Below are 144,179 nucleotides of genomic sequence, written 5' to 3'. Positions count from 1 at the left end.
AATGTGTTAGACTTATTTTCACCCTTGCCTGGTCTGAGTTCAGTCCTTGTCCACTTTTCTGGCTCCTGGATCTTCAGCCTTTTTCTTATTAGATGTAGGCATGGCTGGAATTTATTGTCCCCCTAATTGCCCTTAAACTCTGCCTTGCTATGGAACTGGAGTGATGGCAGATTTCCTTCCCAAAAAGCAGATGGGTTTTTACGACAATTGACAATAGTTTCATGGTCATCTTTCCAGACTTTTATTGAATTCAAATTTAGAACCCCAATCCCGAGAGCATTTCCTGGATTGCTGGATTACCAGTGACAATACCATGAGCCGCTGCCTCCGCAGTGAGCCTGAAATATGTAGGTTATGATTTGGTGTCTCTGGTTCATTATATTTTCGCAACTTTTAAAAAGATTAGAGAGGATGCAGAAACATTTGTGACAATATTTCCAAGGATGGGGAACTTGAGTTATGAAGATACATTTGAAAACTGGTGAAAAGAAGGCTAAGAGAAGATTTGGTAGAGATAAACACCATCCATTCTTCTCATTTGGATTGATAACGTTGGTAATAATCACACTTTAATCTTGGAAAGATGAGAGATCTTTATGTTTAATCTGCCTTGTACTAAAGAAGGGTGCGGTTTTACTTTGTTCTGTTACACATCACATCAGTTTCTGTACAATCATGAAAAGTGACCCTGGAACATTCACACATAACAATTGGTTCCTAGCTCTTTATAGATATTCCAGATAGTACAATGATATATAACAGTACACAAAATCATGAGGGGCCTAGATAGAGAAGATAGGGAGAAACTGTCCCCGCTTGTCAAAGAGTTGAGAATGAAAGAGCACAGATTTAAAATAACTGGCAAAAGAAGCAAAAGTGATATAACCAATGAGTGGTTAAGAACTGGGACGCACAGCCTCAGTGTGTGGTGGAGGCAGGTTCCATCAAAGTATTCAAAACAGAATTGGACTGTTATCTGAAAAGGAAGAATGCGCAGAGTTACAGAGAGAAGGTGGCGGAATGATACCAGATGAATTGCTCATTCGGAGAGCTGGTGCAGACATGATGGACCAAATGACCTCCTACTGCGCTGTAACAATTCTGTGATTATAGAGCCATAGAGTCTTACAGCACAAAAAGAAGCCAATCATGTCTGTGCCATCTATCAAGTACCTATCTATTATAATCCCAGTCTCCAATACTTGATCCATAGCCTTGTATGCTAAAGCGTTTCAAGCGCTTCTTCAATATTGTGAGAGTTTCCATCTCTATCACCCATTCTGGAAGTGAGTTCCAGATTTCCATCACCCTCTGGGAGAAAAAGCTTTTCCTCAAATCCCCTCTAAATCTCCTGCCCCTTACCTTAAATCTATGCCCCATGGTTAGTGACTCTTCTACTCAGGGACAGGTTCTTTCCTATTTACTCTATGACCCTCATAATTTTGTGCACCTTGATCAGGTCCTCTCTCAGACTTCTGTGCTCTATGGAAAACAACCCCACCCTGTGGAAAACAATTCCAGCCTAGGATCAGAAGTGGGATCTGAATATCCAAGGATATGTGTCTTATCAAAAGGACAGGCAGATGGGTAGAGGATGAGATTGCCTTGTTTATAAGAAACAAAATTAAATCATTCGGGTCAGACGGCGTAGAATCTGTGTGGGTGGAGTTGAGGAATTGCAACGGGAAAAAGACCCTGATGGGAGTTATGTACAGGTCCCCAAGCAATAGTCAAAATGTCGGACAGAAAATAAATCAGGAGATAGAAAAGGCATGTAAGAAAGGCAATATTACAGTAAATTTGGGGGATTTCAATATGCAGGTGAACTGGGAAAATCATGTTGGTAGCGGATTCCAAGATAAAGAATTTGTGGAATGTCTACGGGATGGTTTTTTGGAGCTGCTTGTGCTAGAGTCCACTAGCGAACGGGCATTTCTGGATCTGGTGATGTGTAATGAGGCAGACTTGATCCGGGAACGTAAGGTGAAGGAACCCCTAGGGGGCAATGACCACAATATGATAGAATTCACCTTGCAGTTTGAGAGGGAGATGCAGGAATCGGATATAACAATTGAGTAAAGGAAACTACAAGGCAATGAGGGAGGAGCTGGCCAGATTTGGATTGGAAAGGGTGCCGAGCAGGAAAGACTGTGGAACAACAGTGGCAGGAGTTCTTGGGGATAATTCAGAAGGCACAACATAAATTAATTCCAAGGAAGAGGAAATATGTTACGGGGAGGACAAGGCAATGATGGCTGACAAGGGAAGTCAGAGATAGCATCAGAGCAAAGGAAAGAGCATACTGTGAGGCGAGGAATAGTGGGAAGCCAGAGGATTGAGAAGCCTTTAAAAGCAAGCAGAGGACAACTAAAAAAAAAAGGATGGAGTAGATGAGCAGTAGGTCACCAGAAGAAATAACTGAGGGAGAGCTACAGACTAAGGCCAGTAAGATTAAGAGGAAGAGCAGGAGTGGAATAGTTGTTGAACACAGCAGGACTGGTGGTCTGAAGTGCATTTGTTTCAATGCGAGGAGTATGACAGGTAAGAGAGATGAACTTAGAGCTTGGATCAGCACTTGGAACTATGATGTTGTTGCTATTACAGAGACTTGGTAGAAAGAGGGACAGGATTGGCAGCTAAACATTCTAGGATTTAGATGCTTCAGGCAGGATAGAGGGGGATGTAAAAGGGATAAGAACATAAGAACTAGGAGCAGGAGTAGGCCATCTGGCCCCTCGAGCCTGCTCCGCCATTCAATAAGATCATGGCTGATCTTTTTGTGGACTCAGGTCCACTTACCCGCCCGCTCACCATAGCCCTTAATTCCTTTCCTGTTCAAAAATCTATCTATCCTTGCCTTAAAAACATTCAATGAGGTAGCCTCAACTGCTTCACTGGGCAGGAAATTACACAGATTTCCAACCCTTTGTGTGAAGAAGTTCCTCCTCAACTCAGTCTTAAATCTGCTTCCCCTCATTTTGAGGCTGTGCCCCCTAGTTCTAGTTTCACCCGCCAGTGGAAACAACTTTCCTGCTTATATTTTATCTATTCCCTTCATAATCTTATGTTTCTATAAGATCTCCCCTCATTCTTCTGAATTCCAGTGAGTATAGCCCCAGTCTACTCAGTCTCTCCTCATAAGCCAACCCTCTCAACTCCAGAATCAACCGAGTGAATCTCGTCTGCACCCCCTCCAGTGCCAGTATATCCTTTCTCAAATAAGGAGACCAAAACTGTACACAGTACTCCAGGTGTGGCCTCACCAGCACCTTATACAGCTGCAACATAATCTCGCTGTTTTTAAACTCCATCCCTCTAGCAATGAAGGACAAAATTCCATTTGCCTTCTTAATTACCTGCTGCACCTGCAAACCAACTCCTTGAGATTCCTGCACAAGGACACCCAGGTCCCCTTGCACAGCAGCATGCTGCAATTTTTTACCATTTCGCTGTTATTCCTACCAAAATGGATGACCTCACATTTACCAACATTGTACTCCATCTGCCAGACCCTCGCCCACTCACTTAGACTATCTATATCCCTTTGTCGACTTTCAGCGTCCTCTGCACACTTTGCTCTGCCATCCATCTTAGTGTCATCTGCAAATTTTGACACACGACACTTGGTCCCCAACTCCAAATCATCTATGTAAATCGTAAACAATTGAGGTCCCAACACTGATCCCTGAGGCATACCACTAGTCACTGATTGCCAACCAGGAAAACACCCATTTACCCCCACTCTTTACTTTATGTTAGTTAACCAATCCTCTATCCATGCTAATACGTTACCCGCAACACCGTGCACCTTTATCTTATGTAGCAGTCTTTGGTGCGGCACCTTGTCAAATGCCTTCTGGAAATCAAGATACACCACATCCACAGGTTCCCCATTGTCCACTGCACATGTAATGTTCTCAAAGAATTCTACCAAATTAGTTGGGAAGATGCTAGGGTCCATTATTAAAGAGGAAATAACAGAGCACCTGAATAAGAATGGTTCGATCAAGCAGACGCAGCATGGATTCATGAAGGGAAAGTCATGTTTGACGAATCTACTGGACTTTTATGAAGATGTCACTAGTGCGGTTGACAGAGGGGAACCGGTGGATGTGGTGTTTTTAGATTTCCAGAAGGCATTCGATAAGATGCCTCACAAAAGGTTGCTGCAGAAGATTGGGGTACACGGAGTTAGGGGTAAGGTGTTGGCGTGGATTGGGGATTGGCTATCTAACAGGAAGCAGAGAGTTGGGATAAATGGGTGCTTTTCTGGTTGGCAGTTGGTGACCAGTGGCGTGCCGCAGGGATCGGTGCTGGGGCCTCAATTGTTTACCATTTACATAGATGATCTGGAGGAGGGGACTGAATCTAGGGTATTCAAGTTTGCTGATGACACGAAGGTGAGTGGGAAAGCGAATTGCGTGGAGGACGCGGAAAGTCTGCAGAGAGATTTGGATAGGCTGAGCGAGTGGGCGAGGATCTGGCAGATGGAATATAACGTTAGCAAATGTGAGGTTATCCACTTTGGAAGAAATAATAGTAAATTGGAATATTATTTAAATGGAGAAAAATTACATCGTGCGACTGTGCAGAGGGACCTGGGGGTCCTTGTGCACGAATCGCAAAAACTCAGTCTGCAGGTGCAGCAGGTGATCAAGAAGGCGAATGGAATGTTGGCCTTTATCGCGAGGGGGATAGAATATAAAAGCAGGGAGGTCTTGCTGCAACTGTACAAGGCACTGGTGAGGCTGAAACTGGAGTACTGTGTGCAGTTTTGGTCCCCTTATTTGCGAAAGGATATATTGGCCTTGGAGGGAGTGCAGAGAAGATTCACCAGGTTGATACCGGAGATGAGGGGTGTAGCTTATGAGGAGAGATTAAACAGATTGGGTCTGTACTCGTTGGAGTTTAGAAGGATGAGGGGTGATCTTATAGAGACATATAAGATAATGAAGGGGCTGGATAGGGTAGAGGTGGAGAGATTCTTTCCACTTAGAAGGGAAACCAGAACTAGAGGGCACAGCCTCAAAATAAGGGGGGGCCGGTTCAGAACAGAGTTGAGGGGGAACTTCTTCTCTCAGAGGGTAGTGAATCTCTGGAATTCTCTGCCCATTGAAGTGGTGGAGGCTTCCTCGTTGAATATGTTTAAATCACGGGTAGATAGTTTTCTGATCGATAAGGGAATGAGGGGATATGGGGAGCAGGCGGGTAAGTGGAACTGATTCGCTTCAGATCAGCCATGATCTTGTTGAATGGCGGGGCAGGCTCAAAGGGCGAGATGGCCTACTCCTGCTCCTATTTCTTATGTTCTTATGTTCTTAAATTAGTCAATGGGGAGTTGCATTACTTGTTAAGGAGAATATCACAGCTGGATTGCGGGAGGATACCTAGGAGGGTTCAAGCAGCAAGGCAATATGGGTAGAGCTCAGGAATAGGAAGGGTGCAGTCACAATGTTGGGGGTTTATTACAGGCCTCCCAACAGCCAGTGGGAGATAGAGGAGCAGATATGCAGACAGATTTTGGAAAGACGCAAAAACAGCAGTGCTTTTGTGGTGGGTGATTTTAACTTTCCCTATATTGACTGGGACTCACTGCTAAGGGCTTGGATGGGGTAGAATTTGTAAGGAGCGTCCAGAAGGGTTTCTTGAAAGAGTGTGTAAATAGCCAACTCAGGAAGGACCCATATTAGACCTGGTATTGGGGAATGAGCCCGGCCAGGTGATTGATGTTTCAGTAGGAGAGCATTTCGGGAGCAGTGATCATAATTCCGTAAGTTTTAAGATGCTTAAGGCTAAGGACAAGAGTGGTCCTCGGGCAAAAATTGGGAGAAGACTAACTACAACAACATTAGTCAGGATCTAGAGAGTGTAGATTGGGGGAGGCTGTTTGAGGGTAAATCAACATCTGACATGTGGGAGTCAGTTGATTGGAATTCAGGACTGGCATGTACCTGTGAGGATGAAGGATAAGTGTGGCAAGTATCGGGAACCCTGGATAACGAGGGATATTATGAGCCTTGTCAAAAAGAAAAAGGAAGCATTCATAAGGTCTCAAAGGCTTAGGACAGATGAAGCCCTTGAAGAATATAAAGAACGTAGGAAGGAACTTAAGGAAGGAGTTAGGAGGGCTAAAAGGGGCCATGAAAAGTCCTTGGCAAACAGAATTAAGGAAAATCCTAAGGACTTTTATTCGTATGTAAAGAGCAAGAGGGTAGCCAGGGAAAGGGTTGGTCCAATGCCAGGGAAAGGTTGGTCCACTCAAGGATTGTGGATGGAATCTATGCATGGAACCAAAGGAAATGGGTCAGATACTAAATGAATACTTTGCCTCAGTATTCACCAAAGAGAGGGACTTGATGGATGAGGAGCCTAGGGTAGGATGTGTAGATATTCTGGGTCATGCCGATATCAAAAAGGAGGAGATATTGAGCATCTTAAAAAGCATTAAAGTAGATGAGTCCCCAGGGCTTGATGGGATCTACCCCAGAACACTGAGGGAGGCAAGGGCGGAAATTGCTGGGGCCTTGACAGAAATTCATTGGCTCCAGGTGAAGTTCCAGAGGACAGGAGAATAGCCAGCGCAGTTCCATTGTTTAAGAAGGGCAGCAGGGATAATCCAGGAAATTATAGGCCGGTGAGCCTGAATGTCAGTGGTAGGGAAATTATTGGAAAAGATTCTTAGGGACAGGATTTACTCACATTTGGAAACAAATGAACTTATTAATAATAGACAGCATGGTTTTGTGAAGGGGAGGTTGTGCCTCACTAACTTGATCGAGTTTTTCGAGGAAGTGACGAAGATGATAGATGAAGGAAAGGCAGTGGGTGTTGTCTACATGGATTTCAGTAAAGCCTTTGACAAGGTACCTCATGGTAGACTGTACGAAAGGTGAAGTCATACGGGATCAGAGGAGAGCTGGCAAGATTGATACAGAACTGGCTTGGCCATAGAACAGTAAGAAGTCTCACAACACCAGGTTAAAGTCCAACAGATTTATTTGGTAGCAAATACCATAAGCTTTCGGAGTGCTGCCCCTTCGAAGGGGCAGCGGTCCGAAAGCTTATGGTATTTGCTACCAAATAAACCTGTTGGACTTTAACCTGGTGTTAGAACAAAGAACAATACAGCACAGGAACAGGCCCTTCGGCCCTCCAAGCCCGCGCCGCTCCCTAGTCCAAACTAGACCATTCTTTTGTATCCCTCCATTCCCACTCCATTCATATGGCTGTCTAGATAAGTCTTAAACGTTCCCAGTGTGTCCGCCTCCACCACCTTGCCTGGCAGCGCATTCCAGGCCCCCACCACCCTCTGTGTAAAATATGTCCGTCTGATATCTGTGTTAAACCTCCCCCCCTTCACCTTGAACCTATGACCCCTCGTGAACGTCACCACCGACCTGGGGAAAAGCTTCCCACCGTTCACCCTATCTATGCCTTTCATAATTTTATTCACCTCTATTAAGTCTCCCCTCATCCTCCGTCTTTCCAGGGAGAACAACCCCAGTTTACCCAATCTCTCCTCATAACTAAGCCCCTCCATACCAGGTAACATCCTGGTAAACCTCCTCTGTACTCTCTCCAAAGCCTCCACGTCCTTCTGGTAGTGTGGCGACCAGAACTGGACGCAGTATTCCAGATGCGGCCGAACCAACGTTCTATACATCTGCAACATCAGGCCCCAACTTTTATACTCTATGCCCCGTCCTATAAAGGCAAGCATGCCATATGCCTTCTTCACCACCTTCTCCACCTGTGACGTCACCTTCAAGGATCTGTGGACTTGCACACCCAGGTCCCTCTGCGTATCTACACCCTTTATGGTTCTGCCATTTATCATATAGCTCCTCCCTACATTATTTCTAGAAAGGGAATAGAAATAACCCTGGTAATTATAGACCGGTTAGTCTTACTTCGGTGGTAGGTAAATTGATGGAAAGGGTCCTTAGGGATGGGATTTACGACCATTTAGAAAGATGCGGATTAATCCGAGATAGTCAGCACGGATTCGTGAAGGGCAAGTCGTGCCTCACAAATTTGATAGAATTTTTTGAGGAGGTAACTAAGTGTGTTGATGAAGGTAGGGCAGTTGATGTCATATACATGGATTTTAGTAAGGCGTTTGATAAGGTCCCCCATGGTCGGCTTATGATGAAAGTGAGGAGGTGTGGGATAGAAGGAAAGTTGGCCGATTGGATAGGTAACTGGCTGTCTGACCGAAGACAGAGGGTGGTGGTCGATGGAAAATTTTCGGATTGGAGGCAGGTTGCTAGCGGTGTGCCGCAGGGATCAGTGCTTGGTCCTCTGCTCTTTGTGATTTTTATTAATGACTTAGAGGAGGGGGCTGAAGGGTGGATCAGTAAATTTGCTGATGACACCAAGATTGGTGGAGTAGTGGATGAGGTGGAGGGCTGTTGTAGGCTGCAAAGAGACATAGATAGGATGCAAAGCTGGTCTGAAAAATGGCAAATGGAGTTTAACCCTGATAAATGTGAGGTGATTCATTTTGGTAGGACAAATTTAAATGTGGATTACAGGGTCAAAGGTAGGGTTCTGAAGACTGTGGAGGAACAGAGAGATCTTGGGGTCCATATCCACAGATCTCTAAAGGTTGCCACTCAAGTGGATAGAGCTGTGAAGAAGGCCTATAGTGTGTTAGCTTTTATTAACAGGGGGTTGGAGTTTAAGAGCCGTGGGGTTATGCTGCAACTGTACAGGACCTTGGTGAGACCACATTTGGAATATTGTGTGCAGTTCTGGTCACCTCACTATAAGAAGGATGTGGAAGCGCTGGAAAGAGTGCAGAGGAGATTTACCAGGATGCTGCCTGGTTTGGAGGGTAGGTCATATGAGGAAAGGTTGAGGGAGCTAGGGCTGTTCTCTCTGGAGCGGAGGAGGCTGAGGGGAGACTTAATAGAGGTGTATAAAATGATGAAGGGGATAGATAGAGTGAACGTTCAAAGACTATTTCCTCGGGTGGATGGAGCTATTACAAGGGGGCATAACTATAGGGTTCGTGGTGGGAGATACAGGACGGATATCAGAGGTAGGTTCTTTACGCAGAGAGTGGTTGGGGTGTGGAATGGACTACCTGCAGTGATAGTGGAGTCAGACACTTTAGAAACATTTAAGCGGTTATTGGATAGGCACATGGAGCACACCAGGATGATAGGGAGTGGGATAGCTTGATCTTGGTTTCAGATAAAGCTCGGCACAACATCGTGGGCCGAAGGGCCTGTTCTGTGCTGTACTGTTCTATGTTCTATGTTCAAAATGCAGCACTTCGCATTTATCAGGATTGAACTCCATCTGCCATTTCTTTGCCCAAATTTCCAGCCTACCTATATCCTTCTTTAGCTTCTGACAATGCTCCTCACTATCTGCAAGTCCTGCCAATTTTGTGTCGTCCGCAAACTTACTGATCACCCCAGTTACACCTTCTTCCAGATCATTTATATAAATCACAAACAGCAGAGGTCCCAATACAGAGCCCTGCGAAACACCACTAGTCACAGGCCTCCAGCCGGAAAAAGACCCTTCCACTACCACCCTCTGTCTTCTGTGACCAAGCCAGTTCTCCACCCATCTAGCCACCTCCCCCTTTATCCCATGAGATCCAACCTTTTTCACCAGCCTACCATGAGGGACTTTGTCAAACGCTTTACTAAAGTCCATATAGACGACATCCACGGCCCTTCCCTCGTCAACCATTTTGGTCACTTCTTCAAAAAACTCCACCAGGTTAGTGAGGCATGACCTCCCTCTCACAAAACCATGCTGACTATCATTAATGAGTTTATTCCTTTCTAAATGCGCATACATCCTATCTCTAAGAATCTTCTCCAACAACTTCCCCACCACGGACGTCAAGCTCACCGGCCTATAGTTTCCCGGGTTATCCTTCCTACCCTTCTTAAATAACGTGACCACATTAGCTATCCTCCAATCCTCTGGGACCTCACCTGTGTCCAGTGACGAGATAAAGATTTGCGTCAGAGGCCCAGCGATTTCATCTCTCGTCTCCCTGAGCAGCCTTGGATAGATTCCATCAGGCCCTGGGGATTTGTCAGTCTTTAAATTCTCTAACAAACCTAACACTTCCTCCCTTGTAATGGAGATTTTCTCCAACGGTTCAACACTCCCCTCCGAGACACACCGAGTCAACACATCCCTCTCCTCTGTGAATACCGACGCAAAGTATTCATTTAGGATCTCCCCTACTTCTTTGGGCCCAAACATAATTCCCCACTTTTGTCCCTGAGAGGTCCGATTTTTTCCCTGACAACCCTTTTGTTCCTAACGTATGAATAAAATGCCTTGGGATTCTCCTTAATCCTGTCTGCCAAGAACATTTCGTGACCCCTTTTTGCTCTTCTAATTCCCCGTTTGAGTTCTTTCCTACTTTCTTTGTACTCCTCCCGAGCTCCCTCCGTTTTTAGCTGCCTGGACCTACCATATGCCTCTCTTTTCTTTTTGACCAGTCCCTCAATTTCCCTGGTTATCCACGGTTCTCGAATCCTACCCTTCCTATCCTTCTTTTTAACAGGCACATGCTTGTCCTGTAGCCCTAACAACTGTTCCTTAAAAGACTCCCACATGCCAGATGTGGATTTACCCTCAAACAGCCTCTCCCAATCAAGAGCTGCCAATTTCTGCCTAATCCCACTAAAGTTAGCCTTCCCCCAATCCAAGTGTTGTGAGACTTCTTACTGTGCCCACCCCAGTCCAACGCCGGCATCTCCACATCTTGGCCATAGAAGACAGAGGGTAGCAATAAAGGGGTGCTTCTCTGAATGGAAGGCTGTGACTAGCAGTGTTCCACAGGGATCAGTTCTGGCACCTTTGTTGTTTGTAGTATATATAAATGATTAGGAGGAAAATGTAGCTGGTCTGATTTGTAAGTTCACAGATGACACAAAAATTGGTGGAGTTGCGGACCGTGATGAGGATTGTCAGAGGATACAGCACGATATAGACCGGTTGGAGAATTGGGCGGAGAAATGGCAGATGGAGTTTAATCCAGACAAGTGTGAGATAATGCATTTTGGAGCGTCCAATGCATGTAGGAATTATATAGTAAATGGCAGAACCCTAAACACAGGCAGAGAGATCTGGGCGTACATGTCCACCAATCACTGAAAGTGGCCACACAGGTGGATAATGTAGTCAAGAAGGCACACAGCATACTTGCCTTCATCGGTCGGGGCACTGAGTATAAAAATTGGCAGGCATGCTGCAGCTGTACAGAACCTTAGTCATAGAGTCATAGAGGTTTACAGCATAGAAACAGGCTCTTCGGCCCAACTTGTCCATGCTGCCCTTTTTTTTAAACCCCTAAGGTAGTCCCAATTGCCAGCATTTGGCCCATATCCCACTCTATTCCCATCTTATCCATGTAACTGTCTAAACGCTTTTTAAAAGACAAAATTGTACCCGCCTCTACTACAACCTCGAGCAGCTTGTTCCAGACACTCACCACCCTCTGAGTGACAAAATTGCCCCTCTGGACCCTTTTGTATCTCTCCCCTCTCACCTTAAACCTATGCCCTCTAGTTTTAGACTCCCCGACCTTTGGGAAAAGATATTGACTATCTAGCTGATCTATGTCACTCATTATTTTTCCGGATTCTTAAGTGGGAGGGGGAACAGTCACAAGTCGTGGTACATATTGGTACCAACGACATAGTTAAGAGAAGGGACGGTGATTTAAAACAGGAACTTAGGGAACTGGGCTGGAAGCTGAGAGCCAAGACAAAAGATGTGGTGATTGCTGTACGTTGCCAGTGCCACGTGATAGCGAGTTGAGGAACAGGGGGAGAGTGCATTTAAACATGTGGTTGCAGGGATTTGAATCATAGAAACCACAGAAACCCTACAGTGCAGAAAGAGGCCATTCGGCCCATCGAGTCTGCACCAACAACAATCCCACCCGGGCCCTATCCCCATATCCCTACATATTTACCTGCTAATCCCTCTAACCCTCATATTTTACCCACTAATCCACGCATCCCGGGACACTAAGGGGCAATTTAGCTTGACCAATCAACCTAATCCGCACATCTTTGGACTGTGGGAGGAAACCGGAGCACCCGGAGGAAACCCACGCAGACACGGGGAGAATGTGCAAACTCCGCACAGACAGTGACCTGAGCCGGGAATTGAACCCAGGTCCCTGGAGCTGTGAAGCAGCAGTGCTAACCACTGTGCTACCGTGCCGCCCCATGGTGTAGGAGGGAGGGTTTCAGCTACATGGATAATTGGAACACATTCTGGGGAAGGTGGGACCTGTACAAAAAGGACGGGGTGCACCTGAACCAGAGGGGCACCAAAATCCTGGGAGGAAAATTTGCTATGGCTCTTCAGGAGGGTTTAAACTAATTTGTCAGGGGGGTGGGAAAAGGAGTTGTAGGCCGGAAGTCAGTGTTGAGAGTAGTGAGGTATTGGGGAAGGTATCAAGGTCAAGGGTGGGTACCAGTCGACAGGAAGGTGGGTTGAAGTGTGTCTACTTCAATGCAAGGAGCATCCGGAACAAGGTAGATGAACTTGGGGCGTGGATTGGTACTTGGGACTACGATGTTGTGGCCATTACGGAGACATGGGTAGAACAAGGACAGGAGTGGTTGTTGGACGTTCCGGGGTATAGATGTTTCAGTAAGTGCAGGGAAGCGAGTAAAAAAGGTGGAGGAGTAGCATTGTTAATCAAGGATAGTTTAACGGTTGCGGAAAGGCACTTCGAGGGGGATCTGCATACTGAGGTAATATGGGCTGACGTTAGAAATAGGAAAGGAGCGGTCACGTTGTTAGGAGTTTACTATAGGCCCCCAAATAGTAATAGAGATGTGGAGGAAGAAATTTCTAAGCAGATTATGGATAGGTGTGGGGGTCACAGGGTAGTTGTCATGGGGGACTTGAACTTTCCAAATATTGATTGGAACCTTTGTAGGTCGAATAGTTCGGATGGGGCAGTTTTTGTGCAGTGTGTGCAGGAGAGTTTCCTGACACAATATGTGGATAGGCCGACAAGAGGTGGGGCCACATTGGATTTGCTCCTGGGAAATGAACCGGGCCAAGTGTTAAATTTGGTTGTGGGAGAGCACTTTGGAGATAGTGACCACAATTCGGTGTCTTTTGTTATTGCAATGGAGAGGGATAGGATCATATGGCAGGGCAAGGTTTATAATTGGGGGAGAGGTAATTATGATGCGATTAGGCAAGAATTAGGGGGCATAAGTTGGGAACAGAAACTGTCAGGGAAAGGCACGAATGAAAAGTGGAACTTTTTCAAGGAACAAATACTGTGTGTCCTCGATAGGTATGTCCCTGTCAGGCAGGGAGGAAATGGCCCAGTGAGGGAACCATGGTTCACAAAAGAGGTGGAATGTCTTGCAAAAAGGAAGAGGGAAGCTTATGTAGGGATGAAGAAACAAGGTTCAGATGGCTCGATTGAGGGTTACAAGTTAGCAAGGAATGAGCTGAAAAAGGGGCTTAGGAGAGCTAGGAGGGGACACGAGAAGTCCTTGGCGCGTCGGATTAAGGAAAACCCCAAGGCATTTTACTCTTATGTGAGGAATAAAAGAATGACCAGGGTGAGGTTAGGGCCGGTCAAGGACAGTAGTGGGAACTTGTGTATGGAGCAGCAGAGATAGAGGTGATAAATGAATACTTTTCTTCAGTGTTCACCAAGGAGAGGGGCCATGTTTTTGAGGAAGAGAAGGGGTTACAGGCTAATAGGCTGGAGGAAGTAGATATTCGGAGGGAGGATGTACTAGCAGTTTTGAATAAACTGAAGGTCGATAAGTCCCCTGGGCCTGATGAAATATATCCTAGTATTCTTTGGGAGGCAAGGGATGAGATTGCAGAGCCTTTGGCTTTGACCTTTGGGTCCTCACTGTCGACGGGGATAGTGCCAGAGGACTGGAGAGTGGCGAATGTTGTTCCTCTGTTTAAGAAAGGGAATAGAAATGACCCTGGTAATTATAGGCCGGTTAGTCTTACTTCGGTGGTTGGTAAGTTGATGGAAAAGGTCCTTAGGGATGGGATTTACGACCATTTAGAAAGATGCGGATTAATCCGGGATAGTCAGCATGGATTCGTGAAGGGCAAGTCGTGCCTCACAAATTTGATTGAATTTTTTGAGGAGATAACTAAGTGTGTTGATGAAGGTAGGGCAGTTGATGTCATATACATGGATTTTAGTAAGGCGTTTGATAAGGTCCCCCATGGTCGGCTTATGATGAAAGTGAGGAGGTGTGGGATAGAGGGAAAGTTGGCCGATTGGATAGGTAACTGGTTATCTGATCGAAGACAGAGGGTGGTGGTGGATGGAAAATTTTCGGACTGGAGGCAGGTTGATAGCAGAGTGCCACAGGGATCAGTGCTTGGTCCTCTGCTATTTGTGATTTTTATTAATGACCTAGAGGAGGGGGCTGAATGGTGGATCAGTAAATTTGCTGATGTCACCAAGATTGGTGGAGTAGTGGATGAGGTGGAGGGCTGTTGTAGGCTGCAAAGAGACATAGATAGGATGCAAAGCTGGGCTGAAAAATGGCAAATGGAGTTTAACCCTGATAAATGTGAGGTGATCCATTTTGGTAGGACAAATTTAAATGTGGATTACAGGATCAAAGGTAGGGTTCTGAAGACTGTGGAGGAACAGAGAGATCTTGGGGTCCATATCCACAGATCTCTGAAGGTTGCCACTCAAGTGGCTAGAGCTGTGAAGAAGGCCTATAGTGTGTTAGCTTTTATTAACAGGGGGTTGGAGTTTAAGAGCCGTGGGGTTATGCTGCAACTGTACAGGACCTTGGTGAGACCACATTTGGAATCTTGTGTGCAGTTCTGGTCACCTCACTATAAGAAGGATGTGGAAGCACTGAAAAGAGTGCAAAGGAGATTTACCAGGATACTGCCTGGTTTGGAGGGTAGGTCTTATGAGGAAAGGTTGAGGGAGCTAGGGCTGTTCTCTCTGGAGCGGAGGAGGTTCAGGGGAGACTTAATAGAGGTTTATAAAATGATGAAGGGGATAGATAGAGTGAATGTTCAAAGACTATTTCCTCGAGTGGATGGAGCTATTACAAGGGGGCATAACAATAGGGTTCATGGTGGGAGATATAGGAACGATGTCCGAGGTAGGTTCTTTACTCAGAGAGTGGTTGGGGTGTGGAATGGACTGCCTGCAGTGATTGTGGAGTCAGACACTTTCGGAACATTTAAGCGGCTATTGGAAAGGCACATGGAGCACACCAGGATGATAGGGAGTGGGATAGCTTGATCTTGGCTTCAGATAAAGCTCGGCACAACATCGTGGGCCGAAGAGCCTCTTCTGTGCTGTACTGTTCTATGTTCTATGTTCTATTATTTTATAGACCCCTATAAAATCACCCCTCAGCCTTCTACGCTCCAGAGAAAGAAGTCCCAGTCTATCCAGTCTCTCCTTATAACTGAAACCATTAAGTCCCGGTAGCATCCTAATACATCTCTTCTGCACTCTTTCTAGTTTAACAATATCCTTTCTTTCATAGGGCGACCAGAACTGTACACAGTATTCTAAGTGTGGCCTTGCCAATGTCTTGTACAACTTCAACAAGACGTCCCAACTCCTGTACTCAAATTTCTGACCTATGAAACCATGCATGCTGAATGCCTTCTTCACCACTCTGTCCATCTGTGACTCCACTTTCAAGCAGTTATGAACCTGTACCCCTCGATCTCTTTGTTCTATAACTCTCCCCAATACCCTACCATTAACTGAGTAAGTTCTGCTCTGGTTCAATCTACTGAAATGCATCACCTCGTGCTTACCTAAATTAAACTCCATCTGCCATTCGTCAACCCATTGGGGCAATTGATCAAGATCCCGTTGCAATCCTAGATAACCTTCACTGTCCACTATGCCACCAATCTTAGTGTCATCTGCAAACTTACTAAACATGCCTCCTATATTCTCATCCAAATCATTAATATAAATGACAAATAACAGTGAACCCAGCACCGATCCCTTAGGCACACTGCTGGTCATAGGTCTCCAGTTTGAAAAACAACCCTCTGCAACCACCCTCTGTCTTACGTCATCAAGCCAATTTTGTATCAATGTAGCTACCTCACCTTGGATCCCGTGAGATTTTACCTGATGCAACAACCTACCATGTGGTACCATGTCTAAAGCCTTGCTGAAGTCCATGTAGACAACATCAACTGCACTGCTCTCATCTACCTTCTTGGTTACCCCTTCAAAAAATGCAATCAAATTTGTGAGACATGATTTTTCTACTCACAAAGCCATGCTGACTGTCTCGAATCAGCCCTTGTGTCTCTAAATGCCTGTAGATCCTGCCTCTCAAAATACCTTCTAACAACTTACCCACTACAGATGTGAGGCTCACCGGCCTGTAGTTCCTTGCAGCCCTTTTTAAACAAAGGCACAACATTTTCCAATCTCCAATCTTCAGGCACCCCACCTGTGACTCTAGCTGATTCAAATATCTCTGCTAGGGGACCCACAATTTCCTCCCTAGCCTCCCACAATGTCCTGGGATACACTTCATCAGGTCCCGGGGATTTATCTACCTTGATGCGTTTTAAGATTTCCAGCACTTCCTTCTCTGTAGTATGTACACTCCTCAAGACATCACTATTTATTTCCCCAAGTTCCCTAAATCCATGTTTTTCTCAACAGTAAATACTGATGAGAAATACTCATTTAGGATCTTACCCATCTCTTGTGGATCCGCAAGATGACCTCGTTGATCCTTAATTGGCCCTACTCTCTCCCTAGTTACTCTTTTGCCCTTTATGTATTTGTAGAAGTTCTTTGGATTCTCCTTTGCTTTATCTGCCAAAACAATCTCATGTCCCCTTTTTGCCCTCCTGATTTCTCTTTTAACTCTACTCCTACACCCCCTATACTCTTCAAGGGATTCACTTAGTCCCTGCTGCCTATGCATTTCATGTGCCTCCTTCTTCTTGACCAGGGCCTCAATATCCCGAGTCATCCAGGGTTCCCTACTTCTGCCAGCCTTGCCCTTCACTCTAAGAGGAATGTGTTTACCCTGAACCCTGGTTAACACACTTTTGAAAGCCTCCCACTTACCAGACGTCCCTTTGCCTTCCCACAGATTCCCCCAATTAACTTTTGAAAGTTCCTGCCTGATACCATCAAAGTTGACCTTGTCCCAATTTAGAATTTGAACTTTTGGGCCCGACCTATCATTCTCCATAGCTATCTTAAAACTAATAGAATTATGGTCACTGGGCCCAAAGCGATCCCTCACTAGCACTTCTGTCACCTGCCCTTCCTTATTTCCCAAGAGGAGGTCAAGTTTTGCCCCGCTCTAGTCAGGCCATCCACATACTGAAGGAGAAATTCCTCCTGAATAAACTCAACAAATTTCTCTCCATCCAACTTTCTAATACTATGGCTGTCCCAGTCAATGTTGGGAAAGTTAAAGTCTCCGACTATCACCGCCCTTGGAGCTGTCTGTCATCTTCTTACATATTTGCTCCTCATTTCCTGCTAAGTATTTGGGGGCCTATAGTACAACTCTATCAAAGTGACTTCCCCCTTTTTTCTCGGTTCTACTCAGTTAGTTAGGCCTCATTTAGAATATTGTGTACAATTCTGGTCGCCACACTACCAAAAGGATGCTTTGGAAAGGGCACAGAAGAGGTTTACCAGGACATTGCCTGGTCTGGAGGGTATTAGCTATGAGGAGAGGTTGGATAAACTTGGTTTGTTCTCACTGGAACAATGGAGGTTGAGGGGTGACCCGATAGAGGTTTACAAGATTATGAGTGACATGGACAGAGTGGATAGTCAGATGCTCTTTCCTAGGGCAGAAAAGTCAATTACAAGGGGGAATAGGTTTAAGGTGCGTGGGGAAAAGTTTAGAGGAGATGTGCGAGGCAAGGTTTTTACACAGAGGGTGATGAATGTCTGGAACGCGCTGCCCGGGGAAGTGGTGGGAGCAGGTACGATAGCAGCATTTAAGGGGCAACTAGACAAATACATGAATAGGCTGGGAATGGAAGGATACGGACTCCGTAAGAGCATACAGTTTTAGTTTAGGCAGCCATCATGATCGGGCAGGCTTAGAGGACCAAAAGCCTGTTCCTATGCTGTACTTTTAAAGTTTATTTATTAGTCACAAGTAAGGCTTACATTAACACTGCAATGAAGTTACTGTGAAATTCCCCTTGTCGCCACACTCCGGCGCCTGTTCGGGTCAATGCACCCTAAGCAGCACGTCTTTCAGACTGTGGGAGGAAACCAGAGCACCCGGAGGAAACCCATGCAGACACGTGCAAACTCCACACAGGCAATGACCCAAGCCGGGAATCGAACCCGGGTCCCTGGCGCTGTGAGGCAGCAGTGCTAACCACTGTGCCGCCCTGCTTTTTATCTACTGCTGCCGTACTTTTCTTTGTTCTTTGTAAAATAGGGCTGAGTCAGCATGGTTTCGTCAAAGGGAGGGTCATGTCTGAGAAATCTGTTAGAATTCTTTGATGAGGTAACAAAGAAATTAGACAAAGGAGAGCCAGTGGAGTAATTTATTTGGATTTCCAGGAAGCCTTTGACAAGTTGCCTTGCAGGAGGCTGCTAAATAAGCTAAGAGCCAATGGTGTTAGAGGCAAGTTACTGGCATGGATAGAAGATTAGCTGACAAACAGAAGGCAGAGAGTGGGGATAAGGGGTTCCTTTTCAGGATGGCAACCGGTGACTAGTGGTGTTCCACAGGGGTCAGTGTTGGGACCACAGCTTTCCACTTTGTACATTGATGATCTGGAAGATGGAACTGAGGGCATGGTTGCTAAATTTGTGAATGATACAAAGATATGTAGAGGGACAGGTAGTGTTGAGGAAGTGGGGAGGCTGCAGAATGACCTGGACAGGCTCGGAGAGTGGGCAAAGAAGTGGCAGATGGAATACAATGTGGGAAAGTGTGAGGTTCTGCACTTTGGTAGGAAGAATAGAGGCGTAGACTATTTTCTAAATGGGGAAAGGCTCTGGAAATCTGAAGCACAAAGGGACTTGGGAGTCCTAGTTCTGGACTCTTTTAAGGTTAATGTGCAGGTTCAGTTGGCAGTTAGGAAGTAAAATTCAATGTTAGCATTCATTTCTAGAGGGCTAGAATACAAAAGTAGGGATGTACTGCTGAGGCTGTATAAGGCTCTGGTCAGACTCCATTTGGAATATTCTGAGCAGTTTTGGGCCCCATACCTAAGGAAGGATGTGCTGACCTTGGAGAGGGACCAGAGGAGGGTCACAAGAATGATCCCAGGAATGAAGGGTTTGCCATATGAGGAGTGGTTGAGGAGTCTGGGTCTGTACTCGTTGGAGTTTAGAAGGATGAGGGGGATCTAATTGAAACTTACAGAATACTGAGATGCCTAGATAGAGTGGATGGGGAGAGGATGTTTACACCGGTGGGAGAGACTACCTCAGAGGGTACAACCTCAAAGTGATGGGATGCCCCTTTAAAACTGAGGAGGAATTTCTTCAGCCAGAGGGTGGTGAATCGGTGGAACTCATTGCCACAGAGGGCAGTAGAGGCCAGGTCACTGAGTGTCTTTAAGACAGAGATAGATAGGCTCTTGATCAATAAGGGAATCAAAGGTTATGGGGAGAAGGCAGGAGAACAGGGATGAAAATCATATCAACCATGGTTGAATGGCGAAGCAGACTCGATGGGTTAAATGGCCTAATTTTGCTCCCATATTTTATGATCTTATGGTCTAACCAGCCTCTCTTCATAACTGAAATGCTCCAGCCCAGGCAACATTCTGGTGAATCACTAATGCATCCTCTCTTGTGTAATCACATCCTTCCTATAGTGTGGTGACCAGAACTGCACACAGTACTCCAACCAAGGCCTAACTAGCATTTTATACAGCTCTACCATAACCTCCGTGCTCTTATATTCTATGCCTTGGCTAATAAAGGCAAGTATCCCATAAGCCTTCCTAACCAACTTACCTACGTGTCCTGCTGCCTTCATAGATCTGTGGACATACACCCCAATCCTCTGATCCTCTGTGCTTTCTAGCATCCTACTATACATTGTGTATTCCCTTGCCTTTTTAGTCTTCCCAAAATAAATCATCTCACACTTTTCAGACTTGAATTTCATTCTGCCCATTTGACTAGCCCAACTATATCATCCTGTAGTCTAAGATCTTCCTCCTCACTGTTTATCACGCCATCAATTTTTGTGTTATCTGCAAACTTACTGATTATACCACCCACACTGATGTCTAGATCATTAATGTACATTACAAACAGCAAGAATCCTGTGGTGCACAGACTTCCAGTCACAAAAACAACATTCAACAATCACCCTCTGCCTACTGCCACTAAGCCAGTTATGGATCCAATTTGCCCAACTGCCGTGGATTCCTTTAGCTCTTAACTTCTTTATCAATTTCCCATGCAGAACCTTGTCAAGAACCTCACTAAATCTTTTGCACTGACCTCATGTACACACCTAGTCACCTCCTCGAAAGACACAATCTCCCACTGACAAAGCAATGCTGACTATCCTGGAGAAATCCTTTCCTTTTCAAGTGAAGATTGATTCTGTCCCTCGGATTTTTTAATCAATAATTTACCTACCACTGAGTTAATGGCCTGTAATTATTCCCTTCCTGAATAATGGTACCACATTAGCTGTCCACCACATCTCGCCTGTGACCAGAGAGGATTTGAAAATTAGCATCAGATTATTCTTCTCTCTTGCCTCCCACAGCAGCCTGGGATATGTCTTGTCTGGACCTGGGGATTTATCCACTTTTCGGCTCACTAAAACTGCTAATACCTCCTCCCTCCCTATGCTAGTTTGTTCAATTATATCACACTCCTCCTACCTGATTTCTGTACCTACATTATCCATTTTTAATATTCGTTTACAGGATACGGGCATTACTGGCTGGGCCAGCATTTATTATCAATCCCCAACTGCCCTCCATTTCAGAGGACATTTGAGAATCAACCACATTGCTGTGGATCTGGAGTCACATTTCGGCCAGACCAGATAAGGATGGCAGATTTCCTTCCCAAAAGGGCATTCGTAAACCAGTTGTTTTTTTTATGATAATCGGCAATGGTTTCATGGTCATCATTTTAATTCCAGATTATTTTTATCAATTTCAAATTTAACCATCTGCCATGGTGGGACTTGAACACAGATCTCCAGATATTTCCCTGGGTCACTGGATTACTCGTCCAGTGACAATACCACAATACCACCACCTTGATGCGCGTTATCAAACACGAGGCTAGATGCTCGGGAAATAAAAGGCTTTTATTTACTGTAATGAAGCAGCCAATAATTATATACACAATCCCAGATTGAGGGGTCCCAGCCAGAGCAGGGACCTTTATACCTCTCCCAGGAGGCGGAGCCCGACTGGGATGTACCACAACACTACAGTACAAAGGTGTAACAACCCCACCCTAACCCCAACAGCAACAAGTAGCACAACCCAACAGTAACATATGTACATCCTTGTAGTACTGGCCAGACCCTGGCTCAGTACTATCCAGTGCGAACCAACGATGGTTCACCACATTCACCCCTCCTTTGAGAACAAAGGCCGGCGGGGTACAAAAAAACAGAATACAGTGTCATCAGTCTATAAGTTCAGACGGTCAGGGGGACCGCACCGTCGTTCTGACCTCCTCAATACCGGCGGTGACACCGGAGTAGGCACTTGCGGTGGCGTTCTCCCCAAGGCGGCGTCCAGCTGTTCTTCCACGGACTCACAGGCCGGTTGACCCTGAGGTGACGGCAGTCCATGGGGTCCTGACACGCCCTGCAGTGGCGACCATCCTCTGGACTCAGGCAAGCTGTACACGGGAGTAAAAGGGTTAAGCAATGGTCCCGATGCTGCCCGCGCCGTGTCCGGGGTAGAAACAAGAGTTAAGGGGTTTGTAACAGGGGGTATGGGAGCGACAGGGATTGCTACGTCCCCTGCTGGCGCCAGGTCTCGGATCGAGACCGTGTCCTCTTGCCCGTCAGGGTATGCCACATAGGCATACTGAGGGTTGGCGTGGAGGAGATGGACCTGTTCGACGAACGGGTCGGACTTGCGGGCCCTTACATGTGGCTGCAGGAGAACGGGTCCTGAGTACGTCAACCAAGACGGTAATGAGGTCCCCGAGGAAGACTTCCGAGGGAATGAAAACATCCTCTCATGGGGAGTAGCATTGGTTGCCGTACACAGGAGGGAGCGAATAGAATGGAGCGCATCAGGGAGCACCTCTTGCCAACGGGAGACTGGAAGACTTTTTGACTTCAACGCCAGTAAGACAGCCTTCCAGACTGTAGCATTCTCACGTTCCACCTGTCCGTTACCCCGAGGGCTGTAGCTCGTGGTCCTACTAGAGGCAATCCCGTATGAGAGCAGGAATTGCCTCAAGTCATCGCTCATGAACGACGAGCCCCTGTCGCTGTGAATATAGCCGGGGTACCCGAACAGGGTAAAGAGATCACGGAATGCCTTGATAACCGTAGCAGCGGATGTATCAGAGCAGGGAAGAACAAAAGGGAACCTAGAGTACTCGTCAACAGCGTGCATCGTAGCTTTCGCGATGTCGGCTTTTAATTTATCGAAGACCAATCGGGCCTCTGGCGTTAGGGGAAAAGTCGTGGACTTAATGAGCGGATGGGCTTTGTCCACATAATTGGGCACCCACTGCGCATAATAAGAGAAGAAGCCTAAGCATCTTCTCAGTGCTTCTGCACTAGCAGGCAAGGGAAGTTCAGAAAGGGGGCGCATACGGTCTGGATCAGGGCCAATGACCCCGTTTTCCACCACGTATCCTAGGATGGCTAAACGGCGCGTACGAAACACACACTTCTCCCTGTTGTAGGTCAAGTTCAGGCGAGATGCAGTGCGTAGGAAATTCAGGAGATTCGTGTCGTGGTCCTGCTGGTCATGGTCGCAGATGGTGACATTATCCAGGTACGGGAAGGTAGCCCGCAGCCCGTTCTGGTCCACCATTCGGTCCATAGCACGCTGGAAGACCGAGACCCCATTGGTGACACCAAAGGGAACCCTGAGAAAATGATACAAGCGACCATCCGCCTCAAAAGCCGTGTATTGTCGGTCCTCTGGGCGAATGGGGAGTTGGTGGTAGGCAGACTTGAGGTCTATGGTGGAGAATACCCGGTACTGCGCAATCTGATTGACCATATCAGATATGCGCGGGAGAGGATACGCATCCAGCTGCGTGTATCGATTAATGGTCTGACTATAGTCAATGACCATCCGGGGTTTGTTCCCGCTCTTGACCACCACGACCTGCGCCCTCCACGGACTAGCGCTGGGTTGTATGATCCTTTCTTTGAGGAGCCGCTGAAACTCAGATCTAATGAAGATCCAATCCTCAGCGCTGTAACGCCTACTTTTAGTCGCGATGGGCTTGCAGCCTGGCACAAGATTCTGGAACAGGGAGGGTGTGGTGATCTTCAGCGTCGAGAGGCTACAGGCGGGGCGCGTTGGGCAATTTGGAGGCTGCTGCTGTTCTCCCACTGCCAGTGAAGGGAGTGGCCTACCGTACTGTAGGGTTACACTCCTCAAGTGGACCATGAAGTTTAGTCCGAGAAGTATTGGCACGCAAAGGTACGGCAACACTAGGAGCTTGAAACGCTCGTAAACTGTGCCTTGCACCGTCAAAGTTACCACGCAACTCCCTAGCACGGTGACAGACCGGGACCTCGATGCCATAGAGATTGTCTGTTTGGCAGGTTGAATCTGGAGTCCACACCGCTTCACAGTGTCTGGGTGGATAAAGCTCTCAGTGCTCCCGCTGTCAAACAGACAATAAATCACGTGGTCATTTACCTGGATGTTCATCATAGATTTGTCAAGTCTATGAGGCTTGGCCTGGTCCAGGATGATCGACGCCACCGTCGGTTCATGAGCGCCACTGCAGGCAGCTGAAATCGACGAGGAGGACCCCTGCTGGTCGTTCGCGGTCGGTGCCGACCAACATGGCCGCTCCCATAGGTCGCACGTGGGTGATGGCGCCAAACTCCGCGACCCCTGGTGGTCACACACCTCCGACTCCGTCGACCGTAATGGCATCGTCCTGGCCTCGCACGTGGACGAACCCCTCGATGATTTTGACGACGAAGAGCCGAGCTCTGAAGAATCGCAGGCCGCACTGCCGTTCCTAGATTTAGATCGGCACACTTTCGAATAGTGCCCTTTCTTACCGCAGGCGGAGCACAACACAGCCTTAGCGGGACACCGTTGCCGAGTATGCTTCGCTCCCCCACAGAAGTAACACCGCGGGCCGCCCGGAGCTGCTGCCGTCGTCTGGCCCGAGTGTGAGCACACCATTACGCAGCATTTCGAACCCGAGGGACGAGGAGGGATAGGCGACTGCTCCTGCCACGTTGTCTCCACGTGGTCCTCCGGGTACAATACTAAGCTTTTGGAGGCCGTCTCCAGCATCTCCGCTAGCTCGATTGCCTGGGTAAGGTCAAGGTTACCTTTCTCCAATAATTTAAGTCGAATGTACGACGATCCGACTCCCGCCACAAACGCATCTCGGGCGAGGTCGTTCATGCTCTGCTCAGCCGACACAGCTTTGCGGTTACAGCCCCTGGCTAGCTGTAGGAGCTCGTTCGCATATTCCTCCATCGTTTCGCCAGACTGCCGTCGTCGGGTGGCTAAGAGGTAACGAGCGTGTATTTCATTGGGCGGTTTGATATAACGCTTCTTCAGAAGCTCGAGGGCCTTTGTGTAATCGGTGGCCGCATGGATCGCGAGGTAGACAGTGTCGCTTACCCTCGCATGGAGGACCCGGAGTCTGTCATCATCTGTGGTGACTGCTGCGGAGGCTGCCAGGTAGTCTTCGAAGCACTTCAGCCAGTGGTCGAAGGTGTTAGAGGCGCCCACCGCACGTGGATCTAGTGTAAGGCGTTCCGGCTTCAGGATCAGCTCCATACTCTCTTTTTTTTTCCTCGACGAGAGTTTAACAACAGTAAATAAAATTGATGCGCGTTATCAAACACGAGGCTAGATGCTCGGGAAATAAAAGGCTTTTATTTACTGTAATGAAGCAGCCAATAATTATATACACGATCCCAGACTGAGGGGTCCCAGCCAGAGCAGGGACAAAGAACAAAGAACAAAGAACAGTACAGCACAGGAAACAGACCCTTCGGCCCTCCAAGCCTGTGCCGCTCCTTGGTCCAACTAGACCAATCGTTTGTATCCCTCCATTCCCAGGCTGCTCATGTGACTATCCAGGTAAGTCTTAAATGATGTCAGCGTGCCTGCCTCCACCACCCTACTTGGCAGCGCATTCCAGGCCCCCACCACCCTCTGTGTAAAAAACGTCCCTCTGATGTCTGAGTTATACTTCGCCCCTCTCAGCTTGAGCCCGTGACCCCTCGTGATCGTCACCTCCGACCTGGGAAAAAGCTTCCCACTGTTCACCCTATCTATACCCTTCATAATCTTGTATACCTCTATTAGATCTCCCCTCATTCTCCGTCTTTCCAAGGAGAACAACCCCAGTCTACCCAATCTCTCCTCATAGCTAAGACCCTCCATACCAGGCAACATCCTGGTAAACCTTCTCTGCACTCTCTCCAATGCCTCCACGTCCTTCTGGTAGTGCGGCGACCAGAACTGGACGCAGTACTCCAAATGTGGCCTAACCAGCGTTCTATACAGCTGCATCATCAGACTCCAGCTTTTATACTCTATACCCCGTCCTATAAAGGCAAGCATACCATATGCCTTCTTCACCACCTTCTCCACCTGTGTTGCCACCTTCAAGGATTTGTGGACTTGCACACCTAGGTCCCTCTGTGTTTCTATACTCCTGATGACTCTGCCATTTATTGTATAACTCCTCCCTACATTATTTCTTCCAAAATGCATCACTTCGCATTTATCCGGATTAAATTCCATCTGCCACCTCTCCGCCCAATTTTCCAGCCTATCTATATCCTGCTGTATTGCCCGACAATGCTCTTCGCTATCCGCAATTCCAGCCATCTTCGTGTCATCCGCAAACTTGCTGATTACACCAGTTACACCTTCTTCCAAATCATTTATATATATCACAAATAGCAGAGGTCCCAGTACAGAGCCCTGCGGAACACCACTGGTCACAGACCTCCAGCCGGAAAAAGACCCTTCGACCACTACCCTCTGTCTCCTATGGCCAAGCCAGTTCTCCACCCATCGAGCCACTTCTCCTTGTATCCCATGAGCCTTAACCTTCTTAACCTCTCCCAGGAGGCAGAGCCCGACTGGGATTTACCACAACACTACAGTACAAAGGTGTAACAACCCCACCCTAACCCCAACATCAACAAGTAGCACAACCCAACAGTAACATATGTACACCCTTGTAGTACTGGCCAGACCCTGGCTCAGTACTATCCAGTGGGAACCAACGATGGTTCACCACACACCTACCCCTTTCTCCATAGTGAAAACATGCAAAGAAATAATTTAAATCCTCACCTGAAAAATGGTGTAATCCATGATTGTTTTTTCAGTAGGAGTTCAGACTCGAATCTCCCACATTCTCTGCAATGCAGAGATCACAATCGTGAATATCATTAAAAGCTCGGAGGAGGGGCCGATTCATGCCAGAGTCTGACGCAATGGCCCCGAACTGTTAGCTTGCACTTTGCTGGCCAGCCTGGGACTCCCGCAGTGCTGCCCCTCCACCCTCCCCACCATGGCCCAATCGCGGCCCGCACAAGCATTCCCGGACCAGCCCCGACACCCCCGCCCCCCGTCCCAGAGTGCCCAGATCTCCAGCACCCCACCCCCCCACAGTGACAAAGGCCCCCACTCCCCCCACCCCAGCAGACCCCCCCCACCCCCCCACCTTGGCTGACCCTTACCCCCATGGGAGGCATTACCCCTCGGCAGATCACCCCCCCCCCCCAACCCCAGCCCGCCCCGATTACTAGCCTCCCTCCAGCCCCGACCAATCCCCATGCAGAGTGGCAGCAGGACCCCCCAACAATCGCCCCTATACTCTGCCCATGATAGGCCCCACCCTCTTGGCACTGCCTGATGCCTGCTGGGCAGTGCCAAGGTGCCCTCTGGGCATGGGCACTTTGCCCTTTGGGCAGTGCTAGGGGGCACAGGCTGGCACTGCCAGTATCCCCATGCTCAGAGGATACCACCCCCCTGCTGCCTGACCCCTGGGAGGGCCCTGATTGCCTCCCCTTCACTCCAGCAGAGTCTCCTGCTAGTTCTCCGAAAAGGGGGAGCTACTCTAAACCCGGCCAGAGTGAAATTGCACTGGCGGGGGTGAGAGATGCTATTGGGCCTGGAGAATTCAGACCCGGCCCCGATAATCACATTTAAATTACATTAAAAGTAGATTTAAAATACTTACCTGGACTTCCCGCCGGTTTCCATTGTAGTTCTGACCGCGCCTGCTCTCCGGCGATGGGAGACGTGCATGCATTGGGAACACATGCATGAATCGCGCGAATCGGCGCATGCACGCGTCTCCCAACCTGACCCACCAAAACATTAGCAGGTTGGAATGGGAGAATTGCCCCCTATATGTGGGAAGAATGTTCCCAATGTTGGGGAAGTCCAGAACTCGGTAGTCACAGTCTAAGAATAAAGGGTAAGCCATTCAGGACTGAGATGAGGAAAAGGCTCTTCACTAGAGAGTTGTGAACCTGTGGAATTCTCTACCACAGAAAGCTGTTGGGGCCAGTTCATTGGATATGTTCAAGAGGGAACTAGACTTGACCCTTGTGGCTAAAGGAATCAAGGGGAATGGAGCAAAAGTGAGAGTGGGATACTGAAAGTGCATGATCAACCATGATCATATTGAATGGTGGTGCAGGCTCGAAGGGCCAAATACAAAAACAAAACAAAGAACAAAGAAAATTACAGCACAGGAACAGGCCCTTCGGCCCTCCAAGCCTGCACCAACCATGCTGCCCGACTTAACTAAAACCCCTACCCTTTCGGAGACCATATCCCTCTATTCCCATCCTATTCATGTATTTGTCAAGACACCCCTTAAAACTCACTACTGTATCCGCTTCCACTACCTCCCCCGGCAATGAGTTCCAGGCACCCATTACCCTCTGTGTAAAAAATCTGCCTCGGACATCTCCTTTAAACCTTGCCCCTCGCACCTTAAACCTGTGCCCCCTAGTAATTGACTCTTCCACCCTGGGAAAAAGCTTCTGACTATCCACTCTGTCCATGCCTCTCATAATCTTGTAGACTTCTATCAGGTTGCCCCTCAACCTCCGTCGTTCCAGTGAGAACAAACCAAATTTCTCCAACCTCTCCTCGTAGCTAATGCCCTCCATACCAGGCAACATCCTGGTAAATCTTTTCTGTACCCTCTCCAAAGCCTCCACATCCTTCTAGTAGCGTGGCGACCAGAATTGAACACTATATTCCAAGCACGGCCTAACTAAGGTTCTATAAAGCTGCAGCATGACTTGCCAATTTTTAAACACAATGCCCTGGCCGATGAAGGAAAGCATGCCGTATGCCTTCTTGACTCCCTTCTCCACCTGCATTGCCACTTTCAGTGACCTGTATACCTGTACACCCAGATCCCTTTGCCTATTAATACTCTTCAGGGTTCTGCCATTTACTGTGGCCTATTCGTGCTCCTATTTTCTATGTCATATTGAATGGTGGTGCAGGCTCAAAGGCCAAATGGCTTATTCCTGCTCCTATATTCTATGGTTCTATATAAAAGCAAGTTATTGTAATTCTGGGCTGTTAGAATTTAATTCTATCAACATTCATTTTAGTGATTCAGAAGTATCTGCTTGTACCCTTTTTAACACGTTTTTGCTTGACTCTAGGATCATCTGAAGCATGAAAATGTCTGAATTGTGAGTGTCAATGACAGTTAGTGCTGATGTTTATTTTAACTTTGGAGGTTATTGCCTATATCCACAGGTTATTCCAATAGAAATTAACTATTTTGTCATTGTTGCTATCTATTGAATGTAACATTTTCCTATTGCCTCCACTTTTGGGTCAAATAAAATGTAATAACCTTTCCTTGTTTACTTATGAAATCTTTGTAGGTTGTAAAAGTTCCTTAAAACCTCTTTGAAATTTAATAGCTGAAAAACCAAGTCCCTACCCATCTCCCAAACAATTTTTAAAAATCCAACCGATTCACCTGTAAATCCAACCTCACCATAGCCCCTCATTACAAATGCATGCATCTAGCATCTTTATCCTTTTATCTCTCAACTTTCACAGACAAGCTGTCTGTATTAACCTTCTCCAGTTTAATTAATCATGGACGCACACACACACACGCACTCAGACCGCCTTCTTCACAGAATACTATCATATTCCCAAAAATGTTTTTTTTAAAGCTCCATCATCACAGTGTGTCACATTGTGCAGCCATGCTAAGCATATATCTCTGCTGTGTTTCAGCATTTTGGCAGGAATTCTATCTGCTTCAGATGCTTTGTTGTTTTTCAACTTCACTATGGACTAGGTGACACCACTAGTGAGCCAGATGGAGTTTAGTGCGTTTACGTTAAAGAGAGTCTTGGTCGAGGAGGTTTTTAAAATGTTTTCTCCAACAAACACTGATTGCCTCCCCATCCTTGTACCACCATTCTATACCACCAGTTGCACCTTTGTAAGATCCTCCAAATCCAGTGGCAAGAAAAGCAGCCCAACAGCAGTGTCCTCTCCCATGCAACAATGCCCAGCAATCATTCAAAATTATCTCCACTGAGCAGGACATGTTGTTTGTATGTCTGTGTAATATCCTAACTGTTTTAGGGGTTGTGGATTTTAAACAAAATGAAAAAGATGTGGTTTGCACACTTAGATTGCAACTGACAACAGATTTATTGTTGGAGCTGTTGCTTGTACAGAGCAGAAAATGAAAGTAAAAGCAGGAGACTCAATCCCCCCATTCCATCACCATCAAATCATATGACTGGCTCTTAAAGCAGTCATGCAATCACTTGAAGATATAACATCACTCCCCTTTTACTTCTGTGGTTATGACAATAGATTGCTATGATGTAAAACATAGGATCAATCATACTCTGGACACAGTACTATGCACCATTATAATTATAAACATTTAGTTAGAAAGTCGATTAGGAGGACATTTATTCCTCTTGGTTGAAATTTGGCTGTCCTTGAACATAGAAGTATGAATAGGAACCTTAGTAGACACACCTTCCCTTGGAACTAATTTTGCATCATTCTCACGTGGTTCTGTAGCAAAGACACAATCATCAGGCAACTCAGAGTCAACTACGTCTTCTGTAGTAGTATGCACAACACCAAGGGCTAAAGAATTTGGTACTTCTGGAGATGATTCTGAGGAGTTGTTTCAAGATGACAACAATGGCTTTGCCAAACTAGTTCATCTTTGTTTGAATAATGTAAGAAATTGAACCTGTTTTTGCTAAAACACTGGCTGGTACACATTTCTCATTGGTGGCCTAATTATGCACTAACACTTGACCTCCTTGTTGAAATGAGAGTTGTTTTGTCCTCATTTCTCGTCGAGCAACTTAAGATTGTTGTTGGTGCTTTACTATCTCTGAAGTATTTGAAGGTAATAACAAATCAAATGTAGTCCTTAACTTTCTCTTTAAGAGTAGTCATGCAGGTGAACTTTGGGTAGTCGCATGAGTAATGTTTCTATAAGATGCTAAAAAGCTATTCACACAACGTGATAAGGAACTTGCCCTCTTGAAGCTTTTAAAGAATGTTTCAAGGGTTGTACAAATCTTTCAGCTAACCCATTGGTTGTTGGATGGTGAGATGTGGATTCTGTATGCTGAATACCATTTACTTTGAGATAATCCTCAAATTATTGTGAAGTAATCGCTAATAATCTATTCCAGTTTACCAAATCTTGCAAAAATCTTGTCAGGTTTTTCAATGGTTTGTTCAGTTGTAATAGATCTCATGATAATAACTTCTGGGCACTTTGGATGCGCATCAATAATGACAAAGAACATGTATCCCTCAAATGGACCAGCAAAATCATTACCATTGAAATAACTGCCCCGAGGCCGGTGTCCCTTCACCAAACGTAGAGTTATTTACATAGTAAGCAACACTCAGACAGGTACTTCCTTGTACATCATATTAACCTGGAGTTCAAATAACCCTGACACTCCATATTATGTACACTTTCAGGCATCCCTGATTGGACAAGCTCTTACTGCCTTAATCATGGAGCACATATTCCAAGAGGTCCACATTGTGGGCCTTGTTAAAGTCATTACATCCTTCCCCCTCTAGGTCCAAGGAACCTCAGTGACTCGTTTGCCTCAAGGGCCTCTTGAAGCTTTTCAGCACTGGATCCGGTTTCTCAAGATCAGTGTCTGACGTAGGCAGGGTGTAGCGAACCGGTGCTTGTCTCTTTCGCCTAGACTGCTGAGGCACGGGTTCACTCCCTTCTTTGCATGATAAAGGAGTAGACACACTAGGCCCGCACTGTCAATTTTGGACCCAGAGGTTCTGATGACTGGAGATGGAAAGCGGGAGCTGGTGGGTCCTGGAAGTATTTCCGAGGCCCCCGACGTGCTGGACATTGTTTGTTCCTGAACAGCCGGAGAAATTAAGGCTTTCAAATGGTGGAGATGTTTTCTCAGGATGGTATCTCCCACACGGACTTCGTATGAAACCAGTCCTGTCCTCAAGTCAACCATACCTTGTAATCATGTTGGGACATCGCCATGATTCCTTAGCAATACTTCATAGCCCACCTTTAAGTGCCTCTGGTGTTCTTATGGGCTCTGCAGTAGGTTTATTGATGCCTCTCATTCCTCTCACCCCACCCCCATCCCCGACTTCCCCCCCACCCCCCGACACCCTGCACCAGTTTCGGGAAGATCGGGCTCAACCTGGTGCGGAGCCATTTGTTCTTGAGCAACTAGTTTCATGGAGGGTTGTTCTGTAATCGAACAGTAATCTGGAAAGTTTTGTGTCCAAAGAGGCTGCAGGCTTTTTCTTTAAGTCTGCTTTTAAGGTCTGGACCATTCTTTCCAGAAGACTGTTAGACGATGGGTAATATGGCGAATTCCATTCGACTTTAAAAAGTAGGTGAATTCCTAGTTGATTTTGATTTGATTAGATTAATTATTGTCACATGTATTAGTATACACTGAAAAGTATTGTTTCTTGCGCGCTATACAGTCATAGCATACCGTTCATAGAGAAGGGCCTGTTCCTGTCCTGTAATTTTCTTTATTCTTTATTCTTTGTTCTTTGACTCAGGTTGAATGAATCTGGTCAGTGGCCACTCTTGGCCATGGCTCCATCTGCTGGCAGACTTGATTTGTAAAGAGGTTGAAGGCTCTGCCCTTCTCAAAGCAGTTAAGAGAATTCTGGAAAGGACAGAGAGATAGTTGAATCTGCCAGGGTTTCCCAGGAATGCCAATGAATTATCATGGCAGCAGTAGTTGTGAGTTTTTGGTGGAATTTAAATTCAATTAATGAATAAAAATCTGGAATATAAAGCTAATTTCCATAATGATGACCATGGAACTTTCACCAGTTGTTGTAAGAACCCACCTGTTCACGAATGTCCTTTAGGAAAGGAAATCTGCTGGATAGTCAGTAGATTTTTCCCAGGGTGGAAGAGTTAATTACTAGGGGGCACAGGTTTAAGGTACGAGGGACAAGGTTTAAAGGAGATGCACGAGGCAGGTTTTTTACACAGAGGATGTTGGGTGCCTGGAAGTTGCTGCCGGGGGAGATAGTGGAAGCAGATATGATAGTGAGTTTTAAGGGGTGTCTGGACAAATACATGAATAGGATGGGAATAGAGGGATATGGTCCCCGGAAGGGTAGGGGGTTTTAGTTAAGTCGGGCAGCATGGTCAGTGCAGGCTTGGAGGGCTGAAGGGCCTGTTCCTGTGCTGTAATTTTCTTTGTTCTTTGTTCTTTATTTGATCTGGCCTAATCTGTGACTCCAAATGCACAGCAATGTTGTTAACTATTAATTGCTGCCTGAAATGGCCTAGCAAGCCACTCAGTTCACAGTCAATTATGGACGAGCAATGAATGTTGACCTTGTCTGAAATGCTCACAGCCAATGAAAGCATAAGAAAATGCTGTGCTGGTTCCTTTGGGTGGAATTTTAGGCAATTGCCTATCACCACGGGAACCCATATTCCACGAGTCCCACTGGGAGGTCAATTAGGGATTCCCCATGTAAGTTCTGAACAAAGCATTGAAAAACTTGACACAATTTTTGCAAGATTTGGTAAACCAGTTAGTGATAATGGTTCACAGTTTACTTCACAAGATTTTCATATCTCTCATTATGGAAAGACATCCCCCTTTAGTGCGCCAGGTTGTGTAAGGTGCAGCAAGCCACAATGATGCATGAGACCCTCAGAGAAGAAAATTAGAGACCGACTGACCAGTCCCAACATTGAAAACATACCCTCAAGATGCCAAATGTCTGCTCAATCAATGAGCGTATTTAAGAATAAACAGTTTGGTATCACAGAGTCAGAGAGGTTTATAGCATGGAAACAGGCCCTTCGGCCCAACTTGTCCATGCCGCCTCTTTTTTTCAACCCCTAAGCTAGTCCCAATTGCACGCATTTCGCCCATATCCCTCTATACCCATCTTATCCATGTAACTGTCTAAATGCTTTTTAAAAAACAAAATTGTACCCGCCTCTACTACTACCTCTGGCAGCTTGTTCCAGACACTCACCACCCTCTGTGTGAAAAACTTGCCTCTCTGGACCCTTTTGTATCTCTCCCCTCTCACCTTAAACCTATGCCCTCTAGTTTTAGACTCCCCTACCTTTGGGAAAAGATATTGACTATCTAGCTGATCTATGCCCCTCATTATTTTATAGACCTCTACAAGAACACCTCTAAGCCTCCTACGCTCCAGGGAAAAAGTCTCAGTCTATCCAGCCTCTCCTTATAATTCAAACCACAAGTCCCGGTAGCATCCTAGTAAGGTCTGCATTCTCAGCAAGGATCACTGGGAAGGCAGACAGGCCAAGGCCTGAAACAATACAGGTCAGGGCAAGTCACAACAGCAGAGATCAGAAGGACTTCAATCCATATTTGGCAGATAGTTTGTGTATTCCTTTGTTTTGCCCGGACTCTCTGGTGCCTAGATTTCCCACCCCGACCTTATTTGGAGGGGGCTGTGTGGAAAATGCATACCTGGCGATGGCACCTAGGGTGCATCTAGCTTCCTCCAAATATGGAATTTGCAACATCATTGGGTGCTGCGACCCCCATCCAGTAACCTCATTGGCCGGAAGCCGGAGAATCCTCTGGAAGGGCATGAAGAGGGGGATAAGAAGGGACATCTGGATGCCACCCCGAGCAAAGCCGCAACTCAACTAGCAGTGAAGAAGACCTTAGATAAGACTCGGTGACAACCCAGAGATGGATGGAAGAGGGTGTACGAGAATCACCTTCGCAGACAAGAACCCTGAGATGGCAGAGGCTCAGAGAATCGGACCCATGGCTCAGTCAAGTTCATTGGCACGGGTCGTGTCAGAATCTGAGGAAAATAGTGTTAAGATAGTTTGGGAAAAGTAACTGTGTGCTAATATTTATTGAACCTATTAATAAAACTGGGTGGAACCGCAAACTGAGTCTTGGCCTTCTGTTCATCTCATAAATAAGGGTAACTGGATGTAGTGTTTGAGATATCCAAAATGGTCGAAGTGCCTAATTTTTCTCGGCAACAGTATTGCACCAAATAGTTTGTGGAATAATTTGCACCGTTTGTCTGTAGGTTTAACAACACAGCCCAGTTTACAATTTAGTCATAGAGGTTTACAGCATGGAAACGGGCCTTTCGGCCCAACTTGTCCATGCCGCGCTTTTTTAAAAACCCCTAAGCTAGTCCCAAATGCCCGCATTTGGCCCATATCCTTCTATACCCATCTTAGCCATGTAACTGTCTAAATGCTTTTTAAAAGACAAAATTGTACCCGCCTCTACTACTACCTCGGACAGCTTGTTCCACTCACCACCCTCTGCGTGAAAAAATTGCCCCTCTGGACACTTTTGCATCTCTCCCCTCTCACCTCAAACCTATGCCCTCTAGTTTTAGACTCTCCTACTTTTGGGAAAAAATATTGACTATCTACCTTGTCTATGCCCCTCATTATTTTATAGACCTCTATAACATCACCCCTCAGCCTCCTACGATCCAGTGAAAAAAGTCCCAGTCTATCCAGCCTCTCCTTATAACTCAAACCATCAAGTCCCGTTAACATCCTAGTAAATCTCTTCTGCACTCATTCTAGTTTAATAATATCCTTTCTATAATAGGGTGACCAGAACTGTACACAGTATTCCAGGTGTGGCCTTATCAATTTCTTGTACAACTTCAACAAGACGTCCCAACTGCTGTATTCAATGTTCTGACCAATGAAATCAAGCATGCCAAATGCCTTCTTCACCACTCTGTCCACCTGTGACTCCACGTTCAAGGAGCTATGAACCTGTACCCCTATATGTCTTTGTTCTATAACTCTCCCCAACGCCCTACCATTAACTGCGTAAGTTCTGCTCTGGTTCGATCTACCAAAATGCATCACCTCGCATTTATCTAAATTAAACTCCATCTGCCATTCGTCAGCCCACTGGCCCAATTGATCAAGATCCTGTTGCACTTCAAGATAACCTTCTTCACTGTCCACTATGCCACCAATCTTGGTGTTATCTGCAAACATATTAACCATGCCTTCTAAATTCTCATCCAAATCATTCATATAAATGACAAATAACAGTTGACCAGCACTGACTGAGGCACACCACTGGTCACAGGCCTCCAGTTTGAAAAACAACCCTCTACAACCAGCCTCTGTCTTCTGTCATCAAGCCAATTTTGTGTCCATTTGGCTACCTCATCCTGGATCCCCGTGAGATTTAACCTGATGCAACAACCTACCATGCGGTACCTTGACATCTTTCCTCTGAAGCACTTTGTGGCTGCTGAATGGGTGTTATCAACCATGTCTTTTGCAGGTAGCCTTTGTCACTGATGAGCCAACCCTGGATACACTGAGGACCCTTGAAGAATTGCGACACCTGTGAGTGCCGTAAGATGTATGAGTTGTGGGAGCTTCCAGGGTATCTTGCACTTACTTGCAGTATTTGCTTCTGGTAGTTACAGACCATTGAGAGAGTGGAACTCTTTCCTGTTAATAACTTTCACTGGCTGTTCTCGGAGAGTGCAGTTGATGGCATCTTGCGCCTGTGGTAATAGTTAAAGTTTAATGTCATAAGTAAACTTATATTAACACTGCAATGAAGTTACTGTGAAAATTCCCTGGTCACCACCGTCTGGCATCTCTACAGGTACACTGAGGGAGAATTGTGCATTGTCCAATTCCAGAGCCCCCCACTCCCATAGTGTAAAGCTTGTCTGATTTTGTTTGCTTTCAGCTCTGACGAAGGGTCATTCAGACTCAAAACGTTGGCTCTATTCTCCCTCCACAGATGCTGTCAGACCTGCTTAGTTTCTCCTGAATTTTCTGTTTTTGTTTCAGATTCCAGCATCTGCAGTATTTTGCATTTGTAAGTCTGCAATGGTCACTTTCCAGTTACTAATTAGAGTGTTATTGTGGAGCCAATAGGTTACTTCCATCCCTTTGTAACTTATGCTATCATCTATGCTGTCCACAATGCCACCTAACTTTGTGTTATCAGCAAATTTAGATATATGACATAGGAACATAGGAATTAGGAGCAGAAGCAGGGGACGGCACGGTAGCACAGTGGTTAGCACTGCTGCTTCGCAGCACCAGGGTCCCGGGTTCGATTCCCAGCTTGGGTCACTGTCTGTGTGGAGTTTGTACATTCTCCTTGTGTCTGCGTGGGTTTCCTCCGGGTGCTCCGGTTTCCTCCCACAATCCAAAGATGTGTGGGTTAGGTTGATTGGCCAGGTTAAAAATTGCCCCTTAGAGTCCTGAGATGCGTAGGTTAGAGGGATTAGCGGGTAAATATGTGGGGGTAGGGCCTGGGTGGGATTGTGGTCGGTGCGGACTCGATGGGCCGAATGGCCTCCTTCTGCACTGTAGGGATTCTATGAAGAAGGCAAAATCAGCCCTACGAGCTCCGCCATTTAATTAGATCATGGTTGATCTCTCCTTGGTCTCCATATCCCCTTAACCTTTTTTTATTAGAAATGACTTTTTATGCTATTTTTCCAAGTCGTTAACAAATGAGGCCATAATACAGATTCAAGTTGGAGCAGCTGTGAGTGCAGCACAGTGAGAGGTAAGTGAACTTACCTCGCGGTCACATTGAGATGGTGCTTACCAAGTGCACATCCGGTTGTGAATCATGCCAGTCCAAAGAACAAAAAAAGAACATAGAACAATACAGCACAGGAACAGGCCCTTCGGCCCTCCCAGCCCGCGCCGCTCCCTGGTCCAAACTAGACCATTCTTTTGTATCCCTCCATTCCCACTCCGTTCATATGGCTGTCTAGATAAGTCTTAAACGTTCCCAGTGTGTCCGCCTCCACCACCTTGCCTGGCAGCGCATTCCAGGCCCCCACCACCCTCTGTGTAAAATATGTCCTTCTGATATCTGTGTTAAACTTCCCCCCCTTCACCTTGAACCTATGACCCCTCGTGAACGTCACCACCGACCTGGGGAAAAGCTTCCCACCGTTCACCCTATCTATGTCTTTCATAATTTTATACACCTCTATTAAGTTTCCCCTCATCCTCCGTCTTTCCAGGGAGAACAACCCCAGTTTACCCAATCTCTCCTCATAACTAAGCCCCTCCATGCCAGGCAACATCCTGGTAAACCTCCTCTGTACTCTCTCCAAAGCCTCCACGTCCTTCTGGTAGTGTGGCGACCAGAACTGGACGCAGTATTCCAAATGCGGCCGAACCAACGTTCTATACATCTGCAACATCAGACCCCAACTTTTATACTCTATGCCCCATCCTATAAAGGCAAGCATGGCATTAGCCTTCTTCACCACCTTCTCCACCCGTGACGTCACCTTCAAGGATCTGTGGACTTGCACACCCAGGTCCCTCTGCGTATCTACACCCTTTATGGTTCTGCCATTTATCGTATAGCTCCTCCCTACATTATTTCTACCAAAATGCATCACTTCGCATTTATCAGGATTGAACTCCATCTGCCATTTCTTTGCCATTTCTTTGTCCAGTTACCTATTGCTGTGGCCATTTGGCCTGGAATGGAGATGTGAGTCTGCCTTCTTAATGAATATTCATGATGTTCAGAGCAATGCAAATATGATACCTGACATTGTGTAGCGGGCTACCCACATCACCATGAAAGCCATGAGTGGATTATTGCAAATTTGAGTTGATTTGATTTATTATTATCACATGTATTAGTATACAGTGAAAAGTATTGTTTCTTGCGCGCTATACAGCCAAAGCATACCGTACATAAAGAGGAAATGAAAGAGTGCAGAATGTAGTGTTACAGTCATAGCTAGGGTGCAGAGAAAGATCAACTTAACACGAGATAGGTCCACTCAAAAGTCTGATGGCAGCAGGGAAGAAGCTGTTTTTGAGTCGGTTGGCCCGTGACCTCAGACCTTTGTATCTTTTTCCCGATTGAAGAAGGTGGAAGAGAGAATGTCCGGGGTGCATGGGATCCTTGATGATGCTAGCTGCTTTTCCGAGGCAGCAGGAAGTGTAGACAGAGTCAATGGTAGTCATTTTATTTTGTATTCTTATGGATTCGAAGAAGAACTGTGTGTCTAAGGTTTGCTAAAATTTCCAAAAGATAAATGAAGATCAGCATATTTCACAACCAGCTAACATTACGATCAGAAAGTGTTGATCTCCCACATTGTGTCGGAAACAGAGATGAGGGGATGAATTGCACAAGAATTGCACTTCCTCAAACACACAGACGACGTCAATTCCCATGATCTCTAAAGCAATCGCCCAACAGAACTGTGGGTGTGCCTATGCGACAGGGATTGTAGCTTCACAAGGGCAATTAAGGAAGGACAATAAAGGATGGCCTAGCCAGCGATAACCTCACGCCATAAATGAATTAAAAAATTGGTTCATTCTGTTTGTATTGCTGCTATTCAGTTGATAATACAAATCTGAATAATTTAATGTTATTCATGACGGCCCTGCCCTCTCAACCTTGCCACTCACCTGAGGTATGGTAATCCTCAGGTTAAATCACCATCATTCAGCTCTCCCCCTCAAAGTGGTCTTATGGTCTTATGGTTTATAGACCTCCCAACAGCCCGCAGGAGACAGAGGAGCAGATGTATAGTCAGATACTGAAAAGGTGTGAAAAAAGCAGGGTAGTTATGGTGGGTGATTTTAACTTTCCCCATATTGACTGGGAATCCCTTACAACTAGGGGCTTGGATTTGTCAGATGTATCTAGGGGGCTTTTTGATACACAATGTTGACAACCCAACCAGGGAGGGGACCATTGGGGAATGAGCCTGGCCAGGTGATTGATGTTTCAGTGGAGGGGCCTTTTGGGTTAACGACCATAACTCCATAAGATTTCGGATAGTCATGAATAAGGACAAGAGTTGCCCTCGGCTGAGGGTGCTTAATTGGGAGAGGGCCAAATACACCAAATTAGACAGGAACTGGGGAATGTGGCTTGGGAATGGCTATTTGAGGGCAAATCTACATCTGGCATGTGGGAGGCTTATAAAGGCCACTTGATTGAAGTGCAGGACATGCATGTGCCTGAGAAAATGAAGGAAAGAAATGGCAGGATTTAGAAATCATGGATGACACTGTCAACACCCTTGGGGTTACCAGTGACCAGAAACTCAGCTGGACTCACCACATAAACACAGTGGCTACAAGAGCAGGTCAGAGGCTATGAATACTGCGACGAGTAACTCACCTCCTGACTCCCCAAAGCCTATCCACCATCTACAAGGCAAAAGTCAAGAGTGTGATGGAATACTCCCCACTTGCTTTGATGGTTGCAGCTCCAACAACACTCAAGAAGCTTGACACCATCCAGGACAAAGCAGCCCCGCTTGATTAGCATCACATCTACAAACATTCAATCCCTCCACTACTGTCGCTCAGTAGCAGCAATGTGAACTATCTACAAGATGCACTGCAGCAATTCACCAAAGATCCTTAGACAGCACCTTCTAAACCCATGCCCATTTCCAACCAGAAGAACAAGGGCAGCAGATACATGGGAACACCACCACCTGTAGGTTCCCCTCCAAGTCACTCACTATCCTGACTTGGAAATATATCGTTGTTCCTTCACAGTTGCTGGGTCAAAATCCTGGAATCCCCTCCCTGACGGCTTTGTGGGTCAACCCACAGAACATGGACTGCAGCGATTCAAGAAGACAGCTCACCGCCACCTTCTCAAGGGCAACTAGGGATGGTCAATAAATGCTGGCCAGCCAGCAATGCCCATGTCTACAAAAAAAGCCAGGGCATTGAGTACATGTTCATGAATCCCTGCAGTGCAGAATGAGGCCATTCGGCCCATCAGGTCTGCACCACAACAATCTCACCCAGGCCCTATCCTTGCAACCCCTGTCCTGTTCCCTGTAACCCCAAGTATTTACCCCACCAATCCCCCTAACCTACACATCTTGGGACACTAAGGGGCAACTTAGCATGGCTAATCCACCTAACCTACACATCTTTGGACGATGGGAACAAACTGGAGCACTCGGAGGAAACCCACGTAGACACGGGAGAATGTGCAAACTCCACACAGAGTCACCCGAGGCCTGAATTGAACCTGGGTCGAACCTGGGTCCCTGGCGCTGTGAAGCAGCAATGCTAACCACTGTGCCACTGTGCTGACCGCTGTTTCAGCTATATAATACGTTGGTTAGGCCGCATTTGGAGTATTGCATACAGTTCTGGTCACGACACTACCAGACGAGGGTGGAAGCTTTGGAGAGAGTGCAAAGAAGGTTCACCAGGATGTTGCCTGGTCTCGAGGGTGTTGACTATGAGGAGAGGTTGAATAAATTAGGATTGTTTTCACTGGAAAGTCTGAGGCTGAGGGGAGACCTGATAGAGGTCTACAAAATTATGAGAGGCATAAACAGTGTAGATATTCAGAGGTTTTTTTGCCAAGGGTGAAAGTATTAATTACAAGGGGGCACACGTTCAAAGTGAGAAAAGGAACGTTTAAGGGAGATGTGCAAGGGATGTTTTTCATGCAGAGAGTGGTGGTGCCTGGAATGCACTGCCAGAGGAGATAGTGGAAGCAGGCACATTAGCAACATCCAAGCTGCATCTAGGTAGGTACATGAATGGGGAGGAATAGCGAGGGACACGGACCGACTAAGGGCAGAAGGTTTTCTTTTGTTCAGTTAGGGCATCATGATCGGGTGGGCTTGGAGGGCTGAAAGGCCTGTTCCTGTGCTGTACTTTCTTTTGTTCTTTCTTCTGGGGTCATCCTAGTGAACCTTCTCTGAACTGCCTCCAATGAAATAATAGCTTTCCTTAAATCAGGGAACCAAAACTGCTCTCAGCGCTCCAGATTTGGGGTTGGGGGGGGGGGGGGGGGGAGGGGTGTTGGGGGAGTGCAGGGGGCATTCTCACCTTGTACAGTTGCAGCAAGACTTGCCTACTTTTATACTCCAAAATAGAAATATGGGCCAAGATTCCATTCGCCTTTCTGATTACCTGCTGCACCTGCGTGCTAGCTTTCTGTGTTTCGTGCACAAGTTCCTCCAAGCTGTCTTTGTGTTGTAGATTTCTGCACTTTTTCTCTGTTTAAATAATATTTTGTTATTTTGTTCTGCATTCCTTGCAGAACAGATTCCATGAACACAAGATGACTTTAAATCATCCTACAATTGAAATTCTACAAAACAATCTCTCAACCCTTGAGCCAACAAATTAGATGTCATAGAGTCATAGAGGTTTACAGCATGGAAACAGGCCCTTCGGCCCAATTTCTCCACGCCGCCCTTTTTTTTAAAACCCTAAAGCTAATCCCAATTGCCCGCATTTGGCCCATATCCCTCTATACCCATCATACCCATGTAATTATCTAAATGCTTTTTAAAAGCTAAAATTGTACCCGCCTCTACTACTACCTCTGGCAGCTTGTTCCAGACACTCACCACCCTCTGTGTGAACAAGTTGCCCCTCTGGACACTTTTGTATCTCACCCCTCTCACCTTAAACCTATGCCCTCTAGTTTTAGACTCCCCTACCTTTGGGAAAAGATATTGACTATCTACCTTGTCTATGCTTCTCATTATTTTATAGACCTCTATAAGATCACCCCTCAGCCTCCTACGCTCCAGAGAAAAAAGTCCCAGTCTATTCAGCCTCTCCTTATAACTCAATCCATCAAGTCCCGGTAGCATCCTAGTCAATCTTTTCTGCACTCTTTCTAGTTTAATAATATCCTTTCTATAATAGGGTGACCAGAATTGCACACACAGTATTCCAAGTGTGGCCTTACCAATGTCTTGTACAACTTCAACAGGACGTCCCAACTCCTGTATTCAATGTTCTGACCGATGAAACCAAGCATGCCGAATGCCTTCTTCACCACTCTGTCCACCTGTGACTCCACTTTCAAGGAGCTATGAACATGTACCCCTCGATCTCTTTGTTTTATAACTCTCCCCAACGCCCTACCATTAACTGAGTAAGTCCTACCCTGGTTCAATCTGCCAAAATGCATCACCTCGCATTTGTCTAAATTAAACTCCATCTGCCATTCGTCAGCCCACTGGCCCAATTGTTCAAGATCCCGTTGTAATTGGAGATAACTTTCTTCACTGTCCACTATGCCACCAATCTTGGTGTCATCTGCAAACTTACTAACCATGCCCCCTATAGTCTCATTCAAATCATTAATATAAATGACAAATAACAATGGGTCCAGCACTGATCCCTGAGGCACACCGCTGGTCACAGGCCTCCAGTTTGAAAAACAATTCTCTGCAACCACCTTCTGGCTTCTGTCATCAAGCCAATTTTGTATCCATTTAGATACCTCACCCTGGATCCCGTGAGATTTAACTTTATGCAACAATCTACTATGCGGTGCCTTGTCAAAGGCCTTGCTAAAGTCCATGTAGACAACATCAACTGCACTGCCCTCATCTACCTTCTTGGTTACTCTCTGGGAAATGGCAGAAGAGCGGGACCAATTGAACATTATTTTCAAATAGCTGACAACATTTCTGCATTCAATCTTGTGCCTGGGAGTGTTTGATGGAGGACAGTATAGAGGGAGCTTTACTCTGTATCTGACCCTGTACTGTACCTGTCCTGGGAGTGTTTGATGGGGACAGTGTAGAGGGACCATTACTCTGTAACCCCATTCTGTACCTGTTCTGGAAGTGTTTGATGGGGACAGGGTGGAGGGAGCTTTACTCTGTATCTAACCTCATGCTGTACCTGTCCTGGGAGTGTTGATGGGATAGTGGAGAGAGAGCTTTACAAAGGAAGTCCATTGCGAGATCACATGTTTGTGTAATAGTGAGGTTTACTGGAGAGATATGTAAACAGAACAGGGTGATGATACAATAGCTTGTGCAATGCTTTGCAATGCTAACATTGATTTTCAGGACTGTGGTCAGTGTTGGGCAAAATTTACAGACCTACAGGATTGTTAATGCATTGCAACTTTTGAAACAGATTAAGCAGATGGGCCTTCCCATTCCAGCGAATTACTACAGTCAAAGCAAATATGTGTGGTTTTTGCTTTTTCCATTTGCTGCCATTCCCCTCTTCTTTACTATGGAAGGCTTTATGTTTTACTGGAAATGGAGCCACAGGCACAGCTAGAGATGTGAAATCACTGGTACTGGCAGTTGCTTGAGTATGGCTTCACAGACACTGAATCACAAATTTGTTAGGGCACAGAAGGAGGCCATTTGGACTATTTTGTCTGCGCTGGGTCTCCACAAGAGCATCGTGGCTTCATGCCATTCCCCTGGCTTTTCCCCGTATCCCTGTACATTGTTTTTATTTAAATAATCATCTAATGCCCTCTTGAAATCCGCTATTGAACTTGCCTTCACCACACTTCCAGGCAGTGCATTCTAGACCCAAACCACTCATTTTGTGGAAACAGTTTTCTCACGTTTGCTTTATTGCAGAGTTGGGTAGAGTAATTGTAGATTGGGAAGTAGGAAGTTAGAATTTGGTGTTTGTAAAATTGTAAAATGCTAGGAGAAAGCATTGCGTGGTCCCATTAAAAGGTGATGCTTTTTCTGTGCTTAGAAATTTAAAATGCAAGTACATAAAGAACCCAAACTGAAGCATTTATATCAAAAGGCCAAGCAGTAGTTTTACGAAGACAGCAGGCTTTTGAATCTTTTGAATTTAGCCAATCAATTTGAATAAGGCACTTAGATACCAAAAACCTATTAAATTTAAATCTGATGGTTTTGACAACCTAGAACCAATCCTATTGTGGGAAATATTGATATGTCATCACTGGTATAAAAGAAGGGGACAGTGGGACAAAGAGGTAGAGTAACTGCCACCTGCTAGAGCTGACAGCTCACAGCTCTCAGCTTTCAACTCTTGGGAGAGAGAGAATCCATTAGTTTCATCTGTGTCTTAGAGAGGGCACTATCTAGCTCGCAAAGGTACCAAAGAAGAAAGAAGTTCCAGGCAAAAGAATCAACAGAGAAGGCCCAGAATATCCCGGAAGATATGAAACCTGGTTGTAATTTAGAGAGTGACTAAATTCTATTTTGTTAATGAGTGGGAATTGTATTTATTTGAACAGCATATCATTAGAATCTTGTTTTATTTGGGAATAGTTAATAGTTAGAAGGGATTTATTCGGTTTGTGAATAATTTAATTAATTTACTCACTGTTAGTTAGATAAATTAATTGTTACGTGTTGATTTTAGAGAGTGAGCGGGATTTATTTTTATTTAACCACTAGAAGTTGCTGCAGAGCAGGTCGCACCACTTCACACACACGTTTTACAGACTTTCGGGTGAGGTACTCCTCTTTGGGTCTTTCAGTGTTAGTTCTCAGAGGGGAGATACGATGTGGAACCTGCCTTCTTTTTTCAAAGTCCTGCACTATATGGCAGAAAAAAGTCGCTATTGGGGACCTCAACGTTGCTTTTCCTGTCAGACATTAGCCTTTGCCAATATAGAGTGAATGTCCTCTAACGTCGCAATAGTCAGGATGGACTCCTTTGTAGAATCCTCCCATGATGAGGATTTTGAGAGCAGAAATTTTTGTATTGTATCCACTTTCATCTTGTGCCAGTCTACAGTGCCAACCATTTGCTCACCATAAAGGTTGATGGCTGCCTTCCACAACCCAACCAGCCAATATACCTACAATGAGGGCTGTGCTGTAATAATGAACATCATGGAGCAGACCACTGGCTTCCTGAAGCAACAGTTCCACTGGCCGGACCGCTCAGGAGGAGCATTCCAGTAACAGTCAAAGTCTGTATTCTGATTTGAGATGGTATGCTGTGTACTCCGCGACCTCATGAGGATGCAACCTTCACTGCTGGGGTTTCTATTGACTGAAAATGTTGTTGACTCAAAATGCTGTTGTTTAATATGAAATGATTCTGATGTTAAAGACATCCATGAAAATGGGTGGTCTATAGGGAGATGCTTGTTTAAAGATCACCTTGTAAAATGCAGGCACTACTCTGTCACACTCTTAACTTGTGACACAGACTAACCATCCATAACTTCAATTTTATTAAGGATGAATAAATCTCAAATGATTCTGTTTAAATTGCACCAAATTGTTCATTTTGATGTCAATTTGACAGATGGAAATCAAAAATGAAATAAGTCAGCAGAGGCCGGTATCCCTTCACCAGATTCCCTTTTAGTTACAAACTCTATTAAAGTTCATAGAGTGTTATAAGTTCTGCGTCAGCATCCAGAGTGCCAGACCTGACACTCCCAGTTATATATGGAACAGGCTCCTTGATTGGACGAGCAATAAAGATTTCAATCAGGGAATTCATATTCTAAGCGGCCAACCTCAATGGCCTTATTGAAATCATTACAAAAAGTTTTTTAAAGTTTATTTTTCTTGCTGAAAAACACATCAAAATAATTGAATAAAAAAGTTATATTACTATGGATGAATAATCCTAGCGCTAACACGTATATTTTACAAGTCTCTGCGTGCATGTGATCTCTAGAATTTTCAAGTGCTGCTGAGAGATGGGAATACCACCACCTGGAAGTTCCCATCCAAGTCATGTACCATCCTGACTTGGAAATATATCACTGTTCCTTTGGAACCCCCTCCCTAACAGCACTCTGGGTGTACCTACACCACATGGGCAGCAACATTTCAAGAAGGCAGCTCACTACCACCTTTTCAAGGGCAATTAGGGATGGACAATGAATGCTAGCTTAATCGACATTACCCCCATCCCATGAATAAATAAAGGAAAGGATCCCAACAGGGAAAGAGATTGATTTCACTGATATGGTTTCAGGTGAAACAGCCTGAAACAAACCCAACAAGTCAATGACACTGGACAAGCGCGCAGTAAAATGCTCGTCTATTGGTTGCTCCCAATCTGCGTGTAAAAACACTCAGTCCTTAAAGGCCTCGTTAACCTGGTTGAAGTCTGAATAATTCATGGTTGACTCGGGTGGATGGAGCTATTACAAGGGGGCATAGCTATAGGGTTCATGGTGGGAGATATAGGAAGGATATCAGAGGTAGGTTCTTCACGCAGAGAGTGGTTGGGGTGTGGAATGGACTGCCTGCAGTGATAGTGGAGTCAGACACTTTAGGAACATTTAAGCGGTTATTGGATAGGCACATGGAGCACACCAGGATGGTAGGGAGTGGGATAGCTTGATCTTGGTTTCAGATGAAGGTCGGCACAACATCGTGGGCCGAAGGGCCTGTTCTGTGCTGTACTGTTCTATGTTCTATGTTCTATGTAGATCTGGATTTTTCTGGGATCTCCAGAAATCCATCACCTAGACATTGCTTTGAACAACTGAGGAGAAAAATCAAAGGAGCATTCAAAACATTGTGCATATTTTTTTCATTTACTTGTTTATTAATTATAAAGAATATTGGTGATACTGAAAAGGCCGTTTCATTGACAGTTACAAATCTTCTCATTGGAAGAAAGATCCCAAGGTTTCATTCAAAGTCCTGCATCAATATTTACCCTTCAACTAACAATACTAAAAAAACAGGTTATCTGATCATTGTCTCTTTGCTATTTGTGGGATCTCGCTGTGCACAAATTACCGGCCACATTTCCCAGTATAATCGTCAGAAAATATAATGCAAATTTGCTCAGCAGCAGTGACACTGAGACACCAAGTCAAGATTCAAGTGAGAACTATTTTTTCCGTTAATGCTAATCTTCCAGTTAGCGAGTGAAACATCTGAAGCAGTGAAGAATAGCTCACTGTAAGTTCAGGATTTCTACACTATTGTGTTTGTGCACATTTTTGAAATGTTGACAATTTCATTGGCATAATGATCATAATTACTGGCAGCTATGTCGTTATTGTAAATGCAAAATCTGACCCAATTCTGGCAAAATAAAACAAAGGAAAACCACTCCAGAGATTTTGCTCGAGTACATTAAAACATAAGAACTTGCTATTTTTAAGAAGAACTAGATGAAGGGAAATAAAAACAGAAAGTGCTGGAAATACTCAGTAAGTCTGGTAACATCTGTGAACAGAGAAATAAAATTAATTTTCAAGTGCCAATATGATTCTTCTTTTGAAGAAGGTGCGGTACTGAAGGAGTGCTGCACTGTCACAGGGTCAGAGTGCCGCACTGTCAAAGGGTCAGTACTGAAGGAGCGCTGCACTGTCAGAGGGTCAGTACTGAGGGAGTGCCGCACTGTCAGAGGGTCAGTACTGAAGGAGCGCTGCACTGTCAGAGGGTCAGTACTGAGGGAATGCCGCACTGTCAGAGGGTCAGTACTGAAGGAGCGCTGCACTATCAGAGGGTCAGTACTGAGGGAGCGCCGCACTGTCAGAGGGTCAGTACTGAAGGAGCGCTGCACTGTCAGAGGGTCAGTACTGAGGGAGTGCTGCACTGTCAGAGGGTCAGGGTGCCGCACTGTCAGAGGGTCAGTACTGAGGGAGCGCCGCACTGTCAGAGGGTCAGTACACTGTTGGACGTGACATTAAATTGAGAATCTGTCTGTCCTCTCAGGTGTTCATATCCGATGGGTACGATTACAATAGGAGAACAGCAGTTTTCCAAGGGTCCATGGATAATTATCCTTGAACTAATATCAAGAAACAGATGCTCTGGCCAATGATTATTTCATTGTTGTTTTTGGTGATCCTCTTTTGTGCAAATTAGCTGCCGTAAGAGTGCTGAAAAGTGCTTTGGGTCATTGTGTGGTCACTTATGTCAAACATTCAGGTTCGATTATTTTGCATGAATTCACTCTCCACTGACAGACTGGAAATCGCTGCTGTAAAATTTGATGCCAAAATGGATGAGATCAGAATCTCTGGCCATGCACCTGAGTGTTTCTTCAGAAATCTGATAGTTTCATATCTAAAATGGAAAGTGCTTCTCATCCCAATAACATGCCGCATACCAAAAACGATCAGAATTGCACCCATTCCAGACACTAAAAAAACACATATCCACCTTGCTGAGTAAAATCACTTTTTGCTTCCAAGCCGATCTTTTCTTGACAAACGTTTTTGATCTGACTGTCGCTGATTAAATTCCAATTTATCTGATTTCTGCCAGAGGGCATCCTTCTCCCTGAAAAGCACAGAGAATCAGTTCAGTCACACTCACTAATCACGGCATTGCACAGTCTGTCTACACAAACTGGCACACTCACTACACACACTGTCACACTAACTGCGCACCGTCACACTCAGTACACAACATCACATTCACTACACACCCTGTCACACTCACTGCACACCCCATCACACTCACTACACCCCGTCACACTCACTACACACTCTGTCACACTCAATACACACTGTTACACTCATTACACACCGACACACTCACTACACATCCCGTCACACTCACTACACACCCCGTCACACTCACTACACACCCCATCACTCTCATTACACACCCTGTCACACTCACAATGCAGCTTTCAACACTTACTACACACTGTCACACTCACTACACACCACATGACACTCACTACATACCCTGTCACACTCACTACACACTGTCACACTCACTACATACACCGTCACACTGACTACACCCCATCACACTCACTACACACCCTGTTACACTCACTACACACCCTGTCACACTCACTACACACCCTGTCACGCTCACTACACACCCCGTCACACTCACTACACCCTGTCACACTCATTACACACCCTGTCATACTCACAACGCAGCTTGTCACACTCAATGCACATCCTGTCACACTCACTACAAGCCCCTGTCACACTCACTACACCCCATCACACTCACTAGACACCCTGTCACATTCACTACACCCCATCACACTCATTAAACACCCTGTCACACTCACAATGCAGCTTTTCACACTCACTACACACTGTCACACTCACTACACATCCTCACACTCACTACACGCCCCATCACACTTACTACACACCCCGTCACACTCACTACACCCCATCACACTCATTACACCCTGTCACACTCACTACAGCCCATCACGCTCACTACATACTCCATCACACTCATTACATCCCGTCACACTCACTGCACCCCATCACACTCACTACACACCCCATCACACTCATTACATCCTGTCACACTCATTACATCCTGTCACACTCAGTACACACCCTGGCACACTCATTACATCCTGTCACATTCACTACACACCCCATCACACTCATTATACCCCGTCACGCTCACTATACACCTCGTCACGCTCACTATACACCCTGTCACACTCACAATGCAGCTTGTCGCACTCACTACACACCCCGTCACACTCACTACACACCCCGTCACACTCATTAAACACCGTGTCACACTCATAATGCAGCTTGTCACACTCACTATACACCTTGTCACACTCACTACACACCCTGTCACACTCAATTCACACCCTGTCACACTCACTATACTCCCCATCACACTCACTACACACCATCACACTCAATACATACTCCATGACATTAATTACGCACCCCGTCACATTCACTAAACACCCCCGTCACACTCATTACACCCCATCACACTCACTACACACCCCGCCACGCTCATTGCACACCGCATCACACTCACTACACCCCATCACACTCATTAAACACCCTGTCACACTCACAATGTAGCTTGTCACACTCACTATACACCTTGTCACACTCACTACACACCCCGTCACACTCACTACACACCCCGTCACACTCATTAAACACCGTGTCACACTCATTATACACCTTGTCACACTCACTACATACCCTGTCACACTCAATTCACACCCTGTCACACTCACTATACTCCCAATCACACTCACTACACACCATCACACTCAATACATACTCCATGACATTAATTACGCACCCCGTCACATTCACTAAACACCCCCGTCACACTCATTACACCCCATCACACTCACTACACACCCCGCCACGCTCATTGCACACCGCATCACACTCACTACACCCCATCACACTCATTAAACACCCTGTCACACTCACAATGTAGCTTGTCACACTGACTATACACCTTGTCACACTCACTACACACCCCGTCACACTCACTACACACCCCGTCACACTCATTAAACACCGTGTCACACTCACTATACACCTTGTCACACTCACTACATACCCTGTCACACTCAATTCACACCCTGTCACACTCACTATACTCCCAATCACACTCACTACACACCATCACACTCAATACATACTCCATGACATTAATTACGCACCCCGTCACATTCACTAAACACCGCCGTCACACTCATTACACCCCATCACACTCACTACACACCCCGTCACGCTCATTGCACACCCTGTCACACTCACTACACACACCGTCACACTCACTAAACAGCTGCATCACACTCATTAGACCCCGTCACACTCACTACACACCCTGTCACACTCACTATACTCCCCATCACACTCATTAAACACCCTGTCATACTCACAATGCAGCTTTTCACACTCACTACACACCGTCACACTCACTTCACACCCTGTCACACTCACTACACACCCGTCACTCTCACTACACACCCTGTCACACTCACAGCACACCCCATCACACTCACTACACACCCCGTCACACTCACTTCACCCCATCACACTCATTAAACACCCTGTCACACTCACAATGCAGCTTTTCACACTCACTATACACTGTCACACTCACTACACACCCCAAAACACTCACTACACACCGTCACATTCACTATACTCACCATCACACTCACTACACACCCTGTCACACTCACTACACCTCATCACATTCACTACACACCCCGTCACGCTCATTGCACACCCCGTCACATTCACTACACACCCTGTCACACTCACTACACACCCCATCACATTCACTACACTCCATCACACTCATTACACACCCTGTCACACTCACAATGCAGCTTTTCACACTCACTATACACCCCGTCGCACTCATTACACACCCCGTCCCATTCACAACACATCCTGTCACACTCACTGCACACCCTGTCACACTCACTACACCCCTGTCACACTCACTATACTCCCCATCACACCCACTACACACCATCACACTCAATACATACCCCATTACATTAATTACGCACCCCGTCACATTAACTAAACACCCCCGTCACACTCATTACACCCCATCACACTCACTACACACCCCATCACGCTCATTGCACACTCCGTCACACTCACTACACACTGTCACACTCACTACACACCGTCACACTCACTACACACCCCATCACGCTCATTGCACACTCCGTCACACTCACTACACACTGTCACACTCACTACACACCGTCACACTCACTACATGCCCCATTACACTCACTACACACCCCATCACACTCACTACTCCCCGTCACACTCACTAAAGAGCCGCATCACACTCATTACACCCTGTCACACTCACTTCACACCCTGTCACACTCACTATACACCCCATCACACTCATTGAATACCCTGCCACACTCACAATGCAGCTTTTCACACTCACTACACACTGTCGCACTCACTACACACCCTCACACTCACTACACGCCCCATCACACTCACTACACATGTTGCCACACTCACTACATACGCTGTCACACTCATTACACACCCCGTCGCACTCACTACACACCCCATCACACTCACTACACATGTTGCCACACTCACTACATACGTTGTCACACTCATTACACACCCCGTCACACTCATTACATACCCCGTCACACACACTACACACCCCATCACACTCATTAAACACCCTGTCATACTCACAATGCAGCTTTTCACACTCACTACACACTTCACACTCACTATACTCCCCATCACACTCACTACACACCCTGTCACACTCACCATACTCCCCATCACACTCACTACACACCCTGTCACACTCACTATACTCCCCATCACACTCACTACGCACCCTGTCACACTCACTACACCCCATCACATTCGCTACACACCCCGTCACACTCATTGCACACCCCGTCACACTCACTACACATCCTGTCACTCATTACACACACTTCACACTTACTACACATACTGCCCTGTCACACTCATTACACACCCTGTCACACTCACAATGCAGCTTTTCACAGTCACTACACACCCCGTCACACTCATTGCACACCCCGTCACACTCACTACACATCCTGTCACTCATTACACACACTTCACACTTACTACACATACTGCCCTGTCACACTCATTACACACCCTGTCACACTCACAATGCAGCTTTTCACAGTCACTACACACCCCGTCACACTCACTACACACCCCGTCACACTCATTACACACCCCGTCACATTCGCAACACATCCCGTCACACTCACTACACACCTTGTCACACTCATTACACACCCCGTCACATTCGCAACACATCCCGTCACACTCACTACACACCTTGTCACACTCACTACACACCCCGTCACACTTATTACAATCCCCATCACATTCACAACACATCCTGTCACACTCATTATGCACCCCATGACACTCACTACACACCCTGTCACACTCACTATACACCCCGTGACACTCATTACACACCCCGTCACACTCACTACACACTCCCATCACACTCACTGCACACCCCGTCACATTCACTTTACTCACCATCACACTCATGACACACTGGAAAATCATGTCTCACAAATTTGATTGAGTTTTTTTGAAGGGGTAACCAAGAAGGTAGATGAGGGCAGTGCAGTTGATGTTGTCTACATGGACTTTAGCAAGGCCTTTGACAAGGTACCACATGGTAGGTTGTTGCATAAAGTTAAATCTCACGGGATCCAGGGTGAGGTATCTAAATGGATACAAAATTGGCTTCTTGACAGAAGCCAGAGGGTGGTTGTAGAGAAATGTTTTTCAAACTGGAGACCTGTGACCAGCGGTGTGCCACACAGAGGGTGGTGAGTGTCTGGAACAAGCTGCCAGAGGTAGTAGTAGAGGCGGGTACAATTTTGTCTTTTAAAAAGCATTTAGATAGTTACATGGGTACGATGGGTATAGAGGGATATGAGCCAAAAGCGGGCAATTGGGATTAGCTTAGGGGTTTTTAAATAAAAGGGCGGCATGGACAAGTTGGCCCGAAGGGCCTGTTTCCATGCTGTAAACCTCTATGACTCTATGACTCTGTCACACTCACTACACACCCCGTCACACTCATTACACACCCTGTCACACTCATTACACACCCTGTCACACTCACTACACACCCTGTCACACTCACTACACACCCCGTCACACTCATTACACACCCTGTCACACTCATTACACACCCTGTCACACTCACTACACACCCCGTCACACTCATTACACACCCTGTCACACTCATTACACACCCTGTCACACTCACTACACACCCTGTCACACTCACTACACACCCTGTCACACTCATTGCACACACTTCACACTCACTACACACCCTGTCATATTCACTACACACCCTGTCACACTCACTACACGCTCTGGCACACTCACTATGTGCTTTGTCACACTCACCATAAATAATCATTCTCTTTTTTGATATGCACTCTCAGATCAGTGATTCTAGTTTCTCAGTCCCTCACCTGAGCAGTTCCACTGTCCTCTCCTTTAATGATTTGACTGTCTCCTTAAGATTCTTGATTTCTTGATGAGATTCCTCCTCCCTGCTTTTTGCATCTTCCTGTGTCTTTTTTAAAGTGTTCTCCAAATCTTCCTGAGCTCTCCTGGCTCTGAGAATGGATTATAGAAAAGTAAACTTCACTTATACAGGAGATTAAATCGAATTGTACCCAGCCTCCATTTTAATTTTAGTCTTTCACCCAACATTTTAAAAACATATTTTCCAGTGGGGAGCTCGTACAGAACAATCAGAATCAGACCCGTCAAATCCAACCATGTGATTGGCTCCTGCTGTACGAATTCCATAATTTGTAAATTTCATCTTTATTTTAAATCACATCTTGTGCGATGTGGGAATTCAGGGACCCTTCCAGTGTCCCTGGCTCATTCACGTGCAAGAAGTGTGTCCAACTGCAGCTCCTGCTAGACTGCTTGACAGCTCTGGAGCTAAGGATGGATTCACTTTAGACCATACATAATGCTGAGGAAATCGTGGATAGCACGTTGGTCCCTCCGCAGATAATAATTACTGAGGGAGATAGGGAATGGGTGACCACGAGACAGGGAAAGAGTAGGAAGGCAGTGCAGGGGTCCCCTGCGGTTGTCTCCTTCCAAAACAGATATACTGTTTTGGATACTGTTGGGGGAGATGACTCACCAGGGGAAGGTGGCAACAGCCAGGTTCATGGCACCGAGGCTGGCTATGCTGTGCAGGAGGGCAGGAAAAAGAGTGGCAGAGCTTTAGTGATAGGGGACTCAATTATAAGGGGAATAGACAGGCGTTTTTGCAGATGCAAACGAGACTCCAGGATGGTATGTTGTCTCCCTGGTGCAAGGGTCAATGATGTCTCGGAGCGGCTGCAGGGCATTCTGGAGGGGAAGGTGAACAGCCAGCTGTCGTGATGTATATAGGCTCCAACGATATAGATAAAATACAGGATGAGGTCCTCGAAGCTGAATTTAGGGCGTGAGGACTTAAACTAAAAAGTAGGACCTCAAAGGTAATAACAGGTCTACTCTCCATCATCATTAAAGAAATGGAAGGGGTCATCAACAGTGCTATACATATATTGGAAACAAGAGGGTAGCTAAAGAAAGAGTTGGTCCACTTAAGGACAAAGGAGGGAAATTATGTGTGGAACCAAAGAAAGTGGTGAGATCCTTAATGAGTACTTTGTATCGGTATTCACAAAGGAGAGGGACACGTCAATTGATGGTGTCTCAGAGGGGCATGTAAACCCTTTTGAAGAAGTCATCATTACGAGGGAGGAAGTGTTGGGGAAATTTAAAAACATTAAGATAGGCAAATCCCCAGGGCCAGATGGCATCTATCCCAGATTACTGAGGGAGGCAAGAGATGAAATTGCTGGGCGTCTAACAGAAATCTTTGTTTCTTCATTGGCCACTAGTAAGTAACCAGAGGATTGGAGGATAGCCAATGTTGTCCCATTATTTAAGAAGGGTGACAAGGATAACTCTCATAATTATAGTAAGTAGTCTCACAACACCAGGTTAAAGTCCAACAGGTTTATTTGGTAGCACAAGCTTTCGGAGCACTGCCCGTTCATCAGGTGAGTGCAGGATTTGTTTCACAAACAGGACATATGTAGACACAAACTCAATTACAAGATAATGGTTAGAATGCGAATCTTTGCAGGTAATCAAGTCTTTACAGGTGCAGACAATGTGAGTGGAGAGAGGGTTAAGCATGAGTTAAAGAGATGTGAATTGTCTCCAGCCAGGACAGTTAGTGAGATTTTGCAAGCCCAGGAAAGTCATGGGGGCTACAGATAGTGTGACATGAACCCAAGATCCCAGTTGAGGCCATCCTCATGTGTGCGGAACTTGGCTATCAGTGTCTGCTCAGTGATTCTGCATTGTCGTGTGTCGTGAAGGCCGCCTTGGAGAACGCTTACCCGAAGATCAGAGGATGAATGCCCGTGACTGCTGAAGTGTTCCCCCACAGGAAGGGAACACTCCTGCCTGGTGATTGTTCAGCAGTGTCCATTCATCCGTTGTCATAATGTCTGCATGGTCTCGCCAATGTACCATGCCTCGGGGCATCCTGTCCTGCAGCGTATCAGGTAGACGATGTTGGCCGAGTCACAAGAGTATGTACCGTGTACCTGGTGGATGGTGTTCACATGTGAGATGATGGCATCCATGTCGATGATCCGGCACATCTTGCAGAGGTTGCTGTGGCAGGGTTGTGTGGTGTCGTGGTCACTGTTCTCCTGAAGGCTGGGTAGTTTGCTGCGTACAATGGTTTGTTTGAAGGCAAGTAGTGGGGGTGTCCCATGCAAGCCCACGGATAACCTCACGGTACTCCTCTTCTCCAGCTTCCACCCTAAACACGTTAAAGAAGCCATCCCCTACGGACAAGCCCTCCGTATACACAGGATCTGCTCAGATGTGGAGGATTGCAACAGACACCTACAGATGCTGGAAGACACTCTTGTAAGAACAGAATATGGTGCTCAACTCATCAATCGACAGTTCCGACGCGCCACAGTGAAAAACCGTACAGACCTCCTCAGAAGACAACCACGGGACACTGCGGCCAGAGTACCCTTCGTCGTCCAGTACTTCCCCAGAACTGAGAAGCTACAACATCTTCTCTGGAGCCTTCAACATGTCATCAATGAAGACGAACATCTCGCCAAAGCTATCCCCATACCCCCACTACTTGCCTTCAAACAACCGCACAACCTCAAACAAACTACTGTCCGCAGCAATTTACTCAGCCTTCAGGAGAACAGTGACCACGACACCACACAACCCTGCCACAGCAACCTCTGCAAGACGTGCCCGATCATCGACATGGTACATTGGTGAGACCGTGCAGACGCTACGACAACGGATGAGTGGACACCACTGGACAGTCACCAGGCAGGAGTGTTCCCTTCCTGTCGGGGAACACTTCAGCAGTCAAGGGCATTCAGCCTCTGATCTTCGGGTAAGCGTTCTCCAAGGCGGCCTTCACGACACACGACAAAGCAGAATTGCTGAGCAGAAACTGATAGCCAAGTTCCGCACACATGAAGACTGCCTCAACCGGGATCTTGTGTTCATGTCACACTATCTGTAACCCCCAAGACCTGCCTGGGCTTGCAAAATCTCACAGTCCTGGCAGGAGACAATTCACACCTCTTTAACCTGTGCTTAACCCTTTCTTCACTCACATTGTCTGCACCTGTAAAGGCTTGATTATATGTTAAGACTCGCATTCCAACCATTATCTTGTAATTGAGTTTGTGTCTATATATGCCCTGTTTGTGAAACAAATCCTACACTCACCTGATGAACAGGCAGTGCTCCGGAAGCTCGTGCTATCAGTTAAATCTGTTGGACTTTAACCTGATGTTGTGAGACTACTTACTGTGCCTACCCCAGTCCAACGCCGGCAACTCCACATCATGTATAATTATAGGCCAGTGAGCTTGACGTCAGTGATAGGGAAACTGTTGGAGAAGATTCTTAGGAATAGGATCTATACACATTTGGAACTCAATGGTCTTGTTAGCAACAGACAGCATGGTTTGATTTGTGGGAGGTCATGTCTCACTAATTTAATTGAGTTTTTTGAGGAGGTGACAAAAATGATTGACATGGGAAGGTTTGTGAATGTTGCCTACATGGACTTTAGTAAGACATTTGAAAAGGTCCCTTGTGGCAGGCTGGTGCAAAAGATTAAATCTCATGGGATCAGGGGTGAACTAACGAGATGGATTCAGAACTTGGTCATAGAAGACAGAAGGTAGCGGTGGAAGGGTGTTTTTCTGAATGGAGGTCTGTAACTAGTGGTGTTCCGCAGGGATCAGTGCTGGGATCTCTGCTATCATTTCCAACTTGATTCACCCAATCAATATGAAGATTAAACTCATCGATATTTACTGATCTATTCTTTTTACACACTCCTATTATCTGTACTCTTTCCTACAATGTGGCTACTGTTTGGGGATCTACACACTGCTCTTACCAATGTCTTTTTTCCCTTGCTTTTTTATTAACCTCTACCCAAATGGACTCCATATTTATTCTCTCTTTTCTTGTCACCCTGTTGAGGTTCCCATCCCCTTACCATTCTAGCTTAAACTCTCAACCACATTAGCAAATATTCCCCCCAGGACATCAGTCCCAGTCCTGGATAGGTGTAACCTGTCCTGTTTGTACTGGTCCCACCTCATCCAAAACCGTCCCAATGTCCCAGGAATCTGAAACCTTCCCCTTGCATCATCTTTCAAGCCATGCATTCATTTGATAAATTCTGCTATTTCTACTCTGACTAGCATGTGGCAATGCTGGTAATTCGGAAATCACTACTTTTGAGGTCCTACTTTTCAATTTACTTTCAAACACCCTATATTCAGCTTTTAGGTCCTCAACCCTCTTTTCAACCTATGTCATTGGTACTGTAGACAGAGAAAGAACAACTACAACAATGATTTTAACAATAAAATTGGCAATATTGACTTTAAAATGGCTATTATGGCTGAGAATTAAACATACTGGGATCTTTGGTCAATTTATAATTAAAACCAGATACCAGATATCGTAAAATGACTCTGAGTCAGGGATCTGAAGCTTCCTGTGTTGCCAAAATATGGGAAGTTGTTTATTTTCCAGTAAACTTGGTGGCCTCAGTAATGGGTAAGACATGCCAATTTGAACTAAGCATAATGGCATCATTTGCAAGTAATTTCATTCGCTGTTTGAGCCGTGCGGTTGATTTCTGGTTACACAATTGGCTGGATGATAGAGAATATTCTGGAAGCAAGTGAAGGAATTTGTAGATAAAAGACATGTACAGTCCTTTGCCAACAATAACTCTATAGAGATTCACCATTGTAAGAGTTAGCTCAGTTAAGAGTTAAAGTTCAGTAAAAGAGTTAAAAGAGTTGCAACTGTTTAAATTTGAGTTGGTACCTGAAGTGTTAAATAAAGGGAGATTGTTGAATGAATTAAAGAACTGGCTCCTGTTCTTGTTTATCTCATTAAACTGGAATGTTTGGAGGGTGTTTAAAATAATACCAATAATAGCACCAATGCGTACCACGACAACTGGCTGTTAATGCTCCCTCACCAGAATGTCCTATAGCCGCTCTGAGACATCTTTGATCCTTGCACCAGAGAGGCAACATACCATCCTGGAGTCTTGTCAAACCTGATGGCTTTAAGATCTATCTTAAAGGAGGGAAATGAGACGGAGAGTTTTAGGGAGGGAATTCCAAGGTTTGGGGCCGAGGCAATTGAAGGCCCAGCTGTGAAAGGTGGAACAGAAGAGACCAGAGTTAGAGAAAAGTAAATGCCTCAGAGGGTTGTGGGACTTGAGCAGATTACAGAGATCAGGAGAGGCGACGCCATGAAGAGATTTGCAAAGAAGAATGAGAATTTTGAAATCAAGATGCTGCTTGACTGGGAGTCAATGTAGATCAACGAGTACAGGGGTTGATCGCGGGACATGAGTACCTGCCCAGAGGAAGGGGGCAATTGTAACATGAGGTGGATGGAGTGAAGTCAGAATGAGATGCTCTAATCCTCCCTATGGGGCAAACCCAGAATCCCCAGGGAAGTGAAGCATTGGACAGTTCAGAATTTAACCCTTTCTCTCCAATGTGGGACTCGAATCACATAATGGTCAAACTGGGTAATTAGTAAACCAGTTTGGTTTTTAGAATAAAACAAGTCTCAGAATAATTTTATCCTGGCTCTCGACCACAAATAACAAACACATTGAATTCAATTTCACAATTTGCCATGATGTGATTCAATAGCCTTAGGTTTGTTCATAGAAACATAGAAACTAGAAGCAGGAGTAGCCCATTTGGCCCCTCGAGCCTGTTCCACCATTCATTTTGATCATGACTGATCACCAAATTCAATATCCTGATCCTGCCTTCCCGCCATATCCCTTAATCTCTTTAGCCTCAAGAGCTATATCTAATTTCTTCTTGAAATCAGACAACGTTTTGGCCTTTGTTCGTCCAGGAGTAGAACTGCTACTGGACTTACTCACTTCAACTACTCATATTAACCTGTTGATTGTGTTGCTAAGCCCTGGATTTTGGTTAGTGCAAATAATGCAGCAGTAATTTGTATTATTCAGTGTGTATAACAATGATAACCACAAGGTTAGCAAGAGAATGGATAACATAGGTTCTGATCCAAATACAACTCACTGATCAGAAGAAGGAATGTATGGATCCCCATCTAGTGGTGAAAAAAACTGATGACCAACACCACATATTAAACCCACAGTGAACACTGAGTAAAAAAAAGACTCACTCTCGTCTGGTATGGTGAATGGTACTCGGTGAACTATTGATTCGGAAAACCAGGGCATGCGTGTGTGTATGTGTTGTGTCCATGTGTGTGTGTGTGTATGTGTGTGTGTGTGCAACATACACACACAATACACAGTAGGTAAAAGAAGGCAATTCACTCCTGTCCGATTCTGTACTGTCCCAGGGTGTCTCAGTGTCAGCCTTCCTGGATGTATTTTGTATACTTGCTGAGGAGTAGCTGGTACTTAACAGCAGAAGGCTGCATTAGGGAGATGAAACTGTCCAACCTACTGATAGGGTAGAGCTCATTCCAATATCAAATACTGACTCTAAATATCGTTAGCTTTGTCACTGCTGTATCTACAGAAAGAAAATCATCCCATTTCACCTTTAACACATTTTGCAGCTTCCAGAGCAGTCAGAGTATGAGTGTTATCTGGGTTGAGCTTTCCTGAAACTCCAAATAACTGAATGATTGTTTTATCTTCAATCTCTTCCTGGGAAAATGGTGAGCGTTTGCAGCCTAATTAACAGAGGACAATGCTTGATCTGTAACCATTTTTCTAGCCAGCTGATGGAGTAGATGGTCTTGCACGGTGGAAGGCTTTTTGGGAGGGGTGGGGGTCAATGGCTACCCACTGAATGCAAAGATCTTGCTGGCTGTCAATGCAGAATTCAGGCAGAGCCTGAACTCAGGCCTCCACTTGCTCATGATCTCTGGAGTGGGATTTGAATCCTGCACCTTCTGACTCAGAATGCAGCCTCCACCAGTGAACTAATTATTAACCAGGGAAATTGTAAAATATGATGGGTAGCAACAGACAATTAGAAAGACCTTCACAGAGTATGACATACTGTGTTAAAGATTCAGCCAGCGACAGGAGCTCAGTATCCTTGAACTTTAGTTCTTCTGCTCTGTGTTGTCTGTCCTTCTTCTCAGTCAGCAATGCTTCATTTATTGCCTGGCAATAGGGGAAAAATAGAGAAAGAGAAAGAGAAATTCATCCAAAAGGAGAGTTCAAATCTTACTTCACTGAGAACCCTCACTGGGATATGCGTTCCATAGTTACTGAAACCCCTCCAAAATGTCAGCCAAGTACCTATTCCTCATAGGTGAACTTCGGCAGCAAGAATACCCAGATAAGGGCATCACATGTGGGCCTGGTCCTGTTCACACACTCACTTCGCAGGGCAATGTCCCCATGGCTGGTTACACAAACCGCACTGTAACATGGCTATCATCAGGGAGGGATAGGGCATTGAACAAAAACTGTCAACAAGCAAGGAGATTAGCCCATACTCAAAATCAGTTCAGAACACTCATGTTCTCCCATACATGGAGATTTTCAGAATATTCACTTCCTCCTCTTACTCACTGTTACCTCACACATTCATTCTCTTCACTATTTTATGCTTTTCTCACAGCCTCACACACATTGATTATCGCAAGTCATTCTGTCTTCACTCACTCTCTCCTCACACATTCACTCACTTCACTCACTCCCTCTTCACACACTCATACTCCTCATACACTCACCATCTCCTCGCACACTCACTCACTTGTCATGTGCCAATAGAACCCAGATCCAAGCCTCTGATTTACCTGAATGATGTGTATCATGGTTTGGCAGTGAGGTAATAAACAGTGACAAGACTCTAACCCAAAGAGGATGATTGGAGAGAAACTTCATCCGGAACCACATATCATCTGACAAGGGCCAGGTACTTCAAGACTAAGGCCTAGGATCAAGTTGTGCGGTGCAGAGAAGCAAAGATTCAGATTCTAGTCCAGAGATTTGAGGAGATAACCTAAGCTGATGTGGCACTGGTAGAAGGGCTACCTTTCGGATGAGGTATAAAACTCAGGGCAGTTTCTGGAAATGGCTCAGATGTTATTTAAATATTTCAAGGGCAGTTTTAAATTTCAATAAGAGCAGCAGATTTCATGGTGCCTTGGCCAATGTTCCTCCTTCAACCCAGGGATCGTTCTCCTTAAAGCAAAGGTTAAGGGGAGATTTAATAGAGATAATCAAAATAATGAAGGTGGCAACTGAGTCGCAACCGCTGATATTGTTACCCACAAGGGATCGTTCCGATATAACGATATAAGCACCTACCATTTGGAATAACATCGGCACTGTCAATAAGTGGAGCTGAGTCTTATTAAATTATTAAATGGTGGAGCAGGCTCGAGGGGTCAGATGGCCAACTCCTGCTCCGAGTTCTTATGTTCTTATTTTCTTATATAAGTTCATGAGTTCATAAGAATCCAGAATTCAATGGGCCAAATCTTAAGCGGTGTTCAGTGTTATTTGGATGACATTCTAATCACAGGCAAAAATGACTAGGAACATTTACAAAACTTAGGAAACACTGGAGCATCAAGAGAAGTACAACCACCATGTGAAGAAGGAAAAATGTGGATTTTTCAGATCATTCATCATTTATCGAGATCACATAATAGACACAGTTGAAGTTGAATTAACAGTGGAAAGTAGAGTATTGTTATGAGGGTTTGGCGTGATCATTCCTCCAGGATTACAAAGCCAAATCTTGGATCAACTGCACGAAGCTCATCCAGGAGTGGAGCAGAGTGCATGAAGCTACTTTTGGCCAGGACTTGACTCACAAGTAGAAGACAATGTGGTGCTAAATTATGGAATATTCCACCTCTACAGCCACTTCACCTGTGGAATTGGCTTTGGCGGAGGATAAACATCAACTTTGCGGGACCCATTGAAGGCTATGAGCGGAATTCTCCTCAAAAACCTCTGTCAAATTCATGTGAAAAATTGAGTAAATCGCACTGGTTTCTTCAGTGGGAGTTCAGAGAAGAATCTCCCACACTCTGTAACCACCCCCCCCCCCCCCCCCCCCACACCCCCCCCCCTCCCCCCACCCCCCGCTGCCCAACCCTCTGAGGGGCCCCATTTGCCCTCCCTTTACTCCAGCGGGGTCGGGCCACCAGCTCCCGAGCTCGAGTAAACCCTGCTGGAGTGAAGCACTCTGGCTGTGGGGGAGAGGTTAGTGGGCCCAGAGATTTCAGCCCCGGGCCCGCTAATTGTATTTAAAATAATATATTTAAATTAGTATTTAAATAATTTATTCTGATTTCTGCCGTGAAGCTGATGCCACAGAGATCCGACGCCAGGAGATGCTATAGACGCGTGAAGCCCAGTGCAGATCCCACGAATCGGGCGGTGCTGGACTCTCCTGGCCCACTGCGCTATTTTGTAGTGCAGCGGGATGGGAGAATCGCCCCAAATATGTTTCTTATCCTAGTGGATGTGCATTCAAAGCGGATCAAAGTCAGGATGATGAAATCCACTACGATGGAAAGAACCATAGAGGAGTTGGATGAATTGTTTGCAAGATTTTGACAGCTCAAACAACTAGTCAGCGATAATGGGGCACAATTCACATCCCAGGAATTGCCTTAAGATCAATCATATACAACACATAAGGACTGTCCTATATCATCCATCCACTAACGGGTTGGCAGTCACTTAAACATGTCTTCAAAGCATCAGAAGACAAAGGTTGGCCATCCAGGAGAGTAAACAACTTTCTCATGTCCTATCCGAACATGGCTCATGCCAGCACACAAGATTCATCAGCAGTGTTATTCCTGGGATGGAAACTGAGAACTAAATTTGATCTAATCACGCTACCTGACACTACTATAATAGAGCAACAACAACAAGCACAAGTTACTCGCCGTGAACAAACATTGAAGAAGAGTTTTAAACAAGGAGAAAGAGTTTGAGTGAGAAACTACTCTACAAGTGAGTAGTACCTGGAACCATTCTAGCTAAGACAGTCCAATTTCTCATACAGTACAACTTGATGATGAGAGAATATAGCGGAGACACAAGAGTCAAATTGTCGCTTCAAAAAGTGAATTAGTGGGAACAGTATCAGAAAGGCTTACGTCAGACACTCAAGATTAGGAAATGCCTGAATCAAATATTACTACAGAACGAAGTTCAGATTCTACTCCAGTAGAAAATCCAAAATGTCTGGAAGTTGACAATGAAGCAACTTCATAAGATGAAGCACCTGATATACATGAGGAATAAGCTACTGAGGATGTCAAAGATCAGACTCTGGGACATCGTACCTTACCAAAACAAAATTGATGTCCACCAAAAAGACTCTTGTATATGTGTAGATAATAATACTTGGTAATGTAACTAATAAAACAAAGTACAAAGAAAAGTATAGCACAGGAACAACCCTTCAGTCCTCCAAGCCTGTGCCAATAATGATGCCCTAACTAAACTGAAAAACCCTTCTGTCCTTACTCAGTCCGTATCCCTCTATTCCCTCCCTATTCATGTGCCCATCCAGATGCATCTTCAATGTTGCTAATGTGCCTGCTTCCACTATCTCCTCTGGCAGCGCATTCCAGGCACCCACCACTCTCTGCATGAAAAACAGCCCCCACACATCTCCCTTAAACTTTCCCCCCCTCACCTTGAACCTGTAATTGACACTTCCACCCTTGGAAAAGCCTCTGACTATCCACCCTGTCTGTGCCTCTCATAATTTAGTAGACCTCGATCAGGTCTCCCCTCAGCCTCCGACTTTCCAATGAAAACAATCCTAGTTTACTTAACCTCTCCTCATAGCCAACACCCTCGAGACCAGGCAATATCCTGGTGAACCTTCTTTGCACTCTCTCCAAAGCTTCCACATTCTTCTGGTAGTGTGGTGACCAGAGCTGCACGCAATACTCTAAATGCGACTAACCAAAGTTTTATAGAGCTGCAACATGATTTCCCAACTCCTACACTCAATGCCCTGGCTGATGAAGGCAAGCATGCCATAAGCCTTTTTAATCACCTTGGCCACCTTTATGGGAACTTTTAGGGAACTGTGGACCTGCATTCCCAGATCCCTCTGTATGTTAATGTTCCTAAGCGTTTTGCCATTTATGGTATAGTACACACCTAAATTTGATCCTCCAAAACACATCACCTTGCATTTGTCTGGGTTAAATTCCATCTGCCATTTTTATGCCCAAGTCTCCAATCTCTCTATATCCTGTTGTATCCTCTGACAATCCTTAGCACTATCAGCAACTCCACCAATCTTTGTGTCATCCGCAAACCTACTAATCAGACCCCTCCCATTTTCCTCCGGATGATCTATCGATACTACAAACATAGTGTTCCCAGCATTGATCCCTGTGGAACACCATTAGTCACAGACATCCACTCTGAAAAACACCCTTCCACCGCTATTCTCTGTCTCCTATAACCAAGTCAGTTCTGTATCCATCTTGCTCGCCCACCCCGAATCCCATGTTTGTTTTAGTTTTTGTACCAGTCTGCCATGTGGGACCTTGTCAAGCGCCTTACTAAATTCCATATGAACGACATCCACAGCCCTTCCCTCATCAATTATCTTTGTCACCTCTTCAAAAAACTCAATCAAGTTGGTGAGACATGATTTTCCCGTACAAAACCATGCTGCCTGTCACTAACTGGTCCATTTTCTTCCAAATGTGCATATATCTTGTCCCTCAGTATCTTCTCCAAAAGCTTCCCCACCACCGACATCAGTCTCACCAGCCTATAACTTGCTGGATTATCCCTGCTTCCTTTCTTAAACAAGGGACCAACATTGGCTATTCTCCAGACCTCTAGAACCTTGCCTGTGGTCAAAGAGGATGTGAAAATATCTGTTATAGAAACATAGAAACGTAGAAAATTACAGCACAAAACAGGCCCTTCGGCCCCACAAGTTGTGCCGAACATATCCCTACCTTTTAGGCCTACCTATAACCCTCCATCCTATCAAGTCCCATGTACTCATCCAGGAGTCTCTTAAAAGACCCTATTGAGTTTGCCTCCACCACCACTGACGGCAGCCGATTCCACTCGCCCACCACCCTCTGTGTGAAAAACTTCCCCCCAACATTTCCCTTGTACCTACCCCCCAGCACCTTAAACCTGTGTCTCGCGTAGCAGCCATTTCCACCCTGGGAAAAAGCCTCTGAGAGTCCACCCGATCTATGCCTCTCAACATCTTATATACCTCTATTAGGTCTCCTCTCATCCTACGTCTCTCCAAGGAGAAAAGACCAAGCTCCCTCAGCCTATCCTCATAAGGCATGCCACTCAATCCAGGCAACATCCTTGTAAAATTCCTCTGCACCCTTTCAATCTTTTCCACATCCTTCCTGTAATGAGGTGACCAGAACTGAGCACAGTACTCCAAGTGGGGTCTGACGAGGGTCTTATATAGCTGCATCATTATCCCCGGACTCCTAAACTCAATCCCTCGATTGATAAAGGCCAGCACACCATACGCCTTCTTAACCACCTCCTCCACCTGCGGGGCCGATTTTAGAGTCCTATGGACCCGGACCCCAAGGTCCTTCTGATCCTCTACAGTACTAAGAGTCTTTCCCTTTATATTGTACTCCTTCATCCCATTTGACCTGCCAAAGTGGACCATGACGCATTTATCTGGGTTGAAGTCCATCTGCCACTTCTCCGCCCAGTCTTGCATCCTATCTATGTCCCTCTGTAACTTCTGACATCCCTCCAGACTATCCACAACCCCACCAACCTTTGTGTCGTCGGCAAACTTACCAACCCATCCCTCCACTTCCTCATCCAGGTCATTTATGAAAATGACAAACAGCAAGGGTCCCAGAACAGATCCCTGGGGCACACCACTGGTGACCGACCTCCAATTAGAAAAAGACCCATCTATACACACTCTCTGCCTCCTTTGGGCAAGCCAGTTCTGGATCCACAGGGCAGCAGCCCCTTGGATCCCATGCCCTTGCACGGGGGACCTTATCGAACGCCTTGCTAAAATCCATATAAACCACATCTACCGCTTTCCCTTCGTCAATGTGTTTAGTCACATTTTCAAAGAACTCCATCAGGCCCGTAAGGCACGATCTTCCCTTGACAAAGCCATGCTGAGTATTCTTGAGCATACTAAACCTCTCTCAATGCTCATAAATCTTGTCCCTCAGGATCTTCTCCATCAGCTTACCAACCACTGAGGTTAGAGTCACCGGTCGGTAATTTCCTGGGCTATCCCTATTCCCCTTCTTGAAAATAGGACCACATCCGCAATCCTCCAATCCTCCGGCACCTCTCCCGTCTCCATCGACGACGCAAAGATCATCGCCAGAGGCTCTGCAATCTCTTCCCTCGCCTCCCACAGTAACCTGGGGTACATCCCATCCGGACCCGGCGACTTATCTATCTTGATGCCATTCAAAGATTCCAGCACAACCTCTTTGTTAAAGTACACATACTCAATCTTTTCAGTCCACTGCAAGCCCACAGTACATCCACCCATGTCCTTCTCCACTGTGAAAACCGAGGCAAAATACTCATTAAGCACCTCTGCCATTTCTACTGGTTCCGTACAGATTTTCCCGCCTTCACGTTTTATAGGCCCTATTCCTTCTCGTCTCATCCTTTTACTCTTCACATATTTATAGAACGCCTTAGGGTTTTCCCTAATTCTACTCGCCAAGGCCTTCTCGTGACCCCTTCTGGCTCTCCTAATTTCCTTCTTTAGTCCCTTCCTACAAGCCGTATACACATCTAGATCCCTATTTTTGCCAAGCTCTCTCAACCTTTTGTATGCTTTCCTTTTCTTCTCGACTAGGTCTCGCACAGCTTTCGTGCACCACGGTTCCTTTAACCTACCACCTCCTCCCTATCTGCTCGGAACATTGTCCTGTAGAACTCTATACAGACATTCCTTGAAAAACTGCCACCTCTCTTCAGTAGATTTCCCCGAGAATACCTCCTTCCAATTTACTCCTCTAATTTGCTGCCTTATGTCTTCAGATTTCCCCTTACTCCATATAAACACTTTCCTAGCTTGCCTGATCCTCTCTTTCTCCAATGCAAGTGTGGTGAACCATCGTTGGTTCACCACTGGGGGTTGTTACTATGTTACTGTTGGGCTAGGGTGTTGTTACTGTGGGGGTTGTACAATGTTGTTGGGTTAGGGTGTTTACCTGTTATAAGAGTTATCATGGCACATTCCAGTGGGGTCCCGCCTCCGGTGGCGAGGTATAAGACCCCCTGCTCCGGCAGGACCCCTTCAGTCTGAACTGGTGTATTCGTGTTAGTAGTTCCATTGTTACTCTATTAAAGCCTTCAATACCGAAGCCTTGGTTCCACGTGCTTATTGTCGCGCATTGTTTGTTGGTTAAAAAGAAAAAGGAGGCTTATGTTCGGATGAGACGTGAGCACTCGGGTAGTGCACTAGAAAGCTTTAGATTGGCTAAGAGGGAGTTGAAGAGCGAGCTTAGAAGGGCTAAAAGGGGACATGAGAAGACTTTGGCGGATAGGGTTAAAGAGAATCCTAAGGCGTTCTATAGGTATGTCAAGAACAGAAGGTTGGTTAGGGCAAGTTTAGGGCCAGTTATAGATGGCAGAGGGAAGTTATGTGTGGAACCGGAGGAGATTGGTGAAGCATTGAACCAATATTTCTCTTCGGTGTTCACGCAAGGGGACATGAATATAGCTGAGGAGGACACTGGGTTGCAAGGGAGTAGAATAGACAGTATTACAGTTGATAAGGAGGATGTGCAGGATATTCTGGAGGGTCTGAAAATAGATAAATCCCCTGGTCCGGATGGGATTTATCCAAGGATTCTCTGGGAGGCAAGAGAAGTGATTGCAGAGCCTCTGGCTCTGATCTTCAGGTCGTCGTTGGCCTCTGGTATAGTACCAGAAGATTGGAGGTTAGCAAATGTTGTCCCATTGTTTAAGAAGGGGAACAGAGACTTCCCCGGGAATTATAGACCGGTGAGTCTCACTTCTGTTGTCGGCAAGATGTTGGAAAAAATTATAAGGGATAGGATTTATAGTTATTTGGAGAGTAATGAATTGATAGGTGATAGTCAGCATGGTTTTGTGGCAGGTAGGTCGTGCCTTACTAACCTTATTGAGTTTTTTGAGAAAGTGACCAAGGAGGTGGATGGGGGCAAGGCAGTGGACGTGGTATATATGGATTTTAGTAAGGCGTTTGATAAGGTTCACCATGGTAGGCTTCTGCAGAAAATGCAGATGTATGGGATTGGGGGTGATCTAGGAAATTGGATCAGGAATTGGCTAGCGGATAGGAAACAGAGGGTGGTGGTTGATAGTAAATATTCATCATGGAGTGCGGTTACAAGTGGTGTACCTCAGGGATCTGTTTTGGGGCCACTGCTGTTTGTAATATTTATTAATGATCTGGATGAGGGTATAGTTGGGTGGATTAGCAAATTTGCTGATGACACCAAAGTCGGTGGTGTGGTAGACAGTGAGGAAGGGTGTCGTAGTTTGCAGGAAGACTTAGACAGGTTGCAAAGTTGGGCCGAGAGGTGGCGGATGGAGTTTAATGCGGAGAAGTGTGAGGTAATTCACTTTGGTAGGAATAACAGATGTGTTGAGTATAGGGCTAACGGGAGGACTTTGAATAGTGTGGAGGAGCAGAGGGATCTAGGTGTATGTGTGCATAGATCCCTGAAAGTTGGGAATCAAGTAGATAAGGTTGTTAAGAAGGCATATGGTGTCTTGGCGTTTATTGGTAGGGGGATTGAATTTAGGAGTCGTAGCGTTATGTTGCAACTGTACACAACTCTGGTGCGGCCGCACTTGGAGTACTGTGTGCAGTTCTGGTCCCCACATTACAGGAAGGATGTGGAGGCTTTGGAGAGGGTGCAGAGGAGGTTTACCAGGATGTTGCCTGGTATGGAGGGGAGATCCTATGAGGAGAGGCTGAGGGATTTGGGATTGTTTTCGCTGGAAAGGCGGCGGCTAAGAGGGGATCTTATTGAAACATATAAGATGATTAGAGGTTTAGATAGGGTGGATAGTGATAGCCTTTTTCCTCTGATGGAGAAATCCAGCACGAGGGGGCATGGCTTTAAATTGAGGGGGGGTAGTTATAGAACCGATGTCAGGGGTAGGTTCTTTACCCAGAGGGTGGTGAGGGATTGGAATGCCCTGCCAGCATCAGTAGTAAATGCGCCTAGTTTGGGGGCGTTTAAGAGATCCGTAGATAGGTTCATGGACGAAAAGAAATTGGTTTAGGTTGGAGGGTCACAGTTTTTTTTTAACTGGTCGGTGCAACATCGTGGGCCGAAGGGCCTGTTCTGCGCTGTAATGTTCTATGTTCTATGTTCAATTTAATAGAGTAACAGAAAACTCACAGCTGTACAACAAGAAAAAAAAACAGAGAGTATGGAACAGATTCTAAAACCGGATCGTCTGACACTGGACCCACGTGCGGTCGGTGCAGCTAACACATTCGACCATTGGTGGAAGTGTTTTGAGGACTACCTGGCAGCCTCGGTAGCTATCACTACAGACAGTGATAAACTCCAGGTCCTCCACGCAAGGGTAAGCGACACGATTTACCTAGCCATTCGTGCAGCTCCCATTTACCCAGGTGCCGTCGAGCTCCTAAAAAAAAGATACACGAAGCCACCCAACGAGATACATGCTCGTTACCTCCTCGCTACACGACGTCGGCAGTCGGGCGAAACCATGGAGGACTACGCCAATGAGCTCCTGCAGCTTGCCAGGGGTTGCGATTGTAAGGACGTATCAGCCGAACAGTATATGTACGACCTCGCCCGAGACGCGTTCGTAGCAGGGGTAGGGTCCTCGTACATCAGGCTTAAATTGCTGGAAAAGGGGAAACTCGACTTGACCCAAGCAATGGAGATGGCCGTGATGCTGGAAGCGGCGTCGAAGAGCTTGGCGCTGTACCCCGAGGACCACGTGCAGTCAACGTGGTTGGAGCAAGCTCAGCTCCCTCCTCGCCCCGCTAACCCGCGCTCCCAGATCGATTCGACGACGGCGGCAGCTCCAGGTGGCCAGCGATGCTATTTTTGTGGTGGGGCGAAGCATCCACGGCAACAGTGTCCGGCAAGAACGGCAATCTGCAGCCAGTGCGGTAAAAAAGGCCACTACGGCAAAGTCTGCAGGTCCAAACCTAAAAACAGCAGTGCAGCTTGTAACCCTCCAGAACGGAGACAATCTCCTTCGGCGTCGCAGTACCCACGAGGTCCGACCACGTGCGATCCCAGGACGGCGCCATCGTGGCTGACAGAGGAGGAGGAAGACCACCAGGAGTCGCTGCGCTTGGCGCCCTCACCCACGTGCGATTCATGGGGGCGGCCATCATGGTCCACGACGACTAGGAGCGACCAGCAGGGGTCCTCAGCATCCACATCGGCAGCATGCAGTGATGCCCAGGGGCCAACGGTGGCGTCGATCTCCCTGGATCAGACCAGACACTACAGACTTGAACATTCTATGATGGATATAAAGGTTAGTGGTAGAACTGTGAATTGTCTGTTTGACAGTGGAAGCACCGAAAGTTTCATACACCCTGAAACTGCTAAAAGGTGTGGACTCCGGGTTCTCCCTGCCAAGCAGACAATTTCCATGGCATCACGGTCCCGGTCTGTACCGATCCAAGGACGATGTATGGTAACTCTTGAGGTACAGGGCACAATTTACGAGCAATACAGGCTCCTTGTGTTACCTCACCTTTGCGCGCCAATTCTCCTCGGACTAAACTTTATGGTCCACATGAAGAGTGTGATCCTACAGTATGGTGGGCCACTCCCTTCACTGGCAGTAGGGAATCAGCCGCAGCCTCCAAATTGCCCAAAGCGCCCCGCATGCAATCTATCCACCCTGAAAATCACTACACCATCCCTTTTTAAAAATCTGGTACCTGGCTGCAAGCCCATCGCTACTAAAAGTTACAGCGCTGAGGACCGGATCTTTATTAGATCTGAGGTTCAGCGGCTCCTCAAGGAAGGGATCATACAGGCCAGTGCTAGTCCGTGGAGAGCGCAGGTCGTGGTAGTCAAAAGCGGGAACAAACCTCGGATGGTCATCGACTATAGTCAGACCATTAATCGTTATACGCAGCTGGATGCGTATCCTCTCCCGCGCATTTCTGATATGGTCAATCAGATTGCGCAGTACCGAGTGTTTTCTACCATAGACCTTAAGTCCGCCTACCATCAACTCCCCATCCGCCCAGAGGACCGACAATATACGGCTTTTGAGGCGGATGGTCGTCTATACCAATTCCTCAGGGTTCCATTTGGTGTCACCAATGGGGTCTCGGTCTTCCAGCGTGCTATGGACCGAATGGTGGACCAGAACGGGTTGCGGGCTACCTTCCCGTACCTGGATAACGTCACCATCTGCGGCCATGACCAGCAGGACCACGACACGAATCTCCAACACTTTCTGCGCACTGCATCTCGCCTGAATCTGACCTATAACAGGGAGAAGTGCGTATTCCGTATGCGTAGGTTAGCCATCCTCGGATACGTGGTGGAAAACGGGGTCATTGGCCCTGATCCAGACCGTATGCGCCCACTCACTGAACTTCCCTTGCCCGCTAGCACGAAAGCACTGAGGAGATGCCTCGGGTTCTTTTCGTATTATGCACAGTGGGTCCCCAACTACGCGGACAAAGCTCGTCCGCTCATTAAGTCCACGACCTTCCCACTTACGCCGGAGGCCCAATTGGCCTTCAAGGCTTTGAAGAGCGACATCTCGAAAGCCACGATGCACGCGGTGGATGAATCCATTCCTTTCCAGGTGGAGAGTGATGCATCTGATTTCGCCCTAGCCGCCACACTAAACCAGGCAGGCAGGCCCGTCGCGTTCTTTTCCCGCACCCTTCAAGGCCCAGAAATTCGGCACTCAGCGGTGGAGAAGGAGGCTCAGGCCATTGTGGAGGCAGTCAGACACTGGCGCCATTACCTGGCAGGGAAGCGGTTCACCCTGATCACGGATCAACGATCCGTGGCGTTTATGTTCAGCAACACGCAGAGGGGCAAGATCAAGAACGATAAGATCTTGCGGTGGAGAATTGAGCTCTCCACCTATAATTACGATATTATGTATCGTCCAGGGAAGCTCAATGAGCCCTCGGATGCCCTCTCGCGCGGAACATGCGCCATCATGCAGGAGGACCGCTTGAAGGCTCTCCACAATGATCTGTGTCATCCTGGAGTCACCAGACTCTACCACTTCGTCAAAGCCCGCAACCTGCCTTACTCGGTGGAGGAAGTCAGGTCAGTGACTAGAAGCTGTCGGATTTGCGCAGAATGCAAACCACACTTTTATCGACCAGACCGGGCACAATTGGTCAAGGCCACTCGCCCTTTTGAGAGGCTGAGTGTGGATTTTAAGGGCCCCCTTCCCTCAACGGATCGGAATGTCTATTTCCTCAACATAATAGACGAGTATTCCCGGTTTCCGTTTGTTGTCCCCTGTGCGGACACGTCGACTGCCACCGTCATCAAGGCTTTCAGTGAACTTTTTACCCTGTTCGGGTACCCCTGCTACATTCATAGCGACAGGGGCTCGTCGTTCATGAGCAACGACTTGAGGCAATTCCTGCTCTCATTCGGGATTGCCTCTAGTAGAACCACGAGCTACAACCCTAGGGGTAACGGACAGGTGGAAAGGGAGAATGCTACAGTCTGGAAGGCTGTCCTACTGGCACTGAAATCCAGGGGCCTTCCAGTCTCCCGTTGGCAGGAGGTCCTTCCAAATGCGCTCCATTCTATCCGCTCCCTCCTGTGTACGGCAACCAATGCTACTCCCCACGAGAGGATGTTCTCATTCCCTCGGAAGTCGTCCTCGGGAACCTCATTGCCAGCCTGGTTGACGTACCCAGGACCCGTCCTTCTGCGGCGACATGTGAGGGCTCGCAAGTCCGACCCCTTGGTCGAACCGGTCCAACTCCTCCACGCCAACCCTCAGTATGCCTATGTGGCATATCCTGACGGGCGAGAGGACACTGTCTCCATTAGAGACCTGGCGCCCGCAGGGGACGTAGCAACTCCTGTCGCTCCTATTCCCCCAGTCACGAATCCACTACTCCTCATTGCTTCCCCAGACGTGGCGCGGTCAGCACCGGGACCAGTGCATAACACTTTTACTCCCATGTACAGCTTGCCTGAGACTCGGAGATCGGCGCCACCATCATCACCACCACCACCACCACCAAACGTTCCAGGATCCCCTGCACCATCGCCTCACAAGGGCCGGCCGGCCCGGGAGTCCTTGAGGGGGCAGCCAGACGTTGCTTTGGAAAGAGCGCCACCACAAGCACCTGCTCCGGTTTCGCAACCGGTGTTGAGGAGATCGCAGCGTCGGTGCGGTCCTCCAGACCGTCTGGACTTGTGAATCCTGTGATTTGTCTGTTTATATGACCTGTTTTTCTTGCACCCCGCCACCTTTTGTTCTTAAAGGAGGGGTGAATGTGGTGAACCATCGTTGGTTCACCACTGGGGGTTGTTACTATGTTACTGTTGGGCTAGGGTGTTGTTACTGTGGGGGTTGTACAATGTTGTTGGGTTAGGGTGTTTACCTGTTATAAGAGTTATCATGGCACATTCCAGTGGGGTCCCGCCTCCGGTGGCGAGGTATAAGACCCCCTGCTCCGGCAGGACCCCTTCAGTCTGAACTGGTGTATTCGTGTTAGTAGTTCCATTGTTACTCTATTAAAGCCTTCAATACCGAAGCCTTGGTTCCACGTGCTTATTGTCGCGCATCAGCAAGCATAAAGGAGATAGAGTTATGATCGCTATCCCCAAGATGCTCTCCCACAGAGAGATCTGACACCTGTCCAGGCACATGGTCAGTATCAGATCAAGTACAGCCTCTCCTCTTGTAGGCTTGTCCACATGCTGTGTCAGGAAACCCTCCTGAACACACCTAATGAACTCCTCCCCATCCAATCCTCTTACCCTCGGGATATTCCAATCTATGTTTGGGAAATTAAAGTCTCCCATCACAACAACTCTGCTATTATTGCAACTCTCCAGGATCTCTTTCCCTTCTGCTCCTCCACCTCCCTGTCACTATTGGGTGGCCTATAGAAAACTCCCAGCAAAGTGATCAACCCCTTCCCACTCCGAACTTCCACCCACAGAGACTCTGTAGACAATCCCTCCACAGCATACACCTTCTCTACAGCTGTGACACTATCCCTGATCAGCAGTGCCACTCCACCCCATCGCTTGCCTCCCTCCCTGTCCTTCCTGAAACATCTGTATCCCGGCACCTGTAGTATCCAGTCCTGTCCCTAAGACATCCAAGTCTCCGTAATGGCCACCACATCACACTTCCAGGCATCGATCCACGCTCTGAGCTCATCCCCTTTATTCACTATACTCCTGGCATTAAAGTAAACACATCTCAATCCTTTGGTCTGAGCTCTCCCCTTCTCTATCCCCCATCCATCCTCCCGCTTGCACCGTCTATAACTCTCCTCTGTTTACGAGCTAACTTCCTCGCTCCCAGTCACCTCGTCTCGATTCCCTCCCCCCAACCTATCTAGTTTAAACTCTCCCCAGTAGCCTTAGCCAACCTTCCCGGCAGGATATTGGTCCCCCTGGGATTCAAGTGCCACCCGTTTTTTGTGTACAGGTCACACCTGCCCCTAAAGAGGTCCCAATGGTCCAGGAACCTGAATCCCTGCCCCCTGCACCAGTCCCTCAGCCACACATTCATTCTCCACCTCACTCCATTCCTGCCCTCACCCTCCCGTGGCACAGGCAGCAGTCCTGAGATTACTACCTTTGCTTTCCTCCTTCTCAGCTGTCTCCCTAATTCCCTATACTCTCTTTTCATGACCCCTTCCCCCTTCCTTCCCACATCAGCAGTACCAATATGTACCACTACCTCTGGCTCCTCTCCCTCCCCCCTCAGGATTTCCGGGAGTCGACCAGCGACATCCTGGATCCCGGCCCCAGGGAGGCAGACCACCATCCGAGACTCCCGCCTGCGTCCGCAAAAACGCCTGTCTGACCCCCTTACCGTCGAGTCCCCGATTAACACTGCCTTCCTCCCCTTTTCCTTAGCCCTCTGAGTTACAGGGCCGGACTCCACTCCGGAGACACGGCCACTGCTGCTTCCCCCAGGTGGGCTGTCCCCCCCAACAGTACTCAGGCAGGAGTACTTGTTGTGTAGGGGCACATCCACCGGGGTGCTCTCAATCACCCGAGCTTTACCCTTCCTGGCTGTCACCCACTTGGCCTCCACCCGTGGCCCTGGTGTGACCACCTGATGATAGCTCTTGTCTATCACCTCCTTATTCTCCCTTAACAGCCTAAGATCCTCGAGCTGCACTTCCAGATCCTTAACACAGTTAACACAGCCCCTCAGGAACCGCAGTTCAACACACCCCTCACAGATGTTGATGTCCGGGAGGCCAGGTGCCTCGAGGACCTCCCACATCCTACACTGGGAACAACACACTCATATTTGCCCCTTTATACCAAGGCACACAGAAAAGTAAACAAGAATGAAAAAACCCACCCCTGCTCGTCCTGTCCCCCAAAGCTCTGTGAGCCAAAGCCCTTATAGCTCACACTCTGCTCCCTGCTCACTCCACTGCCCACTCCCGACGCTGCCCGCTGTATATTGCAGCCTACCTTTTATACTTCGCGCGCTTAAAAAACCCTTCCCAGACTCCTTAGCAGCCCACTTCCGGTTTTCACTTTAAACTTAAGAAAAATACTACTACAAAAGTAAAGGCCAAAAAAAACACACTAACTGACTAAATAAATAAATCTCTCACCAGCACTCCTGCCTCAAATCACTCCCTCTCTGCTTGCTCCAGTGGAAGAATGAGGGTGATCCTCCCAGGTAACTGACTTTTAAAGTTGAAAAAAAACCCTTCCTAGACTCCTTAGCAGCACACTTCCAGTTTTCCCTTTAAACTTATCTTCACAGATATCCTCTGTGGTCAAAGAGGATGTGAAGATATCTGTGAAAGCCCCAGCTATTTCTTCCCTTGCCTCCCAGTGTAACCTGGGATAGATCTCATCCGGCCCCGGGGACTTGACTATCTTCATGCAATTTAGGATACACAACGCTTCTTCCTTCGATACATTGACATTCTCTCGAGTGTTCACACACCCTGACCTCTTCATCTGTCATGTCCTTCTCCTTGGTGAATACTGATACAAAGTACTCATTAAGGATCTCACCCACTTGCCTGGCTCCATGCATAACTTCCCTCCATTGTCCTTGAATGGGCCTACTCTTTCTCTTGCTACCCTCTTGCTCCTGGTGTACATAGAGGGCAATCATTAATGTTTAAAAGTTTGTTGTCATACTACTGGAGTAAAGGGGGAGGGATGTTACGTATCGTAAAGCAAACATCTCTGTGTGATTAATCACATGATGTGCTGTGACGTCGCCAGAGGCATTCATACGTTCTTATCTCTCTTCCATATCGGCCTTCAATCTGGCAACAGCTCTTAAATAAATCTGCATTGAGTTGGTTCAAAACCCACATTGTGGCACCACTTCATTTTTTGTCTTGTAATACCAGCCAAAATATCTAATATATAACAGAATCTTGCTGTGTAAAGTGGCTGCTGTGTATGATTCCAGGCCAGTCGCTGCCATTCTAGGTAATTCACGGTGGATGAAACATTGGGGGATGTGAATGCAGGTTTGCCTTTTTGTCACTGACCACAATTGGAAAGAAAAACAGATTAATTATGGACAAAAGAATGTATGGCACAGCCACTGCAGGAGTTAGTTTGTACCTCTGTTTGTCTGCTACATTCAATGGTTTTCTTGGCCATCTGCTGCTCAAAGTCTGAGCTCGCCTGTGCCATCGATTGCTGCAGTGAGCTCACTTGCTCCCGCATGGCCTGCAGTTCAGCCTGAAGTTCTTTCTTCTCCTTTGCAAGGAATAACAGTTGCCCTTGTGCTCCCTCCTTCCCATCCTGGGCATCCTCCAGCTTGCAAGCTTCATTGTTCACTTGCTGTTGGCCGATCCTCGCCACTATTTTCTCCAGTGCAGCCTTCTCGGAGGACAGTTGTACCAATTGTGTGCATAACTGCTCTACATTAGCCTGTGCCCTCTCCATCTCACCTTGTGCCTTGGTATTGGCCAGTTCCATTTTTGCAGTACTCTCCTTCAATTGCAGAAGGTCCTCGTCCAAGAAAGAAATCTTCTTCCTTAGGTCTTCCTTTTGTTGCTCCGATGTTTCCCGTTCAGCTTGAATGGTCTCAATAATTTCCAGCATTCCTTCAATCTCCAGCCTATGACTGTTTCCCAGCTCTTCAAGCTGCTTTTTAACCCTGATGACTTCCTGATCAGAATCCTCCAGAGAGGAAAGCAAAGAGATTAGCTCTTTGTGTCTGGATGCTTTCTCCTCAGAGGTCTCTTGCAAACTACGTTTCCGTTCAACAGTTTCAGTTTGCACGATAACCAGTTCTGTTTGGTTTCTCTCAGATTTTGCCAGCTTAATCGTCATCTCCTCTGCAAGAACATCATGCTGGCCTTTCAACTCCGTTGCAGAGTTTTCTGTCCTTGACTGTTCTGCTGCTAACACCGTTTCCTCCAGTTTCCACTCAGCTTCTGACTTTGCTGCATTTGATGACTCAAATTTCTGATTCATTTCTTCCAGTTTGTCCTTCAAGACCTTTAGATCTTCCCATTCTTTTGCTGCAATGTTTATGTTCTCGTCACTGGGGTTTTTAGAGTCCTGCTCTCGCTCTTTGTATTTTTCTAGCTGTTGACCAAGATCAGAAACCTTCACCATTTGGTTTACCTGCTTCAAAGCAGCGAGAGATTCTGAGCATGTGGTCTTCTCATGCATGAGTTCATCCCTTTCCAGTCCTTCATTCAGCAACTCATTCTGGCCTTCCCTCAGCTTTTCGTCAACATTTCCATTGTCCACCTTCAGCATCAGTTCCTTTCCATCTGGAGACAGAATGGCAGCACTGCTTTGCTCAAGCAGCTGTTTCTCAAGAGCTTGCAGTCTGTTGACCTCCGACTGAAGTGAGATGACAAGTATTTCCAAATCTTTGACATTTTGTTGGGCTGCCTTGTACTTCTCTTCTAGTGAATTGTTGAGAGACTCCAGGTTTTGCAGCTTGGACCATAGTTCCTCCATCTCAGCCAATGTCTGGCCTGTCTCCAACTCGATCTTGCTCTGAAGTCCAGCCAGATTTGATTCTTTGTTTTTCACTTCCTGCGATATTATTTTGAACCTTTCATCAGCATCCAATTTCATTCCATTGTTTTCCTTTCGATGTTCTCCAAGCGTGAGCTTCAGTTTCTCCAACTCTTCCTCATAGACTTGTTGGGCTGCTGCCATCTTCTCCACCTGCTCTCTTCTCAATAACATATTCTCATGATCTTTTTGGACAATTGTTTGCTTTAGTTGATCAAGGATCCCATCCATTTCCTCAACTGTTTCATTCAAGAATTTGTTACTGTCCTCCAGTTGCTCAAGCCTGTTCGATTGTTCCTCACTTTTCTTCTGGATCGCCTGCAAGTTTGAGGTCTCTTGCTGAAATTTGGAGGACACCTCCCCATGGATCTTCTCTTTTTCTTCAAGTTGTTTGTTCAGTTGCTCAATGATGTGCTCTTTCTCCATGAGATCCTTATTGAGTTTCTCTAGTAGAGATTGCTGCTTTGCTACAACCTTTAGTTCAGTCTCTCTTTTTTCATCTGTCAAGGTGGTTACAATTTCCTGAGGCCTCTGAGCATCAATTTGGTCTGTTCTTCCAGGCAGTTCTGAACCATTAGACTTTTGGCCCAAGTTGGCCACCAGTCCTATGTTCTGTTCTTTTTGTTGGAACATTTGCGCAACATATTCAGAATGTGCCCATTGATCTGAATCTGATCTGGTGCCATCAGAGTCAATATACATTTTCAGAATTGGTTTTTGGCTTTCTTGTAGAATACCAAAACTCAGTGAGTTACATTGTAGTGCTGATGTTCCTGATGGTACTCCTTGTACTTCAGCCTTCCTTGAATCCTTCATCCCGCTGATGTCCACTGCCTTTTTGTGCTCAGAGTCCTTCGCTTGCCCATTACTTGCTTTTTTGTACAATACCTAAAGTTGAAACCAAAATTACAAATATTAAGAACCAGGTAGTCATTTAGAAGTACTGAACATGAATATTGCTGAAAACGTAAGCTTTGTGCTTTACCTGTCCTGGGGTGTTTGATGGGAACAGCGCAGAGGGAGTTTTAGTCTATATCTAAGCCTGTGTTGTACCTGTCCTGGGAGTGTTTGATGGGGACAGTGGAGATGGAGCTTTGCTTTATACCTGTGTTGCACCTATCCTGGGACCGTTTAATGTGGATAGTGCAGATGGAAATTTATTCTGTATCTACCCTGGGAGTACTGGGTGGAATAGTGACGAATGAGCTTTATTCTTCATCAAACCCCTGCTGCACCTATCCAGGAAGTGTTTGATGGAATAATGTAGAAGGAATTTCTAACATTCGTAGTTTATTGGTAACACAAGTCCCCTGGGCCTGATGAAATGTATCCTAGGATTCTTTGGGAGGCGAGGGATGAGATTGCAGAGCCTTTGGCTTTGATCTTTGGGTCCTCGCTGTCCACGGGGATGGTGCCGGAGGACTGGAGAGTGGCAAATGTTGTTCCTCTGTTTAAGAAAGGGAATAGAAATGACCCTGGTAATTATAGACCGGTTAGTCTGACTTCGGTGGTTGGTAAATTGATGGAAAAGGTCCTTAGGGATGGGATTTACGACCATTTAGAAAGATGCGGATTAATCCGGGATAGTCAGCACGGATTTGTGAAGGGCAAATCGTGCCTCACAAATTTGATAGAATTTTTTGAGGAGGTAACTAAGTGTGTTGATGAAGGTAGGGCGGTTGATGTCATATACATGGATTTTAGTAAGGCGTTTGATAAGGTCCCCCATGGTCGGCTTATGATGAAAGTAAGGAGGTGTGGGATAGAGGGAAAGTTGGCTGATTGGATAGGTAACTGGCTATCTGATCGAAGACAGAGGGTGGTGGTGGATGGAAAATTTTCGGACTGGAGGCAGGTTGCTAGCGGAGTGCCGCAGGGATCGGTGCTTGGTCCTCTGCTCTTTGTGATTTTTATTAATGACTTAGAGGAGGGGGCTGAAGGGTGGATCAGTAAATTTGCTGATGACACCAAGATTGGTGGAGTAGTGGATGAGGTGGAGGGCTGTTGTAGGCTGCAAAGAGACATAGATAGGATGCAAAGCTGGGCTGAAAAATGGCAAATGGAGTTTAACCCTGATAAATGTGAGGTGATTCATTTTGGTAGGACTAATTTAAATGTGGATTACAGGGTCAAAGGTAGGGTTCTGAAGACTGTGGAGGAACAGAGAGATCTTGGGGTCCATATCCACAGATCTCTAAAGGTTGCCACTCAAGTGGATAGAGCTGTGAAGAAGGCATATAGTGTGTTAGCTTTTATTAACAGGGGGTTGGAGTTTAAGAGCCGTGGGGTTATGCTGCAACTGTACAGGACCTTGGTGAGACCGCATTTGGAATATTGCGTGCAGTTCTGGTCACCTCACTATAAGAAGGATGTGGAAGCGCTGGAAAGAGTGCAGAGGAGATTTACCAGGATGCTGCCTGGTTTGGAGTGTCGGTCTTATGAGGAAAGGTTGAGGGAGCTAGGGCTGTTCTCTCTGGAGCGGAGGAGATTGAGGGGAGACTTAATAGAGGTTTATAAAATGATGAAGGGGATAGATCGAGTGAACGTTCAAAGACTATTTCCTCGGGTGGATGGAGCTATTACAAGGGGGCATAACTATAGGGTTCATGGTGGGAGATATAGGAAGGATATCAGAGGTAGGTTCTTCACGCAGAGAGTGGTTGGGGTGTGGAATGGACTGCCTGCAGTGATAGTGGAGTCAGACACTTTAGGAACATTTAAGCGGTTATTGGATAGGCACATGGAGCACACCAGGATGGTAGGGAGTGGGATAGCTTGATCTTGGTTTCAGATGAAGGTCGGCACAACATCGTGGGCCGAAGGGCCTGTTCTGTGCTGTAATGTTCTATGTTCTATGTTCTAACTGTACACATATATACAGGGTATAGTCCAAGCCATGGGCTATTTCTATGCTTGCTTCTACACAGATCTCTGTCCAGAAAACAAATGACTCTGGTCTCAGGTCAGCACGGTGGCACAGTGGTTCGCACGGCTGCCTCATAGCACCAGGGACCCGGGTTCAATTCCGACCTCAGGTGACTGTCTGTGTGGAATTTGCACATTCTCCCCATGTCTGCTTGGATTTCTTCCGGGTGCTCTGATTTCCTCCCACACTCCAAAGATTTTTTTTTTGCATCCGTATTTACTGAGGAAACGGGCATGGAGTCTATGGAAATAGGGCAAACTGGCAGGGAGGTCATGGAACCTTTACAGATTAAAGGGGAGGAGGTGCTCGCTGTCTTGAGGCAAATCAGAGTGGATAAATCCCCAGGACCGGACAGGGTATTCCCACGGACCTTGAGGGAAGTTAGTGTTGAACTTGCAGGGGCCCTGGCAGACATGATGCCGGATGATTGGAGGGTGGCTCATGTTGTTCCGTTGTTTAAAAAAGTTTCCAAAAGAAATCCGGGAAATTATAGGCCAGTAAGTTTGATGTCGGTGGTGGGCAAGTTATTGGAAGGTGTGATAAGGGATAGGATCTACAAATATTTGGATAGACAGGGACTTATTAGGGAGAGTCAACATGGCTTTGTGCGTGGTAGGTCATGTTTGACCAATCTATTAGAGTTTTTCGAGGAGGTTACCAGGAAAGTGGATGAAGGGAAGGCGGTGGATGTTGTCTACCTGGATTTCAGCAAGGCCTTTGACAAGGTCCCTCATGGGAGGTTAGTTAGGAAGGTTCAGTCGCTAGGCATACATGGGGAGGTAGTAAATTGGATTAGACACTGGCTCAATGGAAGAAGCCAGAGAGTGGTTGTGGAGAATTGCTTCTCTGAGTGGAGGCCTGTGACTAGTGGTGTGCCGCAGGGATCGGTGTTGGGTCCATTGTTGTTTGTCATCTATATCAATGATCTGGATGATAATGTGGTCAATTGGATCAGCAAGTTTGCTGATGATACAAAGATTGGAGGTGTAGTGGACAGTGAGGAAGGTTTTCAAAGCTTGCAGAGGGATTTGGACCAACTAGAAAAATGGGCTGAAAAATGGCAAATGGAATTGAACGCAGACAAGTGTGAGATATTGCACTTTGGAAGGACAAACCAAAGTAGAACGTACAGGGTAAATGGTAGGACTCTGAAGAGTGCAGTTGAACAGAGGGATCTGGGAATACAGGTACAGAATTCCCTAAAGGTGACGTCACAGGTGGATAGGGTCGTAAAGAGTGCCTTTGGTACATTGGCCTTTATAAATCAGAGTATCGAGTATAAAAGTTGGAGTGTTATGGTAAGGTTATATAAGGCATTGGTGAGGCTGAATTTGGAGTGTTGTGTACAGTTTTGGTCACCTAGTTACAGGAAGGATGTAAATAAGGTTGAAAGAGTGCAGAGAAGGTTCACAAGGATGTTGCCGGGACTTGAGAAGTTGAGTTACAGAGAGAGATTGAATAGGTTGGGACTTTATTCCCTGGAGCGTAGAAGATTGAGGGGAGATTTGATAGAGGTGTATAAGATTTTGATGGGTATAGATAGAGTGAATGGAAGCAGGCTTTTTCCGCTGAGGCTAGGGGAGAAAAAAACCAGAGGGCATGGGCTAAGGGTGAAAGGAGAAAAGTTTAAAGGGAATATTAGGGGGGGCTTCTTCACGCAGAGAGTGGTGGGAGTGTGGAAGGAGCTGCCGGATAAAGTGGTAAATGCGGGGTCACTTTTAACATTTAAGAAAAACTTGGACGGGTTCATGGATGAGAGGGGTGTGGAGGGATATGGTCCAAGTGCAGGTCAGTGGGACGAGGCATAAAATGGGTCGGCACAGACAAGAAGGGCCAAAAGGCCTGTTTCTGAGCTGTAATTTTCTATGGTTCTATGGTTCTATGTAATAGCGGATGCGTTAGTGGTTATTTATCAAAATTCGTTGGATTCTGGGGTAGTGCCGGCGGATTGGAAAACGGCTAATGTTCCGCCGCTGCTTAAAAAAGAAAATAGACATCAGGCAGGTAACTACAGGCCGGTTAGCTTAACGTCTGTAGTTCGGAAAATGCTGGAATCCATCATTAAAGAATAAATAGCAGGCCATCTGGATAAGAATGGTTTGATTAAGCAGACGCAGCATGGATTCATGAGGGGAAAGTCGTGCTTGACGAACTTGTTGGATTTTTATGAAGATGTGACTAGTGCGTTTAACAGAGGGGAACCAGTGGATGCGGTGTTTTTGGATTTCCAAAAGGCGTTTGATAAGGTGCCTCACAAAAGGTTGCTGAAGAAGATTGGGTCACACGGAGTTGGGGGTAGGGTGTTAGCATGGATTGGGGATTGGTTATTCGACAGGAAGCAGAGAGTCGGAATAAATGGGTGCTTTTCTGGTTGGCAGATGGTAACTAGTGGCGTGCCACAGGGATCAGTACTGGGGCCTCAACTATTTACCATTTATATAGACGACCTGGAGGAGGGGACTGAGTGTAGGGTAACAAAGTTTGCAGATGACACAAAGATAAGTGGAAAAGTGAATCGTGTGGAGGTCGTAGAAGGTCTGCAGAGAGATTTGGACAGGCTGAGTGAGTGGGCGAGGATCTGGCAGATGGAGTATAATGTTAACAAATGCGAGGTTATTCACTTTGGAAGAAATAATAGCAAATTGGATTATTATCTAAATGAAAAGAAATTACAACATGCTGCTGTGCAGAGGGACCTGGGGGTCCTTGTGCATGAGACACAAAAACCCAGTCTGCAGGTGCAACAGGCGATCAAGAAGGCAAATGGGATGTTGGCCTAAATCGCAAGGAGGATAGAATATCAAAGCAGAGATGTCTTGCTGCATCTGTACAGGGCATTGGTGAGGCCACAGCTGGAATACTGTGTGCAGTATTGGTCCCCTTATTTGCGGAAGGATATATTGGCCTTGGAGGGAGTGCAGAGAAGATTCACCAGGCTGATACCAGAGATGAGGGGTGTTGACTATGAGGAGAGACTGAGCAGATTGGGTTTGTATTCGTTGGAATTTAGAAGGCTGAGGGGGGATCTTATAGAGACCTATAAGATAATGAAGGGGCTGGATAGGGTAGAGATGGAGAGATTCTTTCCACTTAGAAAGGAAACTAGAACTAGAGGGCACAGCCTCAAAATAAAGGGGGGTCAGTTTAGGACAGAGTTGAGGAGGAACTTCTTCTCTCAGAGGGTGGTGAATCTCTGGAATTCTCTGCCCACTGAAGTGGTGGAGGCTACCTCGTTGAATATGTTTAAATCACGGACAGATGGATTCCTGATCGGTGAGGGAATTAGGGGTTATAGGGATCAGGCGGGTAAGTGGAACTGATCCACTTCAGATCAGCCATGATCTTATTGAATGGCGGGCAGGCTCGAGGGGCTCGATGGCCTACTCCTGCTCCTATTTCTTATGTTCTTATGTTCTTATGGGCAGATAAGGTTGATTGGCCATGCTCAATTGCCCTGAGTGTCTGGGGAATTATCAGTGTATTATCAATGCTGGGTGGGATTGTTGTTGGTGCAGACTTGATGGGCCAAATGGCCTCCTGCTGCACTGTAGAGATTCTATGATTCTATCCTATGAGGCCATGTAACCCTTTACATCACACTCTGGGTGGTACTATTCTTCAGTGCCACATTAACACTAACTTCTTTCTTTCTGTGCCTCACTGTGGTGTTCTCTTGTGAGTTGATGGTTGCTACTCTCCATTGTTATCTTGCAGCAGTGCTCATTGGCTGGAGGTTGCAGTGTCTTTACTGTGGAGTCTACATGTTATGTGACAGCAACTGTTGGAGCCTGAAGTTGGGGGCTCATCCTTCTATTGTTGTTCATTCTGGCAAGGTGCACTGGGAATTATCTGAAGGTTTGGAAGGTCCGAGGAGTTTCTGTTACCTGCAAAGGATTTGGACAAACCGACTATACAAAGAGTGAAGACAATTCAGAGCTGATGTCCTAGTCTAGATCTCTTTACTGGTGGGCTTGTAGTTTTGTGTAGTTGATGACAGAGGTTGTTTTGACATCTTCTGCCAGTTTTAAGAATGTTAAGGGCAACACAGGCATTTCCACTCAAGAGAGAAAAAGATTGGTTTTGAATGACATACATGATTTTGGATATCTGCTTGTTGTAGTGCCTTAGTAGTCCTTGAATCATGTCTATAACCAGAAATGGGATTCCTCCAGGACCATAGTTTGGTGTGCCTGTTGTTTGTAGCCAGTGGTCTTTCTACAATGGCTCTTTACCTGAGAGGACTGTAGCACTGGCTCCCGTGTTCAATTTGATGTTGGGTGTCCATTTACTGCAGTGCCTGCATTACAAAAAGAGAATTCACGATCCTTGGCATCACCCAAATTGGGTCTCTTCCTGGTGTGATGTCTCAACCTCATGGATTGTCTCGGGACCCTCCGTCCATCTGGGTGTCTTAGCTTTGCACAGCTTTCCAAAGTGTCCCAGGTGAGAGGGGAGAGAGGGGAGAGGGTCCAGAGGGTCAATCTTTTCACAGACAGTGGTGAGTGTCTGAAATGAGCTGCCAGAGGTAGTAGTAGAGGCGGGTACAATTTTGTCTTTTAAAAAACATTTGGACAGTTACATGGGTAAGATGGGTATAGAGGGAAATAGGTCAAACACTAGCAATTGGGACTAGCTTAGTGGTTAAAAAAAAGGGTGGCATGAACAAGTTGGGCTGAAGGGCCTATTTCTATGTTGGAAACGTCTATGACTCTATGATTCTCGATGGTTCAGTTGAAAACTGCACTGTGATTACTGAACATTGCTCTTGCCTGACATTTTGAAGTACTGAAGATTTTTAAATGCTAGTTCTGGCTCAGAACTGAAGTTTCTGCTCATTCCTGCCAGGTTTAATCTGGGCAAATGTGAGGTAATGCATTTTGGAAGGTCTAATACAGATAGGAGATATACAGTAAATGGCAGAACCTTTAAGAGTATTGATAGGCAGAGGGATCTGGGTGTACAGGTACACAGGTCACTGAAAGTGGCAACGCACGTGGAGAAGGTAGTCAAGGAGGCATACGGCATTGCTGCCTTCATCGGCCGCGGCATTGAGTTTAAAAATTAGAACCTTAGTTAGGCCGCACTTGGACTATAGTGTTCAATTCTGGTCGCCACACTACCAAACTATCAGTCAAGGACAGTAGTGAGAAGTTGTGCGTGGAGTTCGAAGAGATAGGAGAGGTGCTAAATGAATATTTTTCATCAGTATTCACACAGGAAAAAGACAATGTTGTCGAGGAGAATACTGAGATACAGGCTATTAGACTAGACGGGATTGAGGTTCATAAGGAGGAGGTGTTAGCAATTCTGGAAAGTGTGAAAATAGATAAGTCCCCTGGGCCGGATGGGATTTATCCTAGGATTCTCTGAGAGGCTAGAGTGGAGATTGCAGAGCCTTTGGCTTTGATCTTTATGTTGTCATTGTCTACAGGAATAGTGCCAGAAGACTGGAGGATAGCAAATGTTGTCCCCTTGTTCAAAAAGGGGAGTAGAGACAACCCTGGTAATTATAGACCAGTGAGCCTTACTTCTGTTGTGGGCAAAGTTTTGGAAAGGATTATAAGAGATAGGATTTATAATCATCCAGAAAGGAATAATTTAATTAGGGATAGTCAGCATGGTTTTGTGAAAGGTAGGTCGTGCCTCACAAACCTTATTGAGTTCTTTGAGAAGGTGACCAAAGAGGTGGATAAGGGTAAAGCAGTTGATGTGGTGTATATGGATTTCAATGAAGCGTTTGATAAGGTTCCCCACAGTAAGCTATTGTAGAAGATACGGAGGCATGGGATTGAGAGGGATTTAGCGGTTTGGATCAGGAATTGGCTAGCTGTAAGACGACAGAGGGTGGTGGTTGATGGGAAATGTTCATCCTGGAGGTCAGTTACTAGTGGTGTACCGCAAGGATCTGTTTTGGGGCCATTGCTGTTTGTCATTTTTATAAATGACCTGGATGAGGGTGTAGAAGGATGGGTTAGTAAATTTGCGGATGACACTAAGGTCGGTGGAGTTGTGGACAGTGCGGAAGGATGTTGCAGGTTACAGAGGGACATAGGTAAGCTGCGGAACTGGGCTGAGAGGTGGCAAATGGAGTTTAATGCGGAAAAGCGTGAGGTGATTCACTTTGGAAGGAGTAACAGGAATACAGAGTACTGGGCTAATGGTAAGATATTTGGTAGTGTGGATGAGCAGAGAGATCTCGGTGTCCATGTGCATAAATCCCTGAAAGCTGGCACCCAGGTTGATAGGGTTGTTAAGAAGGTGTACGGTGTGCTAGCTTTTATTGGTAGATGGATTGAGTTTCGGAGCCATGAGGTCATGTTGCAGCTGTACAAAACTCTGGTGCGGCTGCACTTGGAGTATTGTGTACAGTTCTGGTCACCGCATCATAGGAAGGATGTGGAAGCATTGGAAAGGGTGCAGAGGAGATTTACCAGGTTGTTGCCTGGTATGGTGGGAAGGTCTCATGAGGAAAGGCTGAGGGGCTTGAGGCTGTTTTTGTTAGAGAGAAGAAGGTTAAGAGGTGACTTAATAGAGGCATACAAGATGATCAGAGGATTAGATAGGGTGGACAGTGAGAGCCTTTTTCCTCGGATGGTGATGGCTAACACGAGGGGACATAGCTTTAAATTGAGGGGTGATAGATATAGGACAGATGTCAGAGGTAGGTTCTTTACTCAGAGAGTAGTAAGGGCGTGGAATGCCCTGCCTGCAGCAGTAGTGGACTCGCCAACATTAAGGGCATTTAAATGGTCATTGGATAAACATATGGATGATATTGGAATAGTGTAGGTTCGATGGGCTTTAGATTGGTTTCACAGGTCGGCGCAACATCGAGGGCCGAAGGGCCTGTACTGCGCTGTAATGTTCTAAAAGGATTGGTGGCTTTGGAGAGGGTACAGAAAAGATTTACCCGGATAGTGCCTGGTATGGAGTGCATTAACTATGAGGAGAGGTTGGAGAAACTTGGTTTGTTCTCACGGAGGTTGAGGTGCAACCAAATAGAAGTCTCCAAGATTATGAGAGGCATCGACAGAGTGGATAGTCAGAAGCTTTTTCCCAGGGTGGGAGAGTCAATTACTAAGAGGCACAGGTTTAAGGTGCGAGGGGCAAGGTTTAAAGGAGATGTACGAAGCAGACTTTTTACACAGAGGGTGGTGGGTGCCTGCAACTCGCTGCTGGGGAGGTAGTGGAAGTGGATATGGTAGTGACTTCTAAGGGGCGTCTTGACAAATACATGAATACGATGGAAATGGAGGCATATGGTCCCCGGAAGGGTAGGGGGTTTTAGTTAAGTCAGGCAGCATGGTCGGTGCAGGCTTGGAGGGCCGAAGGGCCTGTTCCTGTGCTGTAATTTTCTTTGTTCTTTGCAATCGATGGATATTCACAATGAATTACGTAAGATCTGGTGGAGCCTTTAGCTGCGCAGTGGGTTTTCTAACACATTCTATAACTTTCTGTGAATATTTGATGGGACAGTGTAGAGGGAGCTTCACTTGCTTTTTGACCTGTGCTGTACCTGGAGTTTTGCCCTGTTCCATAAACCTCACATGCACTTGAATCCACCAGAAACCATTTTGAAGTAGAACCGTACCTTAAAGGGATTGTTGAATGAAATTCTAGTCCCAGATGTCCTCCTGGGAGTTTTAAATTCACTGTAGTCAACAGAATAGTGGGGAAATTGTGTTATTAATTATTTTATAATGATAATTATATATTAAATCTTAATTATGCAATAGCTTAATTCATTCAGCTGTTTTATCATGAAATATTTTGTGCAACTGATCCATATCAGTCCAAAAGCCTGCGTCCATTTACCCAGTTTCTTCGTCTCCATCTCATCTGTTCTGATGATGCTACATTCCATAATAGCACTTCCAACATTTCTTCCTTTTCCCTCAACCAAAGATTTATGTCCTCACTATAGTTGACAGGGCCATCAACCATGCCCAGCCTATTTCCCACCATTCTGTCCTCACCCCTTCCCCTCCATCCCAGGACCATAATAGGATCTCCCTTGTCTTTATTTTCCGCCCCACTAGCCTCTGTATTCACAGGGTTATCCTCCGCCATTTCTGCCAAATCTAGCATGATGCCACCACTAAACACATCTTCTCCACCTTTCCCCTGTCAGCACTGTACAGGGACCATTCCCTCTCTGGCAGCCTGTTCCACCTCCAACACCTCGACACCTTCCCACAGCACCTTCCAAAGCAATTGCAAGAGATGCAACACTTGTCCCTTTACATCTCCCCTCCTCAATGTCCAGAGCCCCAAAGACTCCTCCCAAGTGAAACAGCAATTTGCTTGTCCTTCTTTCAATGTAGTTGACCGTATTTGCTGTTCTTCACTGGGGAGGCCAATCGCAGACTGGGTGACCACTTTGCAGAACACCTCTCCTCAGTCTGTAACCAGGATCCTGACCCTCCTGTCACTTGGCACTTCAATTCACTATCTCGCTCTCATGCTCACATTTCTGTCCTTGGCCTACTGCAATGTTCCAGTAAAGCCCAACACAAACTCGAGGAACAGCACCTCATCTTTGAGGCACTTTACAGCCTTCTGGACTCAACATTGAGTTCAACAACTTCAGACCATGAACTCTGTACTCCATTTTATATTGTTTTTCTTTAGTGCCAGCCTGTACCTTCTTTCCGTGTTTTGCATTCAGACAGCACTAATCATTATTCTGTTACTAGTACATTCTGCTGTTTTGCTTTCACACATATAGGATTCTTCGGGGCTTGACACGGGAAATGCTGAGAGGATGTTTCCGCTGAGAGGATGTTTCCCCTGATGGGAGAGTATCAGACTAGAGGGTCTCAGAATAAAGGAGCACAAATTTAAGACTGAGATGAGGAGGAAATTCTTCTCTCAGAGGGTTGTGAGTCTTTGGAACCCCTTGTCATAGGGAGCTGTGGGGACAGAGTCCTTATTTATATTTAAGGCTGAGATAGATAGATTTTTGATCAGTCAGGGAATCAAGGGTTACTGGGAAAGGGCAGGAAAGTGGACATGAGGAATGTCAGATAAGTTATGATCCTATTGAAGGGCAGAGCAGGCTCAAGGGGTCAAATGGCCTATTCCTCTTCCTATTTTCTGGGGTCTTATGACACTGCTGATCTTTTTTTTACTATTAACACCTATTCAGAACAAACACTTTGTTCCTTTATCACTACCATTCCCACTCTCCTTTTGTCCCCTAACATCTTTATAATTTAATCTCACTTGTCCTCTATCTTCTCCTTGAACTTCACTATTTGTTCAAACCTGCACCTCCTCCCTTTTTTCAACAGCATAAAATCCATCATATTTCTGCCTCTCTTCAATTCTGAAAATAAGTCATATTGGACTCGAAATGTGAACTCAGTTTTTCTCTCCACAGATGCTGTTAGATGTGCTGAATGTTCCAGCATTTTCCGTTTTTATTTCTGGCCCATGTTACTGTTTATGCTCTGCATGAGCTTTCTCCCAGCCCTCTTGATCTCACCCAATCAGCATATCCTTCTATTCCTTTCACACTCATTTTTTAACCAGCTTCTCCTAAGCGTATCTATGTGATTCCTCTCAACCTCTCTCTGTGGTAGCAAGTTTCACTGAGATACAGTTCCACACACATTGACTCTCACTCACAAGTGTGTCCTCTTTCTGTGCCTTAAGTGACTTTATAACTCTTCTCAATATCTATCCCCTCAAAGCTTTTAATGATCTCAAAGACATCTATCAGATCACCCTCAGGTTTCATGTTTCCAGCGAAAAGAGCCCCAGCCTGTTCAAATGTTTTTGATAGGAACCCCTCAGTCCTAGTATCAAACTGAAAAAGTTTTTGCTCCTGGTGGAATACCTTCCATAATCTATTTATTTCCATTGGGAAATACTGCATTAGGTCAGGTTGGGGTCATGCACAGGTCAGCCCAACGTCAAGCCGAGGCTACACTGGAGTCACATACAGCAATACTTAGTCCCGGCCTCATGTCCCGAGGCATGGTACATTGGGGAGACCATGCAGACGCTACGACAATGGATGAATGAACACCGCTCGACAATCACCAGGCAAGAGCATTCTCTTCCTGTTGGGGAACACTTCAGCGGTCACGGGCATTCGGCCTCTGATCTTCGGGTAGGCGTTCTCCAAGGCAGTCTTCACGACACACGACAGCGCAGAGTTGCTGAGCAGAGACTGATAGCCAAGTTTCGCACACATGAGGATCAACCGGGATCTTGGGTTCATGTCACACTATCTGTAACCCCCATGACTTGCCTGGGCTTTCAAAATCTCATTAACTGTCCTGGTTGGAGACAATACACCTCTCTTTAACCTGTGCTTAACTCTCTCTCCACTCACATTGTCTGTACCTTTAAGACTTGATTACCTGTAAAGACTCGCATTCCAACCATTATTTTGTAAATTGAGTTTGTGTCTTTACATGCCCTGTTTGTGAACAGAACTCCCACTCACAAAGAAATCATAGAAACCCTACAGTACAGAAAGAGGCCATTCGGCCCATCGAGTCTGCACCTATCACAATCCCACCCAGGCCCTACCCCCATATCCCTACATATTTTACCCATTAATCCCTCTGACCTATGCATCTCAGGACACTAAGGGGCAATTTTAGCATGGCCAATCAACCTAACCCGCACATCTTTGGACTGTGGGAGGAAACCGGAGCACCCGAAGGAAACCCACGCAGACATGAGGAGAATGTGCAAACTCCACATTCTCTGGGCTGCTCCCAATGCCTCGTGCCAGTGAGGCTAAGAATAGGGAGTTAGTACAATTGAATGCTTGGCTAAAGGACTGGTCCAGGAGGGATGGCTTCATTTTCCTAGATCAATGGGAAGTTTTCAGGAGAGGATGGCACCTGTACAAGAAGGACGGGTCACAACTCAGTTGGAAGGGCATGAATATCCTGGCTGGGAGTTTTGCTAGTGCAGTTCGGGGGGGTTTAAACTAGTATGGCAGGGGGGTGGGGATCAAAATATCAGGTCTACAAGTGTAGAGGCTGGGGACGAGCTTGGGGCTGGGACAAGGCTGGCAAAGAAGAAGAGCACTCTGGGGGAGGATGACCTCACTGGGCCTGGAGGTCTTGAGTGCTTATACTTCAATGCAAGGAGCGTCCAAGGTAAGACAGAGGGACTTAGGGCCTTAATGCTCACGAGGAATTTGGATGTGGTTGCGGTGACAGAGACTTGGTTGAAAGAGGGACAGGACTGGCAGCTGAATATTCCGGGGTACAAGTGTTTTAGGCGAGACAGAGGAGGGGCCAAAAGAGGTGGGGGAGTAGCAGTATTAGTTGGAGAGCATATTACAGCGGTGCAGAGGGAGGACAATTCAGAGGGGTCGTGTAATGAGTCACTCTGGGTGGAGCTTAGAAACAGGAAGGGCGCAGTCACTATGTTGGGGGTGTACTACAGGCCCCCCAACAGTCCAAGGGAAGTGGAAGAACGGATATGTCAGGAGATACTGGATAGGTGCAGGAAAAATAGGGTTGTTGTAGTGGGAGACTTCAATTTCCCTGGTATAGACTGGAAATCGCTGAGAGCTGGGACTCTGAATGGGGAGGAATTTGTAAAATGCGTACAGGAGGGTTCTTTGGAACAATATGTAGATAGCCCGACTAGAGAGGGGGCTATACTGGACCTCGTACTGGGGAATGAGCCCGGTCAGGTCTTCAAAGTTTCGGTAGGGGAACATGTGGCAAATAGTGACCACAATTCTGTTAGCTTTAGGATAGTGATGGAAAAGGATGAGTGGTGTCCCAAGGGTAAGGTGTTGGATTGGGGGAAGGCTAACTTTAGTGGGATTAGGCAGAAATTGGCAGCTCTTGATTGGGAGAGGCTGTTTGAGGGTAAATCCACATCTGGCATGTGGGAGTCTTTTAAGGAACAGATGTTAGGGCTACAGGACAGGCATGTGCCTGTAAAAAAGAAGGATAGGAAGGGTAGAATTCGGGAACTGTGGATAACCAGGGAAATTGAGGGACTGGTCAAAAAGAAAAGAGAGGCGTATGTTAGGTCCAGGCAGCTAAAAACGGAGGGAGCTCTGGAGGAGTACAAAGAAAGTAGGAAAGAACTCAAACAGGGAATTAGAAGAGCAAAAAGGGGTCACGAAATGTTCTTGGCAGACAGGATTAAGGAGAATCCCAAGGCATTTTATTCATACGTTAGGAACAAAAGGGTTGTCAGGGAAAAAATCGGACCTCTCAGGGACAAAAGTGGGGAATTATGCTTGGAGCCCAAAGAAGTAGGGGAGATCCTAAATGAATACTTTGCGTCGGTATTCACAAAGGAGAGGGATGTGTTGACTGGGAGTGTCTCGGAGGGGAGTGTTGAACTGTTGGAGAAAATCTCCATTACAAAGGAGGAAGTGTTAGGTTTGTTAGAGAATATAAAGACTGACAAATCCCCAGGGCCTGATGGAATCTATCCAAGGCTGCTCAGGGAGACGAGAGATGAAATCGTTGGGCCTCTGACGCAAATCTTTGTCTCATCACTGGACGCAGGTGAGGTCCCAGAGGATTGGAGGATAGCTAATGTGGTCCCGTTATTTAAGAAGGGTAGGAAGTATAACCCGGGTAATTATAGGCCGGTGAGCTTGACGTCCGTGGTGGGGAAGCTGTTGGAGAAGATTCTTAGAGATAGGATGTATGCGCATTTAGAAAGGAATAAACTCATTAACGATAGTCAGCATGGTTTTGTGAGAGGGAGGTCATGCCTCACTAACCTGGTGGAATTTTTTGAAGAAGTGACCAAAATGGTTGACGAGGGAAGGGCCGTGGATGTCGTCTATATGGACTTTAGTAAAGACAAAGTCCCTCATGGTAGGCTGGTGAAAAAGGTTGGATCTCATGGGAAAAAGGGGGAGGTGGCTAGATGGGTGGAGAACTGGCTTGGTCACAGAGGACAGAGGGTGGTAGTGGAAGGGTCTTTTTCCGGCTGGAGGCCTGTGACTAGTGGTGTTCCGCAGGGCTCTGTATTGGGACCTCTGCTGTTTGTGATTTATATAAAAGATCTGGAAGAAGGTGTAACTGAGGTGATCAGTAAGTTTGCGGATGACACAAAATTGGCAGGACTTGCAGATAGTGAGGAGCATTGTCAGAAGCTACAGAAGGGTATAGATAGGCTGGAAATTTGGGCAAAGAAATGGCAGATGAGTTCAATCCTGATGAATGCGAAGTGATGCATTTTGGTAGAAATAATGTAGGGAGGAGCTATACAATAAATGGCAGAACCATAAAGGGTGTAGATACGCAGAGGGACCTGGGTGTGCAAGTCCACAGATCCTTGAAAGTGACGTCACAGGTGGAGAAGGTGGTGAAGAAGGCATATGGCATGCTTGCCTTTATAGGATGGGGCATAGAGTATAAAAGTTGGGGTCTGATGTTGCAGATGTATAGAACGTTGGTTCGGCCGCATTTGGAATACTGCGTCCAGTTCTGGTCGCCACACTACCAGAAGGATGTGGAGGCTTTGGAGAGAGTACAGAGGAGGCTTACCAGGATGTTGCCTGGTATGGAGGGGCTTAGTTATGAGGAGAGATTGGGTAAACTGGGGCTGTTCTCCCTGGAAAGACGGAGGATGAGGGGAGACTTAATAGAGGTTTATAAAATTATGAAAGGCATAGATAGGGTGAACGGTGGGAAGCTTTTCCCCAGGTCAGTGGTGACGTTCACGAGGGGTCATAGGTTCAAGGTGAAGGGGGAAGGTTTAACACAGATATCAGAAGGACATATTTTACACAGAGGGTGGTGGGGGCCTGGAATGCGCTGCCAGGCAAGGTGGTGGAGGCGGACACACTGGGAACGTTTAAGACTGATCTGGACAGCCATATGAACGGAGTGGGAATGGAGGGATACAAAAGAATGGTCTAGTTTGGACCAGGGAGTGGCGCGGGCTTGGAGGGCCGAAGGGCCTGTTCCTGTGCTGTATTGTTCTTTGTCCACACAGACAGTGACCCAAGCCGGGAATCGAACCCAGGTCCCTGGAGCTGTGAAGTAGCAGTGCTAACCTTTGTGCTACCATGCCTGATGAAGGAGCAGCGCTCCGAAAGCTAGTGGCTTTTGCTACCAAATAAACCTGTTGGACTTTAACCTGGTGTTGTGAGACTTCTTACTGTGTGAACATCTACAGCCGGAGGGTACTAAGATAAGGACGTATTGCTAAATCTTTATAAATAACTGGTTCAGCCTCAGCCGATTGTGGGTAATGTAAAGTCATGCACTTTGTTAGGGAGAATAAAGGAATTGAGTATAATATGAATGGAGAAAGACTGCAGAAGGCTGCAGCACAGAGGAATTTGGGACTCCTTGTGCATAAATCACAAAAAGCTGGCATGCAAGTTCAGCAGATAATAGGGAAGGCAAATGGAATGTTGGCCTTCATTTAAAGGAAATGGAGTATAAAAACAAGGACGTCGTGTTAAAATTATGCAAGGCACTAGTTGGACCACACCTTGAATACTTCGAACAATTTTGGTCTCCTTATCCAAGGAAAGATATATTGCCATTGGAGGCAGTCCAGTGAAGGTTCACTGGTTGATGCTGGGAATGGAGAGATTTTCTTATAAGGAAAGGTTAAGTAGGTTGGGACTGTACTCATTGGAGTTTAGAAGAATGAGAGACAACCTTTTGAGACATATAGGATTCTTAGGGGCTGGACAGAGTGGATGCTGTGAATTTCTTTTCCCTTGTGGGAGAGTCTACGACAAGAGGGCATAATCTCAGAGTAAAGGGTCACCCATTAAAGAAAGCGATGGTGAGGAATTTCTTCTCTCAGAGTGTAATAAATCTGTAGAATTCTTTACTGCAGAGGGCGATAAAGACTGGATCATGAAATATGTTCAAGTTTGAGATAGATTTTAGTCAGTCAGGAAGTCAAGGGTTAAGGGGATAAGGTGGGAAAATGAACAAAGAGCAAAGAACAAAGAACAGTACAGCACAGGAATAGGCCTTTCGGCCCTCCAAGCCTGCGCCGATCACATTGTCCCATCTAGACCAGCCGCTTACATCCTTCTATTCCCTGTTTGTTCATATGTCCATCAAGATAAGTCTTAAATGTGGCTAACATAACTGCCTCAACCACCTCACTTGGCAGTGCATTCCAGGCCCCCACCACCCTCTAAGAACATAGAACAGTACAGCACAGAACAGGCCCTTCGGCCCACGATGTTGTGCCGAGCTTTATCTGAAACCAAGATCAAGCTATCCCACTCCCTATCATCCTGGTGTGCTCCATGTGCCTATCCAATAACCACTTAAATGTTCCTAAAGTGTCTGACTCCACTATCACTGCAGGCAGTTCATTCCACACCCCAACCACTCTCTGCGTAAAGAACCTACCTCTGATATCCTTCCTGTATCTCCCACCACGAACCCTATAGTTATGCCCCCTTCTAATAGCTCCATTCACCGCAAGTGAAAAACTTGCCCCGCACATCTCCACTGAACCTTTCTCCCCTTATCTTGAACTTTTCCCCCTTGTAATTGTCATTTCTGCCCTGGGAAAAAAGCTTTCAACTGTTCACCCTATCTATACCTCTCATAATTTTATAAATTTCTATCAAGTCGCCTCTCAGCCTCCGTCTTTCCAGGGAGAACAATCCCAGTTTATTCAATCTCTCCTCATTGCTAATACCCTCCATATTAGGCAACATCCTGGTAAACTTTTCCTGTACTCTCTCCAAAGCCTCCATATCCTTCTGGTAGTGTGGTGACCAGAATTGGACACAATATTCCAAATGTGGCCTTACCAATGTTTTATTAAACTGTAACATAACTTGCCAACTTTTAATCTCGATGCCCTGGCCATTGAAGGCAAGCATGCCATATGCTTCCTTCACCACCTTTTCCACCTGTGGTGCCACTTTTAAGGGTCTGTGGGCCGGTACTCCCAGAGTTCCCTGTGTGTCTATGCTCCTGATGGTTCTGCCATTTATTTTATAGCTCCCACCTGAATTGGATCTACCAAAATGCATCACCTCGCATTTGTCCGAAATGAAGTTAAGGATTATCATATCAGACTTCATTGGCTGCCTGGCCTACTTCTGCTCCTATGTCTCTTGATCTTATAGTCTTATAGTCTTATAACGAGTAACCCAGGGACTGAGACTCATGCTCTCGGGATCGAATCCCATCATAACATCTGGTGGAATCCAAATTCAATTCATTTAATCTGGAATATAATGGTAGCCTCAGTAATGGTCACCATAAGGGTGGAAATGGCTGCTACGAGAGGACACAGGTTTAAGGTGCTGGGGGGTAGGTACAGGGGAAATGTTAGGGGGAAGTTTTTCACACAGAGGGTGGTGGGCGAGTGGAATCGGCTGCCGTCAGTGGTGGTGGAGGCAAACTCAATAGGGACATTTAAGAGACTCCTGGATGAGTACATGGGACTTAATAGGATGGAGGATTATAGGTAGGCCTAGAAGATAGGGATATGTTCGGCACAATTTGTGGGGCCGAAGGGCTTGTTTGTGCTTTAGTTTTTCTATGTTTCTATAAAACCTTCATCAATTGTTGTGATGGCTCACTAATGTCCTGCAGGAAAGGAATCTGCCGTTCTTATGCAGTCTGGTCGATGTGTGACTCCAAACCCGCAGTAATGTTGTTGACTATAAACTGCCCTCTGAAATGGCCGCTCAAGTCACTCAGTTTGGGGCAATTGGGGATGGGCAACAAATGCTAGCCTTGCCAGTGATGCCCACATCCAATTAAAACATTTTTAAAAACTCAGTTTCAGAAAAATGCAAATGTTTTGTCATACAGAATAGAGAAATGGGATTTGGTTACAGCCTGGAATTTAATTGAGGGTTTTAAGGGGTTAATATATTGAACAGCAGATACACCAGAGCGAATAGCAGGTAGAATCTAATTGAGGGGTTTGGAGAACTGCACGGTAGCACAGTGGTTAGCACTGCTGCTTTACAGCTCCAGGGACACGGGTTCGATTCCTGGCTCAGGTCACTATCTGTGTGGAGTTTGCACATTCTCCTCGTGTCTGCGCGGGTTTCCTCCAGGTGCTCCGGTTTCCTCCCACAGTCCAAAGATGTGTGGGTTAGGTTGATTGGCCATGCTAAAATTGCCCCTTAGTGCCCTGGGATGCGTAGATTAGCGGGTAGGATATGGGGGTAGGGCCTGAGTGGGATTGTGGTAGGTGCAGACTCGATGGGCCGAATGGCCTCTTTCTGCACTGTAGGGGTTTCTATGATTTCTATAACTTATATGTACAATGACAGATACTTGAGATTGAGTTTTATTTGACTAATTATGCATTGTGTTTGCTGTTCTATTTTAGTGAGCTATCAATTCCCTTTTCTGTTTCAGCTCATCTCCAGTACCCTAGTTTCTAAGTGACTAATGATGTCAGTTTGCTCTGTGTGTGTGGTTTTGTTTCCCTTTTTAAAATGATAGATGACCTCCTTCAAACAAATTTATATCATGAGGCACAAAACATTGCGCTTTATGTCAACCAAGGCACAGGATCTTTTGCCTGATTTAACTGATCTCGTAGAAATACTAGTCTTTATTTAATTCACTGTCCCCCGGTCAGAGTCAGTGCTTAGTTTAGTTTAGTTATTAGTGTCACAAGTCGGCTTATATTAACACTACAATGAAGTTACTGTGAAAATCCCCCAGTTGCCACACTCCAACGTTGTTCGCGTACACTGAGGGAGAATTTAGCATGGCCAATGCACCAGCACGTCTTTTGGACTGCACCTGGAGGAAACTCACGCAGACATGGGGAGAATATGCAAACTCCACACAGACAGTGACCCAAGGTGCAATCGAACCTGGATCCCTGGTGCTGTGAGGCAGCAGTGCTCACCACTGTGCCACCGTGCAACCCCAGTGTGTATGGAACTGTATTGCAGTGAGAGTCAGTGTGTGTGGAACTGTATCCCAGTGAGAGTCAGTGTGTGTGGAACTGTATCCCAGTGAGAGAGAGTGTGTGTGGAACTGTATCCAAGTGAGAGTCTGTGTGTGTGGAACTGTATCCCAGTGAGAGTCAGTGTGTGTGGAACTGTATCCCAGTGAGAGTCAGTGTGTGTGGAACTGTATCCCAGTGAGAGAGAGTGTATGTGGAACTGTATCCCAGTGAGAGTCAGTGTATGTGGAACTGTATCCCAGTGAGAGTCTGTGTGTGTGGAACTGTCTCCCAGTGAGCATCAGTCGGCAGAATTTTACCGCTGCTTTACACCTGTTTTGTGGCAGGAAAATGCCATAAAATCGGCGTAAGGCGGCTAGTGTGGTGTTGGTTTTTGCTATCATCGCGATTTCACGACACCTGGATTTCCAGTGCGGTCAGCCTCTCGCCAGAAATGGGTGAGAGGCTGATTAATTTTTAAAAATTCATTGGAATCATATTTTGAATGTGCTTAGAGAGCTGGCGCTCAATCACCCGGGCTTTATGGCCACGCCAGGACAAGTATGCGGAACTGTACCCTATTGGTTGAGGTTTCAATGGAAAGGCAAAGGAACCAGTTTCTACATCTTCTATTCCCTGGTTCTGTCTGTCTCCTTACCAGCTGCCCAATGGCCACGATGTGTCCAAGTCAACAGTTTCCAAAGCTAGGTCAAAATGTATTCCGTTCAGAGAGTACAACTGTTCTGTGATGTCAGATCTGAGCCTTTCAGACAGGAAGGGGTTCCTGGCATAATACCAGTCACTGTAAAAGAGCAGTCAATGCAGTGCATATTAGAGTAATGATGTGACAGATCAGCACAGTTTTTGCAAGACAATATCTCCTGTCCATCAGTGTGTGCCAGTCTTGGTGCCTGTTCCTCACAAATTTGATCCTAATTAATCTTCATCAGCTTGGCTGAAAAACTTTCCTCAATGGTGCCCTGCACATATAGTGTCTAATATTACCCTATCCAGCTTACTCATCTTTATGAATTCTTTCACAGGTTGTGAGCATTGCTGACGACAATGAACCACCTTCTTGAACTGTTCTTTTCCTATGGTGTAGGTACACCCACAAAGCTGTTGTGTGGGAGTTGCAGGATATTGCCTTAGCGACAGGGAAGGAACAGCGAGGTATTTCCAAGGCAGGATGGAGAACTTGCTAGTGGTTTGGCTCCTATGTGTCTGCTGTCCTTGTCCTTCTAGATATTAGATATAATCAGAACATAAGTTCAGGTGTTTGGAAGTTACTGTTAAAGGAGCCTTGATGAGTTGCTGCAAGTCATCTTGTAGATGGTATACGTTACTGCCACTGTGTGTGGGAGTGAATCTTTTAAGTGATTGTTGGGGACCCAATCAAGCAGGCTCCTTTTCCCTGGATGGTGTCAAGCTTCTTGAGTGGTGTTGGAGATGTACTCATCCTGGATAGTATTCCATTATATTCCAGATTTGTGTCTTGTAGATGGTGGACAGGCTTTGGGAAATTTCTTCCAGTACAGTTACAACACTCGCATCTACTCGACAATGTGAAAAATTGTCCAGGAATGTCCTGTACACAAAATGCAAGACAAATCCAACCTGGCCAGTTACTCCATCAGTCTACTCTCGATCATCAGTAACGTGATGGAAGGAGACATCAACAGTGCTATACATATGTTAGGAACAAGAGGGTAGCTAGAGAAAGAGTTGGTCCACTTAAGGACAAAGGAGGGAAATTTTGATAGAATCAAAGGAAGTGGTGAGATCCTTACTGAGTACTTTGCACTGGTATTCACAAAGGAGAGGGACACATCGATTGATGGTGTCTCAGAGGGGTGTGCAAACTCTTTAGAACAAGTCATCATTACGAGGGAGGGAGTGTTAGGTGAATTAAAAAGTATTAAGGTAGACAAATCCCCAGGGCCAGATGACATTTATTCCAGATTACTGAGGGAGACAAGAGATGAAATTGCTGGGCCTCTAACCAAAATCTCTGTTTCTTCATTGGCCACTGGTGAGGTCCCAGGGGATTGGAGGATAGCCAATGTTGTCCCGTTATTTAAGAAGGGTAGCAAGGATAACCCGGTTAATTATAGGCCTGTGAGCTTGACGTCAGTGATAGTGAAATTGTTGGAGAAGATTCTTAGGAATAGGATCTATACACATTTTGAACTAAATGGTCTTGTTAGCGATAGACAACATGGTTTTGTATAAGGGAGGTCATCTCACTAATTTAACTGAGTTTTTTGAGGGGGTGAAAAAATGATTGACAAGGGAAGGGCTGTGGATGTTGTCTACATGATTTAGTAAAGCATTTGACAAGGTCCCTCATGGCAGGCTGGTGCAAAAGATTAAATGGATGGCTAGATGGATTCAGAACTGGCTTGGCCATAGAAGACAGAGGGTAGCGTTGGAAGGGTGTTTTTCTGAACGGAGGTCTGTAACTAGTGATGTTCCGCAGGGATCAGTGCTGGGACCTCTGTTGTTTGTAATATATATAAATGTCTTAGAAGAAAACATAGCTGGTCTGATTAGCAAGTTTGCAGATGATACTAAGATTGGCGGGAGTTGCAGATTGCGATGAAGATTGTCAGAGAATACAGCAGGATAGAGATAGGCTGGAAAAATGGGCGGAGAAATGGCAGATGGAATTTAATCTGGACAAATGTGAGGTGATGCATTTTGGTAGATCCAATTCAGGTGGGAGCTATAAAATAAATGGTTGAACAATCAGGAGCATAGACACACAGAAAGATCTGGGAGTACAGGTCCACCGATCCTTATAAGTGGCAGCACAGGTGGAAAAGGTGGTGAAGAAAGCATATGGCATGTTTGCCTTCATCGGCTGGGGCATCGAGTATAAAAGTTGGCAAATTATGTTACAGTTGTATAAAACATTGGTTAGGCCACATTTGGAATACTATGTCCAATTCTGGTAATTACACTATTAGAAGGACGTGGACGCTTTGGAGAGAGTGCAGAAAAGGTTTACCAGGATGTTGCCTGGTATGGAGGGTATTAGCTATGAGGAGAGATTGAATAAACTGGGATTGTTCCCTCTGGCGACCTAATAGAAGTTTATAAAATTATGAGAGGTATTGATAGGGTGAACAGTTGAAAGCTTTTTCCCAGGGCAGAAATGACAATTACAAGGGGGCAGAAGTTCAAGGTAAGGGGGAAAGGTTGAGTGGAGATGTGCGGGGGAGATTTTTTACACAGAGGGTGGTGGGGGCCTGGAATACACTGCTAAGTGAGATGGTTGAGGCAGTTACTTTAGCCACATTTAAGACTTATCTTGATCGGCATATGAACAAATGGGGAATAGAGGGACATAAGCGGTTGGTCCAGATAGGACAACGTGATCAGCGCAGGCTTGGAGGGCCAAAGGACCTGTTCCTGTGCTTAGATTTTCTTTGTGCTTTGTTCTTTGAGTTCCTCAGGGTAGTGTCCGAGGCCCAACCATCTTCAGCTGCTTCATCAATGACCTTCCCTCTGTCATACGGTCAGAGGTGGAAATGTTTGCCGACGATTGCACAATATTCAGAATTATTTGCGACTGCTCAGATACTGAAAGAGTTAAGAAGAGCCAGGAGGGGACATGAGAAGTCTTTGGCAGGTAGGATCAAGGAAAACCCTAAAGCTTTCTATAGGTATGTCAGGAGTAAAAGAATGACTAGGGTAAGATTAGGGCCAGTCAAGGACAGGAGTGGGAAGTTGTGCGTGGAGTCTGAAGAGATAGGAGAGGCACTAAATGAATATTTTTCATCAGTATTCACACTGGAGAGGGACAGTGTCAAAGGGAGTACTGAGATGCAGGCGGTTGGACTGGATGGGATTGAGGTTCATAAGGAGGGGGTGTTAGCAATTCTGGAAAGTGTGAAAATAGATAAGTCCCCTGGGCCGGATGGGATTTATCCTAGGATTCTCTGGGAGGCTAGAGAGGAGATTGCAGAGCCTTTGGCTTTGATCTTTGGGTCATCATTGTCTACTGGAACAGTGCCAGAAGACTGGAGGATAGCAAATGTTGTCCCCTTGTTCAAAAAGGGGAGTAGGGACAACCCTGGTAATTATAGACCAGTGAGCCTTACTTCTGTTGTGGGCAAAGTATTGGAAAGGATTATAAGAGATAGGATTTATAATCACCTGGAAAGGAATAATTTGATTAGGGATAGTCAGCACGGTCTTGTGAAGGGTAGGTCGTGCCTCACAAACCTTACTGAGTTCTTTGAGAAGGTGACCAAAGAGGTGGATGAGGGTAAAGCGGTTGATGTGGTGTATATGGATTTCAGCAAAGCATTTGATAAGGTTCCCCACAGTAAGCTTTTGCAGAAAATACGGACACATGGGATTGAGGGAGATTTGGTGGTTTGGATCAGGAATTGGCTAGCTGTAAGAAAACAGAGGGTGGTGGTTGATGGGAAATATTCACCCTGGAGTTCAGGTACTAGTGGTGTACCGCAAGGATCTGTTTTAGGGCCACTGCTGTTTGTCATTTTTATTAATGACCTGGATGAGGGCATAGAAGGATGGATTAGTAAATTTGCAGATGACACTAAAGTCGGTGGAGTTGTAGACAGTGCGGAGGGAAGTGGCAGGTTACAGAGGGACATAGATAAGCTGCAGAGCTGGGCTGAGAGGTAGCAAATGGAGTTTAATGCGGAAAAGTGCGAAGTGATTCACTTTGGAAGGAGTAACAGGAATACAGAGTACTGGGCTAATGGTAAGATACTTGGTAGTGTGGATGAACAGAGGGATCTGGGTGCATGTGCATAGATCCCTGAAAGTTGGCACCCAGGTTGATAGGGTTGTTAAGAAGGTGTACGGTGTGTTAGCTTTTATTGGTAGAGGGATTGAGTTTCCGAGCCAGGAGGTCATGTTGCAACTGTACAAAACTCTGTTGCGGCCGCACTTGGAGTATTTCGTACAGTTCTGGTCACCGCATTACAGGAAGGAAGTGGAAGCATTGGAAAGGGTGCAGAGGAGATTTACCAGGATGTTGCCTGGTATGGTGGGAAAATCGTATGAGGAAAGGCTGAGGGGCTTGAGGTTGTTTTCGTTAGAGAGAAGAAGGTTAAGAGGTGACTTAATAGAGGCATACAAGATGATCAGAGGATTAGATAGGGTGGATAGTGAGAGCCTTTTTCCTCGGATGGTGATGGCTAACACGAGGGGACATAACTTTAAATTGAGGGGTGATAGATATAGGACAGATGTTAGAGGTAGGTTCTTTACTCAGAGAGAGTAGTAAGGGCGTGGAATGCCCTGCCTGCAGCAGTAGTGGACTCGTCAACATTAAGAGAATTCAAATGGTTATTGGATAAATATATGGATGATATTGGAATAGTGTAGGTTAGATGGGCCTTAGATTGGTTTCACTGGTCGGCGCACATCGAGGGCCGAAGGGCCTGTACTGCGCTGTAATGTTCTATGTTCTATGTTCAAGTGCAACAAGATCTGGACACTATCCAGGCTTGGGCTGACAAGTAGCAAGTAACATTTGCGCCACACAAATGCCAGGCAGTGACCATCACCAATAAGAGACACTCTAACCACTGCCCTTGACATTCACGATATTACTATCACTTAATCCCCCACTGTCAACATCCTTGGGGTTACCGTTGATCAGAAACTCAGTTGGACTTGCCACATAAGCACAGTGGCTGCAAGAGCAGGTCAGAGGCTAAGAATACTGTGGCAAGTAACCTCCTGACTCCCCAAAGCCTATCCACCATCTACAAGGCATAAGTCAGGAACGTGATGGAATACTCCCCACTTCCCTGCATGGTGCAGCTCCAACAACACTCAAGAAGCTTGACACAATCCAGGACAAAGCAGCCTGCTTGACTGGCACCACATCCACAAACATCCAATCCCTCCACCACCAACGCTCAGTAGCAGCAGTGTGTACTATCTATAAGATGCACTGCAGCAATTCACCTAAGATCCTTAAACAGCACCTTCCAAACCCATGATCACTTCCATCTAGAAGGACAAGGGCAGCAAATACATGGGGATACCACCACCTGCAAGTTCCCCTCACCACTCACCATCCTGACTTGGAAATATATCGCCGTTGCTTTGCAGTCGCTGGGTCAAAATCCTGGAAATCCATCCCTAACGGCATTTTGGGCCAAGCCACAGCATGTGGACTGCAACATTTCAAGAAGGCAGCTCACCACTACCTTCTCAAGGACAACTAGGGATGGGCAATAAATGCTGGCCATCCAGCAACACCCATGTCCCACGAATGAATTTAAAAAAAAGTACCAGGAGGTGATTAATCGGTGCAGGATTCCTGGCCTCTGGCCTGCTCTTGTAGCCATAGTATTTTTATGGCTCATTCAGTTCATTTTCTAGTCATCGATAATTCCCAGTTAGTTACACTATAGAATCACAGAATTATTGCAATACAAGTTTTTTTCTCATGTCACCATTGCTTCTTTTGCCAAGTACCTTAAATCAGTGTCCTTTGGTACTCGATCCTCTGGTTTGGGTGGCACGATGGCACAGTGGTTAGCACAGCTGCCTCACAGCGCCAGGGACCTGGGTTCAATTCCAGACTCAGGTCACTATCTGGGTGGCGTTTGCACATTCTCCCCGTGTGTCCTCCGGGTGCTCCGGTTTCCTCCCACAGTCCAAAGATGTGTGGGTTAGGTTGATTGGCCATGCAATATTGACTCTAGATTGAGGGGGATTCACAGGGTAAATATGCGGGGTTCTAGGAATAGGGCCTGGGTGGGATTATAGATGGTGCAGACTCGATGGGCTGAATGGCGTCCTTCTGCACTGTCGGAATTCTATGATTCTATGATCCTTCTACCTTTATCTATACCCTGTTCTTTCTCCATAGCCCTGCTCGTTTTCATTTCCATTTTGAAAGTTCCTGTTGAATCTGCTTCCATCGTCTTTTCAAATAGCACATTCCAGATCACAAGGACTCACTGTGTAAAACTTCTCCCATCCCCTTCTGGTTCTACAGCCGATTATCTTCAATCTGTGTTCACCAGTGACTGACCAGCCTGCCACTGCAAACAATTTCTCCTTATTCATTCTCGCAAAACTATTCATGATTTTGAACATCTCCATTAAATCCCTCCTTAACCTTTTCTGCTCTGATTAGGATAATCCTACATTTACTCATCTCTTTCCATAAATCATTTCATTTAAAGATTTGGCCGCTTGTATGAGGGGGCTCGCCACTCCTTGAAACTGCCCAAACTCCATCCCCTCCTGACCGCAGCTCAGTCCTAATGGTTGGTGGCGCCCACAGAAATGAAAGGAAAAAAATATGAAAAACGCCATAATCTGAGTAGAATAGGATAGAATTTTACATTATGTTTGAAAGTGAGGTAGCTCAATCTAAAGCCAGGATGCTAAATTTGAACAAAGGAAATTATGATGGTATGAGGGACAAATTGGCTGAGGTGGAATGGGAAAGTACTTTAAAAGATATGATACAAAGGCAATGGATAGTCTTTAAATAATTATTACATAGTTCACAGCAACCATACATTGTTTAGAATCCCTACAGTGCAGAAGAAAGCCATTCGGCCCATCAAGTCTGCACCAACCACAATTCCACCCAGGCCCTATTCCCGTAACCCCACATATTTACCCTGCTTTTCCCCTGATATCAGGGTCAATTTACCATGGCCAATCCACCTAACCCCTTTGGACTGTGGGAGGAAACTGGAGCACCTGGAAGAAACCCACGCAGACACGGGGAGAATGTGCAAACTCCACAGTGAGCCGAGGCCAGAATTGAACCCGGGTCCCTGGCGCTGTGAGGCACTTCAAGCAGAAAACCCCAAAAAGAAAAGTCAGTTAGCTGTGCCTAACAAAGGAATTTAAGGATTGTATAAAATCCAAAAGAAAAGGCCTATAAAGTTACCAGAAATAGTGGTACACCTGAGGATTGGGTGGTTTTTAGAATAAAGCAAACTGATAAAGAAAGGGAGAATAGGATATGAATGTAAAATTAACAAAAAAACAGAATAACAGACTGTATAAATTTTTATGTTTTAAAAAGGAAGCATTTGACTGAGGCAAATGTGGGTCCATTACAGGCAGAGTCAGGAGAATCCATGAGCTTTGACAAAGGGTCATCTGGACTCGAAACGTCTGTTCTTTTCTCTCTTTACAGACACTGCCAGACCTGCTGAGATTTTCCAGTATTTTCTCTTTTGGTTTCAGGAGAATCCATCACGAGAGAAATGGCAGAATAGCAAATGATTATTTTGTGTCTATTTTCACTGAGGAAGATACAATAAATCTCCCAGAATTAGAGATCCAAGAGATTAGCGAAAATGTGGAATTGAAGGAAATTTGTATTAGTAAGAAGGTGTATTGGAGAAATTAATGAAACTGAAGATTGATGAATCCCGGAACCCGATATTCTACAACCCAGAATGTTAAAAGAGATTGCTGTGGAGATGGTGGATGCATTGGTGACCATCTTCCAAAATCCAATAGATTCTGGAAGATTCAAAGGTAGCAAATGTCACCCCACTGTTTAACAAGAGAGGGAGAGAGAAAACAGGGAACTACAGGCCTGTTAGCCTGACATCAATAGTAGGGAAAATGCTAGAATCTATTATAAAAGATGTGATAAATGGACATTCAGATAATAATGATCTGATGGGCATAATCAACATATATTTATGAATGGGAAATATTGTTTGATGAATCTGTTGGTGTTTTTGAGGTTGTTACAAGCAGAATTGTTAAAGCAGAGTTAAAGATGTCATGTACTTGGATTTTCAGAAGGCTTTTGATAAAGTCCCCCACAGGAGGTTCGTTAGCATAATGAAAGTACATGAGATAGGAGATAATATACTGGCATGGATTAAGGATTGGTTAACAGGCAGAAAACAGTCGGAATAAGTGGGTCATTCTCACATTGGCAGGCTGTGACCAGTGGGGTACCACAAGGATCATCAGTACCTGAGGCCCCAGCTATTCACAAAATGTGAGCGTAATTCTCCATCCCTTCCTGCCAGTGACATCTTCTGCTTCTGCTGAAATCAACTTCTGCCACAGGTTTTCCAATGTCAGCATTGGCGAGGAATGTAAATCACCGTCAACTTTGGCGGGACCAGAAAATTCTGCCAGTGGCCAATGGCGAGCCCCACTCTGCCATGCAAAACCTGGTGAGGAGGGAATGAAGAATTTCACCCTTTATCAATGATTTTGATGGGGACCAAATGTAATTTTATCAAGTTCACAGATAATACAGAGCTTGATGGGAATATGTGCTGTGAGGAAGATGTAATGTAGTTTCAAAAAGATTTGGACAGACTTAGCGCGTGAGCCACAAACATGACAGATGAAATATAAAGTGGAAAAGTATAAAATGTATTTATTGATGTCACAAGTAGGCTGACATTAACACTGCAATGAAGTTACCGTGAAAATCCCCAAGTTGCCACATTCCGGCGCTTGTTCAGATATAACTGAGGGACAATTTAGTAGGGCTAATGCATCTAACCAGCCCGTCTTTCAGACTGTGGGAGGAAACAGGAGCACCCAGAGGATGCAATCTAGGCAGACATGAGGAGAACGTGCAGACTCCGCACAGACAGTGACCTAAGTCTGGGAATCGAACCCAGGTTCCTGGCGCTGTGAGGCAGCAGTGCTAACCACTGTGCTGGAGGCTATCTACCTTGGTAGGAGGAACAGATGGGCAATTTGACAAATTAGAAAGTGTAGGAACAGAATTCTCCAGCCATTCATGCCTTGCCACCACTGTAGGTGAGGACGGAAAATTTGGTGCTCGGTCAAATCTCTGTGCACTGCAGTGGGACCAGAGAATCCTGCTGGCATGAACGGCCAGAGAATTCAGGCCTCAGTGCACAAAGGAACCTGGGTGTCCTCACCAATAAATCACTGAAAGCTAACATGCAGGCACAGCAACAATTAGGAAGGCTAATGGTATTTTAGCCTTTATCGCAAGATGATTTGAATACAGGAGTAGTGAAGTCTTGCTTCACCAATACCTCTACTTTCTCAGAAGACTAAGGAAATTTGGCATGTCAGCTACAACTCTCACCAATTTTTACAGATGCACCATAGAAAGCATTCTTTCTGGTTGTATCACAGCTTGGTATGGCTCCTGCTCTGCCTAAGACTGCAAGGAACTACAAAAGGTCATGAATGTAGCCCAATCCATCACTCAAACCAACCTCCCATCCATTGACTCTGTCTACACTTCCCGCTGCCTCGGCAAAGCAGCCAGCATAATTAAGGACCCCACGCACCCCGGACATTCTCTCTTCCACCTTCTTCCGTCAGGAAAAAGATACAAAAGTCTGAGATCACGGACCAACCGACTCAAGAACAGATTCTTCCCTGCTGCTGTCAGACTTCTGAGTGGACCTACCTTGCATTAAGTTGATCTTTCTCTACACCCTAACTATGACTGTAACACGACATTCTGCACTCTCTCATTTCCTTCTCTATGAATGGTATGCTTTGTCTGCATAGCGCAAGAAATAATACTTTTCACTGCATGTTAATACATGCGACAATAATAAACCAAATCATATCAAAATAACCTTGGTTAGACCGCACCTGGAGTATTGTGTGCAGATTTGGGGTCCCCTTATCTTAGGAAGGGTATTATTGCCATAGAGGGAATGCAACAAAAGTTCACCAGACATGTTCTGGGGAATGTGGAACTGTCTTATGAAGGGAGACTGGGGAACCTGGGCCTGTATTCTTGAGAATTTAGAAGAATGAGGGGTAATCTTATTGAAACCTACAAAATACCTGAAGAAATAGACAGGTTAGATACAGATAAGATGTTTCCCTTGGTTGGGGAGTCCAGAACCAGAGTGCACTACTTCAAAACAATGGGGGAAGCTGGGGGACTGAGATTCAGAGAAATTCTTTACACAGAGGATTGTTAGTCTTTGGAATTCTTGACTCCAGAGAAGTTCAGTCACTGAGTGTTTAAAACAGAGATTGACTGAATTCAAAATAGCAAAATAAATAGCAAAATAGCAATAACATGCTGGGATGCTGGGATAGTGTGGGGAAAGGGCAATGAAGAGGATGATCAGCCATAATTGTATTGAACAGCAGAGCAGGTTCGATGGGCTGAATGGCCTATGCCTGCTCCTCAGTTCCCATGCCACAATTGCTGTCACCCTCTTTAATTCCCAGGATACCAGCAGTTCCAATAACATCCTTTGAGGAGAACTATTGAGCCAACAGGGAAAGCCAGAGAAGTGGACACTGAGGCAGAGGGTACACCAGCTCCCACCTGAGCTGAAGTGATTCATCTGTCTGGGACATTCTCCAGGCAGCACTTTGACAGATCCTTGCCCACAGCACCATTTATTGCATTATGGGTAGGAGTCTGAATTTAATTAAAGGCATGAAAAAGAAAGACATCTACTTCTACAGCGCCTTTCATGACCACTAGCTGTCACAAAGCATTGTAATAGCTAGTGAAATATTTTTAAAGTGTAGACACTGTGGTATTCCAAGAAGCGCAGCACCCAAGTTATGCACAGCAAGATCCCAGAAACAGCAATGTGGCAATAACTAGATAATCTGTTTCTTGGGGACAGTGAGGGATTGAGGATGGAGACAGTAAGGCATTTTCTAATACTTGGTACATTAAACTCAGCTTCATTTGCAGTCGGACATCAGGTGCAACAAGATGGAGAGGGTTTATTTCTGTTTTAAATCCATGATTTGTCTCTCCATCTCTTCGTTCCCACCTAATCGCATCCAGGTGTGTAAATGTCATCTTTTCCTTACCTGGCCAAGTCTTGATTGAGGAAACAGAGCTGCAGTGAGTCTGCCAATTGCTGTTGGACGAGACAGTATCGGATGAAGGCTCGTCCTTTGCCCACTGAGGTCTTCAGCTGTTGGTCACAAAGAGAAAGAGAGAGAGAGGGCATTGAGAAAGTTATTGGCTCATTACTTAGTGCACAAGAACTGCTACTTACACCAAGGTTCAGTGTGCAAAAATACGCATATGGCCTCCCGTAATGTATTAGGTGTGAAAGGCAATGTGTAAATGAGCCAAAAGTCCAGGTTCCCTCCCCAGTTGGCTGCGCAGAGTCATCCAGTTGTCATGAGTGGAGAGAATTGTGAGTTATTAATGGGTTAGTCGGGATGATTGATTCCATTCAATGGGCTCTCCTGGAACCTGCTCAATTATTGTTCTTTGGGGCGTAATTTAGCAGAGTTACTTTGACTGACCACGTATTTTCTTTGCAGCATCTCCCATTAATTGCAGGGTCAGTTTGGGTGTGGGTGGCCATAATGATGATGCAAGCAGGTTGCAGTACAGCATGTGTGATGGACAGTTTGGCTTGCTGTATATTTTTGTGAAAGTTTAAAACTTGGAGTGTTCCCAGTTAGAAAACTATAACTGCACAGTTTCAATGAAGCCCATTCCATCAGCACGTACCCTTATTGTGTTGTTAATAAATTTCAACGCATTTGTTCCACACTTGTGGTTATTCAGGACAACACAGATATAATCCCAATAATCCTTCTGACTCCCGAAAATAGTTTTCCTCTCCTTCTGATCATACTGGGGAGAGAGAAAAATAGGGATAAATTCATCTGAAAAACAGGTACAAATGGAGACAGACAGAACTAGTGTGAGGTAGACAGATACAGGAAGAGAGAGAGAGACTGATGGATGGAGAGAGATAGTGGGAATTAAAAATAAGTAGAGATTGAACATGATAGACACAGAGGAAGACACAGAGGCAGAAGAAGATAAAGACAGAGATTAAAGGCAGGAAGATAGAATGATAATTAGATACTAATACTTTCCATTTGCCAGCACTAGTAGCCCTCACCCTGATATTTGAGATGTCATAGACAGAAAAGATACAATTGAAAACTGGTTTGAGCTGTGGATGAAATTGCAGAGTGAGATCTCCTACCTGTAAAAGGTATTCTAGCTTCATGCACAACTTATAGAGAACAGGGCTGACATCAGTGATGGGCAGCTGATTCCTCTCCTGCTCTTTGCAAAGCTCTTGGATTGAATCTGTGAAATAGGACAGGGTCAGTGAGTGTTAAAGGATCTCACACAGACACAAAGGGGGCGATTTTCCCCCCAAAAAAACTAAGTGCCCAACAGGCGGGAAAATGAGAGATTTTCCCTATGTTTTTTGCGTGTACCTAGTCAGGTGAATTTTCAGCACTCTGTGTTTCACCCAGGGATTCAAGCTGGTTAGGGGAGACAATGGCCAAGTGGAATTATTGCTAGACTATTAATCCAGAAACTCAGCTAATGTTCTGGGGACCCGGTTTCAAATCCCGCCACAGCAGATGGTGAAATTTGAATTCAATCAAAAATATCTGGAATTAAAAATCTACTGGTGACCATGAAACCATTGTCGGAAAAATCCATTTGGGTTCAATAATGTCTTTTAGGGAAGCAAATCTGCTGTCCTTACCTGGTCTGGCCTACATGTGGTTTCAGATCCACAGCCATCTGGTTGACTCTCAACTGCCCTCTAAGGGCAACTAGGCAATTAATGGTGGCCAGCCAGCAACGCCCATGTGCCACGCAGGAATATAAAAAAGGGGGTGGGGCGTAAATCCACTGAGTGGCCAGCATCAATGTGCTGAGCAGGCCACTGCACACGTGCCGGTCTGTGAGTAGATCATAGAATCCCTACAGTGCAGAAGGAGGCCATTCGGCCCATCGAGTTTGCACCGACCACAATCCCACCCAGGCCCTATTCTTGTAACCCCACATATTTACTTTGCTAATTCCCCTGCCACTAGGGTCAATCTAGCAGGGCTAATGAACCTAACCCGCACGCACATCTTCGGACTGTGGAGGAAACGGGAGCACGCGGAGGAAACCTATGCAGACAAAGGGAGAATTTGCAAACTCCACACAGACAGTGACCCAAGCTGGGAATCGAACCCGGGCCCCTGGTGCTGTGAGGCAGCAGTGCTAGCCATTGATTTCCAGTGTGAGACTGATAATGCCATTAAAAATGGCCCAGGAAAGTCGTGACCGGCTGGACACCAATCGTGAATCCTGGCCCACTGCACTACTCGAGCAGTGCAGCGGGCCGGGAAAATTGAGCCCATCAGGTCAATGAGTGTTAATGGGTCTCACACAAAGACGTCATCGGTATGGACAGGGTGAGCAGGGAGCAGCTATTTGCCTTGGTTGAGGGATCAATCACAAGGGGGCATAGTTTTAGGGTAAGGGACAGGAGATTCAGAGGGAATTTGAGAAAACATTTTTTCCCTCAGAGGGTGGTGGCAATCTGGAATGTACTGCCTGGGAAGGTAGTGGAGGCTGGAAACTTTATAACCTTTATAAAATATTTAAATGAGTAGTTATTGCTGATGCAGACTCCATGGGCCAGAGGGCCTTTTCTGCGCTGTTTGACTCTATGACTCTAGGTCAGTGAGTGTTAATAGATCTCACACAGACACGACTGGGGTAAAAGTTGAAAAGGTGGGAGGATTGTGAATTAAATTGTCTTACCTTGAAGATCTTTGATCACCTTTAGGAGCTGAATATCAGTGTCTCCTGCCATTCTGCTCAGCAGAACCCTTCGTAACCTGCAGCGAAGGACTGATCTGTTATTGAGTTGGATAACTAAACATACACTTAATAGATCTTCATATCTCGCTGAGAAAATACATTCTCTTCAACTCCCTCCTGTTTTTTTGCCAATTACCTTAAATCTGTATAAAAGCAAATTACTGCGGATGCTGGAATCTGAAACCAAAAGAGAAAATGTTGGAAAATCTTGGCAGGTCTGGCAGCATCTGTAAGGAGAGAAAACAGCTGACGTTTCGAATCCAGATGACCCTTTGTCAAAGCTTTGTCAAAGGGTCATCTAGACTCGAAACATCAGCTCTTTTCTCTCCTTACAGATGCTGCCAGACCTGCTGAGATTTTCCAGCATTTTCTCTTTTGGTACCTTAAATCTGTGTCCTCTGCTCACTGACCGTCTTGCCACTTGAAACAGTTTCTGCTTATTTACTTACTTTGAATGTTCCTTGATCTCCTCACGGCATTGTCACCTTTTGCTGCCAGACGTCCAATAAAACAAAGCTCACTTCCTAGCTCCAGCGCCTTCAGAAAATCAAGTAGATTGCATCGCAATTCTGTCCACTTGGACCCTGCACCCTCACACGTGGTAATTGTAATGAGGTTTAATGGGACCACTGGGGCCCTTGCTTTCCTTGTTCAAGGGTGCCTGACACAGTATCCTGTACATGGATGAGGTAGAGAGTGATAAGGTCTCTCAGCAATTGACCCAAAATAATTGCAGGGGAATTCTAAATTGTAGGGCATTGGTGAGGCCTCATCTGGAGTATTGTGAGCAGTTTTAGTGTCCTTATCTGAGGAAGGATGTCCTTGCTATAGAGGGAGCACAGCAAAGGTGTACCGGGCTGATTCCTGAGATGGCAGGTCTGTCAAATGAGGAGAAACTAAGTCGGTTAGGATTATACTCATTGGAGTTTAGAAGAGTTTAGAAACTTATAAAATTCTAACAGGGTTGAACAGGGTAGATTCAGAAAGAATATTCCCAATGGTGGGGGAGTCCAGAACTCGGGGGTCATAGTTTGAGGACAAGGGGTAGCATGATGGCACAGCAGTTGGCACTGCTGCCTCACAGCGCCAGGGACCCGGGTTCGATTCCAGCCTTGGGTCACTGTCTGTGCGGAGTCTGCACGTTCTCCCTGTGTTTGCATGGGTTTCCTTTGGGTACTCCAGTTTCCTCCCACAATCCAAAAGACAGGTGAGGTGCATTGGACATGCAAAATTCTCCCTCAGTGTACCTGAACAGGTGCTGGAGTGTGGTGACTAATGCCTGAAGATTGGAGAGTGGCAAATGTTGTGCCTTTGTTTAAAAAGGGCTGCAGGGAAAAGCCTGGGAACGACAGGCCGGTGAGCCTCACATCTGTGGTGGGTAAGTTGTTTGAAGGTATTTTGAGAGACAGGATCTACAGGCATTTAGAGACGCAAGGACTGATTAGAGACAGTCAGCATGGCTTTGTGAGTGGAAAATCATGTCTCACAAATTTGATTGAGTTTTTTGAATGGGTAATTAAGAAGATAGATGAGGGCAGTGCAGTTGATGTTGTCTACATGGACTTTAGCAAGGCCTTTGACAAGGTACCGCATGGTAGGTTGTTGCATAAGGTTAAATCTCACGGGATCCAGGGTGAGTAGCCAACTGGATACAAAATTTGTTTCACGAACTCGAGACATGTGTCCAGCGGTGTGCCTCAGGGATTGGTGGTGGGTCCACTGTTATTTGTCATTTATATCAATGATTTGGATGAGAATATAGAAGGCATGGTTAGTAAGTTTGCAGATGACACCAAGATTGGTGACATAGTGGATAGTGAAGAAGGTTATCTCAGATTGCAATGGGATCTTGATCAATTGGGCCAGAGGGCTGACGAATGGCAGATGGAGTTTAATTTAGACAAATGTGAGGTGATGCATTTTGGTAGATTGAACCAGGGCAGGACTAACTCAGTTAATGGTAGGGCACTGGGGAGAGTTACAGAACAAAGAGATCTCGGGGTACATGTTCACAGCTCCTTGAAAGTGGAGTCACATGTGGACAGTGTGGTGAAGAAGGCATTCGGCATGCTTGGTTTCATTGGTCAGAACATTGAATGCAGGAGTTGGGACGTCTTGTTGAAGTTGTACAAGACATTGGTAAGGCCACATTTGAATACTGTGTACAGTTCTGGTCACCCTATTATAGAAAGGATATTATTAAACTAGAAAGAGTGCAGAAGAGATTTACTAGGATGCTACCTGGACTTGATGGTTTGAGTTATAAGGAGAGGGTGGATAGACTGGGACTTTTTTCTCTGGAGCATAGGAGGCTGAGGGGTGATCTTATAGAGGTCTATAAAATAATGAGGGACATAGATGAGATAGTCAATATCTTTCTCCAAAGATAGGGGAGTCTAAAACTAGAGGGCATAGGTTTAAGGAGAGAGGGGAGAGATACAAAAGGGTCCAGAGGGGCAATTTTTTCACACAGAGGGTGGTGAGTGTCTGGAACAAGCTGTCAGAGGTAATAGTAGAGGCGGGTACAATTTTGTCTTTTAAAAAGCATTTAGACAGTTACATGGGTAAGATGGGTAAAGAGGGATATGGGCCAAACGCAGGCAATTAGGACGAGATTAAGTGTTTAAAAAAAAGGGCGACATGGACAAGTTGGGCTGAAGGGCCTTTTTCCATGCTGTAAACCTCTATGACTCTATGACTAGGGGCTTTTCACAGTAACTTCATTGCAGTGTTAATGTGAGCCTACTTGTGACACTAATAAATAAAATTTAAACTTTTAACCTTTCAGAACTGAGGTGAGGAGAAACTTCTTCACCCAGGGGGTGGTGAATGTGTGGAATTCACTGCCACAGAATGTAGTTTTGGCCAAAACTTTGTCTGATTTCAAGAAGAAATTAGATATAGCTCTTGGGGCTAAAGGGATCAAGGGATATGGGGGAAGGGGGGATCAGGATGTTGAATTCGATGATCAGCAATTATCAAAATGAATGGCCGAGCAAGCTCGAAGGGCCGAATGGCCTGTTCCTGCTTCTGGTTTTCATGTTTCTTTGCTTCCTCATACCTCTTTCACAATATGGACAGTCAGCTTTATAAAGAGGAATTTCTGGTTGCTCATTTTATATTCTGATGGTGTGAAGCCTCCAGGCCGTACTCACTGAACCTAAAGTTGTAATCTTTCTTTTTAAAGGCAAATTGATTCTCTCTCTGTGTCAATATCAGACTCAATACTAAACCTGAGACCAGTGCTGCACTCAATCTTTATACTGGTGCAGATCTCAATGTCAACATTGATCATGGTTGTTATACCAAATCAGCGGATATAATTAACAGAAAGTCGAATATGACAAAATACAAGAATGTATTAATAAACTTGCAGAATGGATATGTAATTGGCAAATGAACTTTAATTTGGTATAAAGTGAGTAGGAGAGTAAGGAGGATACACTTATAAGAACATAAGAAATAGGAGCAGGAGTAGGCCATCTAGCCCCTCGAGACTGCCCCGCCATTCAACAAGATCATGGCTGATTTGAGGCGAATCAGTTCCACTTACCCACCTGCTCCCCACATCCCCTAATTCCCTTATCGATCAGAAATCTATCTACCCATGATTTAAACATATTCAACGAGGTAACCTCCACCACTTCAATGGGCAGAGAATTCCAGAGATTCACTACCCTCTGGGAGAAGAAGTTCCCCCTCAACTCTGTCCTGAACCGGTCCCCACTTATTTTGAGGCTGTGCCCTGTAGTTCTGGTTTCCCTTCTAAGTGGAAAGAATCTCTCTACCTCTACCCTATCCAGCTCCTTCATTATCTTATATGTCTCTATAAGATCACCCCTCATCCTTCTAAACTCCAACGAGTACAGACCCAATCTGTTTAATCTCTCCTCATAAGCTACACCCCTCATCGCCGGCATCAACCTGGTGAACCTTCTCTACACTCCCTCCAAGGCCAATATATCCTTTCGCAAATAAGGGGACCAAAACTGCACACAGTACTCCAGTTGCGGCCTCACCAGTGCCTTGTATAGTTGCAGCAAGACCTCCCTGCTTTTATATTCTATCCCCCTCGCGATAAAGGCCAACATTCCATTCGCCTTCTTGATCACCTGCTGCACCTGCAGACTGAGTTTTTGCGATTCGTGCACAAGGACCCCCAGGTCCCTCTGCACAGTCGCACGATGTAATTTTTCTCCATTTAAATAATATTCCTTCATCGCAAATAAATGACTAAATGGGGTTGAAGGATCCAGGGTATCGATACACAAATCACTAAGGAGTCATGGCACCGTTTAATGAGGCCATAAAAAGCAAACAAAACATTGGATTCATTTTTGGAGCCATAGGTTTCAAATGTTATTTTAAACTTGTATAGAACCTTGGTGAGACCACACACAGATCATTGTAAACAGTTCAAGACTCCATATTATAAAAAGGATGCCGAGGCAATAGAGAAGATTCAAAAAAGATTTGCAATAATACGATCAGACTGAGAGATTGAACAGGCTGGGAAAAAAGAAAATAGGGAGGTGACCTGATAGAGATCTTTAAAATGATAAAAGATATTTGATAAGTTACACATAAATAAAACTGTTTCCACTCGTACGGCATCCAGAGCTTGGGACCTTCAGTATGAGATAGTCACTAATAAATTTAATAGGGAATTCAGGAGAAACCTCTTTACCTGGAGAGTGGTAAGAATGTGGAACTTTCTACTCCAGAAAGCTGTTAAAGTGAATAACATTGATACATTTAAGTGGAACTGAGATAAACGGATGAGGGAGAAAGGAATGAAAGAATAAAGAAATGGGTGAAGATGAAGGAAGGTGAGGGGCAGCTTGGTTAGAGAGTAAACAGAGACATTTATCCTTTGGGATGAATGGCGTGTTTCTGGGCTATGCACCCAATGTAACTCGATGATGTGGAATTCAATGCTGGTGTTAGTATTGGTGTGGAATCCTGTATCCTCCCCTCTGATTTTACCCCCTTCCCCAAGTGGTTGCACTCTCACCCCGAAGTCAGAGGGTTGAAGGTTCAAATCTCACCCCAGAGAATTGAATCCATAATCCAGACTGACCTCCTCAGTGCAGGTACTGAGAGAATGATATCTCTTTCAGATGAGACAGTAAACAGATGCCCCATCTGTCCCTTCGAGTGGGGATAAGAGAACATACAGCCACTGTTTCAAAGAAAGGCAAGTGAGTTCTCTCCATTATTCTGGCCAATATTTATCCCTCACTTAACATCATGAAAATAGATTATCTGAATTGGCTGTTGCGTTTTGTACATCATAACAGTGACTAACATACTTCATTGTAAAGCAGTTTTTCACATGATCAGAAACATCGACACCCTTCACCACTGATGTACAATGGGAGCATTGTGTGCCATCTACAAGCTGCACTGAGGATCCTCAAACAATATCTTCAAAACCTGTAAACTCTACCACCTACCAAGACAAATGCAGCAGATACCTGGGGTCACAAACATCAGCAACTGCCTCTCCAAGCAACACACCATCCTAACTTGGAACCATATCAGCTGTTCCTTCATTGTCACTGGATATAAATCCTGGAAGCCACTCCCTAGCATCATTGTGGGTGTACCTACACCACAAGATTGCAGAAGGCGGCTCACCATCACCTTCTCAAGGACGACTAGAGATGGAACAAATACTGGTTTAGCCAGTGATGTTCACATCCCTGGAATAAATATAAAATATCTTCAGAAATCCTTGAGGTTATGAAAGGTGCTTTCTAAATTCAAGTCTTTTTTTCTAATTTATTTGCAGGAAGGTAAAATTACTGCAATCATTCAGAGCCCATTATAACTCTATTAAAGTCAAGTAAAGGCATTCAAAATCAAAGCCTGAATCTGATTCATTCTGGTTCTCTGTCTCCATCTTTTTGTCCTTTTGTTCAATTGTCAACCGTCTCTGTCTGACTGTCCAACTCTATGGGCAGAATTCTCATGCCACTGCCGTTGGAATCAATGGCAGGTGGAGGGGGGGACAGAGTTCGGTGGGAGGCCCAAAAATCGGGTTCACGCTAGCATGAAATTACAGTGGACCTTCTGATGCTGCCTGCCTTGCCAGACTGGAAATCCCATTGGAGGCTGTGTGTTATCTGATTTGCATGTCGCTAATGGGGTACAGATGAAGGCCGGACCAGGATCTTCCCCCCATGCCTAATTCTTCGCAAGCAGAAATTACACCAGTCCAGAACATGTCCTGGAGCAACGTGGCGTGCAAAAGTGAAATCTTACCTGAAGAAGTCCCAGGGTTTCCTCTGGAGTTTGGGATGGAGGCTGCCAGTGACCTGGAACACCACAGCAGTGGGTGGGGGGAGTGTTTATCAGGTGGATCTTCCAGCCTCCGTGTCTTCCACTTTATTCCGATATCATCCCTACAAATTTTTATACAAATAGAAAAGTAACAATTTACTATGGTTGTGAGTAATTAGCAATGTTCTTGAGGCTAATTGCTGCATCACATCTGTCTTCTATGTTTTACCTACACGAGCACCCACCGTGAATTTAAAAAAACATCATGGTTGTGTTTGTATTTTCGATGCTATCGAGAGTTACAGTCCTGAAAAAATAGACTTTCCAAAATGATTGCTCCATGTCTTCACAGAGTTTCATTTTCCAGCCTCAGAGTGTTTCTGGAAGTCCATCCTCTTTCTTCAATGATGGGTCAGTGATGTTGAGTGCCTTTTAATATGGCACCCAGAAATGACAATGGGATGTGTGCCATCAAACCCACTCCGCCACAGAAGATGGCGCAAATTCTGGATTCATAATTAATAGCTGTCTACACTTCCCGCTGCCTCGGGAAAAGCAGCCAGCATAACCAAGGACCCCACACACCCCGGACATTCTCTCTTCCACCTTCTTCCATTGGGAAAATGATACAAAATTCTGAGGTCACGTACCAACCAACTCAAAGACAGTTACCTCCCTACTGCCATCAGACTTTTGAATGGGCCTATCGTATATATTAAGTTGATCTTCCTCTACACACTAGCCATGACTGTAACACTACATTCTGCTCCCTCTCCTTTCCTTCTTTATGCTTTGTCTGTATAGTGCACAAGAAACAATACTTTTCAATGTATACTAATACACGTGACAGTGATAAATCAAATCAAATCAAACTTAATTCTGCTGGGGATGGAAGATATGGCGTGGATTCCCATCGGCCTGCACAGGGATAAACACTCCTCATTCCTGCCTCCACCACAGGACTTATTCCCAGATTAGAGAATATCGCTCTCTCTCTCTCTCTGAGTCTGTCTCTCTGTCTGATTGTCTGTGTTTTATTGTCCGTCTGTCTGTGTCTGCCTCTATCTGATTGCCTGTGTCTCTGTGTCGGATTGTCTGTCTGTCTCCTCTGTGTCGGGTTGTTGCTCCTCTCTGTCTTTCTGTCTGTATTTGATTTCCTGTCTCTCTCTGTCTCTGTTAAATTGTCGGTTGTCTGAGTTGTAGTCTGTGGTTCTCGGCCAAATCCTCCACCCACACTGAACGACTCTTTGCTGTGCTGTTTCTGTACAGTTGCACGGGGGAAGACAGAGTCTCCTTATCTCGGTGGTGTGTGCATCTGCTGTGTATGCCACCACAAACTCAGCTTCCTACCTTCTACTTGGTGCTGTGACAGCGATGAGGGTTTTGCTGAAAGTGAAAGTCTTCTGAACAACAATCCCATCAGGTATTGCTCACTGTTCCTGTGTTTGCAGAAGTTGTTACACAGAGACAGGAAGTGTTCCAAATTAAAGGAGTACCTCCCACAGCCTATTAACCCTACCCAACCCATGTAACTGTGTCTTGATCTCAGGCCACAATACCCTGGCATCAGTAGTCACCAATTGCTTCCCAATCCTTTCACCAGTGGGCCATGGAGAAATTCTGATGTTTAGGGAACTAACTCTTGGGCCATTTTCCCCCCACAAGTTTGCCTTCTCCGCCATCTCCTTTGTCCAATGAGCAAGGCATCTTGTGGGGGTATAGCTGAAATAGATGTCCCAATATCTCATTCTTCATCTGTGAATATACACAGAGAACAGCCAGCCCAGGCCGATTCTGTAATTTCACAAAAAAGCATGCAAGATTCCAACCAGCATCACTGGACAGGGATCAAGGTCAGTAAGGATAGACAACAGCACCTCCTCCACAATCATCCTCAACATCGGTGCCCCAAAAGTCCTCAGCCCCTTACTATACTCCTTATACACCTATGACTGTGTGGCCAAATTCCTCTCCAACTCGATTTTCAAGTTTGCTAATGACACCACCGTAGTGGGTCAGATGTCAAACAATGATGAGACGAAGTACAGGAAAGAGATAGAGAATCTGGTGAACTGATGCGATGATAATAATCTTGCCCTCAATGTCAATAAAATGAAGGAGATTGTCATCGACTTCAGGAAGCGTAGTGGAGAAATGCCCCTGTCTACATCAACAGGGACGAAGTGGAAATGATCAAGAGCTTCAAGTTTTTAGTTGTCCAGATCATCAACAACCTGTCCTGGTCCCTCCATGCGGACACTATAGTTAAGAAAGCCCACCAACGCCTCTACTTTCTCAGGAGGCTAAGGAAATTTGGCATGTCTGCTAGTGTCATCGCTAGTATGTAGAGAAAGATCAATTTAATGCAAGGTAGGTCCATTCAAAAGTCTGATGGCAGTTGGCACCAACTTATACAGATGCACCATAGAAAACATTCTTTCCGGTTGTATCACAGCAGAGTATGACTCCTGCTCTGTCCAAGACCGCAATAAACAACAAAGGGCCATGAACAAAGTCGAGTCTATCGCTCAAACCATTGACACTGTCTATCTATTGACACTTTCTACAATTCCCATTGCCTCAGGAAAGTAGCAGCATAATTAAGGACCCTGTGTACGCTGGACATTCTCTCTTCCACTTTCTTCCATCGGGAAAAAGATACAAAAGTCTGAGGACATGTACCAACCGACTCAAGGGCAGCTTCTTTTGAATGGATCTACCTTGCATTAAGTTGATCTTTCTCTACACACTAGGTATGTCGCTAACACTACTTTCTGCACTCTCTCTATACCTTCCCTATGTACGGTATGCTTTGTCTGAATAGCATGCAAGAAAGGAGGAGGAAGGCAGTATCAATCGGGGACTCAACAGTAAGGGGGTCGGACAGACATTTTTGCGGAGGCAGACGGGAGTCTTGGATGGTGATCTGCCTCCCTGGTGCCGGAATCTGGGATGTCTCTGGTCGCGTCCCAGAAATCCTGAGGGGGGAGGGAGAGGGGCCAGAGGTCGTGGTACATATTGGTACCGCTGACATAGGTAGGAAGAGGGAAGGGGTCATGAAAAGAGAATATAGGGAGTTAGGTAGACAGTTGAGAAGGAGGAATGCAAAGGTAGTAATCTCAGGATTACTGCCTGTGCCACGGGAAAGTGAGAGCAGGAATGGAGAGAGGTGGAGGATGAATGCGTGGCTGAGGGACTGGAGCAGGGGGCAGGGATTCGGGTTCCTGGATCATTAGGGGCAGGTGTGACCGGTATAAAAAAGACGGGTGGCACTTGAATCCCAGGGGGACCAATATCCTGGCAGGAAGGTTGGCTAAGGCTACTGGAGAGACTTTAAACTAGAAAGGTTGGGGGGAGGGAATCGAGATGAGGTGACTGGGAGCGAGGAGGGAAGCCCACAAATAGAGAGGGATTGTAGACAGCATAAGAGGGAGAATAGACGGGTGATGGAGAAGGGGAGAGCTCAGACAAATGGTTTGAGATGTGTCTATTTTAATGCCAGGAGTGTAGTAAATAAAGTGGATGAGCTTAGAGTGTGGATCGATGCTTGGAAATGTGATGTGGTGGCCATTACGGAGACTTGGGGACAGGGACAGGACTGGATACTTCAGGTGCCGGGTTTCAGATGTTTCAGAAAGGACAGAGAGGGAGGCAGAAGAGGGAGGGGAGTGGCACTGCTGATCAGGGATAGTGTCACAGCTGTAGAGAAGGTGGATGCCGTGGAGGGATTGTCTACGGAGTCTCTGTGGGTGGAAGTTCGGAACGGGAAGGGGTCGATAACTTTGCTGGGTGTTTTCTATAGGCCGCCCAATAGTAACAGGGCTGTTGAGGCGCAGATAGGGAAACAGATCCTGGAGAGATGTAGTAATAACAGGGTTATAATGATGGAGGACTTTAATTTCCTAAACATCGATTGGAATATCCCTAGGGTAAGGGGTTTGGATGGGGAGGAGTTTGTTAGGTGTGTTCAGGAGGGTTTCCTGACACAGCATGTGGATAAACCTACAAGAGGAGAGGCTGTACTCGATCTGGTACTGGCTAATGAGCCTGGACAGGTGTCGCATCTCTCAGTGGGGGAGCATCTTGGGAATGGTGATTATAACTCTATCTCCTTTACGCTAACATTGGAAAGAGATAGGGTCAGGCAAGCTAGGAAAGTGTTTATCTGGAGTAAGGGGAAATATGAAGCCATCAGGCAGGAGATTAGAGGCGTAAATTGGAAGGAGGTATTCTCGAGGGAAAGTACCGAAGTAAGGTGGCAGATTTTCAAGGAATGTCCGTCTGGAGTTCTACATGACAACGTTCCGATGAGACAGGGAGGTTTTGGTAGGCTACGGGAATCGTGGTGCACGAAAGCTGTGCTGAACCTAGTCAAAGGAAAAGGAAAGCGTACAATAGGTTCAGAGAGCTAGGCGATGATGGGGATCTAGATGAGTATACAGCTTGTAGGAAGGGTCTTAAGAAGGAAATTAGGAGAGCCAGAAGGGGTCACGAGAAGGCCTTGGCAGGTAAGATTAAGGAGAACCCTAAGGCGTTCTATAAATATGTGAAGAGTAAAAGGATGAGATGTGAAGGAATAGGACCTATAAAATGTGAAGGTGAGAAAGTCTGTACAGAACCGGAAGAAATAGCAGAGGCGCTTAATGAATACTTTACCTCGGTATTCACCGTGGAAAAAGACCTCGGTGGTTGTACTACATGATTGCGGCGGACTGAGAAGATTGAGTTTGTCGACCTTAAGAAAGAGGCTGTTTTGGAAATTTTGAATAGCATCAAGATAGATAAGTCGCCGGGAGCGGATGGGGTGTACCCCAGGTTACTGTGGGAGGCGAGGGAAGAGATTGCAGAGCCTCTGGCGATGATCTTTGTGTTGTCGATGGAGACGGGAGAGGTTCCGGAGGATTGGAGGATTGCGGATGTGGTTCCTATATTCAAGAAAGGGAATAGGGATAGCCCAGGAAATTACCGACCGGTGAGTCTGACCTCTGTGGTTGGTAAGTTGATGGAGAAGATCCTGAGGGACAGGATTTATAAACATTTAGAGAAGTTTAGTATGCTCAAAAGTAGTCAGCACGGCTTTGTCAAAGGCAAATCGTGCCGTCCGAGCCTGGTGCAGTTCTTTGAAAATGTGACTAAACACATTGACGAAGGAAAAGCGGTAGATGTGGTTTACATGGACTTCAGCAAGGCATTCAATAAGATCCCCCATGCAAGACTTCTCGAGAAAGTGAGAGGGCATGGGATCCAAGGGGCTGTTGCCTTGTGGATCCAGAACTGGCTTGCCTGCAGAAGGCAGAGAGTGGTTGTAGATGGGTCTTTTTCTGAATGGAGGTCGGTCACCAGTGGAGTGCCCCAGGGATCTGTTCTGCGACCCTTGCTGTTTGTCATTTTCATAAATGACCTGGATGAGGAAGTGGAGGGATGGGTTGGTAAGTTTGCCGACGACACGAAGGTTGGTGGTGTTGTGGATAGTTTGGAGGGATGTCAGAAGCTGCAACGTGACATAGATAGGATGCAAGACTGGGCGGAGAAGTAGCAGATGGACTTCAACCTGGATAAATGTGTAGTGGTACATTTTGGCAGGTCAAATGGGATGAAGGAGTATAATATCAAGGGTAAGACTCTTAGCAGTGTAGAGGATCAGAAGGACCTTGGGGTCCGGGTCCATAGGACTCTTAAATCGGCCTCGCAGGTAAGGAAGTGGTTAAGAAGGCGTATGGTGTGCTGGCCTTCATCAATCGAGGGATTGAGTTCAGGAGTCAGGAGATAATGATGCAGCTTTATAAGACCCTCGTCAGACCCCACTTAGAGTACTGTGCTCAGTTCTGGTCGCCTCATTACAGGAAGGATGTAGAAATTATTGAAAGGGTGCAGAGAAGATTTACAAGGATGTTGCCTGGATTGGGTGGCATGCTTTATGAGGATAGGTTGAGGGAGCTCAGGTCTTTTCTACTTGGAGAGACGAAGGATGAAAGGTGACCTGATAGAGGTGTACAAGATGTTGAGAGGTATAGATCGGGTGGATTCTCAGAGGCTTTTTCCCAGGGCTGAAATGGCTGCTACGAGAGGACACAGTTTTAAGGTGCTGGGGAGTAGGTACAGAGGAGATGTCAGGGGTAAGTTTTTCACTTGGAGGGTGGTGGGTGAGTGGAATCGGCTGCCGTCAGTGGTGGTGGAGGCAAACTCGATAGGATCTTTTAAGAGACTTCTGGATGAATACATGGGACTTAATAGGATTGAGGGTTATAGGTAAGCCTATATATAAGCCTAGGTAGGTAGGGACATGACCGGCGCAACTTGTGGGCCGAAGGGCCTGTTTGTGCTGTAGTTTTTCTATGTTCTAAACAATACTTTTCACAGTATACTAATACATGTGACAATAATAAATCAAATCAAATCAAAAGATCAGAAACTCTGGTTGATTTTCCCTCTCTCTCTAACCCAGGGATCAAGGGATCACTGAACAGCGAGTAGAAGCAGGAACCCTGGCTGATTTCCCCTCTCTGTAACATAGGGATCACTGGACAGTGATCAGGAGCAGGATCGCTGGCTGATTTCCTCTCTCTCTCTCTAACCAAGGGATCACTGGACTGTGATCAGGAGCAGCATAGCCTGGCTGATTTCCCCTCTGAGACATGTTGCAGTCCGTCCATCAATGCCTGAAAGCTGATGATTCAGCAGAGGTGTTCAATTTCCGGGTTCTTACATTGTATAAAGAGGGGATACCAGGAGGGTTTCACAGTGTTCGTGGTGACACAGATTAGACATCAAATGGGCTTATTTCTCCCAGCAACAAAAACCCAGCCATTATCTGCTACCCCCAACTGTTGGCCTTTCTCTTTCCTACTGATTGCATTACGAGAGAACATGATCGCCATTCATATTCAATCCTGGCTCTGGTGAAAGTCCTTTAGGAATTTTACTTTCTGTTCTCACCCTGTGAAATGGTTGGTGATCAGTGCAGGGCAACAGTGACACAGCTGGTGAGACAATCTTGAAGATGGTACCTCAGAATTTTGGTAAATCCTGGTTGATTTTTATATTAACAGGTTTAAGTGAACTTCAGTGAAGTTTCTCTTTAAATTTTATTTCATTTCAAGCAGATCTGCCTGGGCAGGCCAAGATTGTCACAGCACAGTGCACCCTGTAACAAGACCTTTGGCAAGGGTAACATAATAAGTGGTTGTGGTAGAACATCATACACCATTCTGTCAGAGGCTGTGAGGTGCCTTAGTGCAGAATCAGGAGTCAGCGAAGTTTCAAGAGCATGAAGAGTCTCAAAGCCAAACTTCAGAAGATCAACAGGTATTCCAGCAAGACCCACTCTACACTCCCAGGACAGGCACAGCACGGGGTTAGATATCGAGTAAATTTCCCTCTCTACTGTCCTCACCCAACACTCCCAGGACAGGTACAGCACGGGGTTAGATACAGTTTAAAGCTCCCTCTTCCCTGTCCCTATCAAACACTCCCAGGACAGGTACAGCACGGGGTTAGATACAGAGTAAAGCTCCCTCTACACTGTCCCCATCAAACATTCCCAAGACAGGTACAGCATGGGGTTAGATACAGAGTAAAGCTCTCTCTACACTGTCCCCATCAAACACTCCCAAGACAGGTACAACATGGGGTTAGATACAGAGTAAAGTGCCCCTCTTCACTGTCCCCATCAAACACTCCCAGGACCAGGTACAACATGGGGTTAGATACAGAGTAAAGTGCCCCTCTTCACTGTCCCCATCAAACACTGTAAGAAGTTTAACAACACCAGGTTAAAGTCCAACAGGTTTATTTGGTAGCAAAAGCCACACAAGCTTTCGAGGCTCTAAGCCCCTTCTTCAGGTGAGTGGGAATTCTGTTCACAAACAGAACTTATAAAGACACAGACTCAATTTACATGAATAATGGTTGGAATGCGAATACTTACAACTAATCCAGTCTTTAAGAAACAAAACAATGGGAGTGGAGAGAGCATCAAGACAGGCTAAAAAGATGCGTATTGTCTCCAGACAAGACAGCCAGTGAAACTCTGCAGGTCCACGCAACTGTGGGAGTTACAAATAGTGTGACATAAACCCAATATCCCGGTTGAGGCCGTCCTTGTGTGTGCGGAACTTGGCTATCAGTTTCTGCTCAGCGACTCTGCGCTGTCGTGTGTCGCGAAGGCCGCCTTGGAGAACGCTTACCCGAATATCAGAGGCCGAATGCTCGTGACCGCTGAAGTGCTCCCCAACAGGAAGAGAACAGTCTTGCCTGGTGATTGTCGAGCGGTGTTCATTCATCCGTTGTCGCAGCGTCTGCATAGTTTCCCCAATGTACCATGCCTCGGGACATCCTTTCTTGCAGCGTATCACGTTGTCTACCTGATACGCTGCAAGAAAGGATGTCCCGAGGCATGGTACATTGGGGAAACTATGCAGACGCTGCGACAACGGATGAATGAACACCGCTCGACAATCACCAGGCAAGACTGTTCTCTTCCTGTTGGGGAGCACTTCAGCGGTCACGAGCATTCGGCCTCTGATATTCGGGTAAGCGTTCTCCAAGGCGGCCTTCGCGACACACGACAGCGCAGAGTCGCTGAGCAGAAACTGATAGCCAAGTTCCGCACACACAAGGACGGCCTCAACCGGGATATTGGGTTTATGTCACACTATTTGTAACTCCCACAGTTGCGTGGACCTGCAGAGTTTCACTGGCTGTCTTGTCTGGAGACAATACACATCTTTTTAGCCTGTCTTGATGCTCTCTCCACTCCCATTGTTTTGTTTCTTAAAGACTGGATTAGTTGTAAGTATTCGCATTCCAACCATTATTCATGTAAATTGAGTCTGTGTCTTTATAAGTTCTGTTTGTGAACAGAATTCCCACTCACCTGAAGAAGGGGCTTAGAGCCTCGAAAGCTTGTGTGGCTTTTGCTACCAAATAAACCTGTTGGACTTTAACCTGGTGTTGTTAAACTTCTTACTGTGTTTACCCCAGTCCAACGCCGGCATCTCCACATCATGCCCATCAAACACTCCCAGGACAGGTACAGCAGAGTTTTGGTATTTTGTCTGTGTCCTACCTAGACCTGAGCAAAATATCTGGCATCCAGCATCCCTGGTTATTTTGCCCAACCTCCCATTTTTGAATGAAGGAAATGGATTGAGGCAGTCATAAGAGAATAAAGGGTTGACATGGAGTAAGGAGAAGGTTGGACCTGGTGGTCGGATTGCTGAGGGCTCTGCAACTGAATAGGGCAATGCCTAACAGAAGTCAAAATGGGGTGAAAGGATATGGGGGAGATGTGTGGGAGAGACAAGGGGCCTCTCTAAGCTGAACCTCTTGATTTATTTTATGATGTCAAGGGAATTATTAAATGATTAAGGACTGGAAAATATGATGCAGAATCACACAGATCTTTAATCTTTAAGAGCTGACTGGAAGAATGATTCTCGCCTGTTTACAGCTAACCTGCCTCTCATATTCCTCTAAGCAGAGGGACAATGATGCTGGTCACTGGGTAGGTTTCACACATGCCGTGTGTGGTGACCCACTGTAACTACATGTGTATGCCTGGACACACCCATGCTGCACCTGGCCCGAGACTCCTCCCTTTCCACCTGAGACTCCTCCCTTTCCACCAGAGCGAGGTATAAAGGTGATGGTTCCTCCTCCTCGTCTCAGTCTGGGCCAGGTCAGCTACAAGGGTGTGCTCCTGTTCTTTGCGAATAAAAGCCTGTTATTTCACTCACTCACTGGAGTCCTCGTATCGCGATTGATAGTGCATCAATTTTATTCGCAAAGAAAAAAAAACAGAATGGAGCACCTTCTAAAGCCCGATACTCTAAACCTGGATCCGCAAGCTGTGGGAGCCGCCAACAGCTTCAATCATTGGCTGAAGTGCTTTGAAACCTTTCTCGGAGCCTCCACTGCCGTCCGGTCCAATTCAGGCAAGCTGCACGTGCTCCACGACCAGGTAAGCGACGCGGTTTATGCCACCATCTGTGACGCAGAGACGTACGGGGACATGCTAGAGCTCCTAAAGAGCCAATACAGCAAACATACAAATGAAGTCTACGCCAGGCACCTTCTGGCTACCCGAAAACAGTGGCCGGGAGAATCAAGCGCACAGTTTCTCCGCGAACTAAGTGTGCTCAGCAGGGCCTGTAACTGCAAGGCTGTATCCGCCGCGCAGTACACGGAGGACTTAACCCGCGATGCCTACGTTACGGGCATCGCATCCAACTATATTCTGCAGTGCCTGCTAGAGCAAGGTGGGCTAGATCTACCAAAAACTGTGACACTCGCTGAATCCCTAGAAGTGGCATCCCGTAACCTCGAGGCGTACGCACCCGATCACGCGACATCGTGGGCCTCATGGCCACTACCACCCCAGTACCTAGGAGGGTCACAGACTTATGCCACACAGCGCCCCACCAACGACTCGACTGCTGCGGCTGTTACAGGCCCAAAGTGCTATTTTTGCAGTCTGGGGAAGCACCCCCGACAACGCTGCCCGGCTAGGGAGGTGTTCTGCTCTGGGTGCGGAAAGAAAGGCCACTACGCTAAAGTCTGCAGGGCAAAGTTGGCCTCGAAGCCAAACAGCGCAGCGTGCGACCCGAGGGAACCAAAAATCCGAACGCCATCAGCCGCGTGTGAGTCAAGGGAGCCGCCATTTTGGACACCATCGACCACGTGTGAATCAAGGGAGCCGCCATTTTGGACGCCATCGGCCGCGTGGGAGTCAAGGGAGCCGCCATTTTGGACGCCGTCGGCCGCATGCGAGACAAGGGAGCCGCCATTTCGGAAGCCGGTCAATGATTCTCCGTGATCCACGGTGGCTGCGGTCCAGCTAGACCAGTCTTGTCCGCATCAACTTGCCAGGTCCATGATGGACATCCAAGTAAACGGCCACGTGGGAAATTGTTTGTTTGACTGCGGGAGTATGGAGAGCTTCATCCACCCCGATACTGTGCGCCGCTACGCCCTTTCGGTGTGGCCAGTCAAGCAAACCATTTCCTTGGCCTCAAAGTCCCGCTCGGTGGATGTCCTCGGGTATTGTGCGGTGACCCTTACGGTTCGGGGGACCGAGTACGAAACTTTTAAGCTCCTGGTGCTGCCACACCTCTGCGCTCCCGTACTCCTAGGGCTCGATTTCATGACCCATCTTAGGAGTGTCACGTTGCAGTACAACGGGCCTCTTCCCCCAATCTCCGTCTGCAACCCACAGTTTCTAGACTGCCCACCGCGCACCACTTGCGGCCTTTCAACCCTCCAAGTCACCCCTCCACCGCTATTCGAACACCTCACCCCCGAGTGTAAGCCCATTGCCACTAAGAGCAGACGGTACAGTGCGGGGGACAGGACCTTCATTAGGTCCAAGGTCCAGCGGCTCCTGAAGGAAGGGATCATTGAGACTAGCACCCGCCCCTGGAGAGCGCAGGTGGTAGTGGTCAAAACTGGGGAGAAACACCGGATGGTCATCGATTACAGTCAGACCATCAACCGGTACACGCAGCTGGATGCGTATCCCCTTCCACGGCATATCTGACATGGTCAATCGGATTGCGCAATACTGGGTGTTCTCCACGATTGACCTCAAATCGGCCTACCACCAGCTCCCCATCCGCCCGGAAGACTGCAAATATATGGCTCTCGAGGCGGATGGCTGCCTCTACCACTTTCTTAGTGTTCCCTTCGGAGTCACCAATGGGGTCTCGGTCTTCCAGCGTGAAATGGACCGAATGGTGCACCAGAACGGGCTGCGGTTCACCTTCCCATACCTGGATAACGTCACCATCTGTGGCCATGATCAGCAGGACCACAACGCCAACCTTAATAAATTCCTTCGTATGGCCGCTCTCCTAAATCTGACCTACAATAAGGAGAAGTGTGTCTTCCGCACTCACCGCCTCGCCATCCTCGGGTATGTAGTGGAGAACGGGGTCATCGGCCCCGATCCTGACCGCATGCGCCCCCTCATGGAACTTCCCCTTCCCACCAATCTTAAAGCACTGAGGAGATGCCTGGGCTTCTTCTCATACTACGCCCAGTGGGTCCCTAATTACGCAGATAAGGCCCGTCTGCTTATCAAATTCATCCTTTTTCCCCTGTCGGGAGAGGCCCGCTCGGCCTTCGACCGCATCAAAGCGGACATCGCGAAGGCCACGATTCACGCTGTGGACGAGTCAATCCCCTTCCAGGTGGAGAGTGATGTGTCTGACTTCGCCCTGGCCGCCACCCTTAACCAGGCGGGCAGACCCGTAGCCTTGTTCTCACGAACCCTTCAAGGCTCGGAAATTAGACACTCCTCTGTCGGGAAGGAGGCTCAGACCATCATCGAAGCAGTGCGACACTGGCGCCACTACCTAGCTGGCCGACGGTTCACCTTGCTCATGGACCAACATTCGGTGGCTTTCATGTTCAACAACGCGCAGAGGGGCAAGATTAAGAATGATAAGATACTGGAGTGGAGGATTGAGCTCTCCACCTACAATTATGATATCTTATAGCGGCCCGGGAAGCTCAATGAGCCTCCGGACGCTCTGTCTCGCGGAACATGTGCCAGCGCACAGGTGAACCAACTACAGACTCTCCACAATGATCTCTGTCACCCGGGGGTCACCAGGCTCTACCACTTTATTAAGGCCCGTAACCTGCCCTATTCTGTCGAGGACGTCCGGTCTATAACCAGACACTGCCCCGTCTGTGCAGAGTGTAAGCCGCACTTCTATCGGCCGGACCGGGCACACCTCATAAAAACCACCCGCCCCTTTGAACGCCTCAGCGTCGATTTCGAAGGGCCCTTTCCTTCTTCTGACCGCACCGTCTATTTCCTCAACATGATAGATGAGTACTCCCGATTTCCTTTTGCCATTCCCTGCTCGGACATGACCTCGACCACGGTCGTCAAGGCCCTGCTCGGCCTCTTCACCCTGTTCGGTTACCCTAACTACATCCACAGCGACCGGGGATCCTTCTTCATGAGTGATGAGCTGCGTCAGTACCTGCTCTCTAAGGGAATAGCCTCGAGTAGGACTACCAGCTACAACCCCAGGGGTAACGGGCAGGTAGAGAGGGAGAACGCAACAGTCTGGAAGGCCGTTTTACTAGCGCTACGGTCTAAAGGCCTTCCAGTCTCCCGCTGGCAAGAAGTCCTCCCCGATGCACTGCATTCAATTAGGTCCCTCCTGTGTACGGCCACCAATGCCACCCACCATGAGCGGATGTTTGCTTTCCCTAGGAAGTCCTCCTCAGGAATTGCACTACCGTCGTGGCTGGTGTACCCAGGCCCCGTTCTGCTCCGGAGGCATGTACGACCACATAAGTCGGACCCCCTGGTTGAAAAGGTCCAGCTCCTCCACGCCAACCCCCAATATGCCTATGTGGTATACCACGATGGGCGGGAGGACACGGTCTCTATCCGGGACCTGGTGCCTGCGGGTGCCCCGGAATCCACTATGACCCCCCACCCCGCATCCCTAGACCCCTCTGTTCAGGTAGCACCAGGTCCGCTTACATCTTTGCCCCTTGTATGCAGCTCGCCTGAGCCCCCGGAGTCACCACCAGGACCCAACCAGAAGGGACGATGGCGGACTCGAGCGGTTCCACCCTGCCATCGGAAGCAATACCTCAACCGGTCCTGCGGCGGTCACAGCGACTGATCAAGCCGCCCGACAGGCTGAACCTGTGAGGGGACGATGCCTTACTTCAGTTTCGTGACTCTTGTGTATATATATGTCTTGATGCCTCTGTATATATTGTTCCACCCACCCCCGCCGGACTCTTTTTTTAAAGAGGGGGTGAATGTAGTGACCCACTGTAACTACATGTGTATGCCTGGACACACCCATGCTGCACCTGGCCCGAGACTCCTCCCTTTCCACCAGAGTGAGGTATAAAGGTGATGGTTCCTCCTCCTCACCTCAGTCTGGGCCAGGTCAGCTACAAGGATGTGCTCCTGTTCTTTGCGAATAAAAGCCTGTTATTTCACTCACTCACTGGAGTCCTCGTATCGTGATTGATAGTGCATCACCGTGGACCAGAATTTGCAAAATGTTTCCACTTCTTGCACCTTCACCTCCACAAAGTGTGTTGGTATCCAGTGGCTGGTTACAGCTTACCGTCAGGAGATGCGTCAATGCCAGATTCATCAGCCGCACTCACAAGACAGCATTAACAGTCACCCAAGCACAACACAACGCCTTCAGTGCTCTCAAGACCAACTGCAGCATTGTCACCAAACAAGTAGACAAAGGAGGGGCCACCGTCATACTGAACAGAATGGATTACTACAAAGAAGTGTACCGACAAGTGAACAACCAGGAACACTACAGACAGTCACCCGCAGATCTGACCAAAGAACACACCCGCCAACTCAACAGACTGGTCAAGGACCTTGATCCGGACCTTCAGAGCACCCTCTGTGCTCTCATCCCACGTACTCCCCGCGTTGGAGATCTCTAATACACAAGGCAACACACCCAGCCATCCCATCATATCAGGCAGTGGGATCCTGTGTGAGAATCACTCTGGCTCCATCGAGGGCATCCTGAAACTCGTCGTACCAGGACCCCCCAGCTTCTGTCGCGACACTATGGACGTCTTACAGAAACTCAGCACTCATGGAGCAGTTGAACCAGGAACACTCCTTGTCACAATGGATGTCTCGGCACTCTACAGCAGCATCCACCATCACAACGGCATTGCTGCAACTGACCTGATGAAGGGGCAACGCTCCAAAAGCTCGTGATAGCAAATAAACCTGTTGGACTTTAACCTGGTGTTGTGAGACTTCTTACTGTGCCCACCCCAGTCCAACGCCAGCATCTCCACATCATACCTTGAGTCCAGATATTGCATTTTAGATAATCAAGGGAACCTCACACATGTGCCTGATCCAACTCTGAACCCGACTAGCAGGGGCATTGTGAATGATTCAGTGGCCCCTTGCTTTCTCTCCCGCTCCCAGTTTCTAAGTCCAGTTTTTCAACTACGTCACAGACAGCCCAAAGAGTGGGAAACACATCCACCTGTCAGAGGCAAGCTCAACACCAGATCCCATTCAGCTTAGAATTGTACAAGCTCAAGAATAACAGGTGGATAATAGTTTTATTGAGGCAATAACATCCCATTTAAAGATAAGCAATGCCCCAAAAACAATAGTGCGCTAATGATCTGATAACCTGTTCTTGTGAAGTGTATCAAGGGACAAATAACCAGAACACAGCGGACGACACACCTCTTCTTCAAATAGAGGCCATGGGATTGTTACATGCATCTGAGAGGGGAGGTGGGGCTCGATTTAATGTCTTGTTGTAAATATGGCAGCTCCATTAGTGCAGCGCTCTCTTAGATTCTCTTAGACCCCTCACACCGGCGACACGGTAGCACTGTGGTTAGCACTGCTGCTTCACAGCTCCAGGGACCTGGGTTCGATTCCCGGCTTGGGTCACTGTCTGTGTGGAGTTTGCACATTCTCCTCGTGTCCGCGTGGGTTTCCTCCGGGTGCTCCAGTTTCCTCCCACAGTCCAAAGATGTGCGGGTTAGGTTGATTGGCCATGCTAAACATTGCCCCTGAGTGTCCTGGGATGCGTAGATTAGAGGGATTAGTGGGTAAAATATGTAGGGATATGGGGGTAGGGCCTGGGTGGGATTGTGGTTGGTGCAGACTCGATGGGCCAAATGGCCTCTTTCTGTACAGTATGATTTCTATGATTTCTATGACACCTCTGACAGTGCGGCACTCCCTCAGTACTGACCCTCTGACAGTGCGGCACTCCCTCAGTACTGACAGTGCAGCACTCCCTCAGTCCTGACCCTCTGACAGTGCGGCACTCCCTCAGTACTGACCCTCTGACAGTGCGGCACTCCCTCAGTACTGACAGCACAGCACTCCCTCAGTACTGACCCTCTGACAGTGCGGCACTCCCTCAGCATTGACCCTCTGATAGTGCAGCACTCCCTCAGTGCTGACCCTCTGACAGTGCAGCACTCCCTCAGTACTGACTCTCTGACAGCGCAGCACTCCCTCAGTACTGACCCTTTGACAGTGCGGCAATCCCTTAGCACTGACCATCTGTTAGTGCGGCACTCCCTCAGTACTGACCCTCTGACAAGTGCAGTGTTCCCTCAGTACTGACCCTCTAACAGTGCAGCACTCCCTCAGTACTGACCCTCTGACAGTGCAGCACTCCCTCAGTACTGACCCTCTGACAGTGCAGCACTCCCTCAATACTGACCCTCTGACAGTGCAGCACTCCCTCAATACTGACCCTCTGACAGTGCAGCGCTCCCTCAGTACTGACCCTCTGACAGTGCGGCACTCCCTCAGTACTGACCCTCTGACAGTGCAGCACTCCCTCAGTACTGACCCTCTGACAGTGCAGCACTCCCTCAGTACTGACCCTCTGACAGTGCGGCACTCCCTCAGTACTGACCCTCTGACAGTGCAGCACTCCCTCAGTACTGACCCTCTGACAGTGCAGCACTCCCTCAGTACTGACCCTCTGACAGTGCAGCACTCCCTCAGTACTGACCCTCTGACAGTGCGGCACTCCCTCAGTACTGACCCTCTGACAGTGCAGCACTCCCTCAGTACTGACCCTCTGACAGTGCAGCACTCCCTCAGTACTGACCCTCTGACAGTGCAGCACTCCCTCAGTACTAACCCTCTGACAAGTGCAGCACTCCCTCAGCACTGACACTCCGACAATGTGGCACTCATGCAAACATGTAGCCTGCTATTCAAATGTGTGGCCTCATGCTGACTTGCTGGTGATTGGGTTTCCCTCTTCTTCTGTCCTGAGTTTTAATCAACCCTATTGAGTGAAATGAAGCCTACCCTTTTTGTGTGGCTGCTGTACCCCTGAAGTCTACAAGGTGGCAATGCTGAGCAGGAACTCAGACAGACAGGTTCTGTCAGAAATTCGAATTTGGAACTCTTTTACTCCATCTTCGATGTGTCTGTAATCTGGCTGCTCTCAATGATATGCTTTCCCTTTAATCCTGTACTCCTCCTGTAATCGCTCCTCAAACTTACATTTTTATTTCTGAACATTTATCCACTTCCCTTTTAAAAGTTATGGATTTTTCTTCTGTCATTTCCTGTTCACCTCCCCATTTGTTCTTATGGTGCTGATCTTTATTCCCTCACTCTGCTCAAACTGTGGACTCCTCCCCTTCTTCACTCTCCCCTCAAAAGGTTGGACTCCTCCTCAGTCTTTCCTCCATTTTACAATCTGCAGGATTTTAAAATTCCAAATTTGAGATGATCTAATGTCCATCTTCCCTCCTCCCTCTGCAACCAGAGCCCTTCATCCTAAACTCTATTGTGCCTTTGATTCATTACCAGTGAAAAATCTTCATTTGTTTACAAAGCCCCTCCCTGTCAGCCATTGGAGCATCAACAGAACCCATAATGACAGCAAGAAGTGACAGATTTTCTGCTCGCAGTTGAAGGAAATAATCCATAAAACTGGTTTTTCCTGTGTGGCTGAATTGATGAATGTGAATCGGTGCCAAGCGTGAGCTATTGAGGTGTGTCAGTGCACTGAATTAAATGCTGCCGAGAACGTGGGCTCTCTCTCTCTCTCTCTCACTGTCTCTTTTTGAGCACGTGTAACCACTGGGTGGTGCTGTTCCACCACAGGAGCACTGAGTACAATGGCAGTGGCATCGACCCCTCACAAAAAGCCCAGCCCACACACTGAGCAATAATCAAAGCTGCTTCCTGTACACGGCTTTTAAATAGTAAGAAAAGATGGTTCATGTTTTAGTACAACAATTCCACCAGCACATCACATTCCTTAATCCCAATTTCCCATGGTTCTTTCCATATCCCTCGGACCACCTTTACCCATATTGCTCAGTTCCAGCCACTCACATCCTCCCCATTCCCATTAACTCTCGTTGGATTTTTGAGTTTGTCACCATATGTGTGAATCCTGTCATAGGAGACCTGGCGATTCAATGGTAAGATTCAAAGGTGGTGGCGATCTTACTTTCTTGGCGGCACGGTAGCACAGTGGTTAGCACTGCTGCCTCACAGCGCCTGGGACCCAGGTTCGATTCCAGCCTTGGTCACTGTCTGTGTGGAGTTTGCACTTTCGCCCCGTGTCTGCGTGGGTTTCCTCCGGGTGCTCCGGTTTCCTCCCACAGTCCAAAGATGTGCGGGTTAGGTTGATTGGCCATAAAATTGACCGTAGTGTCAGGGGGATTGGGGGGATAAATGTGTGGGGTTATGGGGATAGGGCCTGGGTGGGATCGTGGTCGGTGGAGACTCGATGGGCCGAGTGGCCTCTTTCAATTAGCTGAGGGACAACAAACAGAGTCTTGGTTCATGGTCATTTTTTAGATTGAAGGAAGGTTTACAGTAGAGCTCCCCAGGGTTAGTGTTAGGACCTGTTATAGTAATGACTTAGTCTTGGGTGAAAAGGATACAATGTTTACAAATTTACAGTTACAAAATTTACAGATGACACAAAACTTGGAAGTATTGTGAACTGAGGAGGATAGTGCTAAACGTAAAGAGGGCACAGACAAGCTGGTGGACTGGCAGACACATGGTAGATGAAATTTAATGCAGAATGATTGATGTGATGTATTTGGTTGGAAGAATGCAGAGAGAAAATGTTAAATAAAAGGTACCATCCAAAATGACCCTAAGAACAAGAAATAGAATGAGGCCATTCAGCCCATCAGGTCTCCTCTGTTAATCAATGAGATCATGGCTGATCTGATATAATCCTCAATTCCACTTTCCCACCATATCAGCATAACTCTTGATTCGCCTACTGATTAAATTCCATTTATATCAGCATTGAGCATACTTAATAGGATGGAGGGTTATAGGTAGGCCTAAAAGGTAGGGATATGTTCGGCACAACTTGTGCCGAAGGGCCTGTTTTGTGCTGTAATTTTTCTTCTTCTTTCTTAATGACCAAGCCTCCACAGCCCTCTGTGGTAAAGAATTTCACAGATTCACTCTCTTTCCTCTGAATCTCTACGTTAAATGGAGGACATCAAGGTGACTGGCAAAAGAACCAAAGGTGACATAAGGAACAACTATTTTGTGCAACGAATGGTTAGGGCCTGGAATGCACTGCCTAAGTGTGTGGTAGAGTCAGATTCAATCGTGGCTTTCAAAGGGGAATTGTTTGATGCATCTGAAGAGAAAGAACGTTTTGTAACTGCAGGGAAAAGGCAATATAGGTGACTAGGTAATTTGCTTTTCTCCAGCATGGAAACAATAGGCCTTCTTCTGTGCTCTAAGTATTTATGATTTTATGATCAGTGTTCAGTGTAATCCTCTTGATGCTGAGGTTTACACGTACCTTACTGTTGATTCTGTCAAAATTTAGTTGTTAACTTTGACCTTTTCCAAGATCCTTTAGGATGTCTTTCTCCCAGGAGACCTTTCAGTCTAATGCTAACCCACCTTGCACTGAACAATATTCATTCATTGTCTCTCCTCGACCCAACTTTAGTTAACATCCTGCCTAAGTGTCGAGGGCTTGTTGAGCAATGGCCTGAGGATGCAAGTAATTAGTTCTTTGATCTGAGCTGAAGAGATAACAGGAGTTTTGAAACACTGATCTGAGCAAAGCTTCTTTTCACAACTCAGGTGATAATGGTTATATGACGTATAGCTTAAATGAATAAATAATTCATGGACAATGACATAAAGAGTGGTCTACACTTAGCCATACGAATCGAACATTAATCTGTGCCCCATTACAAGATTATTTTGTTTAAAGAATTCAGGTCCATTATTTGAGATTTTTTTCTTTGTCCCTCCTCCTCTGGATCCTTTCTCTCAGTAAGAAGTCTCTCAGTAAGAAGGCAAGACTGTTCTCTTCCTGTTGGGGAGCACTTCAGCGGTCATGGGCATTCGGCCTCTGATATTCGGGTAAGCGTTCTCCAAGGCGGCCTTTGCGACACACGACAGCGCAGAGTCGCTGAGCAGAAACTGATAGCCAAGTTCCGCACACACGAGGACGGCCTCAACCGGGATATTGGGTTCATGTCACACTATTTGTAATCCCCACAGTTGCCTGGACCTGCAGAATTTCACTGGCTGTCTTGTCTGGAGACAATACACATCTTTTTAGTCTGTCTTGATGCTCTCTCCACTCACGTTGTTTTGTTTCTTAAAGACTTGATTGGTTGTAAGTATTCGCATTCCAACAATTATTCATGTAAATTGAGTTTGTGTCTTTATATGCCCTGTTTGTGAACAGAATTCCCACTCACCTGAAGAAGGGGCTTGGAGCTCCAAAAGCTTGTGTGGCTTTTGCTACCAAATAAACCTGTTGGACTTTAACCTGGTGTTGTTAAACTTCTTACTGTATTTACCCCAGTCCAACGCCGGCATCTCCACATCAAGTCTCATAACCCCAGGTTAAAGTCCAACAGGTTTATTTGGTAGCACAAGCCACAAGCTTTCGGAGCGCTGCTCCTTCATCAGGTGAGCGGCAGCTGTGTTCACAAACATGGCATATATAGACACAAACTCAATTTACAAGATAATGGTTGGAATGCGAGTCTTTACAGGTAATCAAGTCTTAAAGGTACAGACAATGTGAGTGGAGAGAGGGATAAGCACAAGTTAAAGAGGTGTGTATTGTCTCCAGCCAGGACAGTTAGTGAGATTTTGCAAGCCCAGGCAAGTCATGGGGCTTACAGATAGTGTGACATGAACCCAAGATCCCGGTTGAGGCCGTCCTCATGTGTGCGGAATTTGGCTATCAGTTTCTGCTCAGCGAGTCTGCGTTGTCGTGTGTCATGAAGGTTGCCTTGGAGAACGCTTACCCGAAGATCAGAGGCCGAATGCCCGTGACTGCTGAAGTGTTCCCAACAGGAAGGGAACACTCCTGCCTGGTGATTGTCGAGCGGTGTTCATTCATCCATTGTCGTAGTGTCTGCATAGTCTCCCCGTGCCTCAGGACATCCTTTCCTGCAGCGTATCAGGTAGACAACGTTGGCCGATTTGCAAGAGCATGTACCGTGTACCTGGTGGATGGTGTTCTCACGTGAGATGATGGCATCCGTGTTGATGATCCGGCACGTCTTGTCGAGGTTGCTGTGGCAGGGTTGTGTGGTGTTGTGGTCACTGTTCTCCTGAAGGCTGGGTAGGTTGTTGCGGACAATGGTCTGTTTGAGGTTGTGCGGTTGTTTGAAGGCAAGAAGTGGGGGTGTGGGGATGGCCTTGGCAAGATGTTCGTCTTCATCGATGACATGTTGAAAGCTCCAGAGAAGATGTCGTAGCTTCTTCGCTCCGGGGAAGTAATGGACGACGAAGGGTACTCTGTCCATCATGTCCCGTGTTTGTCTTCTGAAGAGGTTGGTGCAGTTCTTCGCTGTGGCGCGTCGGAACTGTCGATCAATGAGTTGAGCGCCATATCCTGTTCTTTTGAGAGCATCTTTCAGTGTCTGGAGGTGTCTGTTGCGATCCTCCTCATCTGAGCAGATCCTTTGTATACGGAGGGCTTGTCCATAGGGGATGGGTTCTTTAACGTGTTGAGGGTGGAAGCTGGAGAAGTGGAGCATCGCGAGGTTATCCGTGGGCTTGCGGTACAGTGAAGTGCTGAGGTGACCGTCCTTGATGAAGATGCGTGTGTCCAAGAATGCAACCGATTCCGGAGAGTAGTCCATGGTGAGTCTGATGGTGGGATGGAACTTGTTGATGTCATCATATAGTTGTTTCAGTGATTGTTCACCATGAGTCCAAAGGAAGAAAATATTATTGATGTATCTAGTGTATAGCATCGGTTGAAGGTCCTGTGTGGTGAAGAGGTCTTGTTCGAACCTGTGCATGAAGATGTTGGCATATTGAGGTGCGAATTTGGTCCCCATGGCTGTCCCGTGTGTCTGGATGAAGAACTGGTTGTTGAAGGTGAAGACGTTGTGGTCCAGAATGAAGCAGATGAGTTGTAAAATTGCATCTGGAGATTGGCAGTTGTTGGCGTTGAGTACTGAGGCAGTTGCAGCAATGCCATAGTTGTGGGGGATGCTGGTGTAGAGTGCCGAGACATCCATTGTGACGAGGAGTGCTCCTGGTTCAACTGCTTCATGTATGCTGAGTTTCTGTAGGAAGTCCGTAGTGTCGCGACAAAAGCTGGGGGTTCTTTGTACAATGGGTTTCAGGATGCCCTCAACATAGCCGGAGAGATTCTCACAGAGTCCCATTGACTGATACGATGGGATGGCCGGGTGTGTTGACCTTGTGTGTCTTTGGGAGGCCATCCACCAGGTACACGGTACATACTCTTGCAACTCAGCCAACGTTGTCTACCTGATACGCAACACCAGGTTAAAGTCCAACAGGTTTATTTGGTAGCAAAAGCCACACAAGCTTCCGGAGCTCTAAGCCCCTTCTTCAGGTGAGTGGGAATTCTGTTCACAAACAGAGCTTATAAAGACACAGACTCAATTTACATGAATAATGGTTGGAATGCGAAAACTTACAACTAATCAAGTCTTTAAGAAACAAAACAACGTGAGTGGAGACAGCATCAAGACAGGCTAAAAAGATGTGTATTGTCTCCAGACAAGACAGCCAGTGAAACTCTGCAGGTCCACGCAACTGTGGGAGTTACAAATAGTGTGACATGAACCCAATGTCCCGGTTGAGGCCGTCCTCGTGTGTGCGGAACTTGGCTATCAGTTTCTGCTCAGCGACTGCGCTGTCGTGTGTCGCGAAGGCCGCCTTGGAGAACACTTACCCGAATATCAGAGGCCGAATGCCCGTGACCGCTGAAGTGCTCCCCAACAGGAAGAGAACAGTCTCCCTGTTGGGGAGCACTTCAGCGGTCACGGGCATTCGGCCTCTGATATTCAGGTAAGTGTTCTCCAAGGCGGCCTTCGCGACACACGACAGCGCAGAGTCGCTGAGCAGAAACTGATAGCCAAGTTCCGCACACACGAGGACGGCCTCAACCGGGATATTGGGTTTATGTCACACTATTTGTAACTCCCACAGTTGCGTGGACCTGCAGAGTTTCACTGGCTGTCCTGTCTGGAGACAATACACATCTTTTTAGCCTGTCTTGATGCTCTCTCCACTCACATT

The 144,179-nt window shown here is 46.4% G+C and overlaps 1 protein-coding gene across 3 annotated transcripts; it reads right to left on the bottom strand.

Moving 5' to 3' along the window:
* Positions 1-45,632: 45,632 nt before the first annotated feature.
* On the bottom strand, positions 45,633-122,573 carry LOC144503442 (uncharacterized). Of its 3 annotated transcripts, XM_078227761.1 has the most exons (13): positions 122,474-122,573; positions 121,106-121,245; positions 114,779-114,855; positions 113,205-113,311; positions 112,718-112,843; positions 112,060-112,166; positions 100,934-101,077; positions 90,005-90,065; positions 78,069-80,375; positions 61,337-61,443; positions 54,161-54,307; positions 48,565-48,684; positions 45,633-46,927 (listed from the first exon to the last, which is right to left on the bottom strand). In XM_078227761.1, the coding sequence occupies exons 3-12, from the start codon at positions 114,828-114,830 to the stop codon at positions 48,579-48,581; spliced, it is 3,264 nt and encodes a 1,087-aa protein (XP_078083887.1). In that variant the 5' UTR covers positions 114,831-114,855; positions 121,106-121,245; positions 122,474-122,573; the 3' UTR covers positions 45,633-46,927; positions 48,565-48,578. The 3 variants fall into 3 exon arrangements, with proteins under 3 accessions (XP_078083887.1, XP_078083885.1, XP_078083886.1); XM_078227759.1 differs by lacking the exon at positions 45,633-46,927 and having other exon boundaries at positions 46,977-48,684; positions 122,474-122,534; XM_078227760.1 differs by lacking the exons at positions 45,633-46,927; positions 122,474-122,573 and adding an exon at positions 121,369-121,500 and having other exon boundaries at positions 46,977-48,684.
* Positions 122,574-144,179: the final 21,606 nt, after the last annotated feature.

This window comes from Mustelus asterias, chromosome 14 (genome assembly GCF_964213995.1).
Source record: "Mustelus asterias chromosome 14, sMusAst1.hap1.1, whole genome shotgun sequence".
NCBI lineage: Eukaryota > Metazoa > Chordata > Chondrichthyes > Carcharhiniformes > Triakidae > Mustelus > Mustelus asterias.
The sequence above is the reverse complement of the archived record's forward strand: the minus strand, read 5'-3'. Positions and strand labels throughout refer to the sequence as shown.

Excerpts from the sequence above, each read along its gene's own strand:
- LOC144503442 (XM_078227761.1), bottom strand. The coding sequence starts at position 114,830 with ATGGCAGGAGACACTGATATTCAGCTCCTAAAGGTGATCAAAGATCTT. Across the intron at positions 112,167-112,717 it reads TTATTAACAACACAATAAGG|CTGAAGACCTCAGTGGGCAA; the intron begins GTACGTGCTGAT and ends TGTGACCAACAG. Across the intron at positions 61,444-78,068 it reads AATGTAGCAGACAAACAGAG|GCAATAAATGAAGCATTGCT; the intron begins GTACAAACTAAC and ends CCCTATTGCCAG.